General features: G+C 29.6%; 2 protein-coding genes across 3 annotated transcripts; one reads left to right on the top strand and one right to left on the bottom strand.

Annotated features, from left to right (window-relative positions):
- Positions 1 to 5,980: 5,980 nt before the first annotated feature.
- On the top strand, positions 5,981 to 85,803 carry LOC127287480 (metastasis-associated protein MTA3). 2 transcript variants are annotated; one of them, XM_051314431.1, is made up of 12 exons: positions 5,981 to 7,207; positions 23,054 to 23,121; positions 31,296 to 31,389; positions 55,973 to 56,155; positions 62,425 to 62,676; positions 68,092 to 68,363; positions 69,333 to 69,521; positions 71,508 to 71,927; positions 76,652 to 77,273; positions 79,154 to 79,300; positions 80,496 to 80,754; positions 84,855 to 85,803. In XM_051314431.1, exons 1-12 carry the CDS (start codon positions 7,090 to 7,092, stop codon positions 84,991 to 84,993), a joined length of 2,763 nt encoding a protein of 920 aa, XP_051170388.1. In that variant the 5' UTR covers positions 5,981 to 7,089; the 3' UTR covers positions 84,994 to 85,803. The 2 variants fall into 2 exon arrangements, with proteins under 2 accessions (XP_051170388.1, XP_051170389.1); XM_051314432.1 differs by lacking the exon at positions 55,973 to 56,155 and having other exon boundaries at positions 5,982 to 7,207.
- On the bottom strand, positions 32,586 to 40,940 carry LOC127287486 (uncharacterized). Its single transcript, XM_051314445.1, has 2 exons — positions 40,188 to 40,940; positions 32,586 to 34,697 (listed from the first exon to the last, which is right to left on the bottom strand). The coding sequence occupies exon 2, from the start codon at positions 34,690 to 34,692 to the stop codon at positions 32,839 to 32,841; it is 1,854 nt and encodes a 617-aa protein (XP_051170402.1). The 5' UTR covers positions 34,693 to 34,697; positions 40,188 to 40,940; the 3' UTR covers positions 32,586 to 32,838.
- Positions 85,804 to 116,789: the final 30,986 nt, after the last annotated feature.

Raw genomic sequence — 116,789 nt, 5'->3', positions numbered from 1 at the left:
TAAAATGTAAAATGTGATTAGTAAACAAACACCCATAACCTCAAAATTTATATTTTATCACGAATTCAGAGAATCTATCAATGCAATTGAATCAAATATATAACAAAATTAATTATCAACACACATTTTAATTCTATTATATGTCAACAAGCGTTTTCTATGTTTAAAATATGAATAAAATTGACGAATGTGGAAACTAATTTTCTTCCCCATAAAGGAGCGGTCACACCTCGGCTGCAGGAGCAGTTGCCCATGGCAACCGTGTAAGAGTAAGAGAGATAGAAGATTTTCCATCTCTCTTACTCTTACACGGTTGCCATTGGCAACTGCTCCTGCAGGCGAGGTGTGACCGCTCCATAAGAATAACATTGTGTCGTCTGTTTGTTGACCCTCCAGGCCTCTGACGTCATATCTTGAACTCGAAATATCTCGATGAACTGACACTCGTCAAAATCCCCATTCGATATTTGTCATAATTCTCGTCAACTACCGCACCCTGCTCTAGTGAAAATTTAGTAACTTTTTGGCCGTTTCCGAATTGGGATTTTTGGCGCACTTTTGATAAAGTGTATACTCGGGAAGTATGCAGTGTCCTTGTTTTTCCGTGCGAAAAAAATGACACTACATACATAGCCAATCTGTCAATTCTGACTTCGAATTCAGATTCAGCGTGAAAAAATACATGAAAATGCACTATCGTAGTGTTTCGGCAAAAAAAATTATCTGTACCCCTAATTCAGAATTTTTATCAGTTTTTGGCGATTTTAGATCAAAGAAAATTTTTTTTGCCGAAACACTACGATAGTGCATTTTCATGTATTTTTTCACGCTGAATCCGAATTCGAAGTCAGAATTAACAGATTGGCTCAAATTTTGAAGATAATTCCAAAAAACTGATTTTGAGTATTTTGAGTTTTTTGTTACTTGCGTTTTTTTGCAATTATCTCAAAAATTTGAGCGAATCTAACAATTCTGACTTTGGATTCGGATTCAGCGACGAAAAATACATGGAATTACACTATCGCAGTGACATTCAAAATTTTTTTAACTTTTTGATTTTATTTTTCTTTCTGAGCAGTTTTTTGAGTTTATCTCAAAAATAAAAGCCAATCTGAAAATTCTGACTTCGGATTCGGATTCAGCGTGAAAAAAAACATGAAAATAGACTAGTATAGTGTCTCGGCCAAACCACATTTTAATTTTCGTGTGCCTGCGTGTAAATAATCACTTGATATGTGCAAGTGGTAACTGTAGATTTTAACTCGTTGTCAGTTTTCATAATATTTTCAAGAAATTAGTGTAAAATGTGTGAAAAAATAATTTATATTTACAGTTTAAAGTAATTGCAATTTAATTTAAAAAAAAAGTTTTCTTAAAAGTGATAAGAACTCTACTATACCGACAGCAAGAGGATATTTACAGTTAAGTAAAGTTATTGTAGCGTGTAGTTTTGTTGTGACTAAAAGATGTCGCTTTAGTTTCTATAGATTAGATATAAGATAGAACAGAGATATCTCATGATCAAATATTCATGAATATTTATCTCTGTTCTATCTTATATCTAATCTATAGAAACTAAAGCGACATCTTTTAGTCACAACAAAACTACACGTTACAATAACTTTACTTAACTGCGTAAATATCCTCTTGCTGTCGGTATAGTAGAATTCTTATCACTTTTAAGAAAACTTTTTTTTTAAATTAAATTGCAATTATTTTAAACTGTGCTCGATAAATAATAAAATAATTTAAGGCCAGGTCCAAGTGAGGCAGCGCCATCTACATTGAAACTAAAATTTTGGAAAATTTTCAACAGCCTTTTCTTGAAAACAAGAAGGTAAAATGCTTTTTCCTTTATGGATAATTGATTATTGGCTAGATATACACGAGCTAAAACTTTTTTTGAGTTAAAATAATAAAAAAAATTTCATTACAATCAAAAATGCAATTTCCATTTGGAAAATTAATAAACGCTAAAAAATACACGACCTAAGATTTACCAATCACGAAAATAACAAAAAAAAAGTATTTTAACATAACATATTTTACTCATTATGACAGCCGTTTGGCAGGTTATATATATGTCACCAGACGTTTCGCGGTTTTGCCGAAAGGAGGAGATTGGCGCTGTTGCTAACCACCTGAAATACATAATCTACCAAAGGGCTGTCACAATTAGTAAAGCAGTATCAATATGTTAAATATTTAATAAAAATTTTTTTTGTTATTTTCGTGATTGGTAAATCTTAGGTCGTGTATTTTTTACCTTTTATTAATTTTCCAAATGGAAATTGCATTTTTGATTGTAATTTCTGAGAAAGTACTGTTACAGTTTTTGTGAAAAAAGTGCTCATATTTAATTTATTGACATGAAATTTTTTTTATTATTTTAACTCAAAAAAAGTTTTAGCTGGTGTATAAATTGCCAATAATCAATTATCCATAAAGGAAAAAGCATTTTACCATCTTGTTTTCAAGCAAAGGCTGTTGAAAATTTTCCAAAATTTTAGTATCAATGTAGATGGCGCTGCCTCACTTGGACCTGGCCTTAATAAAATTTTCAATTTCTATTAAATATAAATTATTTTTTCACTCATTTTACACTAATTTCTTGAAAATATTATGACAACTGACAACGAGTTAAAATCTACAGTTACCACTTGCACATATCAAGTGATTATTTATTATTTATCACGTTAATAATTAAAATTCTTACAAAAATTAACTCTATAAATGTTCATTTAACCTCACAATACTATTTTTATAAATTTTCATCAATTTAAAGCTTTTTTTTGATAATTACCTAAATTCGACTTAGATTCGCCCCAGCTTGGTCGAATTTAGGTAAATCAAATCCGCCAGGGCTATCTTTTTTTTCTAAAAAATCAAACCATCCCACGAAATTTTTGTATGTTTTTGTAAATATTTTTGTTTTCCTGTCATTTTTAAACGTTTAAAAAGTCTCCTTTTATAACGAAAACAAATTATAACCTCCAAATCTCTGATAAGAATTGGATAAAATGTAATATACTTGAGTTATATAAGGTTTTTGACGTATATTACGTAGAAAACATATTATACTTCGAAAACCTCATGTTACGTGTAACTTCACTACCCTAAACGTGGTACATCGTTTTAAAAATGTTCAATATTACTACAATAATTTTTATTCTTTTGTAAAAGTCATACAAAAAAATATAATATATATTATATATATATATATATATATAAGTATACCGTATACCTCACCGATCCCGAGTATACTTCTGTCGTGTACCATTGGAGTAAAAGTGACAAAAGATATTTTCGTCTCTTTTACTCCAATGGTAGATGAGGTATACAAGCGCATTAATGAAAATATTTAAAAAATAATAAAGTTAATTTTGAAAGTCCTAAGAACACCGCTTCTCTACTAGAGGTGTCATAATCGGTGATATGCAATTTCGAATCAATTAATTTTTCTAAACTGTGGCTATCAAGAATTGGCCTGATATTCGTAGCCATAATTAAGGTCTCCAATTGGGATCAGAAATCACGCGAAACTGACCCACCCCTGAGCCTTCTTGTAACAACCATCTTGGTTTTTTATCTCTTTCTTTTGTATATGTTAGAGAAACACGGAATGAAAACATGGCCACCACAACAAGGCTCTCACCAGATGGCGTATCGCAGTATTTCAGATCCCAATAAGGTTATTCAAGTTGGGTGGGGGAAATCCAAGATGGTTGCTTGCTGGTGCACCTATCAGCCTATCAGCATTCATTCCCACGAGAAATTTCTCGTGGGAATGAATGCTGATAGGCTGATAGGTGCACCAGCCATCATCCATCTTGGCTTTCCCCCACCCAACTTGAATAACCTTATAGGAACCTAAGAGCATTCGTAAACGTGGACGTATGACGTCACCAACGCTAAACTACATGGGAACCAATGCGACGTGTACGCAACGCAAACATTTAGGAACCTATTGGAGAAAGGCCTTCAAGGCCTTTCTCCAATGGAACCTAAACTTTTGTGTTGCGTGACTGACGCGTTGATTTTAGCATTGGTTGCCAATAGCAACCGACGCAATGCATACGCAACGCAAGAGTTTAGGATCCTATTGGAGAAAGGCCTTCAAATGGGGATGCGTCGCGTCAACGCTGCGTTTACCTTGCGTCGAGCCCATTGTGGAACCAGCCTAAATGGGAACCATCGCGACGTATACGCAACGCTTCTTCTTAGGCTTCAGTCCCATGGCAGCGTTTTGCGTTGAGTTTTGTCACTAGATCCTGAGTGTAAACATTGTAAACATATATCTGTATCTCTTTTACACTCATGGTCTAGTGACAAAACGCAACGCAAACATTTAGGAACCTATTGGAGAAAGGCCTTCAAATGGGGATGCGTCGCGTCAACGCTGCGTTTACCTTGCGTCGAGCCCATTGTGGAACCAGCCTAAATGGGAACCATCGCGACGTATACGCAACGCTTCTTCTTAGGCTTCAGTCCCATGGCAGCGTTTTGCGTTGAGTTTTGTCACTAGATCCTGAGTGGAAACATTGTAAACATATATCTGCATCTCTTTTACACTCATGGTCTAGTGACAAAACGCAACGCAAAACGCTGCCATGGGACTGCAGCCTTATGGTGCGCCTCCAATGAGATCCTAGGAACAAGCGTTACGTACACGTCGCGTTGGTTCCCATGTAGTTTAGCAATTAGCACTGCACACGTCATACGTATACGTTTACGAATGTTCTTAGATTCCAATTGGAGACGCTCCATTAAGGCCTTTCTCCAATAGGATCCTAAACTCTTGCGTTGCGTATGCATTGCGTCGGTTGCTATTGGCAACCAATGCTAAAATCAACGCGTCAGTCACGCAACGCAAAAGTTTAGGTTCCTATTGGAGAAAGACCTTAAGCAGCGTCTACAATAAGCGCGTCGGACGTGGACGCGAACGTGTACCTAATGAGGGAGAGGGGTACGGAAATATACATCTTTATCAAAAGTGCGACAAAAATCCCCATTCGGAAACGGCCTAGTGCACTTTTGTCCATATATGCCTACACTTTTCTTTCCTTTTCTAACACACGCTTTGTCATGGAAACACGTGCGTTAGAAAAGGACAAAAAAGTGTAAGCATATCTGGCCACAACTCTTAGGCTGCAGTCCCATGGCAGCGTTTTGCGTTGCGTTTTGTCACTAGACCCTGAGTGTAAACATAGCAAACATATATCTGCATCTCTTTTACACTCATGGTCTAGTGACAAAACGCAACGCAAAACGCTGCCATGGGACTGCAGCCATAGCCGTATGCATGCCCTCTTTTGCCGTTTCCGAATTAGGATTTTTGTAGCACTTTTGATAAAGTGTATACAGTACAATTTCGGTAAGTGTCGGGTGCTCGGGACCACAACATTTGATAAGTGTCGGATTGCCCCTTGAGTTGTGGTGGGACGGCAGACAGTGCCGTATCACGGTGTCTTCTAATGCTTATTAATCTATAATGTATAATTCTTCTCGGATATAAAAGATTAAATAATAATTTAATATATAATTAGATTAACATTCAATTTACCAATTATTTCAATTATTTCATAATTAAAAACATTATTTTTATTTTATTAATGTCCATATTTAAAAACGTTTTTATACAGCGCTGGTTTTTGATGCGCACGTGGAAAAAATCCTACACATATCGAGATCCAACACTTATCAAACCCGACACTTACCGAAATTGTACTGTACTCGGGAAATATGCAGTGTCCTTGTTTTTCCGTGCGAAAAAAGGACACTGCATACTTCCCAAGTATACACTTTATCAAAAGTGCGACAAAAATCCCAATTCGGAAACGACCTTTGCATAGTGGCATTCAGCAAACAGTGTGAGCATGCCTTCATGCATTAGGCTTGGCGCATTGGCGCTGTAACTTTATCCTCATAAATAACTGCGCAACCTTGGATTTGACTAACTTTGGTTGTCGTTGTATAGCGTGTGAAGCAGTTGCTCCTTGCTGTTAATATTCGACAGTTGTCTTTGGAGTATTTAGGGGAAGGGGAGATTTACATTAATTAATTTTTTCACAATTTTATGTCCCATGAAAACCGCTTATATGGATTTATAACAATTTTAATCAAACACTTTAAAATTATAAATTAACTGTTTCTATTGATAGGTGTTGTGTGTATAACAGTGAAAATCAGTTAAAATTTTTTTTTTTTTTGCAATTTCCTATGTTGTGCATAGGAATAAAAATGCGCAACGGTGCGCGGTCGCGGTGTTCAGTGTTAGTAAGTATTTGCAGATTGTAAAGTCAATCATAATCTAAATGTAGCGTTCTAGTATAGAATTTCTGGACTAAATTAATAGAAAAAAAATAATTAACAATTTTCGCCTGCTTGTGCGGTCTATAGAAAAGCAAAAGAAAGAAAGAGTTTTCGCGTCACTAAACAGCCTCAACAACTCCGAAAGGTGTGCGATCTCCATGGTGGGGAGCCGTTTTCGTAGGCCGCCGCCGCAGTTCGTGAGCTTGTACCTCGCGGCCGCTAGTCGCCAGCATCGTTCAGCAACACTTTTTCGACAGTCGGCGCTCGTCAAAATGAAAATGGCGGAATTTACTAGTCACTAAGAGAGAAGAAGAAGAAGAAGCAGAACAATGCGCGCTCATTTATTAATGTCTAGTTAACTAATTGTTGCTTGTTTCAACTTGGTTCACGATGCTTCATTTTCATTCAAAAATTGCCTAGTGTGTTGATTTACAGTGCTTGGTATATATATATATATGTGTGTGTGTGTCTTGAAAATCTTTCTGCTGATCGAAACTTAGTTTTAAGTTTACGTTTTTGTGAATTCAACATTCGAAGAGATTTTTGCTAGAGAAGAATTTTTTCCAAGTACACGGGAATTTATTTCTCTTTTTGTCGGGGGAAAGTTTCGATTCGGCAAATATTTTTGTCTCCTCTCGTCTGAACCTGAGAACTTGACTTCTCGGGGACGAGACGAGACATGAAGTGACACGCCAGGTGGTAACTGTATAGCTACATACAATTCTTGTTCAACTGGGAAAATAAAACACGTTAGGTTAGGCAAGGACAGCCTTCTTCATGCCGATGCCGGCCGAATACCACGAGAGCCACGGTAACCACGAGAACGCCAATTTCGCTCTCGGGTCCACGCAGCAGGACGCCAGCAACATGACGGCCAACATGTACCGGGTGGGAGGTAAACCAATAAAAACATTCAATTTTTTTCAATATAGAGAGACAAATGTTGCACCTGCCTTTTATTGCACTAAATAAACTTATTCTCAAATTTTCATTCCAGTCCGAAAAAATACAATTTTTATACTTTTATAAATATCATCCATTTGATTCTGGGAATTGAAATTTCTACTCAACTAATTTTTTTTTTTTTTTTTTTGACAAGTATAATTTGATAAAGTAGCGTCCCCGACATTAATTTCCGAATTTCCTATAGGAGCTCTCATTTTACCCTTCTCCCGGGCTTTTGCTTTCCTCTTCGCATTTGTATCTCTTTCCCCTGTCTTTAATTCCCCTTTCCTCTATTCACTCTGCCCACCCTCCGCAGAGAAATGGAAAAGACGAAAAACTGGTAAATTCTGCTATTTCTATTCATTACTGTTGTATGCAAAAAAAGATGAAAATCATCGTAATTATAATATAAATATTTAATACTTATTGTTTAAATGTTTAAAAAATACCTCTGATTGTACATTGAAAACATTGATTGCGACACTTTTACCCATCTCTCTGCCACCCTCCGTTTAATTCTGAAAGTCACCCTCTGTGTGCCTCTACCTCCCGACTCGGAGTCGCTCGGCATTTTCAACTTCATGGCTAGTCTACAGTAAACAGGGCTGATAAAAATCATGATATCTTTTTAAAAAATCCCTTTTTTTATTTCAATCTTTTTACTTTTTGAGATACATGAATAATGCCTAAAATTAATTTATTGTAAATATGATAATATTTCATTAGCTAGAATTTTCTTTTAGACAAATTTTTATTTCTTCGAATTATTTTTTGACAGAATTTTCATTAAACCGAATTTCTATATTCCAAACTTGTTATATAACCGAAAATTCTGACCAGGAAGTTAGATCAGTAAAGTTAAAATTTTCAAAATATAAATATTGTGCTCATTTGTGTAAAAACACTTTTTTTTTGAAAAACTGAATTTCCGCACTGAAAAAAAGTTCCAGCTAAACTTACTAGATGAATTTGTTTAAAAAATTTCTAGTTATTTTAACAAGAAAAAATAGTTAATAAGACTAGACAATTCGAGTTAAACAATTCTTGTTAATTTTTGGTAATATCAATTAAAATACACTATGTGAATAAATAACCAAAAAAATTTAACTAGGAAAATTCTGGTTTGTTAAACAACCATTTTAATAAGAGTTAAATTGACCGCAAAAAACCAGAATTTTTCAACCAAATTTTCTAATATAAAAACCAGAAAAAGTAGTAATAACTAGAATTCTAGTTTTATTGTAACTACATTTTTTTTCAGTGCGGGAAAAAAATCCAAAAACCATTTTTAAATATAAAAAGTTAAGGGGTTAGTACCACATCTCAGTAACTTTTCTTAATCATTTTTTTTTATTACAAAATTTATTTTATTTATTTTAAACATTTTATACGTCCAAGCGCCCGTCCTGCCGGAAGGCTTTTTTGGATGGCCCTATATATATGAGGGTGGTAAAAAGGGAACTCAAAATTTTTTTCTTTCACCCTTTCTTATTAAAGTAGACGTAAAAACAAAAAAATTCATGCGTTAGACTTTAAAAAAAATAATATTAAACCATGTTTCGAAGCCTTCAAACTTTGCATGTTTGCTACAAGCCAAAAAAACAGTTTTTCGTAAATTCACTGTAAAATCTACAAAAACCAATATTTTTCGGTCTAACTACTCTCATTTTCTTCTGAAGCCTTCAAAGAATAAAATGTGATAGTTTATTTTAAAAAAAATTCAGTTTAAATATTTTTTTGGATTCGTCAAAAAAACCCTATAAAAACGTTCTTTTTCTTTGAATTCCCTAGCCTAGGGATTTTATTTTACAAAGTTTATGTTTACATGCGCTAAAAGCTTGTGTGTTTTTACCTTTCCAACGATATATTTTACTTTTGGATTATCTGAATCCATGTTAATTTTATAAAGCGATTTCGTAGGGACTCACGTGAGTCTTTTTCATCCTGCCGGAAGGCTGTTGGACGTTCTATCATTAAGGGGTTAGACCACTGTGAAGACCGAAAATCAGAACAATTTTTAAAATTTTTTTCAAGAACAAAAAACCAAATTTTTTCTTAGTTTATAACTCAAAATCTATGCACCCTAAAAAAAGTAATCTTGATTCTAGCGAATTCCTCTTAATTTGATGCATATTTTCCTCTTATATATTGTATCAAAAGTAATAGTCTTCACTTGAGAGGATTTTCCTCTCGCATATAATTTGACAATTAAGGTTATAAACAGATAAAGAAAAGCTATTATCATGCACTAAATTAAATATCTTTAATTAAATATTAAATATAATTAATGATTTATAGTTAATTACTTACATTAATTAATAGATTTGTTTATTTATTTAACTTTAATTCAATGTTTTTGACATCAGAACCTCAAAAAAATTGTTTTGTTTTATTAATAGTCACCAAAGAATAAAAATATTCTACATTCAAGTGGAATACTTTTGTTTTAAGAGGAAAAATTGAGAGGATATTAGAAGAGGATTTTTCCTCTAAATATGAGATTACTTTTTTTAGGGTGTGGAAGTACGTAAAGGATTTTGAAAAATACCTTTAACTTAGGTCAATTTTAAAATAAAATGAATAGTATGCAAGTGAAAAAGTTTATGAATAATTTACATAATAATTTTTATTTCCATCTTTCCAAAAAATCGAAAAAGTAATTTATAAACATTCCTACAAATAAAAATATTTTTATGTACATAAAAATGACTATATTGAAAAATGACTAATATTTGCCGTGTGGAAATTTATCGTGGAAATGTATTGGAAACTGTACAGTGGAGCTAGATTCAATCGAGCAACTTGAGAGGAAAACTGGACAGAATCAAGTAGGGTATGTGACGCTAGGGATAACTAGTTTTTTTCCAGGCCTGTTGTCTAAAGGCCTGAGCAGAATAGAAACGTAACCGTAATCGCAATCGTAAACGGAAAAATGAGTTAGAGAAGGATAGTCATATATTGTTGTTCTTCTCTTACTAATTCTTCCGTTTGCGATTGCGATTCCGGTTACGTTTCTATTGTGCTTAGGCCTTAATCCCTTTCTAGTAAAATAAAAATTTCTAGCCAGTTTCATAATATTAAAATATACAGTTTCTATCCACCCAAGGGTCGACCCAACTTCACATAGATGATAATACCTACACACAAAAAAATTAAATATGAAATTAATTATACAATTAACACATTATTTAAAATTGGAGACCTTATATTTACCCCTATCTATTATTATTTAACGCAATCGCTTATACATAAATTTTGGAAAATATTTAACGCTCGCTAGGATCGAACCCCCTAACCCAACGCTCCGTAGGCTAACACGCTAACCATTACGCCACCTTAACATGAGAAAATAAATACAAAATTGATTTGATAAGTTGAGATTTAGGAAAATGAATATACTTACGGTGCAGAACAATAAAGAAACAATAATTATATATAAATTATAATTTATTTTTAATGTTGAATAATTTATTTAACATATATAAGTCAATATTTTAATTTTTTTTATTTTTACCATTTGGTAAAAAAACTATTTTTGTTTAAAATAAGATTATTTTTTTCAACTTCAAATTAATTTGTTTAAATTAAAATTAATAATTCTTATTAATTTAATCAATTAAATTTAAATTAAAATTATATAACATAAAAATAACAATAATTAAATAAATATATTTTTATTGATTTATTTTTTTAATTTGTTATTATGAATATATGTTATTTTAAATAAAATTTTATTTATGCTTACTTGTTTTACTTGTCAGTATTAACCCAATAAAATAAAAACTTCAAATCAATTAAACTTATTATTTATAATATAATGCTTACATAATATAATAATAGCCAGAAGGATATATGCACGTCAAAGATTGTCAAAGACTTAATTCGTCTGCTAGATAGTTATTGTAGCGAATTCAGTGACACCTGCTTGACGGATTTATATTAATTTTTCATGACGGTATCCTAGGCCGCATCTTGGTAAATTATAGACAGCCTACTGTACGAACTTGTACAAAAATTTTAAGTAAGCATTCTAGACAATAACTAGCTAAATTCTAGAAAGGCTACATATCTAAAGAAATAAAGTGAAAAATTTATAAAAACAACACATGAACTTTGAGGGGCCATTGCAGTTATTTGAGAATAAATTTACACGACAAACACTGTCTACCTATAAACTAACACTAGGAAGGTCACGATAAATTTCTACACGGGATACTTTCAATCGAAAAAGAAAAATTAAAAGAAATCATCTAATCAAAATTTTCTTAAATAAAAAATGTTGAGAGGAATTTTCTTCTTATTCACCGAAAAAAAAATATTCTTGTATTCAGAGGAAAATTCCTCTTACAGAATCCTCTTGAATTTTATTCTTAAAACAAGAGTATTAGGGGCCATTCATAAATTACGTTGCGCTTGAAGGGGAGGGGGGGGGGTCAAGAATTTGCAACACTCAATTGAAAAAATGGCGCTAATGTATGCAAAATGTGCAACATGGGGGAGGGGGGGAGTCGAAAATGGTGAAAAATAGTGCAACCTTATTTATGGATGGCCCCTTACTCTTTAAATGAGAATATTTTCCTCTAATTTCAAGAGGATCGAAACAAAAGGACTATTCTAGAGCATTCCTCTTATATTCAGAATAATCTTTTTAGAATAAAAATAATACTCTTAGAATTTAGAATAATCTTCTATGTTTAAGAATATTCCTCTAAATTCTAAGAGGATTTGCCATAGAAAGTCACTCATGCGCAAAGATGATTGCGTCATATCATTTACGTCGCGTCATAAATCGCATATCATACGTGAAAAAGTTTTAGTTTCTGTGTGAAAAAAGGGGAATAAACCAAAATGGATAATAATCTTTTAAATATCTTGATAGAGTTGCAACTTACACAATACGTGACTCTTTTTGTAGGTAAAAGAAATTTTTAAAAGTAATTTTTAAGAAAATTTAAATAATTTTGAGGTTATGCTATTTAAAAATTTATTTTATTACGATTTCTATTTATTTTAATTTTATTTGAAAATTTATTTAAAATAAATTTTCAAATTTAATTAATTATATGTTTTGCGCATAAAAATATTATTAAAAATAGATTTAGTTGATTTATTCAAAAAAATTAAAATCAATTTCAATTTATTTATACTCAAATAGATGTAAATCATGGAATAACAAATTTTATTCCTTTTAATTTTATAGATTATATCTATGACATACAAATTAGATGATTGCATTTTTATTATTTCAGAGTTCTTTTTAAGATGATATTTTCCTCTTAAAATAAGATTATTCTCTTAAATTAAGAGGAATAATTTTACATAGAGGAGAATCCTCTTAAACCTAGAGGACATCCTTTTGCAGCATATACTAGAGGAAAATATGCATTGAAATAAGAGGAATCCTCTTGAAACAAGAGGATTTTTTTTCGGTGTTTAAGATTTTATTTTTTTCAGTGCAGATTATTTGACGCACACGACTTCGACCGCAGAATACTTTCGCCCATATCCGACTCTCCCCCTCCAAGGTTTCTTTAAAATATAAACGAGTAGAACCTAATTGGGAACGGTTGAACTGCGATGCTCTATCTAGTGGTAAAAATATTAATGAGAAATAATGTGTCGTTGACAATCAAAACACATGTTATAGTTGAAAAAAAATTTTAATATTTGTATCATAATATCCCTTATTTTTTTATAAAATGTAAATTGTAAACGTATAAATATGGATTCTAAAGTAGAATTTACTCCTAAGGAATCAAAAAGTAAAATTTCTTGCTCAGTTTTCGGGTGTTCTAGTAAAATGTGCAGGAACAAAAGTCATAAACTTCTCTTGTAAACATTTGTGCTTACTAAGTGGACTCGGTACATATTTTTTAAATGATTTTGAATGCGGTACTTTCCATAAATATTGTTTATCAGTAGATGATACTGTGTCAAGTTCATTAACATTTATTCTAAAACATAAAAAAGAAAAATATAAAAACTTAATTTGAAGGTAAAGTTATTTAATTAATAAAAATAGTATTTATATTTCTCCACTGTAACACATTTCTGACTTTTTGTAAAACACAATTACTTAATTATTCCTTTTGTACTAAAAAAAAGGTATTGAACGAAGGAAATTTTATTTGGTTCAAGAAAATCGTGGGACTGAATACGGTCAAATCAATTATGCTACTGTTTCAAGAAAACCATTTACTTGGTACAGTATATTTGAAACAAGAACTATGTTCTTGATCCAAGAAAATATGGAATTTGATCAAAAAGTTAATCGACTTCTATGAGTAAAATATTTTCTTGTTCTAAGAATATCTGTAGTAAAATCAATTATTGCATTTGATTAATTTAAATCTTTGTAATGTTGGTTCAAGTAAGTATAGATTTATATCAAAATATTATTTAGATTGTTAGAAGAACGCATGTTCTTGGTCCAAGAAAATATGGAATTCGTCTAAGAAGTTAATTGACTTCTAAGAAATGTAAACTATATTAAGTCAAGATCATATATATATTAAATCAAGAAAATATTTTCTTGACTTGAGAAAATTTTTGGAGTTCAACCAAAAAAATATTTTTCCAATACAAGTAAATATTTACTTGAATTACCCCCCCCCCCTCCTACACCCCTTCCTCATCCCACCATGTCTAATTCCTAAGTCAAACATTTTTATTTATTATTATTAACATTCATATTTTTTATTATTTATTTAAATAATGCTTATTTTACATACATACTTATATTTAATTAATACTTAACAATTAAAACAAGTATACCTTGAATGAAAATTTTTCACCGTGCGAAGAACTGAACCCGGGTTGCGCGCACCAGAAGCAGTAACGTAGACCACTATGCCATCTTGACACAATTGACGATTTTCAAAAACTCCTATTTAAGTTTCATATCCATTTGGAGAAAAATATTTTCTTGGATCAAGAATTCGGGATTTGTCTTGAGTAAAACATTAATTCAAAGCAAATGAATAAAACTATTTGATTCAAGAAATGAAAATTTTTCAGACAATATTTTATTATTTTGCTTAAGAACATAATATTCTTGATTGAATACTTTTTGGTACTTCACAGAAAAAACGCTGGATAAATTTTGTTGCAACTAATATTAACCAATGCTAATTCATGTGGCGTCTTAAAATAGGCATTTTAAAGAATTTTTATTGGGTAGAATTTCATTGCATAGAATTTTCATTTGTCCGAATTTGCAAATGGCCGAACAAACAATGGACAGAAAGATTTCGGCGTGATTTTTAAAATCAACCAATCAAAAATTATCCATAAAATTGTGATTGGTTGATTTTAAAAATCGCGCCGAAATCTTTCTGTCGATTGTTTGTTCGGCCAATTGCAAATTCGAACAAATGAAAATTCTGTCAATTAGAAATTCTATTAAATGATTTTTAGGTTACGTAAAAATTCTGTACTATGAAAAATCGGTTATATGGAAATGATCTTAAATAATAATTCGAACAAATAAAAATTCATCTGAAAGAAAATTCTATGCAATGAAATTCTACTCAATAAAAATTCTTTAAAATGCCTATTATTTTAAATGAAAATTCGAGCAAATAAAAATTCTGACAAATGAAAATTCGAACAAATAAAAATTCTGTTTGTTTAGATGAAGCTTTTTATATGAACACGGATCGGAAAGAATTATTATCACTTCTTCTTAAACTCGCTATGTATTTTTAGTAAATTGACTACTAAAGTGGGGTAAAACTGCAACGATATCAATTTTTCCTAGTCTGACTAATAAAATTTGGCATTGGATCGAAAATTAAATTTCACGAAAAAACATTTCGTTGAGTGTCAATGCAAGTGGTCACCCATCCAAGTACTAACCGCGTCCAACGTTGCTTAACTTCCGTGATCTGATGAGAACTTGTTCCTTCGCCTTGGTGTTTCCGCTGTCTTGTCTTGATTAATAACTGTGTCGTATAAATATTGTATCGCACCTAACCTCACTTTTACTGACACGAAGTAACACAATTACACTTCAACTTTACAAAAAAAAAAAACAAAAATAGTGTTCATTTGAAACTGATTCTCAAAAACTAAAAGAATTACAAGCTTGGATATAAGAGATGTACATGACATGATATATTTTTTGGGGAGGATTCATAGACAAGCTCACATGTGCTCAGGAGAGTACTGTATGTTTTAAGCGCCCCTAACTTCTTAAAAAAAAGTATTTTCGATGTATAATCTAACCGGATAGTGAAATTTTAAAGACAGAAAATAAAAATAACCTAAAGTAAAGCCTCATTAATATTATTTATGATTCAATTAAAAATTAATTAATAATTGTTGCGATTAAGTCGGGGCTTCACCTAACCCTTTTTAGTTACGACACTGTCCACGTCGATTTTTTCTTAACTTGACTACTAAATATTGAAAAAAAGAGGTCATATATTGTTAAAAAGACTTCTATTAAATAAGAAATTTCGTCTTTTTCTCGTTTTTTCCCCACTTTAGTAGTCAATTTACTAAAAATACATATGAGTTTAACAAAAAGTGATACTCAAAGTTTCTCCGTGTAATAAAGAAACAGAAAATTGGTTTAAAAATCCTTACTTGATATTTTATTTTTATTTTTTAATCTTGGGACCACTTTTTTTCAAATCGAAGTTTACAACAATTTGAAAAAATTCTTTAAAAAATGTTTGTTTGCAAATTAAAATTTTTTCTTTATGGCCAAAGGATACCTTATTTATTGTGCTTTCATACGGTATATGCACTATTTTTAAATATCTTAAATCGTTTGGATTCTAGAGCACAAAATCAAAACTATGACTGAAAGCAGTGGTTCTTGAATTTTAATCTTGTTTTCTGGATTTTATGATTTTTTCGTTCGTATGTTAATTCGAAAGTTTGGATTCACTTTATACTCATTGACAATTCATTTTTTTGGTCCCTACAACATCCCCAAAAAAGAAAAAACCAAAAACAAAAGCGGGGAAAGCAATGGTTCTCAATATAAATGTAACCGATTTGACGATTTTTGGTTATTTTTTAATCTTATGTTCATGTATAAGCTTGAATCCACTTTAAACTCATTGATAGTTCTTTTTTTTGTCCCCAGTACATTCTCAAAAACGAAAAAAAAACGCGGGAAAGGCAGTGTTTCTCAATATAAACGTAATCTTTGTTTCGAATTTTTCGTTTTTTTCGTTCTAATGTTAATTTGAAAGCTTGGATCCACTTTAAATAAACTTACAAATCATTTTTTTGGTAGGGTCAGCCGGGGTAAATCCGAACGGGGGGTTAATCCGAACGCTAATTATTTCAGCTTAATTAAAATTTTTAAAAATAAGTTCGATATGAGAATTTTTACCTCAGATCCTCTTCAAGAGATTCTAAGTATTATCCCATTTTTCGTTTGTTAATTAGCAACAGCATAAACAAAGATAACGAGTATTGCAAAAAAGATTGAAAATCAAAGATGACACTCTTTCAGTATTTTGTCTCGTATTTGAAGAAAAAGGAGCTAAAAATTCATTTTATTATTTATAATTGTTTGTTATGAATACTAGAACGGAAACTATTTTTCATTTTTGCCTTCTGTAAAATTTTATTAATAATATCGATTGGTAGACACTTTTCCCAATCCGCGTTTCCCAACGCCTTTTTTCCCAATGTCCATTTTTCCCAACAGACATATTTCCCAAAAGCGGGTCGCTTTTCCCAATGGTCATTTTTTCCAATAAGTATTTTTTTTCTCGAAATTAATGATAAAGTAAAGGACATGCGTATAAAAATGAATCACAAAATAATTTATTATTCCCATTAATAAGATTCAAATAAAAAAGGTGTACACGGAGAGAAATTTATGCTACTGGGTAACATAATGATGTTAAGGGCTACCATATTTAGTGCTAAATATACAGACAGCGATATAGATTGTAGTATTTACTATCAGATGATTATAGAAATTTGATTGTACAATTTACAATCTTTGATGTTAAAAATTTTATACGATCTCTTTACGTTCTCGAGTGGCAAATATACACGAACCTAACCTCGCTTTTTTGTAAACTTAAATAATTTCATTTTATTTTAATAAGACATTTCGATAAGAATTTAAACTTTAAACTTTTTACATAAAAAAGAGTATGTCTATTTTTTCACTCCGTCTATAAAAAGGACTTGCTTAAACATAAATATATTTATCAAACGGTACATTTTTTTCACAGAGTCAATTGAATTTGTATTATTTTACTAATTTTTAAGTTTAAAAAAAGTAAGAAAAAATATGAAAAAGTTTTTTTCCAAAAAAAAATTTCAATAAACACATGTTATGCCAATGGTTATAAATAACAAATGACTTTTTTATTATTAATAACAATGAAGTTAGTCGGGCATATCTTGGAAACGATTGCAATTGTCCATTGGGACAAAAAATTTGAAAAAAAATTTCATTGGGAAAAATGTCCATTGGGAAATAAATTTTGGGAAAAATGACCATTGGGAAATATTTTCATTGGGAAAAATGGACATTGGGAAAAAAGGCGTTGGGAAACACGGATTGGGAAAAGTGTCCCCCTACCCCTACTTATCAGACCGTTCGTATTTACCCAGGAAAATTGGAAAACCGGGGTAAATCCGAACGGTATTTTCAATCATTTTTTTTTACATCAGAGCCACACAAAATTGTTTTTATTTCATTACACTATTATTTTAACATTATAAAAGTACATAGAAAAAAGTTTTTCTTTCTATACGTATCCTCGTTAGTAATTAATAAGCAGAAACTTAATCTCTGTTCTCTCGAAGGAGTGTTTCAATTTTTTTGCCAAATGGTTTGTTGAAAAAAGTTTTTCAGGATCTTAATAAAATTTGGTATTCTACGGTTTTTGGGGTCGCTAATTACCAATTTGAAGTCAGTTTTTCAAAATTCAAAATGGCGGACGAGAATTAAAAAATTCATTGGATTCGCTTGAAAATTGTTACTCGGGGTTTCAGGGTCGCTGATTACGAATTTGGAGTTAGCAAATTTGATCACTTTTAAAAATAAGTTTTAGGAAAGTCCGCCATTTTGAATTTAAAAAATTTGACTTTTATTTTTGTATTTACATTCAATCACTCCAAAATACTTTCTGTAGCAAGTTTTGCAAAAATCCGTTATGATTTGATAAAGTTATTGAAGGTTTTAATTGTGTAATGCATTTTAATTTTTAACCTGTTTGATTTTTGTATTTATATATGATGCATTATTACATAATAGGTTTATTATCGTATTTTTTTGAGTTTTTATATAAGTTTAACAATTGCAATAATTTAAATTTATTTTCCCTAAGATTTTTCTGAAATACAGTGGCGTTCGTATTTACCCCGGTATTTTAGGAAAGTTGCAAAGTATCGAGGTAAATACGAACGCTAAGTTTCCTGCGATTGTAATTTATCAAAAATTTTTGCTACCCCATAAAATTGTTCTATGGAAGTAAAGTAACAACTTCATGCACCAGAATACCGGAAGTATTTTTTTTTTAAAGAAAAAACTTATGTTATTGTTGAAACTTACTAAAAGCGTTCGGATTTACCCCGGTTGACCCTACCTAGTATATCCGCAAAAACGAAAAAACGAAAAAAAAAAAAAAACGCGGGAAATGATTGGTTCTCTGTATAAACGTGATTGATTTGGTTTTTTAGGTAATTTTTTGATCTTGTGTTAATTCAAAAGCTTGGATCCACTTAAAATTTACTTACAAATCATTTTTTTGGTGCCCAGTACATTCCCAAAAAAAACGATTACATTTATATTGAGAACCACTGCTTTCCCCGATTTGTTTTTGGTTTTTCGTTTTTGGGGATGTTGTAGGGACCAAAAAAATGAATGGTCAGTTACTTTAAAGTGGATTTAAGCTTTCGGTTTAACATAAGAGCGAAAAAATCATAAAATCCAAAAAACAAGAACAAAATGGAGAACCACTGCTTTTCCTGGGTTGTTTTTGTGATTTTTGTGTTCACAAATTTTAAGAATTTTATATTGTTTAATGTTTAAGTTTGTTTTTCGGTTTTAAGAAAAAAAAATTTTTCCGTCGAATCAACGTTGGTAACTTCAGTCTCATGTTATTACAGGGTTGCTATGCTTTCTGGAAAACCTGGTAAAATCATCGAAATTTGTTCGAGAGAAATTGTGGCAACTCTGCCTGTATTAGCATTTTAAAATGTCACCAAGAAATGCAATTAAACGAAATTTTTTTTCTCTCCACGTAATATGTACAATTGTCTAAATAGAATGCTAAAACCAAAACTTTTTTTGACAATATAAGTTTAAAAAAATGTTCTTTTTGTTTAATTCTAAACCAGAAAGACCCCTTAAGTGTGAATTTCAAAGTTCATCAAAACTTCTTTCTACCTTGAGCCCTCTTGAGTCTTTTTTCGTTAACATCATTACAGTAGTCGAAATTTAGATTTTATTAAATACTTTTGTTTGTACTTTTGTACCTTTAATAAAATAAATTAATAATTTTTTGCATTGAAATTGTACCTATTAAATAAATTTTAAAAATATATTGAATCCACAATTTCGTATCAAGATGAAACCAACAGGATGCATGAATATGTTCCAAAAATCATTAATTAGAATTTTCATTTTATGCAATTTCATTTATCATAATTACTTTTGAGCCGAATTTTTATTTGTTCGAATTAGTATTTTGCAGAATTTTCATCAAACCGATTTTCTATATTACAGAATTTTTATATAACCGAAAATTGATAATTAAAATAAAAAATAACAAAAGTAATATAATTGACTTCACAGAAATTTTATTTGTTTAAATTTCTATTTGTCAGAATTTTCATTTAATATAATAGGCATTTTGAAGAATTTTTATTGAGTAGAATTTTATTGCATGGAATTTTCTTTCAGATGAATTGTCATTTGTCCGTAATTGCAAATGGCCGAACAAATAATCGACAAGAAGATTTCGGCGCGATTTTTAAAATCAGTTTATTTACTAATTTTTTGAAAATTTTTATTTAAAAAAAACATGGAAAAACTGTTACTATAAACAAATAATTTTTGTGTACTCTTCTATCGGTTTTAAAGTACCCATTTGCCTATTTATAAAATTACTCTAGCATCAAAAATCAAAATCAGCGTACAAAAACTTTTACCGTTTTGTCATTATTTTTGCTTATTTAGTGTTTCCACAATTCCCGTTTGTCAACGTTGAACAGGGTTGCTGCACTTTATTGAAATTTGGAAAAATAAGAAAATTTTATTTCAATATCGTTTGCTTCAAACCGAATATCAGTAAATAGCCACAGAACTTTTAAATTTTATATTTCTGCTCATTATGATATCTTGAAAATTATAAAAATAATATTTAACGCACCAGAATTTGACAAATTTCAGTGCATTTCAAATGTGTTACGTGTTTAGTAATTATTATAATTATGGAGGAAACGATGAGTGTGTGAGAAAAAGTCTAATTTGTCATTTCCTTGTGTGTGACATTCACATTGTAAATTCAGTTTACGCAATATAGCGCTTTTTAAGAATATTTCTGTATTTTGTTGTTTACAGTAGAAATAGAAAAAGTAGTGTAAATAAATGAAAAAATTTCAAGAGAAGAAGGAGCCTCGTGTTAAGAATAAAATGGTAAACGTCCAAACTTGTGGAAACAATTTTTACAAAATTTAACAATTTAGTAATCATTGTATATAACATATGGCTACAATATTGTATATGGTTATGGTTTGTTTGATGATGAATCTCTGTATTCTTCTCATAGTCAGAATCCAGACAGAAATTTACGTAATGAATCAGAGTTGACGTCCGATTCACTACTAATACAATACTGTTTGATAGTACTTGATTTCTTAGTTTGCTCAGTGGTGAAAACAGCTCCGGTTTTATACTGGTTTAGTACTATATTTTTAGTAGGGGAAGAGTGTCGATTATGGGCATCCTTACATAATATCTTGAAAAAAATGAAGACAAAAGTGATTTTCTACCTTTTTTTTCAAGTGTGTTAAATAGGTGTGAATTATTAAAAAAATGTGAGTGCAATTCTTTTTTTTGGACTGTTTACATTTTATTTTGTGATTTAATTTTGAATTTGACCAAACTATCAAAACTACATAAATTGTTGGTCTCTTGAAAAAAAGGTGCATGTTCCGGTTATGGGCACCCCTACGTAATTTTGAACACCAAGTAGATGTTGCTGATCTGAGTACGGTCAAACGTGCATGTTGACAGTACACTTTTTTGTGTTGATTCCGAAGCGATACACGTATTTACTTAGAAGCAGTGAGCCTAGTGCATTCGTGAAAAAGCTTCCATTTTAACAGTTTTGAGGTTTAGGGGTTATATATACCTTTTCGCGCGTCAAAAAAGAGGAATTTTCAAAAAATTTGTTAGCTGTTGTTTAAAATTTTTTTAAAACGAAGTTTTTTTATCGAATAGTACATATTTAGATGTACTTGTATATAAATTTTTAATAAAAAATATTAATAATTGTGGAAACTGTAAACCTTGCACTAAAACACCTTTTTTGATAGCTGCTTGCGGTGACTACGATAAGTCAGACAGAGTTTAACTAAAATTAAAAAACAATGGAAGTTTCGTTAGTATATTATATTACCTCGTGCGTAAACGAAGGATTTAAAAAAAATTTATCTAGAAATGGCGATGATTTTTCCTCAAGAATCATAATTTTAAGGTTTTATAATTTGGTTTTTTGCCAAAAAAAAATAATTTTGGTTCAAATTTAAGTTCCTTCGTTCACGCACTAGCTGTTGTATGAGGCTGGCTACACCGAGAGCCAATCAGGAGTGTTAAATTTAATCCTCTGGCATACTAAAAGAGTGGACTAAATTTTGCGTCTGCGCAGAATGTTTGTGTACATCTGCGACCATGGTTGCAATAGTACAGGTTAGAAAAGGCGACCACGTAGTTGCCAAAGCCAGCGAACTTTTCAAACCTGTACTATTGCAACCATGGTCGCAGATGTACACAAACATTTTGCGCAGACGCAAAATTTACTCCACTTGTTCAGTGCGCCAGAGGATTAAAACAGCCGTAACTTTAGGTTTAAGGCTCCGATTTTGATAAAATTTTGGGAAAACATTCTCGATAGTATGTACTTTTAATATATGTAATGAAAAATATCGATTTTTTGACATATGAAAAGGTATATAACCCCTTAAGCGACTAAAAATTTGCAGTTTTTACATTTTCTTTATAAATAACTTTATTTCCATTATTAGTAAATTTATTATTAACTTACTAATAGTCTATTTCGAAACTAAATGACAAATATTTCGAATGGTTTGAATTTTTTATGGATACTATATTACTTATATTACAAATTTTTAATTAATTTTTTTTTATTTTAAGTTAATATCAAATGTCTTAAAACAATATTTTAATCGTATAAAGTTTATTTAGAATTATGTGAAAAACGAAACCGATATAAGATCTGAAAAATAAAATTAAATAAAGTTTTGGTTAATAATTGAAGGTTATGTTTCTCCATCCTTGCTCTACTACTAGTCTACTACTGGTCTGAACAGAAAATTCGTACTAATCCATTACTGATTTTCAGTACTAAGCCCAAGCCAGTGGCGTTACCTGACGATGTTGGACACGTAGTGAGCTAGTATTAAAGTCAGTACTGGTTTTCATTTTTCCCTACTGAACCAGTAATATACGCCTATCGTCAATTTCTACCTGGGAATAAATATTTTCTTGGAAAAATGTTTTAAATATAAAATGTTGATATTCTTTACACAGTCTGTTCTTATATATGTATTTTTTTTTCTTTTTCAGATTATGTTTATTTTGAGACATCTTCGACATCACCTTATCAAATAAGGAGGATAGAAGAACTAAATAAGGTAATTCTTAATATCCTTATTAATGTTTGTTATAAATATACTGGTTAAATTCACAGTTAGAATAATCAATGTGACGGGAAAATATTTCTGGACGTTATTTCGAGAAATAAAATGATCAAATATCTTAGAATAAGGGTTAGGATCAAAAAGTTAACAATTCGACCCTCTGACCTTACATCGATCATAGTGCCAGTAGTTCGATATATTGTCGCATTGCCAAAATTCACCGGGCACGCTCTTTACTCTTTTTCCGATTCTGCGTGTGGTGAGTTGCGTTCTCATGTGTGACTTTTGAAATTGTTTGACAATTTTATCTGTTGATCAGAAATTGAAATTTGAGGAATAACTGTATAATATCGACGTTTTAAATCAGGGATAATATTTTACGTTATTTTATTTTGAATGATAAAACGTCAAAGAGTCGATATTTAATTGTTCTCCACAAGTGATTGATGTTATTCATTTTGTCTTAATAAAATTTTGTTATTCCTGGAAGTCGCTTAATTGTTTATTTTATATTTTTATTGAGATCACCAAATTACCTCCCTCTGTGAATAATGAGTTACTTGAAACTACTCATTCATTTATTTCACTCAAATATTTCGTTTATTTGATACAAATAAAAAGTATTTGACACAATAAATTTATGTAATTAATTCAAATAAACTGAATTATTTAATACAAATAATTCGTTATTTAATGCTAATACACTATTTTATCAAGACAAATAAAAAATTATTTCAATCAATTAAATATTTATTTGAAACGATAATAATGATTTACTTGAAATAATTTATTTATTTCACTCAAATATTTCGTTTTATTGAAACAAATAAAAAGTATTTGATACAATAACTTTATTTAATGGATTTAAGTCAACTAAATTATTTAACACTAATACACTATTTTATCAAGACAAATAAAAAAATATTTTAATCAATTAAATGTTTATTTGAAACGAAAAAAATTAGTTATTTGCAACTATTAATTTATTTATTTCAGTCAAATATTTCATTTTTTTATACAAATAAAAAGTATTTGATAGAATAAATTTATTTTATTGATTCTAATTAACTAAATTATTTAATAAAAATAATGCATTATTTAATGTTAATACATACACTATTTTGTTAAAGGAAAATAAAATGTTTTGATCAATTAAATATTTAAGTGTAATGAGAATAATGAGTTATTTGATACTATTAATTTATTTATATATATTAAATTTAATATTCTAAGTCCAAAAGTCAAATATTTTTTCATCAACAAAAAATTAATGTTTACAATGATTCAGAACAACGAAAAACGCGTTTTTAATAAAAATATATTTACAGTTTTTTTGAAAATTCACCTGGGATGATTCATGATAATAATCATGAAGCATATAATTAATTATATTTTATAAATTGCATTTAATTAGAAAATATAATTGAATTTCTTAATTTTAACTAAATGATGTTAAGCACTTTTCTGAGTTAGGTATTTTGCAAGTTTAAATGACATCAAGAAGTTAACATTCGTTTTCACGTAGAGTGCGTAGCGGAGTTGGTAAAGCGTTAGACTGGAGGTCGTAGGTTCGATTCCCCCCATGCGTTAGATTTATTTATTTCTCAGGTTTGCGTTTAATCATTAATTCTATATATGAATTAGTTGAAAAATGAAAATATGTGATCATAGTATGCAGAAATGACATATTTTTCAATTTATTTATTTGAGTAAGAATTTAATTTAGAAATGGAAGAATTACTAAGTAAATATGTTATTTATTCAATTCAAATTTTGATTTATTTGAATCAAAATATTCTTACATTTTATGCAAATAAATTATGTATTTGGATCAAATAAAATAATAATAGACGCAATTAAAGAGGTTTTAGTTTCAATTAAAACAATTACTTATGATAAATAATCGAATATTTGATTCAAGAAAATTTTTAGTTTCAAGAAAAATATTTTATTAATGCAAATAAATATTTATTTGAATCAAAAAATATGCAGTATTGAATGAAATAATTTTCATAATTAATTCAAATAATTATTTATTAGCTTTGAATATTCCATTTATTTGATTTGAATACTTTGTATTTGATTCAAATAACTATTTATTCGATACGATAAAATAAAATACTTGAGTATTAAAATGCCAGAGGAGTTTCTTGATGATATACTTGACATTTTTAATTCTTATCACCCCAGAATTCAATTCACTTTAGAAAAAGAAAATAATAATTCAATTTTAGACGTTGACGTAGACGTAGACAATAGGATTTTCAGACGTTTTACTCATTAGAGAGAATAATAAAATTGTTACGAACTGGTATAGAAAGCCAACCTTTTCTGGACGTTACGTAAATTGAGCCAACAATCAGCCTAAACTGTGTCGCTTTCGTCCATTTTCTCCTATGTTAGGTTGATTCTAGTAAGTGTAGGGTTAAATTTGCAGTATCAAAAATGTCGAAAGGAGGGTCGTCAGTAAAAATATTGTAGGGTTGTTTAGGAAGTTTTTAGTCTCAGTAGGGTCATTATGAGATGACCTTCGGAACAATTTTTTCCCTTGCTTGATTTACGACCCTATTGTAAATTAATGCTGGTGACATTTGTTAGTAAAAATATAATAATAAATATTAATGTTACATAATATTTAATATTATATTTGAGATCCTTAAATTTTTCTGTTTCTTATGGTATGTTGTTCGACTTAAAAGTATGGAAAATAAAATAATTATATATATACATATGTATATGTATTAAGAATTTATTTTCCATACTTTCAAGTAAAACATACAGTTGGAATCAGAGAAATTCAACGGTCTCAAATATAATATTAACTATTTTATAGCATTAATATTTATTAATATTATATTTTTACTAACAATTGTAATTAGCTTCTATTTACAATATGGCCATAAATAAGGTAAAAGATCCAAGTTTCCGTGGTCGCCATATAGTCCATTTATTTTATTTATCTATTATTATTATTATTATTTATTTATTAATACAAACATTATAACGATGCTGAAGTACGCAACGTTTATAATCAACGATTCGAAATTAATTTTTATTTAACACGAAAAATTATAAAATAGGGTAAGTGTACCAATTACGGCGCGTTCATAAAAAAATAACTATTATTACTATTATATTTAATATAAATGTTGCAATATAATTAAAAAAAATTATTTTAATATTTTTTTGATACAATTAATTATAAAGATACACATTTAAACAATTATTAATTTAATTATTGAAGATCAAATTTTTTTCCGCGCCGTAATTGAAACATTATTAAGATTTCCATTGGCTCTAATTTCGGCGGGCAAAGAATCTTCAAAATACACGTAATTTTGGTCACCGAAATTGATCCACCGAAACTGATACAAACGCACCGCAATAGAAAATTACGGTATTAGTTTTAATTTCTCATATTTGTTTAAATAATCGATTTTTATAAAGTTGAATTTTTTTTTAATATGTAAATAACATAAGCTTTTAGTTTAATCAGTCTTAAATTGATTTTATACAATAGAAATGTCGAATTTTCTATTTCAAAGGTGTTTTGACTCGAATCGCGCCGCAATTAGTGCATTTACCCTAGTTTATTTAAAAATATATATATACAAATTATATACAATACAAAATACAAATATACAAATTTAAATAAAATATATACTAAGACAAAATTATTTTTTTACATTACTTTGAGTAAATATCACTTTAATCACACGGAGATATACGCTTTAGATAATTGAAACTAAGTTTGTCGAAGTCGACAAAAGACTGGTGGGAAAACGGTTTTTGGCTTGGTGATACTTGTGTTTTTACTATAGTAAATTTTGTGTAAAAAATTTGGAAATTCCTAAACTATATTTTGTGTATATACACAAGTAGGTATATATATATGAGGTATTCCATGCCAAATCGGAGACCATTTGGCTTTTGCACCTCAGATCTTTTTGAAAATTTTTTTCCTTTTAGTACTCATGAAGACTAGCTTTCACGATTTTTTTTTCACCGTGTTTTTACATGACATATTTTGAAAATCATTCATTTTAAATTGCTTAATAACTTCTACAAATAAAACAAAATTTTAGATAAATAAATAAAATATTACTTTATTATTTATTTTTTAAACTATTTTATTTTATAAAACTAACAATAATCGTTGGGTTTGAATGAGAGAAAATGATTATTGTTTGATTTCCATACAGATAATTAAAAACGTCAAATTCGTCAAATTTAGAGCAGTTTTTGTAAAAAAAATTTGAAAAAAATCGATCGATACACACAGGTTAAAAAATGAATTTTTAGTCTTAAATCTCAAAAATCTAATAGAAATTTTTTTCGAAAATAACGTTCAATATTTTTTTTGGAAAGTACGTTTAAAAACAAAAATTTTGATATAAGATTGATCCAATTTGGTCTATTTTTAGCGAAATTACAAGCATTTGAAAAAAAAGTGACGTAATTTTTCAAAAATTGATATCTCCTAAAGGGCTTGATGAAAAAATTTGAAAAAAATCGTGAAAGCTAGTCTTCATGAGTACTAAAAGGAAAAAATTTTTCAAAAAGTCTCCGATTTGGCATGGAATACCTCATATATATATATACCCGTTTCTTCAACCCATAAGCATCTGAGATATTTTGTACTTTTCGGTCCCATTTTTATGATTGCTTTGGTTTTCATGTATTTTTTCCGGACACCAAAAAGTGACCCTTTTTGAACAATGGAATTAAAATGAGAAATTTATAATTTTTTGTATTTATGAAAATACTATTTCTAATTTTGTACCTAAATGTCACCAGTGCCCTCCTGTGGAGAATGGTTGGTTGATTTTTACATTTTATAGCACCTAAACATGTTTTAAAGTTTGGCGAGCTATATTGCACTATATTGCAGTGTAAATTTCAATTCAAGATTCTTTTAGGTCTAAACATATATAAGTAAGGCCGAATGTAGTGCCAAGTAGGATGAAAAAAGGGTCAGAAAAGTTTGTTTACCTGTCAGTAAAAATTCAAGTAGTCTCATAAGGTCTAATAAGGTTCATTTTAGGTTTAAAATGTTACAATCGAAGGATGGTTAAGGATTAAAGTAGGGCTAAAAGGACGAAAAAAGTACCAAAAGGTTTAAGTTAGGATTGAAGTAGGTTTAAAAGGTAGAAAACAGGTCGAAAATTTCATCTCGGGAATGCTGTTAACAAAAAAAATTGATACCAATTCTCTCAACGACATCTATAGAAATTAAATTTTAAACACAAACTAAATTTAATATTTTTGATTTTTTATTCCTTATTTAAAATTCAAATTCAAACTGATGTAGATTTGGCGCTTTCTAAGATTTTTTGTAGTGTTATTATAGATTTCTGTGTTATCGACATTGAATTCCCTCACAATTTTATAACCATATTAAACATGTGACGCCAAAATATTTTTTGAGGATATTTTCTAATCCTCTGACAAAAGTTTTTTGACATTGTATATGACGTTTTTCGTTTCCATGTTTATTTTGTGTTGGATTTTATGTGTCTGTTTTTATAATTTTATGTTTAATGTTTTTTTTTATTTAACGTTTTAAAAATTAACATGTGTGTTGTTTTGAGGTTAGTTTTTACAATATTCATTTAATTCTGCAAAATGGTAATTGTTAAATTGTTTATATAATTTATTTTGTTTTTATTTTTATTCTCATTGGCATTATATTTTTTATTTTGCAGTATATTGCTCTGAGGAGGCTCTGCGTGACAGAGTGAAAGCTTAGCTTTTTTATCGATAGATCGATAAAAGAAATTGTATGGATCAGACAAATAAAAGAAATATAACAGCAATTTCTAAATATGAGTTCCTGATCAATCAATTAAAATATATCGAATTCACACTGTTATGGAAGGTCAGGGGATTTTTTTTCTTGAGTCCTGCTGGACACCCTGCTAGGATTTCAAGAAATTAGACCTTGAAAATTGAATAAATGCTGTTTTTTCAATTTTATAAACAAAATTTATCGGAATCCTAGGGTGATCCCAGAAATAAAAATGCTGTTGTACTGTGTAATTATTGCAACACAAATTGAAATATTATGTGTGAACGTAGGAGACGTTCTTCTATCTTATTCGACCACCCTCCCTCTAATAATTTACGAGAAATCGGTGTTGTTACAACCATACCCGGACTTCTTCTACATAATTTATTTATAATAATTCTGTTATTATATTGACAATTTATTCTAATTTTTTCAACTTTCGATTATTTGGTCTGTCTTGTGCTTAATATCAGGTTTGAAGTTTCCAAAGAAAATAATAATTTAACAGCTTATTAACTCTTTGCTTATGCTAGTGACAGTTACTGTCAAATAACGTCCATTTTGGACGCTTCGTGGAGAATATGAGAATTACGCTCAGTGGCGCTAGAGTGGGGATAAGTTAGCATAAGCAGATAGTTAAAATCAGAATCAAATTTTATTAGGGTAAGTCCGGGGGAGTTGGCCATAGTTTTTTTAAAGTTCTGTAAAAATAAAAAGAAAGTGATTTATGTATTAACTTTTATTGCGAATTAAACATTGAACATTTAACTTACAAAAAATAATAGAAATGAGAGAGATGGCCAATACTTTAAAATCAATTTTTAGCTTTTCGCTTTATCAAAATTTTTAATTTAAAGGGATTAAAGTCTTTTTTTCTTGTTCTGACTACATTTCGAACATTTATCATTAAATTCAGTGCCATTTTCATAAACGCTGTCTGTCTGTTTGTCTCACCAACACAACAAGGCTACAAGGAATTTTTTTGAGATATCAGAGTGGTTTCCAATTTATTTTTGTGTCCTAAACACGATTCCAGGTTCCAAAATTGCGTATCACGTCTGGATTTTGAGTAAAGTGGGGGTAAAGTCTCCAAAAACCGTGTTTTTGAGTGTTTTCAGTATTTTTTTTTCCTTAACCTGACGTGATAGAGACTTTTGTATAGGCTTAAATTAAAGCACATATCTTACACTTTAAGACACATAGGTATGCGCAAGATAAAAAAATTAGGTTCAAGTCACTTAAAAAGATTTTTGGGGTCATTACCCCCATTTTATCAAAATTTCAAAAAATTTTTTTTATTATGCGCATATGGGTCTTAAAATGTACGTTTTAAACTTCAATTTAAGCCTAGATAGAAGTCTCTAGCACGTCAGGTTAAGGAGAAAAAATACTGAAACACTCAAAAACACGGTTTTTGAAGACTTTACCCCCACTTTACTCAAAATCCTGACTTCATACGCCATTTTAGAACCCGGGATCGTGTTCAGCACACAAAAATACATTGAAAATCACTCTGATATATATGTATATATATATAAAAAAGTTTTATTTTGTAGACCTGTGTTATGATTGTTTATAAACGTTTTTAAGATTAAATTACACAATAGTGATTATTTTATTTGATCATATTTAAATTTGAAAATCTTTGTTGGAGTGTCTTGTTGTAATAAATGTCATAAAAAATGTCATTTGCTACAGAATTAATGTTTTTTTTAGCGAACACACGAATCTCAAGGGTGCCAATAACTTAAACAGTATGGCCATCTCACCTCGAAAAAACATGGCCATCTCTCCTAATGTCAGGAGACAAATTGACATAACTAAAATTTAAATTAATAAATAAAATTTTTGAATAAATATAAATTTATGACAAAGCTTGGGTCATGTACATTACAGAAAAAAATTAAATTAAAAATTATTCTATAAAAGAACATAACGCCAGTGAGAAACGTTAAGTCATCACTTTTTTTCAGAACTAGTCAAAAGAACAAATCAGTTTTTTACTTACTTTTTCAATATTTTTCGTCAAGTTTTTTCTTTTAATTGTGTTTTACCACAAAACAAAGCGAACTAATCTTTAATAAGCGATACCTATAAAATATTTGAATTGGCCATCTCTCCCGCATGGCCAACTCCCCCGGACTTACCCTAGACCTCGAAACTTTTGAGATTTTTAGCATTTATTGTAAACCGATACCATAGTAACCGTTCCTATTGTAACTGTTGCTATAGTAACGGTTGCTATGGTAAACGAACTTTTGGCCCTGGGCGAAAACTCTAATAAATAAGAGGTTAAAGTAGATAAATTTTGGACTTACTCAAATTAATAGAGAACATATTCACATTCTTTATTAACAAAAGGTTTTATAATTTTTTTTAGACTTCCAGTGGGAATGTTGAAGCAAAAGTTATGTGCTTCTTCAGGCGGAGGGACTTACCATCTACTTTGATTATGCTTGCTGATAAGCATCAATGTAAGTAAATTATTTAAATATTTTTTAAATCTTGTAAAATTGTTTATCATTGTGTTAATATTTCGTGTCATTGATATAATTTTTAATAGAACAAAATCCGCAATGTTGAATATTGATTTTTATCCATTTTTAAAGTAGAGAACATAATTTTCAGAAATTCATAAATGAAATTATGAGGCTGAAGTCCGCAACGTTTTAAAAACGAAAAATTAAAATAGAATTATTTTTTCATGTCAATTTATCTCTAATTTTGATTTGCACAAACTTTCAAGAAATTAATACTTTTATAAAAACCAGTTACCCCCGAATAACTTTAATTTTAACCAAAATTAATGGATATTGTCTAATTATTTTTTCGTTTTCATTTATAAAAACGTTGCGTACTTCAGCATCATATAAAATTATATGTTAATGTTAAATAAGGTGAAATATATTTTTGTTCTACAACTTATTTTTAAGCAAACGAAAATATTGATTTAAAAAGTTTCGATAAATCTTTATTTAGTGAATAAATAAAGGATTCATAGTTTATTTGAATTATTCTTTTAATAACATTTATATTATTACAATGTAGACTGAAAAAGAATTTATTTGATGCAAATATAATCGATTACTTTGACTATTATGAAATATTTATTGGTACTTTAATCAAATAATTTTTATTTGCTTTCTAAATCTGAATTAGATAAAAATAACTAATTGTTAGAGAAATCTTGACTGACCAATTAGTACAAAATAATTAATTATTAGTAAAAAGAAACTATAATTTTCAGTGGAAAAGTAATTGAAAAAATTTTCAGATTTGACTAATTGATTTAGTTACAAGACATTTTAGTTATTTCGACATAATCTAAATGTGAATTTAACTGATAAATAGTTATTTTTAACAAAAAGTTTAGTAGGAATATTACTTTTTGAATTCGTAACTTAATTTTTGCGATCAAATTGGTTAGTTTCACTAATTCAAATTAGCGGGTTTTTTTAATTTAAAAGAATATCGTTGTGTGAAATTTATTTGAAAAAAAATTGTACATAGGTGAAAAAGTTTGTTTTGAATATTAAATGAAATTTTAACATGAGTTAGTTCGTTTCCGTTTAAGGTATCATAAATCCAGTTTATGTAAATAAAATGTATTTATGTTTTCAGTTTGGCATATGTGACGGGTTGAATAAAACACGTAATTTTTATTATTATAAAAAGATGTATCCGTAGATACAAATCATTTATTTAAAAGAGTTGTTCAACTTTACAATTAGTCCGTAGATTTAAAAGGAAAAGTTCCTACTTGGGTGTAGGCTCGGAAACAACTGTTTTGTACCAGTGGACCATTCCTTGGGGTGACCGATGGTCCAAGGAATGTTGTCCTTGAAAATTGGGGGAGGAAAAAGGGAAAGTTAGAAAGCTAGGAAAATGCGTCACACCCCCCCATTTAGAATGAACTTAGTCCTCTAAGTTCGCAATTTAATCCTTTTCTGTACAACTACTACATCTTTATTGCTAGCTACATTATTTAGTGAAGTATCAAAATGTTCGATTGGCGCTGTTGCCACAGGAGTGTACTGTACTGTAGGTGTTGAAGTAACTGTGGTAGAAACGCAGAAAAGTTTAATACAGAAATTTCGAGGTAATGATTTCCTAATACAATCAAATAATCCAATTTTATATAAACTATAGACACTAATTATACATAATGATAAGTAACCTAAATACGTAAGTATATCTGTACTTGTTTCTATCCATGTACGTGTTCTTCGATTAGATTTAATGGCTTTTAATGAATTTTCCATATTATTTAAACTTTGACGTAATTCCTTAAAATTCTCGTGACGTAGCGACTCTTGAATTAAAGGTAATTGGCTACTTAACAGATTTATATCTTCGATGCTTAATTTATAAGTTACATTTTTTTTGAAATAAATATCGCTTCTTCGTACCTTTGATTTTCGTAATTTTAAAATTGATTTTGGGGTTTGTATAATACAGTCTTCATCACTGAACAGCAAGCTAGCGGAATTGAGCTTAAGAGTTTGCGTATTTGTTCCGCACCACACATTTAATTCAAAGGGTACCTCGGGAACTAATACATATTGATTGGGATCCTTTAGTGGTATGAAAACTAACTCTAATATTCTAAATGCGGAGAATTGGCATACATCGTTGTTAACATGTTTATTTTGACGTCTGATAATACTTGTTTCGCATGAATGAGTTTCACTAATAAAATAGCTTGGCTGTGTTCGTTTACAAATACGAAGTTCGTCGATTTCTTTGCAGAGTTTTAAACTATCAACATCTGAAGGTACATAAATATTTTTCTCTAAATTAGTTAAGATAACCTCATGAGAAGGGATAGGAGCAATGAAGCTTTTTCCATGGGGAATAGGAATAGGAATAAGATGATATGTTTGCAAATCTTCGTGTTCTAAAACTGGAATTTTTAATATATAAACTAATCTTTTATTAACTATTCCAATAGTTGTTTCGGAAATATCAATTATGTGTTGATAATTATCCACGATTAACTTAATTGGATATTTCTGATTATCAGATTCTTCGATTTGTCGCAGTTCCTGTATTAGTGTTTCTGGAGTAAGTATCTGAGGGTGAACTATTCCATGTCTTCCGTCATTTATTGCATCGATTACTAAGTTTAAATCTTCGCTGTATTCAGCTACAGCAATTTCCACCGCAGAAATGAGATTAGCAATTAGTAACCTTTTTTGGTTTTCATTTGTTGAATTTATTATTTTGTTTAGTTCTTGGGTACGACTTTGAGATTGTTCATTTAACAGTTGTAAATCATGCGAAGCACTATTTAAGAGTGTTTTTATTATTCTAGTTTGGTTTCCTATTGACTCTGCCATAATGTTATTGTCTTTATAAATAGCATCAAACTCATTATTAATAATTTGTAAATCATGATCATCTAGTGTCCCAAATAAAGTTTTTGAAAAAGATCCCATAAAATTAAACAAACCTCTTCGCTGTCGTGATTGTCCTAGTATTTGATTTAAGAGAAACTTTGAATTTTCTAACCTATTAATTCGATTCCTAAGGAGATTTAATTCGTATTTTTCTGAGCAATTGTTACACAAAGCTGAAGCTCGAGAATAGATTTCTGTAATTTCTGCAAGTCGTGTTTTAAAGTTATTGGTGTCGATTCCTAGAATGAGCTTCCATGTTTCGTGGAATAATTTCGTTATACCAAGGTTTTCAGCAAAAATTGTAGTGTCCTCGAGGTTTTTTAGATGAACATCGGCTTTGATACTGAGTATTAATGCACACCATAATAAAATCCTCATTTTTCCTGCAATTAAGTATAATAAGGTTTTAATCTATTAGCATGAATCAATTGTCTTTCGTTGTTAAATACAATTTCATAGTTATTATTATTCTTAACACTAAGAATTGTGGCAGGTCCTTTCCAATCCGCGTTCAATTTATTATTTTTTACGTTCTCCATTAAAACTAGATCACCGATATCAAATATTTTCTGTGGTAAAACAATTTTTGAGTCTTGGATTCTTTTGTATTTTTCTTTTGATTTCTGAATTTTCTCTTGGGCCCTGAGTATATATTTTTCATGTCTATCTTTCCACAAATTAACTAGTTCAGAATACTTGAGACAGGGAGTAGTGGCAAGAATGGAAGGTAAGTTTGCACTCCTACCAAAGGTTAATTGGAATGGTGAAAATCCAGTCCCTTCATGACTCATAGTGTTGTAAGCCATGCAAATAAATTTAAGTGTAAGGTCCCATTCAGTGTGATTATCACTCATCGCAGTTCGAATTAAATCTTTAACAGTCGCGTGTGCCCGTTCCAAGCTACCGTTGCTCTGTGGATGGAAAGTTGTTGTTTTTACGTGTTTAATACGGAATAAGTTCTCGAAGTTTTGTATTAGTTCCGATACCAGATTTTGTCCTTGGTCAGTTAAGATATGTTTTGGAGATCCAAAAACATATATGTAATGGTCGAAGAGACCCTCTATAATTGATTCAGATGTTACATTTTTTAGAGGTATTAGGATTAGATATTTTGTTAACATATCTTGAATGGACAAAATGTACTCGTTCTGTTGTGCAGTTACAGGCAATGGTCCGAAAATATCCATAGCAATTTTATCATTAGGATTGGTAGGTGTATCCGGAATGATGGCCTCTGTTTTACGTTTAATACGTTGTAATTTCTGTGTTTGGCATGTGTGGCATTTTTTTATGTAGTCGATAATTTCCGTTTCCATGTTAGGCCAAAGTCCAAGTTCTCGTGCTCGCATAATTGATTTATTTTCGCCAAAATGCTGGGACATTACTGAACCGTGACATTCCCTAATGATGAGTTTGCGCTCTTCTGGAGTCAGTTCAGTAGTTGCATTAAAACACGTGTGCACCTTGAGGTTTTGATATTTATAGCATAAAAATGAAATTAGAGTTTTTAATTTAATTTTTTCTGTCGCAGTTATTGTTGGATCGTCGAAGTGGAAACGAAGAATAGTCAATTTTCTTTCTATTGTCCATCTCACTTTCTGGTTCAGAATACGTAACCAATCCCTTTCATTATACTCAGGTAATTTTGTAATATTTGAATTTAAATTAACACGGTCTTTCGATATTCGTATCCAAAGCTTTCCTTGTGCATTCGGTTTTTCTATTTCGCGTGTCTCAGTGCGTTTATGAAACCATTTATAATATTCCTTGAAAGTTTCTTCCATTTCCGGGTCACCGTGTTCTTGATTCTCAATCACAGGGGTTTGATTTTCTTCGATTTCCGTATTCATTAACAAGGGTTCGAATGGACTACTGTTTTCTAATCTTGATTGTATTGTTTTCTCGGGTATTGGTGTGTGTAAATCGCGATCATCATCATAATTTAATACTTCAATTTCTGGTAGTTCCTTTTCTAAGTCGAATTCAGGGCTGTGCGGTGTTGGCTGAGATATCATGCCATCAATTGCAAAAATTCGCGATAAAGCGTCAGCTGCCGTATTTTCAGATCCTTTTTTATATTCTATTTCGTATTCGTATTCTTCCATCCGTAATCGCCAGTGCATCAACCTAGAGGACGGATCCTTAACGTTGAACAGCCATTTAAGGGCCTGATGATCAGTCAAAATTGTAAATTTTCTACCAAGCAAGTATTGTCGTAGTCGCTTGACTGCCCATACTATAGCTAATAATTCCTTTTCTGTCGTGGTATAATTAAGCTCGTGTTTGTTAAGGGTTCTTGATATATAACAGCAAGGATGACCATCTTGTGATAGTATTGCACCAATACCAACATTTGATGCATCAGTTGTCAGCACGAATCCTTTGTCGAAATCAGGATAACGTAAAACCGGGGCTTGGCATAGGGATGTTTTTAATTTGTCAAATGACTCTTGGCATTTGTTTGTCCAAACAAAGTCATTAGAAACCTTCGTTAATTCGGTCAAAGGTTTTGCTATTGTAGAATAATTTTTAATAAATTTTCTATAATAGCCAGAAAGACCAAGAAAGGATTTTACTTCTTTTGTGTTTGTTGGTTGTTTAAAGTTGCTAACTGCAGATAATTTTAAAGGGTTCGGTTTTACTCCGTCTTTTGTAATGCAATGACCTAGATATTCTAATTCGGGTTGAAGGTATTCGCATTTGTCAGGTTGGAGTTTTAATCCAGTTTCACGAAGGCGTTCGAATAGTGTTACAAGGTTATGGTTGTGTTCTTGTAATGTTGAACCGAAGACAACAATGTCGTCAAGGTAGACGAAACAGATTTTGCCAATCAATCCTTTAAGTGCACGGTCCATCATGCGTTGGAATGTTGCCGGAGCATTTCGGAGTCCGAATGGCATTCGTTCAAACTCAAAATGTCCTTCTGAAGTTGAAAAAGCCGTGAATTTTTTCGAGGACTCTTCCATTGGTATTTGATGAAATCCCGCCTTTAAATCGAATATTGAAAAGAATTTTGCCTTTCCAAGATGATCTAGTATATCATCAATCACCGGAAGTGGGTAGGAATCTTGATCAGTAAAATCGTTAATTTTACGAAAATCAGTGACAACTCGCCATTTTTGTATACCTGATGCGTCGATTTTCTTTGGCACTAACCATAGGGGTGAATTATAAGGAGAATTTGAATGTCTGATTATTTTTTTAATTAACATCTCTGCTACTTGGTCGTTCATTTCTTTTCTATGACTTTCGGGTGGACGGTATGATTTAGTGTTAATTATTTTATCTTCCTTCAAAACAATCCGATGAGATGTTAACCTACAACTGGGCAATGGATCTCCAGGAAGTGAGAAAATATCGTGATAAGACTGGATAATTTTATTTATAATTTCGCGATTGTCAACTTCGATATGACTTAATCGAGTATTCTCTGTCAATAGCTTAAGACGTGCCAGAAGTTCCTCTTCTGTTACCCGATGGACTACATATTCACTAGGTTCACTTTTCAAGATTTTGTAGTCTAATTCTGTCATTGAAATTAATTTAGGTTTTTGAGAGTCATTAACAAGTGGTACACTTATTTTAGAGTCACAAATACGAAAAATTGAATCCGGAACATGTGGGTTGTCTATAAATCCTATACACCCATTTTGTTTCGAAACTGGTATGTCAACTACTTTTATTTTATTTGGAGGTATCAGTATTCCGTCGTCAATAAGATCGTGCGATTTTTTGTCTAATTGTAACTCGTTATTTGATAAATTATACAAATAATTTTGAAGGAAACAAAGTCCCATGATTCCATCCTCAGGCAGGGGAAATTTATCAGGTACCACATTAAATGTATGAATTTTACCAAGGTATTCTAATTCAAATTTAAATTTGGACCTGTGTGTTTCGTTACCCATTTTAAAGTCCTTTTCTTGTTCAATTTGTTTAAAATATTGGGGAACGCAAGATTTTTTTAAAAGATTTATTGAGGCTCCTGTATCGATAAGTAATCGGATGTCTCGTTGGAATTGTCGTGGTCGTAGTAACACTGACTGAAGTCGTCCTGATATATAGGATATTCTGTCAGGCAGTTGTCCTGATTCTCCTGTGAATTTTCCTGGTTTTCGCAATGGCTCGATTCTGGGACTTCCTCCACTGTCAGATTTACTCTCGCGGGGGGTTTCTTTATTCTCTGTCCTATTTGAAAATTTTGTGGTTTACCGTTTTTTTCAAAGCACTGCGATTCACCATGCCCTATCTTTTTACAAAAGGCACATTGTAAACGTATTCTCTGCGCGAGGGCCATACTATGGTTATGAGGGTCACTTGGTTTGTTCACTACGGGGGGTCGCGGTGTCACTAGACGCAGTGACATATTACTTTGTTGTGGGTTACGTAGCATGTTAGGTGTTTTAAATCTCATTTTTTCTCGAATCCATACTTCTGCTTCGAGAGCTTCTTCTTGAGCTTCGTTTATCGACTTTGGTTTCAACGGTCTAACTTGAATACCGAGCTCGTCTCTAAGGTTCATAATATAACGCTTGATTGCTGTTTTTTCCTCTAATTGCAAGGCTACTTTTCGCTCATATGCCGAACCGTGTTCCGATTGAATTGCGTAAAATAATTCATTAAGACATTTCCCGAAACGTTGATTAAAAGTTTGGACATTGTCATTTCCTTGTCTACATGAATCTAATTTAGCGCGACATAATTCAATGGATGTACCGGATCCCAAATTTGTTCTAAGTGCCTGAAAAAGTTCATTATAATTGTTTATTGAAACATGTCTAATTGATCTTTTAGCATTCTCAATTATTTTTTCTGTTAATATAAAATCTAGTAATAATTCGGGTTGTGAACATCGTTGTCGTGCACGTTCAACAGTTTTTATAAAATCTTCTGTACCAACGTCGTCACGCCCGTTAAGAATTTCTACCGTTCGAATAATTTCTTTGGCAGGTAAAAGGTTGTCTCGCTGTATATGTGAGCCCGGGACTTCGGTCATAAAACAGTCGGGAATAGAGGGTCGCACTCGCTGTTCCGTCTTGTTTTTTTGAAAGGAATTTGTAGTGTTAATATAAGGCACCTTTTTTTTGTCATCTCCCGCAGAGTCAAAATGCGTTTGTTCTGTTTCCTCGGAATTTTCTCCTATACTATCGTCATCTTCTGTTACAAGTAATTGTTCATCGCGTGCAAGATTTTTAATCTCTTCCACCCTTTTTAAATTTTCTTTGTTTAATTGCGCGATACTCATTTGAATGGAAATTTGTGAATTTTGGAGTATATGTAATTTTTCGAGAATTTGGTCTAGGACTAGGATAGTGGATTCTTTCTCTGAGTTCTCTACCGTCGACATGATTGTTATTATTAGAATTATTTGTATATGTAAAACACAGTTAATTTGTAACAAACGCAAAAATTTCAGAAATTTTAATATTGAAAGTTGATATATCAATTGGTCGAAATTAACTTATTTGAATTTGTAACAAATGCAAAAATTTCAGAAATTTTAATATTGAAAGTTGATATATCAATTTGTCGAAATTAACTTATTTTAATTTGTGACAAACGCAAAAATTTCAGAAATTTTAATATTGAAAGTTGATATATCAATTTGTCGAAATTAACTTATTTTAATTTGTAACAAACGAAAAAAAATTTCAGAAATTATAATATTGAAAGTTGATATATCAATTTGTCGAAATTAACTTATTCGAGATTAATATACCAAATATTATTCAAATAGTTAATCAATTAAATAATTAATTAAATACCAAATATCATTCAATATAATATAATTATTTACGTTATATAATGTATCTATATTATATAAAAATACAATTATTTAACAAGAGATACGTATAAATTAGACATGAGCTTACTTTCTTCTGTTGTACAAATCCGTAGATGTGTCCTTACAAATTTGAAATGCAGCTTATCAGTGGTCCTTAGATTGGCGGAATTCGTAAGTTGATTTATAGGCTTATAATCCCACGATGCCAACTTGGTTGGGTGACGTCTCACCTTCTCTGGGACTAATACCCACGGAATCACTATCGAACTTACTTAATTCGGCCCGAGTCCGTGTTTTCCGGTGATTTCCAGTGAAAATATCACCGTATAAACCGTCACTTTTCACAAAAAAAAATTTTATCACAATATCACAATGGTTCTCACAAGGATAGCCGATTTTTGATCGTAATCGTATCGAACTATCCTGGCAGGATCGCCAAAAATGTGACGGGTTGAATAAAACACGTAATTTTTATTATTATAAAAAGATGTATCCGTAGATACAAATCATTTATTTAAAAGAGTTGTTCAACTTTACAATTAGTCCGTAGATTTAAAAGGAAAAGTTCCTACTTGGGTGTAGGCTCGGAAACAACTGTTTTGTACCAGTGGACCATTCCTTGGGGTGACCGATGGTCCAAGGAATGTTGTCCTTGAAAATTGGGGGAGGAAAAAGGGAAAGTTAGAAAGCTAGGAAAATGCGTCACACATATTCATTATAGGTATATAAAATTACGATCAAAATAAATGTAAGAAAAAAGCGTTAATTGTGGATCGTTCATTTTAAATACAAAATCAGATTTACAAACATAAATTTCAATACACTGTTAGAAATTGGACTATTATTTTATACTAGAAAGATTGGAATTATATTAATATATATATATATATAAATAATAAAATAATATAAAAAGAAGTAATAAAAAATTAATTAATATCATCTAATTAGAAATAAGTATAGACTGCTCTTTTTTTATTATCAAGTTCATTCAATTTTATGCCTAACAAAACCTAGACAAATATCAGTTTGACAATTGAAAGCATGGATAAAATATTGAACAATAGGTGCTTGCGCCGCGCAGCAAAACTTGAACGGACGCTGCGCTGCCTGTATTCCAACCGGGCTTTATACATATTTTCCAGTCGGTCTCTACTTTAACATCCATGCATTCCAAAAATTTTGTATTATCCTTGTTGAATGCAGATTTCCATTAACTTTAGAAATTTTATATTACAAATTACCCTAAACTTAATTGTGCGTAAAACATAACAACTTATACTTCAATTTTAATTATTTATTTATTAAGTATGTCGAATACAATGTAAATCATTTTTTTTCATTGAAAGAACTAGACTTTATTTTAAAAGGGAAAAAGTCACAAATATTTTTGATCTTAAAAAAGGAAACTGTAACGATATCAATTTTTCTTAGTATCACTACTAAAATTTAGTATTGGATGGAAAATTAAATTTCCCTAAAAAACATTTCGTCGAATATTAATGCAAGTGTCACCTATCCAAGTACTAACCGCGTCCAACGTTGCTTAACTTCCATGATCCGATCAGAACTTGTTCCTTCGCCTTGGTGTTTTCGCTGCACGGAGAAAAATAGTGCTGAGATTCTAGTAAAAATTCCCATGGAATAGTAATAATTATACTTTTCTAGTAAAAATTACTATTAATTGTAAAATGTACTTCGCATGAAGTACATATTACTATTTCTGGTAGTAAAAATTACTAATAGTAATTATTACAGTAGTCACTTTTCAAAATTGCTACAGATATAATAGAAATTGCTTTAGGATTTTTAAATTTTATTAAATTTTGTATTACTTTTTACATTCGACACTTTTTAAATATTACTCGTATAAATTCTAATAAGTAATACTGCGAAATATAAGAATTGTTTCTACAAGAAACAACTTTTACTATTGCAGATGAAACTTTTTACTCGAAAAATAGGGCAGACCACTTTTCGCCGCCAACTCATCCCCGTGTACCTACTCAGCGGGGAACATACGGGGACGAAAATTTGCCGCTGAGCAGGTACACGGGGATGAGTTGGCGGCGAAAAGTGGTCTGCCCTGGCAGCCATAGTTGGGCCAACTGAGTCGACCATAGGTTGGTTGACGTTATCAATTCGCTAGTTGGCCCGATTTTTGGCTGCCATAGGTGGGCCGACAATCTTTACCATAATGGTCCCAACTATGGTTGCCAAATGTCGTCCCCAACAGTCGGCAAAACTAGGGCAGCCACAGTTGGCCCAACTGTGGCTTTTGACCGTTCTCTCCAACGGTTGGCCCAACTAGGGCAGCCACAGTTGGCCCGACTTGGGTACCCATAGTTGGGCCAACCAAGTCGACCCTAGGTCAGTTGACGTTATCAATTCGCTAGTTGGTCCGTCCTCTGGCTGCCCAAGGTGGGCCGACTGAGCACATGGTTGGCCCAACTTGGGGCCGACCGCCAACTCGCACCTGGGGGTACACGATTTCAAAAAAAACCGATATTAATAGGGTTCCGAACCGAGTACGGAACCCTAAAAAGTAAATAAACGGGTCTAAAGTTAAAAAAATAATTGTTATATAAAAAAAATCGTTATTTTCTATAAAAAAATTAATATATTTTTTATATTTGATAGCTAGTTACTGTAGTGAATTCAGTGACACCTGCTTGACGGACTTGTATTAATTTTTCATGACGGTATCCTAGGCCGCACCTTGGTAAATTCTAAACAGCCTACTGTACGAACTTGTACAAAATTTTCAAGTAAGCATTCTAGACAATAACTAGCTATATTCTAGAAAGGCTACATATCTCAGGAAATAAAGGGAAAACTGTATAAAAACTGCACATGAACTTTGAGGGGCCATTGCAGTTATTTCAGAATGAATTTTCACGATAAACACTGTCTAGCTAAAGGCTAACACTAGGACGGCCGCACGATAAACTACACGGGATTTTTGTATATTTGCAGAGATAGATTTTTAACATCAATAACTTCGTAATGCTTCACAATAAAAGGTTCAATAATAAGTCAATTGATTCATTTTTAAATAATCTCCAAGTTGATCATAATGCTTTTAAAGATACATAAATATTTTTTAATAAATAAGGCAAAAAAGGCAGGTTTTTCAAAATTTTTCAATTTCATAATGTCAATAACTCTGGTTAAAATAGCTGTAGGATTTTCGCTAATAGGTCAAAAGATGCGTCTTGAAAAACTCTACAAAACTAGAGATAAATATTTATTGGTCTCAATAAATTTTTTTAAATTTATGGGCAAAAAATGATTTTTCAAAAATTTTAGAATGCAAAAAAATAATAGTTAATCTTTATTAATATTGCTCAAAGTACTGTCATTATTTGTCCACCAGTGAGACCTACAATTTAAAAAAAATGTATCCCTTTAGCTCCCGAGGTGCGAGTTGGCGGTCGGCCCCAAGTTGGGCCAACCATGTGCTCAGTCGGCCCACCTTGGGCAGTCAGAGGACGAGCCAACCATTTTGTTTAAAGTATATCCCAACTCTGATTGCTAAATCACAAGTCATGTCAACCGACGATCCCACAGTCGGCCCAACTAGGGCGACCAAGGTTGGCCCAACTAAGGCTGCCGACCGTCGTGCCCGATGGTTGGCCCAACTATGGGAGCCACAGTTGGCCTGACTATGGGGGACTATGCCAACTGTATTTTTAGAAATTTTAAATAAGAATTAAAATTTTAATTATCATAAATTAATATAATAATAGTTAATATAATAGTATTAACAAAATAATTCTTAAAAAAAATTACCTATTTCAAATTATTTAATAAATATTCTATTTTATAATAAAATAATAATGAACAATTTCTTTTATATCGAATCACTTTGGCGTTGGAAAAAAATTATTATAAAAATAAAACTTATTTAGATAAGAAAATTAGTCAATTTGAAATAAATTTTGCGTTTAAATTATCATGTATCTATATTTTAATTATTTAAACAACCATTATATGCCACAGTCGGCCCAACTGTGTCTGCCAAAGTCATGTTGACCATAGTTCACCATAGTCGACCGAACTGTGGGTGCCCAAGTTATGGCGGCCATTGTTCTCCATAGTCGGCCCAACTAGGGCGGCCAAGGTTGGTCCACTCTCTAAATCTGAACCAGTCACATTTCACTGATTAGCAGTAGAAATCTGCTAATTGCCATAGCGAGAATTGAGCAATTGATAATTAGTAGAAATTTACTGATTCAATTAGTAAAATATCAATTACTGATTGAATCAGTAATATAAACATATGGCAGCGGCCGCAAAATCTACTGATTTAACAGTTAATTTTAAAGGTTATGTTATATACAAATTACTGATTTACATAAGTTATTTTCTATTGCTTATATATTCACTAATTATATTAGTAAATTTCAAAAAATAACTGAAACTTCAGTTAAAATGAAAATTACTGATTGAATTAGTAAAATTTCTACTGATTCAGATTTAGAGAGCAACTGTGGCTGCCAAGGTTGTCCCAACTGTGGCTGCCCAAGTCATGCCGACCATTATCCCCCACAGTCGGCCCAACTAGGGCTGCCGACGTTGGCAGCCATAGTCGGGCCACCTTTGGGTGACAATATTTACTATGGGTCTTATAGTACTCGAGATATTTAAGAAAATGTAGTGTATATATACATACACATACACACACACAACGACATTTTTTAAAAATGTGATTTTTGGATTCCTGAGTTCGAAAAACATAAACATCAAAAAATCAAGTTAGAAAAATTTCTGTATTATAATGCTTCCTCCATTAGGAAGCAATATTCCATCATAGATTAAAATTAATAAAATTATAAATTTCATGAAGTTTTTATCTTTAAAAAAATCTATTGTGTTTATTTTTGTTAATATAATTTAGAAATGAGTGAGAATTTTGAGATTAAAAAATAAAATGAAAAGAGTAGGATTTGTTGTAGTGTATGGTAGGAATGTATAATAACTAAAGTCGGGAACTTGGAATTGTATCGATCTGCTGTTGGGTGAGAAAGAAGGGTGTTACTCATCCTCTTTCTACCACCTTCAACTAAATGAATGACTGACGCCGGGGTTGCTCCTTGTATCAGCTTGTTCATACGTGTTGATTCTAAATTCTTTTGAAAAATGTCCACTTTAACAAGTTCTCAAAAAATTTTATATCATTATATAAATAGCTATGTTAAAATTACACTTGCTTTAAAAAAAATCAATGATATGTAAATTTTAACAGCTTTGGTCAGGGAGGAATTGAATTTTTTAGATGATGTAGACTCTAAAAAAGATGTATTTTAATGTATATAAAGGCATTAGTTTTGAAATAAATAAATAAAGGCGGGTAATATTAATTATGTATTAATAAATTATAAAAATGTCAATAATAGGAACAATATTTTATAAATGTTTATTTTTAAATTTAATTTTATCAATTTGATGTAAAAGATATTTTATTATTTTTGTATTTCTACTGATTTGAATGAAAGAAATTAAGGTTTATCTAAAAAGAACTAAGGGTGGGGCAATGGTGGTTCATTTTTAACAAAAACATGCAGAAAGTTGTCATTAAAATCTTTGTTATTCTAATTTGTGATGAAGCTATTCCGCCCTATGTTATCTGCAAGCTGGTCGTTGTGGATAAGAGGAAACACTCACTGTCATGCGGGCGGTAGTTGCTTGCTTCAGAAATTGAATTCTCAAGTTTCTTTTAAAAGTCTCGTCATCTTATCAATAAATTGACAAATAGAGATGTTCCTTTTTCTAAATCAATGTAGGGGAAGGTGGGGGAATTGGAGCCCCTTAACCCTTTCAGGGGCAGTGGGACGTATACGTCCCACCTTTTTTGTTGTTGTATTTTTGGTATTTCCGGCATATTTATCTAATAATAATCATATATTTCTTATTTTTAGATTCTAAGGATATAATATAACGAATCTATAATATTGTTTATGAATAATTTATTATTGTTAACTTAATATTATTCCATCAATCTGAAAAATATGCATTTTTTTAATAATTAATTCAGCTATTTGTAAACGCGAAGTGCTACAACTTTGAAAATCTTTACTCGGGGGTTTTTGGGGTCCCTGATTACGAATCTGAGGTCAGTTTTTCAAAATTCAAAATGGCGGATCCATTATGGCGGACGACTTTTTAAAAATATAATGCAATTTGTATGAAACTCGTTACCCCGAGTAACAAGTTTCAAGCGAATATATTGAATTTTAAAAAAAATGTCCGCCATATTGGATTCGCCATTTTGAATTTTTAAAATTTGCAAAATCTGACCTCGGATTTGTATTCAGCGACCCAAAAAACGTATAAATACGTAATGAAACAAAAATTTGTATGCTTAGAATAATGTGCCCCTGAAAGGGTTAAGGACAATGATTAAAAAAACCAACTTATTGTTATAATAAAATATTGTTTTGGTCATTTTTTACTCCTTTTGTTATTTATCTTTAATTATAATTAATTAGAAATTAACAACAAAAAAGTAAGTTTACAAAAAAAATAGTTTACAACTTTTTCCAAGATTTCACGAACGTTCATCACTCTCTTCATGACAACCAATGTCTGCGCACGCGCACAAAAAAAAGTTTGTGGAATCTTGAAAAAAGTTAATGAAAGATTTTCAAACTTTGGGCCCGTCCAAAAGTGAACAACTAGTTTACGAAAGTTTCACGAACTATTTTTTTCCGTGTGGGAGCTCTCACTTGAAATTCCAATAAAATGATACAATTTTTATTTTCTTTAGATATTTTTCTTATTTTGTCAATAGTTCTCGACAAATGAACATTTTACAAATTATTTAAGACATAAAAAAGACCTACACTTCTTTAGTATTAGAATATCCAATAATAACATATTTTAGACAATAAAACACAAATATTGATTCTTAGCAATTAAATATGCAACAATATCAAATTTTATAAATGAATCTTGTTTAATTTTCAAAAAAATAAGAAAAGCCATATCGAGGTAACGAAACTCTGATGGCTGGCACAATTTTCCCATTACCCCAAAGAATTTTTACAGGTCACAAATTGAAAGAAAGAAGAAAAACATATGAGGCAAAATTCCTGAAATGTCCGAACAAAAAATTAAAAGTTCTCGAATTTAATCCATACTTTTCTAAAATGTTTTCACTGTTGGTGAAGGTTAAAAAATCAATTATTATTAAATTTGATAAAAGAGTTTTTGAATTACAACGTTTTTAAATTTTGACTTTTGAAAAAAAAATTTTTCAATGTACATATTTATAAGTAGAATGCATAAAAGTTAACATATGGTATATAATAATTTGTAAAGATTTTTTGACGGGCTACAGATGGTGATAAAATTTTTTATTTTTAAATAAAATTTCACCTTGAAATTCAAGGTCAAATTGTTAATTTACGTATATCTCAGAATCGGATTTAAATATTTTTTTTTAACTTTCTCAATGGAAAGCTTGACAAATTTCCTACAAAATTGTTTCATTTGTTATAAACATTAATTAATTAATTAACTAATATCTCAAAAACTTTAAAAGATCCCACTCTGAAAATTACATATTTTGTAGGAAATTTGTCAAGCTTTCCATTGAGAAAGTTAAAAAAAAATATTTAAATCTGATTCTGAGATATACGTAAATTAACATTTTGACCTTGAATTTCAAAGTGAAATTTTATTTAAAAATAAAAAATTTTATCACCATCATGTAGCCCGTCAAAAAATCTTTACAAATTATTATATATATGTTAACTTTTATGCATTCTACTTATAAATATGTACATTGAAATTTTTTTTTTTCAAAAGTCAAAAATTAAAAACGTTGTAATTCAAAAACTCTTTTATCAAATTTAATAATAATTGATTTTTTGACCTTCACCAACAGTGAAAACTTTTTAGAAAAGTATGGATTAAATTCGAGAACTTTTAATTTTTTGTTCGGACATTTCAGGAATTTTGCCTCATATACAAATTTAATTATTACCTCTATTTTTATTCATGTATCTAAATCTACACATATTTATCTCTAATAAAATTACAAAACATAATTAAATAATAAATTTTTAACCATTTTCTTTAATCTCCGGAAATATTTTCCATTTAAGATGAAAAACTCTAAAACTTGATTTTTCTTGTAGTTTTTACAAATCTGTCAGAAATGTGACCGTTTGTCTTCGTATAACATACAGGAAGATTGTTCAAGTTTTCCGAGTTATTTCCACGAAATTCAAAGTCTCTGTGTACTTGAAATTAAAAAACTCCCATTACCCCACCTTCCCCTACTTTTTTTCTTATAATTTAAAGTATATGATTTTAGATTTTTAAAATACTATAAATAATAACACAGACACAAAAAAAATTCTGGTTTGAGGTGCAGTCCAGGTTTATTGTAGGTCAGGATTTTGACATAACCTCAAAATCATTCTCAATAAGAGCATGCCAGCCATGATAGTTATACTTTGATACCAATTCAGGTATCAAAAAATGATCCCATATTCGGGATCATTTCTTGAAAATGATCCAAATATTTGGATCAATTTGATACCTTATATCGAATCAAAACGTTGCATGAGTTGATCTTAATTCTTGTATCAATTTGATACACAAGAAAACTGTGTTGATACCGGGCTACGAACGCTGCGCATGACCGTAGTGACTTCGTCACACACACACAGGTGCATAGTAGTAGTGGTACGGATTACTATTTTTCGAGTAAAAAGTTTGATCTGCAATAGTAAAAGTTGTTTCTTGTAGAAACAATTCTTATATTTCGCAGTATTACTTATTAGAATTTATACGAGTAAAATTTAAAAAGTGTCGAATGTAAAAAGTAATACAAAATTTAATAAAATTTAAAAATCCTAAAGCAATTTCTATTATAACTGTAACAATTTTTAAAAGTGACTACTGTAATAATTACTATTAGTAATTTTTACTTCATGCGAAGTTCATTTTACAATTAATAGTAATTTTTACTAGAAAAGTATAATTATTACTATTCCATAGGAATTTTTACTAGAAAAGTATAATTATTACTATTCCATAAGAATTTTTACAAGAATCTCAGCACCATTTTTCTCCGTGTAGGATTCAGACGTTCAGATGTTTTTGAGGTCGCTGAAACTGAATCCGCTGTCCACTTTACTCCATCACGTCAGAATTTTACATTACCTCAAGAAATCTTCACAGAAAGACAAAAAATGAAATATAATTAAATCCTACGCTTTTGTGTTTGCTGAAATCGAATTCGTTGTCCATTTTACCCCATCACGTCATGATGGGGTAAAAAACTTCAAAAAAACATTTACAGGAACATAAAAATGAAAAATAATTCAACTCTTAGGTTCAGGCCATGTTTATTATGTTTTAAGATGAAGATTATTTGAATTTTAAATTATAGATTCCCAGGTGCGAATTTTCCGTCGGCCCATGGTTGGGCCAACTTTGCAAAAGTTGGGACAACTTCACCTGCCAAAGGGTGGGCCAACTAGCGAAATGATAACGGTTTGGCACCCATTGGCATCGATGGTCGGCCCAACAACTCGTCCCAAGGTTGGTCCAACTCTAAAAGTGTATGTTGTACCAACTATAATTCTCATTGGTTGGCCCGACAATTTGTCCCACAGTCGGACCAACTTAAATTTTTATGGCGTGCCAACTATAATTTTCAATGGTTGGCTTACTTTGTAATTAGCGGGTGGGCCGACTCAATTTGCCAGAGGTTGGACCAACTAGCGAAATGATAACGGTTTACCACCCATTGGCACCGATGGTAGGCCCGACAACTGATCCCAAAGTTGGTCCGACAACTTGTCCCAGAGTCGAACCAACTTTAAATGAGTATGTACCAAAAATATAAATAATTAAAAACATGAATTAATTACACAATTAGCACACTGGTAAGTTCTGAAGAATTTTACATATGTCCTTACTTATTAATATTAAACGCAATCTCCTAATACATTTTTGAAAATATCTAACGCTCGCTGGGATCGAACCCCTAACCGAACGCATCGCAGTCTTATACGCTAACCATTACGCTACGCTTACATGGGATTATTTTTCAGAAATGTATTTTGAAAGCTGACTGAAGAAAATAATAGCTTAGGCAGCATTAGAAGAATAAAGAAACAATAATGATGCGGCACGACATACATATTTTAATAAAAAATATATTTAACAAAATTGATAAACGTTATTAAAAAATGAAATATTTTAAAACTAATGTAATGAGGATTATTCTGAATTTATTAATTAAAAGCTTATCAAATTCTGCATTTAACATGCCTATTATATGAAGTACTTTGAATTAACGAATTGTTAACAAATAATTAATAAAAACAATTTGGCCAACCATAGCGTTTAAGTCTTTTAAACTACGTTTGCCGAAGTTTTGACGACGGTCGGGCCAACCTTCACCCAGAGTTTGGCCAACCGAAGCATTTAAGTCTTTTAAACCATGTTTCCCGAAGTTTTGCCGACGGTTGGCCCAACTCTGGTTTAAGTTGGGCCAACGGTTGGCTTTACTCAGCATGCCATAGTTGGCATGCAAAGTTGGCCCGACCTTGGTTACTTGTAAATACCCAGGTTGGACCAACTTTGGTTACCAAACTTCGCTTGCCAAAGTTAGGCCAACCTAGGCCCAACCATCCAACTCTGGCAGCCAGCCTAAATTCGCACCTGGGTTAAAGAGGTTGTGGAGTCAAAAGAGTCAAGGTTTTAGTGACCCCTAAAACTTACAGTTAACATAGTCTGAATCCCAGGATAGAATTATTTTTTATTTTCTGTGTTCTCATCAAGACTTTTTAAAGTTATGTCGAAATTTTAACGTGATGAGGTAAAATGGACAACGGATTCGGTTTCAGCGACCTCAAAAACATATAGTAATGAAATAAAGATTCTTTATTTAAAATGACACGGAGAAAAATAGATGGTACGGGGTACTATCTAGATAGTACCAGGTACCATATTTGATCTTACATATACGGACAGCAATCTAGATTCTATTAGTTACTATCCAGATTGTACGGAGTAACATCTTGATTGTAGTGGGTAACATAACCATACTTTTTGTAACATCTTTGATAGTACCGAGTAGCATAATGATAGTACCGGATAACATCTACTTTTTACCATCTTATAAGATCACAAGTTCTTACCATCTATTTCTCTCCGTGTATCAATAAATTTTATACTACTGGCAAATATAGACATTTTTTCAATTTACCGTAATTAGGAAATTAAATAAATAAAACTGTGATTTAATGTATAATTACCTAATGGAAACGAACTCAATTATTTTAAAATGATCTCATTTATTCAATAATGAGATTTAGGTCATTTAGTAATAAACTCATTTATAGTCTGAAAATTTGCAGCAATATTATTTCAATTATTTACCTGGGGTAAAATTCCTGTAGCGAACTAAGTGAAAAAAAATCTGATCGGATCGGGCTGTAACTTGCACATAGTTTAGCCCTAGGGGTGAATAATTTAACAACGAAGTATTGTTTTGTTTTTTCAAAAATTGTCGGAGAGAGAGGGGGTTGAATTTTTTTGAAAAATTTAAACAGTGAAGTTTTGAAGACTTGTAACTTTTAAACAGCAAGAAGAAGAAAAATTTGTTCCATATGTTTTCGAAAGGTATTTTCCTGCTCTTTCGAATGGTGTAAAACTTTTTTTAAAAAATTCAAATTTTGGCCCTTTTTTGAAAATTAAACATTTTTTCGAATTTTTTTTTTTTATTTATTTTTTTTGAAAGCTAAAAATGTGTATTTTCACCACAAAAAATATTGAGATGTCTTTTTAGTTATTTTCGAGATATTAATTTATTAATTAATTAATGTTAATGAAAAATGAAATATTTCAAAAATAAATAAAGTTATTGCAATCCTGAGGGTACCAATTGAAAGCTGACATTATTCCCCATCCAAAGAGCCCTATATGGACTATTTTGGATTAGAGAATTTTTTATAAACAATTGCCATGTTAGCCAATTGTTTATTAACAATCCACTAACCCAAAGTACTTTATATAGGACTCGTTGGATGCCGAATTTTGTCAACTTTCATTTAGTAACGTCAGAATTACGATATCTTTATTCGTTTATAAGATATATAAATTTTTATTAACATTAATTAAATAATTAACTAATATCTCGAAAATAACGAAAAAGGACATCTCAATATTTTTTGAGCTAAAAATGCACATTTTTAGCTTGAAAAAAAAATAAAAATAAATTTAAAAAAAAAGACAGAACTTAAATAAAAGACAAAAAAATTTTTGATTTTCAGAAAAAAGGGTGAAATTTTGAATTTTTTGATTTTTTTTTCACCAATCGAAAGAGCACAAAAAAACCTTTAGAAAACTTAGATGTCAAAATTTTTTTTATTTACTTATATAATACCTATTTACAATTTTTAGTTAATTAATTAACTATTAAGGTTAATAAAGAATGATATATTTTATAAACAAATAAAGTTATCATAATTCTGACGTTACTAAGTGAAAGTTGACAAAATTCCGCATCCAACGAGCCCTATATAACATGGCAATTGTTTATAAAAAATCCTTTAATCCAAAATAGTCTTTATAGGGCTCGTTGGATGCGGAATTACGTCAGCTTTCAATTGTCATCTTCAGGATTGCAATAACTTTATTTATTTGTGAAATATTTCATTTTTTATTAACATTAATTAATTCATTAATATCTCGAAAATAACAAAAAAGGACATCTTAATATTTTTTGTGGTGAAAAAACACATTTTTAGCTTTCAAAAAAAAAATAAATAAAAAAATAAAAAGGACCGAACTTAAATCCTTTCGAAAACATATGGGACAAATTTTTCTTCTTCTTTCTGTTTAAAAGTTACAAGTCTTCAAAAATTCACTGTTTAAATTTTTCAAAAAAATTCAACCCCCTCCCTCTCCGACAATTTTTGAAAAAACCGAACAATACTTCGTGGTTAAATTATTCACCCCTAAAATTTTATATTATTTCTATTGATTTATCAGATTAACATCTAGGGACCATCACTGAATCGAAAAAAGAGTATAGCAAACCATTTTGTTTGTTTTATTTCAACTAAAGTAAAGCGAAAGTCTTCGGTAAATTACGTTCTGTGTCGAACACAGAACGAAAATCTAAATTGAGTTCAGTTTTATATTGAACACAAAACGAAAAAAAACTGAGTTTAGTTTTACATTTTAAGTCCGAAAATTATGTTATTAAGGTAGTTTTCCAGCGGTGATGTCTATCAAAAAAGTAATCATGTTAATCAGATTGATTTTAAAGAATTGTTTATATTTTAATTTAGTTTAGGAAATTATCAAGTAAACAGAATTGGTAACTATTATTGTAAATATCTATGATAAGAAAAGCTTGAAAGACTTACAGGTCACAAACTCTTCTGATGACAAAACTTTACAGATTATTATTAGTCACTATTGTGTGATTTAGTTATATCTGTATAATAATTAAAATGTGTTAGTGTTCCTTAAAATCAATCCAATTTACAGGATTAATTCTTCGAAAAGACAAAATTTGACAACTCAGTGACGCAAAACAATTGTCGTCTTACTTTCGATATGAAATTAAATTCACCTTGGATTTTCGTTTCTTACCCGAACCGAAACAAAACAAAATTTCCGTGACGGTCCCTCTTAAATATACCACCAAAAGCGTTTTACTTTAAATATAGAAATCTAATTTCTGGATAAAAAATCGAATTAAATACATTAATTATGAGGAACTAAATGTTTAATCAAAATTACAATTTATTTTTACTGTATCGAACAAATGTAGGTTAATTCAACTTTTGATTGAATACATTTTTTCTAAATCTAAATAAATTAAAATTTTCTCGATATATTGCAAAAAGAAGACATAAGACACATTGGTAGTCACTTCACTGAAAAAAGGATATTCTAGATTTAAGTAGGCATTCTTAAATCTAGAATATCATTTTTTCAGTGTTCTAAGATGTTTCCAAAAAGTTATTAAAACCATCTTAAAATGCATTAATTTTTAAGATGAAAATTGTTTAAAAAATATGTTTTAAATGTTTCAAAAGTAACTTCGATGTATTTTAAGGTACTTCTTTTTGTATAGATTTTCTAAACCTGAATTAATAAAATCTCGCTGATCTAGAAATTATATTATACATTTGGATATAACTCAAATAAAAGACGAAACTGACAGGTAACACTACCCAGATGTTTCAGAATAATTTCGCTGAAACTATTCATACTACTAGTACATTGAATATTTTATATCTACTTTTTAAATTAATCCGTTTTCTATTTTAAGGGTAATTAAATTCATTTGAAATTTATTATTCAGGGGTTTTGGGGTCACTAATTACGAATATGATGTCAGACTTTAAAAATTCAAAATGGTGGATCCAAAATTTTTTTTAATTTCATCGGATTCGCTTGAAACTTACTGGGAGGTGTTTGGGATCACCGACTTCAAATTTAATATCAGATTAAAAATTTTTAAACTGGAGGATCCAATATGGAGATAAAAAATTTTAAATTTGATCAAATTCGCTCGGAACTTGTTTAAATTTAGAATCTGATATCAAATTTGGAATCAGCGATCCCAAAAACCCACGATTAACAAGTTTCGAGCTATCCGATGAAATTAAAAATTTTTTTTAGTTGACAGATTAGATACGTAATTTTAAATTCCGTACTTAGGAACTCCAAAAACACCCGAGTAACAGATTTCAATTAATTCTAAAATTTTCCTCTTCCAATGTTGATTTGACAGTTGAAAACTGACTTCATATTCGTAGTAAGTAATCTCAGAGAATCGCCATAAGTGACGCCCTACGGTGAAAGGGGCTTCATCAGCAAAAAAAATTTTAGGTTATGTTTGTGCACGGAAAAAAAAATTATTTGATTAAAATACTCAATTACTTGACTATTATCAAATGAATATTTATTTGTATCGAATAATTATTATTTGAGTCAATGGTATTTTGCTCAAATACAGAAATTATTGGTTCAAATACAATTTATTTAATTCAAATAAAAATTATTTGGTTCAAGTAAATATTTATTTGATAATAGTCAAGTAATCGAGTATTTGAATCAAATAAATTTTTTTTCAGTGTGTTTTTAGAGTGATACTACAAAAAGATGATTAACTCCTAATACAAACCACTGATGTTTAAGTTTTCATCAGATTCAAAATATACAATAAAAACTGATTTTGATTTTACATAATTAAAAATAAATGTACTGCTCCATGAGCGTTACATATGCCAAGTGTCATAAAATTCAAGGAAGTTTTTTTCTGAAATGTATGAATTCATTCCTTGAAACGCAAAAATATATCAAATACAAAAGAAATGTCTTTAAAATATTTTTTAATGTACTATTAGAATCAACACTTTCGGCGAAATCGGCGTATGTCATTTTTGGGTATTATTACATGTGAGAGAAAACTAAATATGAAATTTCTCAAAATGAGATTTTTTTCGCTCGTTTGCAAAATTTTTAACAATGTATAAAATCTCACTGTACAATCAAATGAAAACTTGTGAATATTATGTCAACAGTATTTTATAAGTTGGTAATATCATTTCAAATTTTCAAAATAACGATAATCAATTATTATACAAATTTTGTAGATACTTACTAATGAGAATCTAATAATTTTTTATTTAACATTCATCTTTCTCAGAAAATTAATTATTTTGGAAAATACAGTTTTTACTGTGTTATCAAAAGAGATGTAAAATGAAGCGAAGGAAAAAAAAATAAAGAAATTTCTGTTTCTTAGACTTTTTGTAAAAAATTGAAAATGACTTTACCAACTTATGTAGTCAATGATAGAGCAGAGCTTTATGAAAAAAATTACAGTGGCAAGCGTAGAGCAGCAGAGGTCTGAATCCCCTGCCATCACACAGAATCTCAAACTCGAGATTCCAGAGTCTACTAAGGAAATGCATAATAAAGATGAGAGCGCACCTAAAATGATGAGCAAAGGTGGTGGGAAGGGAGTCTGGTTAAAAGCCCCTTTATCGGAGGCCCAAGAGCCTCACGGTGAGTTTAATAATAATCAATCAAAAGGTTATCATTGCTGACGAATTCAAATTTATGGATTTTACAAAAAAAAATTTCATTTTCAATTCTTTGTTATTTAAAAAGAAATTCGTGTTATTCTACTTTTTAATCATTTATGGATTCGTCAGTTAGTGGATATATGTCTTTCCTTTTGGCTGTGATATTTTATTACGTAGTTGAAACTAAGATTATAAAACAAAATTTCAAATTACAAGCGGTATTTTACATGTTTAATTCGGTAGCGTTTTCACCTAACCTTTCCGTTTAGGGATGCAGTTTTTTTACTTACACTTATACTTTCACTATAATAAGTGAATTTCTTTTATTCTTTTTAACAATCCAGTATGGCATTTTCACTAGCAGTGAATGTGTAAGTAAAACGTGTTATTATTTGAACTCACTCCTCATTGTCAATGCGCAGAGCTACGCTTTATGACATAGCATTTTCATTAAAATCTTAACCCTTATAGTCAGAAAACATTTGATCTTCGAATGATTAAACGAATAGGAAATAGTGTTTATTATTTCTGGTCTTCAGTTCTTTATTTTTGAATTCATTCAATCTGATATATATGTACATTACATACATACAATTACTTAACAGTCATTTCTGCCTTGATTATAACCAATTTCGTTATTAAATCGTTAAATATTACAACTGTACTGGAATCCCTGTCCATTGCAAAATTCGAGTCTTATATGCAATGGATGGAAGTTGTCCTTTACGCCATTTTGACGTTGAGAAGTGTCAACACTTAAGGACCGTATATATTATTCATATGTGGTGGTAAAAAGAAATTAAATTAAATAAAAATTAATTTGCCAAAATTTTCATTTCACATAATTTCATTATGGTGCTTTAAGGGCTGCAGGATTTTGTGTAAATAAATAAAAAATAAATAAATTACTTAGAAATTACCTTCAGCCGAATTATTATTGAATAGAAATTCTATTTAACTGAATTTCTATATTACAGAATAGTCATTTAAAAGAATTTTAATTTTACAGAAAGCATATTTGAAAGAATTCTTTTCTAGTCGAATTTACATTTGACAGAATTATTAAAATGCCGAATTTTTATTTTACAGAACTTTCATTTGTTAGAAAAATTCTGGCGCAAAATTTAAAATTCACTAATTAGAAGTTATCAACGAAATTATTATTAGTTAATTTTTAAATTTGCGCCAGAATTTTTCGAACAAATGAAAGTTTTGTAAAATAAAAATTCGGCATTTTAATAATTCTGTCAAATATAAATTCGAATAAATTAGAATTCGGCTAGAAAATAATTCTTTCTAATGTTCTTCCTGCACTCTCTAAATCTGAATAAGTGAAATTTCACTTAAAATGTGTCAAAAGTCTTCCACGTAGAAGAATAAGTGTATATGCACTTAAAAATAAGTGAAACTTCACTTATTTTTGAGTGAAAACCACTTATTTAAAAGTGCATATACACTTATTTTTCTACGTGGAAGACTTTTGACACATTTTAAGTGAAATTTCACTTATTCAGATTTAGAGAGCACGTAGAGAAAAATCAAAGGTTTGTAGTATGGGGGCGCTCTATGTTAATTTTGTATGGACGTTTCTGCTTAAGAGACGTGGCCTTATACTACAGTTGCATAAAACTATACCGAAAAAGCATAACTTCGTGCAATCGTAGTATGCTGATGTCCCATGCGTTTAAAGGTAGAACTTTCATGCTACAAACGCTTATTTTTTCTCTCCGTGTGTATAATAAAAATTCTTTTAAATAACTATTATATTCTATCCAATAAAAATTTTAACAAATAATAATTCTGTAAAATGAACATTCATTTCAGTAACAATTCTTTAACATAGAAACTCGATTAAATACAATAAATTTCTATTAAATAATAATTCGTAAAAATAAAAATTCGGCAAAAAGTAAATTGTAAGTAATGAAATTCTGTTGAATGAATATTGGAAAAAATTAATTTTAGAGCTTATTCATGTGCCCCCTTATTATTATTATTATTATTATTATTATTATTATTTTGGAGCATACTCAGATGCGATATTTAATTTTAAGTATAACATAACGTTATTCAAAAATATTGCCCTTTTGTTTATTTCAAAATTTTTGTGTTTATTAAAAGTTTAGGTGTCATCGAAGCAGAAGATACCAAAAATCAATTTTCCTTTGAGATAATCTCATAAAAAACGGGCTGCAGTGTCAAAAAATTGCATTTTCAGCATTATTTAAATTACTGTAAAAAGGAAGATAAGTCTAACCTAGCTAGACTAGTAATTAGATATTTTAAAAACCTCAAGTAACAAATTTCAAAATTTCGATCTTTCATATTATATCCACCATTTTGTATTTAAAAAATAATGTAATATTTCCTAATGAAAAAAATTATTTTTTGGTATTTTCTTGTTCACTGACACCTCAACTTTCAACAAACACAAAAATTTTGAAATAAACACAACATCAATATTTTTTTATAACCCAGAGACAGCAAGTGAAAAAACATGATTTTTGGCACCCTTTTCAAATAATAATATTTACAAGTTCTGCTATGATTTTGAAGTACCAAACTTAATTTTGGCTTTATTTCTGTCTAAAAATTGAACATTTGGGCTAACAAATTTGTCTTCGCGACAATGTAGAATTAGTTCGGTCGAAAAATAAATTTAATATGAATTTAAAATACAGTGAGTCTCCGCTTTCTAATGCAATGTCAAAAATTTCCCACCACCTTAAACTCGCTTACTGAGCAGTGCGTGAGATACACCTTTATGACTAGGCAGCCAACATCTAAGAAATACAAAGACAGAATTCATTTCAAATCAGGCAGACTAAATATCGTTGGAGCTGAAAATTAATTTTTTTTCCAAAATGTTGTTTTTTAAAGCTGTTTAGACAACACGTATTTTTTTGATTTACATACTGAAAAAATTTGTTTACGAAGTTACAACGAATTTAATTTTCCAAGTCGGAATCGTCGTTTATATGTGGCGAATGTAAAAAAACCATGTTTTCTTAAATAAGTGAAATGGTGAGCACTGCACAATTTTGAACGTAGAACAAAAATTTTTTATAAAGTAGACATTTTAAATAATTAGTTCTACCTATAAAATGTTCAAAAAATTAAAAATGAGGTACTTTCTTGTTACTCAGCACACAGATCACCTGTGAGTTCAAGACCCAGTAGAAACGAAAAAAAAAAATTATTGAAAGAAATGATTAAAAACTCTTTCGGGGCCAAAAATAAGAAATGAAATATTTCAATTAGTCAAAAATTTATAACACCTAAAAATTTTTTTTCTTAAGGGCGTTTATACCCGCAAATGCTGATATACATAAAAAAATATTTATTTGACAATTTAAAAATTAAAATATTATTAATAATATCCGTTAGAAGAAGATACTAAGTTTAAAAAAAAATTTACAACCTACAAAAGTTATTTATTTATATATTTTGTATATGATCAAAATATTCTTCTTTTCGCTTTTTAACAATTTTTTAAAAATTTTCCAATTTAAATGGATCATAACTTATTTTTTTCAGAAAAAACATCTTTAACACTGAGATATTTAAACTAATGTATCACTTTTTAAATATTGTTATTTTTTTAAAAAAGTTAAAATCATTTTTTAAATAAGTAACAATATTTAAAAAGCGGTACGTTAGTTTAAATATCCCAGTGATGAAGATATTAAAAATTATTTTCTGACGAAAGAAAATTATGATCCATTTAAATTAGATCATTTTTAAAAAAAATTTAAAAAGCGATATGAAGAATATTTTGATCATATTCAAAATATATAAATAAATAATTTTTGTAAGTTTTAAATTTTTTCGGAAACTTAGTATCTATTCTTCCAGCTGATATTATTAATAATAATTTTTTAATTATCAAATAAATATTTTTTCTAGATATCTGCATTTGTGGGTATAAACGTCCTTAATTTTAAGATCCCCACAATCCCCACTTGAAAAATTAAATTCTTTGTAATTTCGCAAAAAAAAAATTTTCAGGCAAAAAAATGCGTGTTGTCTAAAAAGCTTTGAAAAACAACACTTAGGAGCAGATATTAATTTTCAGCCTGCCTGATTTGAAATGAATTCGGTCCAAACTTTTATCTAGGCTTAAATTGGGTTAATGGAAAAGGTTGTTCTTATTATTATTATTATTGTTATTATTAGTAATATAAATTTTAAATTAACTCATAATATCATTTTAATAAATATATATATATATATAAATATATAAACTTGCAATCTTTTTTACTAATATATAGTATATTTTTATTTTGTCAACTGTTTTTTTATAAATAGTATTTAGCACTGATAATAATATTTTTTGTGCGCTTTGAATTAAAATTGCGATACGTTAGAATAAATTTTAAAATCGATGTCGATAATAAGCGAAATCTTTTAAGTATGCGGAAACTCACTGTAGCTTGAAATTTGTAAACGAACATTACTGGCAGTGGTTGTCCGAAATTTATCCGACTTTGAAGACCAAATTTTGAAAAACAAACAGATTTTTTATTCCTCAGTGTGGATTTCGAATATCAATTATTGAAGTGTGTAGAATCAAACGACTTTCTACTTTTATTTACTATTTATTTATCTACTATTTATAAAAACAGTTTTATTTATAAAATGCTTTACATTTTTAAAATCATACAGACTTTAAATATCAATTTCTGCATTTAAATATAAGTTGGATATTTTTTGTATTTAAAGAATGTATTTTTTGATTTAATGAATCAAAAAAAAAAAAAAAAAAAAAAAAGATAGAAAACGTAACTCCTGCTAAAGATTCCCGAATTTAATAAAGGTATTTATTACAAATTTTGTAATATCAAAAAAGTATTTCCACGTGTGCCAGAATGTTCTTTAGATAAGTATTAAACAAGTTATATTGTATTAAGTTATTATTTACAAACTTTTTACATGGAAAACATGATGTAATTATTGTTTAATTTAACTTAATTTAATATATCTGTAGCCCAATTTTATGTTTTGGAAATACATGCGATTTTTTAAAATTCTTTACAGAATCGATAATAATTATGTGCCTCGGACAGTTATAAGGAATATATCATTAAAAAAAATCAATTTTTACTTTTTTTGTTGATTCTGATAAAAAAAATAAATAAATACGATGATTACGAATCCGATGTCAATTTTACAAAATTAAAAATGGCAGATCCAATATGGAGGACGATTTTTTAAAAGTTGATGGGATTCGCTTGGAACTTGTCCAAGGCACATATCAACGCAGGGAAAAAAATTTTTAAAATATAAATAAAAAAAAGTAGAGTTGAGCATGATTTGTCCAATTTAAAATTTTACTTTTTATAGGTGCGCAAAAAAGATAAAAATCTGTTTTCTTTTATTCTCATTATATAGAATGGTATATAATTTTCTGAAAAACTTTTCTCAAACTTTTTCTAAATCAATGAAATATATTAAAATTTCAGGTATATTAAAACAAAAATTGTACTGTCAATTAAAAAAAATATTATATTTATTTTTTTAAATGATGAATATAGTTGTGATAAATTATGAAAATATCAATTTTTAATCTTTGTGCACCTGTGAAATCTAAAAATTTGTATACGTATAACCAACGCTATTTTTTTGATTCATTATTGTTTTCCTTTGTAAAAGTTTATCTTAGAAAAATTAGAATTATTAAACATTTATTTTGAAAAATATTACCGCACTAGTTAAAAATAAAAGCGATTAGCAAAATGAATCAGGAAAATATTTTTGAGTACTTACATATTATTGTATAATTTTTGTGCAAGTTGAAACAAATATTCAGAATTTACTGGTGCTCAGAAATAAATAAAATTACATCTATTTTTAAGAAAAAAACTTAATTATATAATTTTTGAAACATAATATACTATTAACTTGTGAATTAAATTAACTAAGTTTGAAAAATTATGTATTTTTCATTTGGATTTAGTATTGAGACTATAGTCATTTTTGACATTAGAAAAATGTCGCTTACATGTATTTTATGTAATATATTTATTGAAAAAATATATTCATTCATTTCCATTATAATATAAATATTATGAAAATTAAATTTATAAGACATGAATGTTTCAAGTCAATTCTAATATTTTACTTTTTTTGTCTATTTGTTCTTTTTGTTACATATGTACTGTTTCGGCATGATCTTGAATTATATATTTTTATAAATATGAAAAACTTTTGTACAACTATGTTTGTTTTAATTTGTTTTTTTTAATATAGGGATGGAAGAAGGTGTGGTTGGTGCAGGAGGTGTTGCAGAACTGAGTTCGAAACAGAGACATCAAATGAAGCACAGAGAACTTTTCTTATCTCGTCAAGTAGAGACGATGCCCGCCACGCACATTAGAGGCAAATGCTGCGTAACACTATTAAATGAAACTGAGTCTTTATTGAGTTATCTTAATAAGGACGATTCATTTTTTTATTGTTTAGTTTTTGATCCTGCTCAACGTACATTGCTCGCTGATAAAGGTAATTATTTTATTCGTGACTTTTTTTAATCTTCATTCCTGACCCTGACAAAAGTTTTAGATTGAGGTTCAATCAGTTTTGGTAAATATTATTTCGAGGGAAATCTAAAATTTCTATGTAACTCAACAAAAAATTCTTTTCGAATCATTCCAAAACTTAATTTTAATTATTTTGAATTCTGAAATTTCATTCATAATCAGGGGAAGCTAAATATTATTCCTTTTAAATTATGAAATTCCAAATAAATCCAAATCAATTGATTTTCAAGCCAACAGGATTGATTCGGAATAAAATTTCATTTCGAAATGAAACGAATTGACTTGAAAACAAATTTCGGAATAATATTTATTGAAACTGATTTAAAGTTAATCCGTAACTTTCGTCATGTGAATTAGTAAATCAGAATTCTCTAAATATAGAAACACAGAAAAAACCTAGTCTCATTTTTGTTGCAACTCAAAATGAGTCAATGCTAAACGACAATAGAAAGTGGCAAATTTTCAATAATGTGCATTTTTAATTGTAAAAAATTGTTTTGTTATTTTTAAATATTCTTATACTGAGTTTTATTTATTAATTATTAATTGAATGACATTCTTTGAACAATTCTGAAGATAAACAAAGTAGTTCGGTAGAAAAATATTAATTATTTACGATTTTATAATAAATTCTCGAAAAATGGTTTTTTCCCATAAAGAATAATATTTAAAACGTGTTTCTATTGTTCGATTTGCTTCAAAAAGTTAGAAAATTTTTTTTTTAGATACCTTGATTAATTTTCCGGGTGAACTCACAAGATTAGGAAACATCGACCGAATAAAAATATTAATATTAGCAACATTAACATGAAACCGATTTTATTTTAAAATAAAGAGAGAGCGATTCCACATAAGAAACAAACATTTGTTAGTGACGATCCTGTATATATGTACTATCCCTCACTGAGAAAAATGTTTAGTCAGAGCAACCAAAATTTGGTTAGGCCAACAAAAAAATTTTGTTGGTATTTAAGCAACCAAACTATTTGGTTGAATGTTTTTTGTTGGCATAACAAAAATGTTTGGTTAGCTCAACCAAATTTTTTTTGTTAGGTCAACAAAAATGTTTGGTTGATCAAACAAACAGTTTTTTTGTAAAATTACAAATTATATTCTACCTTAGGGTCAGTTGGGGTAAATGGGGAGAAGAGTTTTGGAGCTTAATTTACACTTTTAAAATTAAGTTCAACGTTAATATTTTAACCTCAGATCACCTGCAAGAGGTTTTGAATATTGCCAAGCTTTTATCTTGGCAATTGGCAGCAAGATAAAAAAAGTTATCGCTCAATGCATAAAAACTTGAAAATCAAAGTCAAACAATTTCAGGATTTTGTTTCGCATTTCAAAGAAAACAGACTTAAAAATCATACCAAATTTTTTTCTTACTCCTTATGACTCCCATAAATTCAGTTTTCAAATTTTTGGGGTAAATGGGGACAGCTTGTCATTATTAACCAAATTAACAAAAATCAAAAATTCAAGTGAATTTCTGTTATGGGAGTCATAAGGAAGAAGAAAAAAATTTGGTATGATTTTTAAGTCTGTTTTTTCTTCAAATGTGAGACAAAATATTGAAATAAAAAAAAAATAAAAAAAATTCAATTGGTTCAACTATTATATATCTACTACACATTTTTTCATGTTTTTTCATCCATTAATACAGTAATATACTTCAGGAAACTTTATTCTTAAAACTTTCTTAGAAACTATGCTGTCCCCATATACCCCAAAATTTTATGAAATATTCTAAATTTTGGGGTAAATGGGAACAGTCAGTTTCATGCGTTTAAAGCTTATCTAAAGTTTTTTCTGCTGCATAAAATTAATCCTGGGAAAGTAAATAACAACTTAAAAAAAATATATACCTGCAAATATTATCTTTTAAAGGAAGAAACTTACGTAATTTGTGAAAATAGCGATTTTATCCTCATTTACCCTAACTGACCCTATTTCTTTTCTTTTTATCTTTTTCATTTATTTCATTACTTATTTATTATCAATTTAACATTGAATTTATATTCATTCAATTGAAATATTTGTGGACTTTAAAAAATCTCATCTCCGCCTGAGATCGAACCTCTGTTCAAAATCAAATTATTTGGTTGTCGCAACCAAATTTTGGATAGGACAACAAACGATCATTTGGTTTTTTAGACCAAACTATTTTGTTGTGTTAACCAAATTATTTTGTTTTCGTAACCAAATTTTGGTTCGAATTTAAAAATGTTCAACCAAATAATTTTGTTGGTCTAACCAAATGTTTGGTTGAGATAACTCTACGACTTTGTTTCAGGCAACCAAAATTTGGTTACAAGAACCAAAATTGCCTAACCAAACAATTTTGTTACAAACACTAAATTTTTTTTCTCAGTGCTGTATTTAAAAGAGTGTTATTACAACAAACCAGAAAAAAGCAAGTTCTTTTCTCAGAAAGAATAAGACTTGCAATCGTCTATTTTGTGAAAAATTACATTTTTAAAAATTAAAATTGAAAAATTCATTTTGTATTTAAAATATTATGTAATTTTGGGTCAAAAAATAGTGAAAAAGTATCAATCGATATGAAATTTTCTAAACAATCCAATTTTTATCAATTTCTGCATATGCAGTAGATTTTAAAAATTGCTTTTTTATTAAAAATTCATTACTTCAAAACGCAAAAAAAATTTGATGTCCAGGATGTTGTTATCAAAAAATTAAATTTTCAAAAAAACATATCTTGTGCTGATTATGCTAGTTTTGTGTTATTTTGTGACGCAAAAAAATGTTCCAAAATTAATATTTTTCACAAAATAGAAAAAACGTTTATAAGGCCCAAAACTGAAATTAAAAATTTCTTAAATATCGTCAGTTAAGTTAAGTTTCTTCAAAATACATCTATATTATGCCATAAACAAATTGTTTAAAAATTAAATCTTAATTAAAAAATCTTATATTTACTTTTGGAGCGTCTTTTTTACACTCAAAATTTTTAAAAATAAAATTTGCCCTGAGTTTTACTCGGTAATCACAAGTTTTTCAAATTTCTTAAATCAACAATTTCAAAAATGTAATCATATATAGAAAAAAGTCGTTTCGAAGTTTTGTTGAACTCCGTTGAACACGCACAACTCAACACAAGTTTCAGTTTTTCGAAATTTTAATTTATAAAACAAACGGGATGTAAAAAACCAATCATACGTAAAAATTTTAGATTAGAATTCAAAGAATTAATTGTTGGAAAAGTCTTTTATTTATTATTATTGAAGAAACGGATTATAAACAATTAATCAAGTTTATACATTTTTGTTTTTTAATACAGTAATTAATTTAAAAAAAAGTGATTTGAGAAATTTGTTGTACTGGCAGTGCACAACTTAGCCCAAGTTTCACATTTTGGAAAAATAATAATTTTTGAAAAAAATTTTTTGCGGCATAAAATAACACTAAATTATCACAATTTAACACAAGTTTTGTTTTTTTGAAAATTCAATTTGTCAGTGTCAACTTACTTGACTGAAAATTTGCATATTTTTGTGACAAAATCATAAGACTTTTAATAGAATTGACCAATTTGATTAAATGAAAAAGGAAACGAAAACTTAATAGAGAAAAATATAGAGAACGTGAAAAAATGTTTCCAGCAATTCTCACAACGTCTGGAAACTGCTTACGTCATATCTTAGTTTTGAGCGCGGTATTTTAAAATCATGATTCTGATCACAATTGTAAAATTATATTAGATTACAAAAGGAAATTGTTAACCTTCACGCTACCGACAATTTTTTGTATACGCGGACTACCGGGAGCCACCCGGGGTGACCCAAACGTTTTTTTATTTTTATGTTGCACAAAAGACATACACTCATCAAGATTTTTCGACATAATAGTGTGTATTTTACAAGTAATGTATTTTAGTAATAGTAATATTAATAGTAATTTTAGAAATTGATGCAAAACTCGAGTTGATTTTAAACATTTTCTATCGCTGGGTCACCCCGGGTGGCTCCCGGTAGCGCGAAGGTTAATAAATAACTTCTTAAAAAAAATAAAATAAAAATGTTTTCAGCGAGGTTTTCAGTGAAATTAAATATAAATATGTTTTTTTTATATGAATAACCGTTTAATGAAAGAATTTTTTACCCAAAGGAAAACATTTTTTTTCTTTATCAGAAACTGCATGGTCAAAAATAACAGAACTTAGCATTTAAAATCAAAAAAATTAGACGCAATAAACAAAAAATTCAAAATGGTACACTAGTTTACCACTGTGCTTCAAAGTGATAAATTAAGAATTTAAGATTAATTTCAAAAGAAAGCAATTTCATTTAAATTGTGTGAGTTAAATTGTTATTAACTGCTAACATTATAAAATAATGTGAGAAAGTTTTAACATAATTCTTGCTGCTTGCACCATTTTTTATAAACTGTTTCACTGACTCTTTTTTTCCTGTAAAAAGGAACTTTTAGTTTATTTCTCCACATAATTTTTTGTTTTTGGCATTTTAGAATACTATTATTCTTTGCTTCACAACAGGAGTGCACAACTAATCTTAAGTGCTGTGTTGCCATCAGACGTTCCACGATACCAAGTTAGTCAAAGCAGAAAGTAATGGTCTCTGTTTTGACTAGTTCCTCATTTTAGATTACATCAAAATCTTTGCAAAAGTTAAATAATATTTCATAAATTTTCTACAATTACATGCGTAATTACATTTTTTTGTAATCGTGGAAAAATTTTTAATTGTCATTACCTCATGGTAAGGATAAAATTAAATAACAATTTACCCTTCAAAAAATTTTTATTGTTTATTCTAATAGAAACAGTTTAGATTTTTTGGGTATAATTGTGAACAACCAATCAAATTTTTTGATTGGAAAATTTTATTTCTTTCGATAGAGTTGAAAATGCTCCCTAAGATTTGTTGCGCGTTCTGCACTACGACATCTGGTGGATTTTTTAAACAATAATTCTTTTAGAAAACCGTATTTCTCTGGTGGAGGGTGTGAGACGATTAAGTTTTCTTTTTTACACCGTGATTAGTAAATTTCTAATATTTTTTACCCAAAATCCACGTTTTCTTAAATCAAAAGCGTATTTTTCAATCTGAATTTCAAAAAATTGCAATTTTTACTAAACTGGCGACTGTGAGACTTTTGTTGGAGATAGACTTGAAATTTTTGTTGGTTATGTATTTTTGAAGGTAGAAACCACCTGTAATTGGGCAAATCCGAGGAGCGTCACTGACAAACATAAGCTTTGATTTAAACAATTCACTAATGAAAACTAATGATTCGGTTCTGAATCAATTGACCATTAAGTGAGAAGTTAATTTTTGTGAAGAAAAAAGAAATAAATATTTGTCTGATTTTAATTTGTAAAAAATGCCTTTTAAAGGTGAAATTCGAGTGGGTAGTAGATATCAAGCAGACGGAATTGCTCCGGTATCACTGACACCTGCAGAAAAAGAAATTGATCCTCGTAGACTACAGGATTTAGAAACATTAATTTGGACTCCACGTCATTCATTAACGGATCGTCAAATTGATCAATTTCTTGTTGTCAGCCGATCAGTAGGTACATTCGCTAGAGCTCTAGATTGCTCTTCTTCAGTTAAACAACCCTCTTTGCATATGTCAGCCGCCGCAGCATCCAGGGATATCACATTAGTAAGTTCAAATTTAATCTTATGTAATTTACCTCTAATTCTATTCAAATTTTCAATTGAAATGAATTGGACGCTACTACTAAAAAGAGTATATGGGGCATTCCACGTGAGATTTTCATTCAACCATTTTTTTTTGACTTGAAGATTTTTTTTCAAAATTCTTATGAAAAATAGGAAAATACGTATTTCTTTATATCATTATTTGTTAAAAATTATGAAAGTTATGATTTTTTTTAAATTTAACACCTTCAGAAGCCGAGGAATTTTGAAATGCGTTTTTCTCTGTCTGATTAACAAATAAAAAATACTATATATGAAATTTGTTTGAATTTGCTTCAATATTTCAAATATTTAGTAAAATATAACGTAAGTACAACGGAAGTATTTAAAAAAAATTGGAATTAAGTCTAAAAAGTGTCTTTTCTCAAAACCGAAGTGACTGATTTGTTTTTTTTTAGTCTTTGATAAATATGGAACTAAAGCGTATTTATTTTTTAAAAAAAGTTGTATTATATATTTTTTTTCAATATACAGTTTTTCATGCATTCAAATATTAAAATTTTTAAGTGAAAATTGTGTAAAATTTTATTGCTGTAAAAAAATTAACTGCTAATTTTAGATGCCTCCGTTGTAGTTACGTTATATTTTACTACATATTTTAAATATTGAAGAAAAATCGAACAAATTTCATAAATAATATTATTTTTTATCTGTTAGTAGGACAAAAAAACGGAATTTCCAAAGTTCTCTGCTTCTGAGAACGTTAAATTAAAAAAAAAATCATAACTTTCATAATTTTTATCAAGTAAAGAAACAAAAAAATACGTATTTTCTTATTTTTCATAAATATTTCGCAAAAAAATAGTCCTGTCAAAAAAGATTTTTTGAATGAACATATCATATGAAACGACCCATATTATTTTATAACATTATAGCTATTTATTAAATTTATATTATTTTGTGTGTGTAGTTTCACGCAATGGACACACTTCATCGACATAATTATGATGTTGCGAAATCAATGTCATCACTAGTGCCAAGTTCGGGGCCGGTTTTATGTAGAGACGAAATGGAGGAATGGAGTGCTTCTGAGGCAAATCTTTTTGAAGAGGCTCTCGATAAATATGGAAAGGACTTCTCCGATATTCGTCAAGACTTTGTGAGTATTTTTAATTTACCCTAAAATTCTATTAACGTAAAAAAATGTTTAAAATGTGGTAAAGTACTTGAAAATTATAAGGAAATATATTATTGGCTACAATTTAAATTGTAGTTTTACCACAAGGTCTTCAAGAGTTAAGGACAACTTTATTTATAAAATTTATAAATATTATAAATAATATTATAAAATATATTCGAGTCGTATAATTAAGCTCTTAATTTAATTTTTTAGAATTTTGATTTGACAGAATTTCATTACCTAGTATTTAGTTTTAGCCGAATTTACATTTTACAAAATTCTTAAAATGTTGAATTTTTATTTTACAGAACTTTCATTTATCCAAACAAATATTTCGGAGCAAAAATTGAGCGCAAATTTTAAATTTAAATTATTTCTTTGATAACCTATGATAGAAGATTAATTTTAAATTTAGCGCTCAAATTTTTCTGCTAGATATTTTATTCGAATAAATGAAAATTCATCTATAAAAGAATTCTAGCTAATATTCTTCGTGTAAAATAAAAATTCTCTTTAATGAGATTCTCCGGCTCCAGTGGTGCTCAGTTCCTTGCGACTAGTTTATACTAATCAACAGCTCACTTCACTGTCATGCTTTCTCTCTCTTTTTCAAGCGAGTAATATACTTGACTCTCTTGAAAAATTCATGAAGGATGGATACCCCTACTAAAACTTTTTTTATATTTTTCTATTAATTCCATTCTACAATATACTCGTTCTTAAAAAAAATCTATCGAAAACTTTATAAATAATTCAATGAAATGTATGAGTTTTGCATGTTCAGATTAGGAATTCTATGTTAACTGGTGCAACTTTGAACCCAAATTTCTCAGTTTTTAGCATGGCAAGGAGTACTGGGTTTTTTACCACTTATAAAGTACATAAAAAGGAACATTTTCCTAGAGTTTAAAGAAATTTTATAGAAAAGTGATTTGCCGGAGAACCACCTTAAATGACTATTTTGTCATTTGAGCAAATAACAATTCGTCAAATAAAAGTTAAAATAAATATTTGGCGAATTAGAAATTCTTGTATTTAAAAAATAAACTCACTCAAAATTAGGTTGAATAAGCTGTTAAATTAAAATTGGATCAAATTAGAATGCTTTTAAATAAACAGTTGGGTAAAAAAAATTATGTTAAATAAAAATTTAATAACATACAAATTCTGTTAAATAAATATTGATTTAATATAAAATTCTTTTAAATAATATTTAGAAAAATTAAAATTTAGCTAAAAGAATGTTCTATCTAATAGGTACAATTCTTTAAAATTAAAATTCTAACTAATTTAATTTATGCGCCCTATCAGAACTTTTAAAATTTTGCATTATCAAATACGAAAACTATTGCCAAACTGTTCAAAATTTTGATAATTTCCTTCGATATAGAAAAATTGGTATTATAAAACATATGATTCACTTTATCCTTTTTACAAATTTGTTAAATAGAAAGAAAACATTTTAATGTGAATAATGTATAAGGGTAGGGGGACTCTTTTCTTAACGACTTTTTTCCCAATGAAATTTTTTAAAAAAATTTTTTGTTGCAATGGATAATTGGAATCGATTCCAAGATATAATCAAATCTAAAATTTCACTTTCAATGAAATTCAATTTACTTGTTTAGTTTCTTTTCAATTTAATGTATTTCAATTTAAATTATTTAAGCTAATTCCAAAATTTTAAATAATGCAAAATAAATGTGTGAAAAAATTCACTTTATAAGTATATTTATATAGAAATACTGGCAGAGATGTCTTATGATCATTGGGAAAAATGTCCATTGGGAACAAAGTCATTGGGAAACGCGGATTGGAAAAAGTGTCTACCAATCCTGTATAAGTGTAACGAAGACGGATTAAATTGTCTGAAATTAATTTTTTTTTGTTGAATTAATTATTGTACTTAGTTTAGTAAGCTAATTCAGAAAGTATTAAAATTTTTTTGAAAATTTCTTTATTCAGCTACCATGGAAAACACTAAAGAACGTGATCGAATACTACTACATGTGGAAAACGACTGATCGCTACGTGCAACAGAAACGAGTGAAAGCTGTTGAGGCGGAGAGTAAATTAAAGCAAGTTTATATTCCAAATTATAATAAAAATTCAGTTTCAACGACTGCACCTTCATCTGCCACTGTAATCTCTCTTGGAAATAGTAATAATAATAGTAATGGAAAAGCGACAAATATTCTTAATGGCAGTAGTAATGGAAATTTGACAAGCGACACTGGTATGTTAATGGTGGGTGTAGGTGGGAAATCGTGCGAAAGTTGTCAATCAATGCAGAGCACGCAATGGTATGCTTGGGGTCCTTCTCAAATGCAGTGTCGTCTTTGCCAACCCTGTTGGACTTATTGGAAGAAATATGGCGGATTGAAGGTAAAGAAATTGAACTCTTTTTAACATTGTTCGTCTAATTGTATTAACTCAACAGAATTTTATATTAACATTTCTTAAATCACAACAAACTTGCTATAGATTTATTTGAAAATAATTGGAAGAAGAAATTTGAGAATTGTTAACATACCATTAACCGGGGAAATTATGGAACAAAAAAACGATTTTTTCAATTTTTTCTTCATCAAAAATCTAAATTAAAAAACAAAATTTTTTAATTATTCAAATAATTAAACATCCTTCTGAAGATTTCTTCCAAGTTTCATTAAGAAAAAAATTTTTTTGTCAGAGCTATTTCGAATTAAATATTGTTCCATAATTGCCTAACATTTCTGGAAATTATAAAACAAATTGTTATTTTTATTGTAAAGGCAACTATAACATATTTTCTTTGTCTGTATATTAAGAAAGCCATCTATTTTTTAGTAACTTTTATTGAATTCAGAGAAATTCATGGATTTTCGCACTTTTTTCAAATAACTTTTTCATAACCTTTCAACCTTTTCACCAATTAATTAGAAGAAGAAATTTGAGAATTTTAAAATTAATATTTTTAGATTTACAAATTTTTTAACTTTCATTCAGTGGTTTAACAAAAAAAAAATAACAAGATTTAGTCAAATTTAATGAATTTGAAATTTCTTCCTCTTATATTGGATATACAATTTCGAATTTTAAATATTTAACTTAAGATTTTGAACCCATAGCTAAACAAATTCATGCTTTGATGATATTTTAATTATTTGTAAAATATTTCCATAACTCTCAATAATTTGCCATGGATCTGACGGCATATTTGATCTGTTATTTGGAAATTTAAGTTCGCCTTATATTTCTTTAAAGGACACAATTTTTATGAACTTTTTGGTTAAGGGTAAAAAAAATGTGGAAAAAAGAAATTTTTTGATGTTACTATCATTAAAACCGACTTAACCTCATTAAACAACAAAACTGTATTGTAATTTTTTTATTTATGAAACTTTTTAAGATTATTTTCATAAAGATCTCAATTTTTCTTTAGATATATAATTATAAATGTAAGCAACTATTTCTGAATATTTTAATAAAAGGAACATTAAATTATCTGAGTTACATATATGGTTTTTTATCTTAAAGATAACAAAATTCTTCATAACACCTCTTTTTAATTCCTAAAAAAATAGTTTTTAAATGTTTACTTATTGGTAAACTTGAAAAAGAAATTAATTTATAAGTATTATAATTTTTAATAAAAGACAATCATTACATTTACAATAACTACAATTTTTTGAAGTAGTGAAAATGTTGAATTGTTATATATTTAAAAACTCGATTTTTAAAAATATTAAATTGTAACATCTCTCAGACAAATTCAGTGAACTGAGTTTGGACGTACTTTTATTAAAGCAAATTTTTATTCGATCTAATTTTTATTTAGCAGAATTGCCATTTAACAGAAATTTTACTCAGTTGATATTGATAACATTAAATTCATTTAAACTACATTTGCCCCAACTTTTACTTATCCAAATTGTCCGACTTCTCCCGATTTTACACCGGGCCGAAACATTTCAGTAAGAGTTTTAAAATCAACCAATCACAATTTTCTTGATAATTTTTTATTGGTGGATTTTACAATTCCGGGTGTATGATCACATATGTGAAAGTTCTATCAAATGGAAATTCAACTTTTTAACAGTTTTAACAAATGACAATTTGGAAATATGAAAGTTAGGTCAAGTTGAGTTTGAATGAATTTAATTTTATCAAAATCAGCTAATATAATCCAAAAATACCAGATCAAAATTCAAAAAGATAAAAAAATCGATTTTCTTTTAATTTTCAAAATTTTTGTTTCTTAAAGCGATTTTTCGCCTCAAATTCTCCTTTCTTTGGGATTTTTAAAATTGATTTATTTTTTGTAAATTTATCGGCTATTTTAATCCGTTAATTTATATTACATTTATTAGGTAATTCATAATAGGGTAAAAACTTACACGGAGAAAAATGGAAACAAAAATAAAGTATTTTTTAGTATTTTCAAAGTAAATACTGAACTGTAAGAATTTCGGAGAATTTAGGTTTTACTTTGTAAGTAGAAAGTTATTTTATATTGTTGTTCGTGTAGAATAAGTCAGGAAAAAGTTAGACATGCAAGAAGTTAGCAACGCCATTTTATTTTTTCGAACAAATAATTTTTGTGCTAATTTGTACTGCTAACTTTTTTTAAAAAAGTAGTCGAATTTAAAATTTAAATTTAAAAAGAAACATTTTTAAGGTCAAAAATCCACTTACGTATAATTAAAAATAAACAATTGTGTCAGACCAGAATAAAAAGAAATTCTTACAACAATTTTCAAAATCTTTAATAATAAATTATTCATATTAAGTCAAATTTAAATTCAAAAAAGGCTTTTTTATTCAGAAATATTAAAAAATTATTATTTTTCGAAACCAAATTTTATGCTAAATTGTGTCAGTGTAGCACAAAAAGAAATAATTATAACATTTACTAAAAATTACAATTTTTTAAAAATAATTCAATTTTAAAATCGAAAAAAAAAATTTTTTCCGAGAAATATATTCAAAAAGTATTATTTTTCAAAAACAGTAAAATCTTTTTGTGCTGAACAACAATTTAGCACAAAACTAGTTTTTGAAAAATAATACTTTTTGAATATATTTCTTGGTAAAATTTTTTTTTCCAATTTTAAAATTGAATTATTTTTAAAAAATTGTAATTTTTCGTAAATGTTATAATTGTATCTTTTTGTTCTCGACCAGCATAATTTAGCATAATATTTTTTTTTGAAGAATAATAATTTTTCATTATTTGTGGGTTAAAAAAATCGTTTTTTGAATTTAAATTAGATGTACCGTGGTTGTCCCAGTCTCCATCCGGCTAAGATCCAGTTTTCTTCCAGTTTAATTTTGAAGAAGAAGAACAAAATATTGTTGAAATGTAATTTAAATTATTATACAAGATCAGGGTGTCTAACGGTCAGGGAAGTCAGAAAAAAGTCAGGGAATTTTTTTAATTTTCTGGATTTTTTTCAGAATAAATTAAAGTAACTATTAGTTTCAATTTTTCTTTACTTTTTTCCCAAAGCAAATGCAAATTAAAAAGTTGGCCTTTACACTCAATTATTAAGCATGTGATATATCTTACATTCATTAGGTAAATAATTATTTACTACTATTTATTGAATGTAACAAATGATTTTTTTTAACTTGGAACAATTAATTAATTTTTTTCAGTTAAATATTTGGTTTTTTAATATAAATAAAAATTATCGAAGAATTTACATTTAACTAAATTCGATTTAAAAGAATATAATTTCAATTTGACGAAATTATGTCTAGAAAAATTGACAAAAAAAGAACTATGTAGAATTTTTCTTATATGATAATTCTGTTAAATAAGAATTAGTTGGAATTAAAATTTTCTTTAATAAAAACTTTGTTAGTTAAGAATTTTGTTAAATAGAAATTCTGTTAACTGTGGATTTATTCAATGACAATTCTGTTAAGTAAATATTTTGATAAATCGAAATTTACTAAAATAATAATTCTGTTCAAATACATATGAAATTAGTGGATAATAGACAGGTAAATGATTTAATTGTATCAAAATAAATTTTATTTCATCAAAATAAAAATTTTTTAGTGTAATTTAGGTCTTTAGGAAGATATTTGTAAAATGGACAGCTACTGGGACATGGATGGAAACTGGGAAAACGACAGTATTTTGAATAGTTTATTATTAACGATTTTGAAAATTGTTGTAAGAATGTCTCAGTTCTGGTTAAAAATTAAAACTAAAATACATTCTAGAAATTCTGAAAGTTGTTTGATGTCCTGTAAATAAAAATTCGATAATTTCACAGGTTTACAAGGTTTTTTTTTTTTTTTTTTTTTTTTAATTAGATATCAGAGTGGTTTCCAATTTTATTTTGTGTATTGAACACGATCCCTGGTTTCAAAATTGCATATCACGTTAGGATTTTTATTAAAGTGTCGATAAAGTCTCAAAAAACCGTGTTTTTGAGGGTTTTTCAGTATTTTTTTTTCTCCTTAACCTGACGTGCTAGAGATTTCTATATACACTGAGAAAAAAAGCCGCCGCGACGGCTGTAAAGTCATGCTATTGTAGCAGGAGTTGCACCGCCATTGGAACACTGCTGTTTTAACATGAAACACTGCCGTTTTAGCATTGTGATACTGCGAACGCTCTGTATCACAATGCTAAAGCGGCAGTGTTTCATGTTAGAACATAAATTTTCTGTTGGCAGTTGTAACTCATGCCAAAATAGCATGGCTTTACCACTAAAACGACAGTTTTTTTTCTCAGTGTAGGCTTAAATTAAAGCTTAAAACATACACTTGAAGACCTATATGCGTAAGATAAAAATTTTTTTTAAAGTTTGAAAAAATGGGGCAATTATAACCCCAATAAACTTTTTGGGTGTCTTGAACCTAATTTTTTCCAAACTTTAAAAAAAAATTTTTATCTTGCGCATATGGTTCTTACAGTGTACCATTGAAGGTTTAACTTAGGCCTATTCTATATATATATATAAAGAATTCTGATTGTGTAGACCTGTGTTTTTAATTGGACACGACAAAAATTCCGTCAGGTCTAATGTGGAGAATATTCGCGCGTTCCACTGACCTTGTATTATAATTGTAAGAAAAAAGAAAATTGATTGTATTTTCTTTTGTTTTAGATTCCTTCGCGAATTGACGATGCCGATCTAGAGCGTAAAAGAGGAGGAGCTGGCTCCGATGAAGAGTGTAAAGGAATAAGCGGTGCTCACAGACCACATCGATGTACTATTCCATCATGCGGTAAAGAATTTAAATTGAAAGCTCATCTTAGTCGTCACTACGCGAGCGCTCATGGTGTCGATTTACGTGGTGCTGGCGCTGGAAGTGGAGGTGGCGGTGGTGGCAGCGGTGGCGGCGGCGGTTCACCACGTCCAGTAATGAAAACTCGATCTGCATTTTACTTACGTACATCGGCATTGGCACGTGCGGCTCGTAGACTTTGTGCAGCACAATTACGTACGCGTCATGCGGCGCGAGCTCCTCATCAGCCAGTTAATGCAGCTCCATTGAGACATTTGTGCGCTTCACCACAATTGACGTCGAAAAGTTCAACTGAACTTCGAATTTTGGCAAGAGCCGTTCGCCCTCGATCCCGTCCTCGTGTTACTGACATTGCAACTCGTCTCGGTGATCATCCATCACCTCGACAACCCGGTGAATGGGACTGGCTCGCTCTTACGTCACCAGCACAACGTAAACAACCGGATCGTGTTTCGTTTCCAAGACCTCCAAAAGCACCTGGTTAGTTATTTTCTTTTTGCATTCTTCTTTATTAGGAGTAGAGACAGAAACTTTATGCTTGGACATTGAAGCATTTTCCAAAAAGGTTCTGTAATTTTAAGATTTTTAGGAAAAAAAGTCAGGAAATTTTTTTTGGTATGGAAAAGTCAGGGATTAAATTCATCAAAATTTAGTAACAACTTTGAAAAAATGAATAAGGATTGCTACAGGACCTGGAAAAGTTATGGAAATTGGAAGACACCCCGAAAAAAGTTCTTGTATTGGCTTGATACTTTGGTAAATTATTGTCCTTATTTTCAAAATATAAACTTACGTTTTCAAAAATTATAAACAGTATAGAGGGAATTGAAGTTTTGATTTTTCAGGTAACACGGTTCTTTTCTAATCCGTATAACTTCTACAAAACTTTATGGTTATTAATTTTTATCATGAGGGTTTTTTGTTCAGTTTTTCATGTACTTTTTAATGCCTAAAAAGTATTTTTTCATACAAAATTTTTTAATCTTATTTTTTTCAAAATTAAGCCTCATTTTTCATTTTTAACCTCTTTTCCCTCAATCCCCTCTACTTTTAAAAATTTTTTTTTAAATAAGTTTATATTTTGAGATTTTGTTACTTTTATAATTTATATAAGTAATAATTTAATTAATTTACTATAATTTATCAAAATATCAAGCCAATTTAAGAACATTTTTTTGGGGTGTCTTTTTTTTAGAGAATGCTTCATATATATATACTACTCTATACTAAATTAACGATTTTTTTTATAAAAAGTAGCAAAGTTCTAATTAATAATGTAAAAAACAGACTTCTGCAACAACCCTGTAAATTCAGTTTTTGAAATATTATATCTCAACTCTTAAGTATTTCTAGAAAAACGAAAACAAATAACATTCTAGAAGTTAAAAAATTGTTGTGCTTATATTTATAAAAGTTTTGTAGATATGATTTTCTAAAGTCAAATTTATAGTGTGAAGAGGAAAAAATACAAAAATATTTCAAGAATTGACAGAAAGGAAAAAGTGATTAATATAAGAGATAAATATAAAAGTATGAATGATGAACAAAATTTAAATAATGCATTTTAACTTTGAAAAGCCGCAAGAAGTTCGGATAATCGAGGTTCTACTGTACAATAAAACTTTTTTTGAAAAATAAATAAATTCTTTGTGAATTAAAATTATTTTTTAAAGAACAATATTTTCAATATATAAATTATTAATATCAGTAAATTGTAGAAGAAATTAATTACAACTTTTGAAAATGATAAAATTTGCAGAGTTTTAGTTAAAAATGTTTTGTAAATAATATATATTCCTTTGAATTAAATCTCACTTTCCTACGGCAACGTGATAATCTATTATTATTTTATTAAGCTTTTAATTGTCAAAAATCTTAAAAAAAGGGTAAAGTTTATAAAAGAACATCAGTTATAATATATATTTTACCGCTTACCAAAGACGTGTGTAAAAAGTGAGGTTTGTAAAAAAATGTGAAAAAATAGGAGTATTCGATTTAATTAAAAAAATTTTAATACATTTTTGATAATTAAAAATTTTTATACCCTAAAATAAATGAGATTCTTTGTAAAAAATAAAAATTCGTTTTGCGTATGGCTTTAATATTAATTAATTTGTATTTTCAAGATATTACATTTTATTTTACTTAAAAAGAAAATGTTTTGGATTCAAGAATTTTAAATTCGAATATTTTTTTTGAACTCCCCTATTGTTGATTAATTGCTAATATTATTACGCGGAAAAAAAATTTTGAGTGAAAAATTATTGTCACTTCCTACAGTCATAGTTTCATTGATGATAGTTTATTTTATAAAAATAAAGGTATCACTTTTCAATAAATATTTTTAATATTATCTTTAGATGGCAGTTTGCTGTACGAAAGAATTCCCAATAAACCAGAACTGGATAGACTGCCATTAACACCTCCTCAATCACAGCCAACTATGCAAATACAACAAACCATTTTAAAACGCACAAGGCCTTTCGATGAAATTAATGGTTCCGATGGTAAGTTTCCAAAATTACTATTCTTTTAAATTTGTGCATGAAGCTTTCTATTTAATATCTCTATTTTTTTGTTTTCCACTGACGCACAATGAGGCAAATGTAGATTACAAATTTTAATTATTTTCAGTTTTCTTTTTTTTTAATGAAAAGTTATTAAAATTATCACACAACTCAGCAGTAAACTAGCATTTAAAGTTTGATTATTACTTAAAGTAAAGCGGGAGTTCCTTTAAAGAATGTCTAAATGTGTTAACTAAAGAAAATTTTTTTAATTAGTTATAAATAGTTAAATCACTATTATTGAAACTTGTTTTAATCATATAGGAAGTCAAAAAATTAATTTTTTGAAATTTAGAAATTCTAAACCAATATGTCACAAATTTGTTGATAAAATATAAATATTTCGTTATTTTGAAGCAACTTAGTTATAAAATAATTAATAATAGTTTTATAAGAATATTAGATAACAAATATATAACTATCTTTATTGTTAGGGTCGAGTTCATTTTTATTTCTTTTGGGAAAAAATAAATGAAAATTTATTAATTTATAAATAAAAAATTAAATAATAAAAATCCATTCTAGTGGTTACTTTATAAACAATATTAATTAACAAATCCATATTTTTATCAATTTTTAGGATCCACAATTAATTTCAGATTTTGTTATGAGATGGTGAACTTCAGTTTTTATGTAGATATATTTTTTGCATAATACATATATAAAATGACCAATAAATCAACATTATACTTTTATTGTGCACAAAATAGGTATAAACTAACTAAACTGCATTGAATTCCGGATCTTTAAAATTGATAAAGCTATTCATTTGCTAACTAATATTGTTTATGAAAGAATCACCAGAATTGGCATTTATTAATTGTGAATTATTTAATAAATGTAAGAAATAATTTTTTATTATACAATTTTAAACATATTAATTTAAATCCAAATCTTTTATTACAATTTATTTAATAACTAAATTTATAATAAATACGAATAAAATGTCATTTAAAGTTGAAAGTATACTCAAGGTGTCGGTCACTGTACCGTTAATAAAAATGAACTGTGAATCCTAAAAGAAGTTAGACAAACAAAAATTAACTCTTGATCCTAAAAATGAAGAAAGTTATTTACTTCTTTTTATGAAATTAAGAAATTGAAAATAATAGGGTTTTATTTTTTATTTGAAAAGGTATTGCTCTTAACGCTGGAATTCCTGGTGGACCACCACCAAAAAGAATTCACCATTCACAGACGTTACATGCAAAACACATGGTTGAACATGCGACTCCAACGACACTGTCTGTTGTACCACCTTTAAATGGACGAGCTGCCCACGCCCACGCTATACCTCATGACCCACCTCTTTCTAGAAGCAATGCTCGGAAGCAAGTAATTTCGTGGATGGATGCTCCAGATGATGTTTATTTCAGAGCCACCGATCAGACAAAGTAAGTTAATTGCTATTCTCAAATAATATATATATACCGTAGTTAAAGAAGTTACGAGAAATTCCAATAATTTGCAAGAGGCACAAATCTATATAGGCGATTCCTCGAGAAATTTATCTGTGATCTTTTAAATTCGGATATATATTTTTTCTTTCTTTACAGAAAAAGTGGTATATCCTCAACCAGGGAAATTATGGAACAAAAAACACGATTTTTTCATTTTTTTCTTCGACAAAAATCTAAATTGTTAAAAAAAAGTTTTTTTAGCTATTCAAATATATTGTGAACACCCTTTTGAAGATTACCTCTCTAAGTTTCAATAACAAAAAAAAATTGACGGAGCTATTTAAACTTAAAAATTGTTCCATAATTGCCTCGCATTTGCGGAAATTATAAAACGAATTGTTATTTTAATTGTAAAAATATTAAATATTAAATTGCTTAAAATTATTCCTAATAAGCCCTTCAATTATCCTTCAACTAACATTAAAAATGTTTTTAAATTAAAATTGAAATTGTATAAATATTAATAACTGTCACTTTTTAAGGCTAACTTGCACCTTGATCAAATTCAAAATAGACTTTTTTACGTTTTTTAACACAAAAACAAATCACTACAATGTTTTTCACTCGTTACAAAGTAAATTTTTGGGTAATATGCATTTTTTATTTTATTCCATAATTATCCAAAGAATCTAAGTCTTTTTGGTTTTATGCGTTTACCTTAAAAAATTCTCTTTAAAAATGAAATAAATTTGAATATTCTCACAATAAACTATAGTTACCCTTAGTAACTTTTAATAACTTTTATTGAATTTGGAGAAATTTATGAATTTTCGCACTTTTTTGAAATAACCTTTTATTTTTAAGTTTGCCAATATTTAACCCCTTCACTGTCACTGACCGCTATAGCGGCACAGAAAAGTCGTACCCTTTATGTCTATGACCGCTATAGCGGCATAAAAAAAAAAACATTTAAAAGTTAACAACTATGTCTGACAATGGTTACTCGGGGATTTTCGGGGTTGCTGAATCCAAATCTTTTGTCGAAAATAAAAAATTCAAAATGGCGGCTTCAAAATGGCGACTAAAAAAAATTTTTAAAGATAACGAATCTGGCTGAAAATGGTTACTCGAGGGTTTTTGGGATCGCTGAATCCGAATTTTTGGTCGAAAATAAAAAATTCAAAATGGCGATCAGAAAATTGAAAATTTTCATCCAGATTCGTTAACTTTTAAATTTTACTTCGCCATTTTTTATTTTTGACCAAAAATTTAAATTCAGCGACCCCAAAAACATACAATATGATAATGTTTTGTTCTCTTTTAAAAAAAATTTTTTAAATTAAAAAAAGGGTTAAGATTTAAAAATTTTGTCAAGAGTTTTTTTCGACTTACAAAATATATTTTCTATATATTTTCTATATATTTCTATATATTTTGTTTAAACCTTTTTTGTCGGGTAAAAAAAGTAAAAAAATAAAGTTTGGTTGAAAATTTTTTTTAAATATTCGATACTTTAGAAAATTATATTCAAAAAAATGAAAATTTTTTGATTTTTGAGATTTAGCTAAGCCTAGAACTAATACTACTGAACTGTTTAGTCTGATACTCAGTGATAGTGTTTGTTGGGTTAAAATCTTGATATGTTTAAAAAAATTTCGATTGATTAAATATTTTTTGAACGCAAATAATTAACGTGGACAGTTGGGCATTTATAAATAAATAAAAAACTACGTATATAATTTTTTTCTGTAAAGAACGAAAAAAATATTTTTAGATTAAAAATAATAAAAAAATATTATAAAAAAGTTTTCTAATTTTTCTCTGGTATAATTTAAACAATAAAATTTATACATACACTACCGTCGGAAATTGTCGGTACGGCTGACGTGAGAGGAGTAGAAATTTGGTGCTGACTTTAAAGCAAGATATTTTAAGTTTGAAAAAAGATAGAGAATTCTTACTTAGATGGATGGAAAGCTGATAAAATTCTGCTTCTCAATGTATATCAGGAAATTTTTTTTCTTTTTTTGGTATTTATTACACCGAAAAGATTTCAAGAAAAAATAATGCAATTTTCGTACTGTCGTACTAATGTTTTTGATTTCCGGCATAATCTAGAATAATGTATGGAAAAATTTGACAATTTTACAAAATAATCTTTATGATCTCAACTTTAATTTACATTTTTTAAACTTAAAAATGTTCTGTGGTTCCTGAAATATGTTCAAAAAGGTCCGAGCATGTTTTTCTACAAGCCAGAAGCGAGGCGGCAAAAAGTGATGATCGACGGCTGATTTGTAGAAAAACATGCTCGGACCTTTTTTAACATATTTCAGGAACCACAAAACATTTTTATAGTTTCAAAAATGCAAATTAAAGATGAGATCTTAAAGATTATTTTGTAAAATTGTCAAATTTTTCCATACATTATTCTAGATTATGCCGGAAGTCAAAAACATTAGTACGACAGTACGAAAATTGCATAATTTTTGCTTAAAATCTTTTGGGTGTAATAAATACCAAAAAAAATCGGACAAGTGCGAGTTACACTCGCACTGAAATCGAGGGTTCCGTACTCGAAGCGAACTTATTTGGTATAAAAATAAATGTTTAAAAAATATGTGTTGTATGTTAAATAATATATGTGATACAAAAAGGAACAATTTTTTTAAAAAAATTTAAGAAAATTGTTCCTCCTTTGGTATAAAAACAAAAAAAAATTTTAAATATGTGTTGTATTTCAAATAATATAAGTGATACGAAGAGGAACAATTTTCTTAAATTTTACAAAATTGTTTCTTTTTGTATCACTTATATTATTTGAAATACAACACATATTTAAAATTTTTTTTTGTTTTTATACGAAAGGAGGAACAATTTTCTTAAATTTTTTTTTAAAAAATTGTTTCTTTTTGTATCACATATTATTTAACATACAACACATATTTTTTAAACATTTATTTTTATACCAAATAAGTTCGCTTCGAGTACGGAACCCTCGATTTTTTTCGTTTTTTGCGGAAAAATACAATTTTTATTAAATTTATCATTTTTCGTCAAAAATTTGATAAAAATTCATCATCAACTCCAATCGCGCTTACATTTTTTCCCTGTATTTTTCACGCAAAAATACAGTTTTGCAGCAAATATGAACAGTTTGGGTTGAATATTGTGGGCGCTTGGGAGAAAAAATCAATTTTTTCGAAATTTTTTATTTTTCCATGACAACGCTATGTAAATTGATCTGAATCAAGTTCGATATATTTTTCCTGTAATCTACACGCGAAAATACATATGTGTACTAAATTTCAGCTTTCCAGATAAATTCGTGTGGCCGCTAGGGGTGGGGGGGTACACGATTTCAAAAAAACCGATATTAATAGGGTTCCGAACCGAGTACGGAACCCTAAAAAGGAAAAAAAATTTCCTCATATACATTGAGAAGCAGAATTTTATCAGCTTTCCATCCATCTAAGTAAGAAGTCTCTATCTTTTTTCTAACTTAAAATATCTTGCTTTAAAGTCAGCACCAAATTTCTACTCCTCTCACTTCAGCCGTACCGACAATTTCCGACGGTAGTGTACATGCCTATGATGATAAAAGGCTACAGAATCAATAACGGGATTTTTAAATTCTTTGTAATCTTGGTGATCGTTATTAGTAATAATTGAATACACTGTAAGGCCAAAGAGACAAAAAGCGGACTTTGATAATTGATTTCTTTTTGTTTAGCTTCTAGAAGAAATCTGATCCTTTCGTTGTTAAAAAAATAAAATTAACTACAAGAAAGAGTCCATACATCCTTTATAATTTCTTTTACAACGATTAAACTGAATTTAAAATTATTCGAATGGATTATGTCAGAAGACTTTTATCATAATTTTAAGTTTTTTATTTAATCAATTTAAATATTATTTTCAATGAAGTTTTATCTTTGTACACCGAATTTGTTTTAATCCCGTTATATTATATGACGATTCTTTAGTAATCTGAGGCTATTTAAAAGTATATATTTTATTCAGTTTTTTTTGTTAAATTATGTAGAATTTTTTTTATTTGTTAATTTGCGAATTGCTCATTTTTCATATTGCAGAAGACTTCGAAGAACACTGTCGTCTATCGAGATACGAAGAGCAGCACGAAAACCATGGCGTAGATTGTCGGCTCCTGTTCATGTAACTCATTCTCAAAGATCAGCTCGAGGCGAAGATATGGTGGTTATTCTCGACTGAATAATTAATTATAATTGGATAGAAAAACAGTAAGGAGAATGTGTGTGGATGTATGTGTGTGTGTCTGTGTGTGTGTGTGAGAGAGAGAGAGAAAGAAAGAAGGAATACGAAAAGTAATAGTTAATAAAGGAAAAAAAAATTGGAAAAGAATAAGGATAATCTTTTTGCTGGAGAATGATAAAACTATTTGTTATCTAATAGTGAGAATTTTTGAATGTATTCGGCGATGAATATCAGAAAATTTTTGAGAAAAAAGGTAAACTTTTTCTGAATATTTCTTTAACTGTTAACGAATGGATGAGATAAAGACTCCTTTGAAAATTAATGTTAATCAAACTTAATGAAATTGAAAGCATTCATCTTGAATTATGATTTTCTATTTGTATTAATTATTCTTGTTAATAATAATTATTAGTAAATGAATGTACATATACATAATTGCATACAATACTTCTCCAAACAATTTAATTCATAAACGCAAAGCCCGAGTAACAACACAATGCGTTCCCTTTCGAATTGAAGTCAATTCTTAAAATTGATTGAAAAATTTTTAAGTGTTAATGACTTATTGCGAAAGTCGCCGTTCGTTTTACAGAACGAAAGAAAATGAATGCATGGAGTATGAGAAAATTCTTGAGCGAACGAAACTAATATGTGTGAAAGAGAAATTTAGCGTGAATTGATAAGAGCGTTTGCAAGCGATTGTAAGGAAGAGAAAGAGTGCTCACTGTGAATATTTTTATTAAATTTTCAAGTATGATGACTTCCGTCGAAATAATTAATAAATAAATATAAACGTGAATAAGAAAATTGTTTATTGTTTTATCTTAATCATCTATCCAATTTAAATATATTAAATTTTTTATTTACGATTAATTTCTCGAATCTAATCTCCCCAAATGTCGCTATCTCAAATATTGAAAATACCTCATTCATTTTGTCGAAAATCAATTTTTTCGAATTAACTCTATTTTACCGTTTAAGTTTTAAAACAAATTGTTTATTTCATGACCATTTAGCTTCCTCATCATGTTAAAAATAGCGATCAAAATATAACCGTACAAATTAAATTGCACTCAGGAAAACCCTACACGATTAACTCTGCACAAGAAGATTCTGCACCTTATATACTTACTCATAAGTATGTTTATTCATGAAAAAAACAGGGTTGCCATGTCGACTGTGTAGAATATAAAAAATTCTAATTAACCGTGGAGAGTTGTGCAGAGTTAATCGTGTAGGGTTTTCCTGAGTGCAATTTAATTTGTACGGTTATATTTTGTAGTATTTAATCGTTTAGAATTTTTATTATTTGTTTTTAAATTTTATTCCGCATATTATTGTGTAGAATTTTTTTTTCAGAGTTAACGGTGTAGGGTTTTCCTGTGTGCAATTAAATGTGTAGAATAAAATTATGTTATTAATTTTATTTTGCTTATTGTCCAAGTGTAGGATTTTTTTTTTGTAAAATTATCGGTGCGCAATTTTCTCGTGTAGGGTTTATTTGTGTAGAATCTATACCGCCCCAAAAAAAGTTTTGGTATTTTTGACATTTAAAGCTATTTAATTATTGAATTTATGTTAAATACAAAAATGTCACAGAAAACAGTACAATTTAATTTCACCTAAGCTATTGAAGTGTGCAGTTAGAAAACATTTTTTAAACAGTAATTACCATTTAAAAGCCTGTTTAATTACACAGCCACACAAAATAAAAAAAGTTTTCTGATTTGGGAACAGAATACCCTTTCCTTACGTATTTTGAGGCACTGTACACGAATCTGAAGTCAGAATTGTTTCATAACAATTTCAATTTAATCAAAAAATGTCACATAGAAAAGTTGTTTGCTTTCTCCTCAACTATAAAACTGTGAAGTGAAAAAAAATGGTTTTATTAAAAAATTTAAATTTTTGATTTTTGAAAATGCTCTAGTTTTTGTATTTTTCGTCGAAAATGGCTGGCTAACGAACTTAGCCTTCATTTTGACACTAATTTTATCTATGTTAAAGGGCAATTTGATTGGATGAGTTTTTCAAAAGTTATTGTGTCAACAACATTTTGTGTCTACGAACAGACAGACACATTCGCCGGACCATGATTTTTCGTTTCAGGGCACCTCAACACTTGAAGATTTCATGAAAATAGAAAAATTCAATTTTCGATCAATTTTAATACCTTCTCATGTGATGAGAATGTAAAAAAATATCAAGAGTATGCAAATGACATTCATTAAAAAATATAAAACTATAATTATAGGGGAGAGTTGTGCTCCAGGTTTTGTTTTTCGATCAAAACTATTACATAAATTTTATTTTTGACTGTTATATACACAAAGGTGAGGAAATAGATTTCCATTTAAAATTTAAAAAAATTAATTTTTTCATATTTTTTTAAAAAATTGTTTATAAACAATTAATTTTTTATGTTCTGCGCATTTTAAAAATTCGAAAAAATGCTCTAATATGTTTAAAATAATTGTTTGCTTATTTATCAGCATCTACATTTTATTTTCCGAATTTCGTTTTGTTATTGTTCATGGGTCAATTCAATATATTTCGACTGAAGTCGTTGCTGACTAATTTTTAAAAATTAAAATACTTTACAGGAATGATTTTTAAGTTATCAAGATCACAAAATGAAAAGCATTTAATTAAAAATTTAATTTTTTATTGAAAAATACGAATTTAAAGTATATGAAGTGCTGAAAACTGTTAATTTTTTAGCCATTAGAAAATATAAAAAAAACAGAATTTAACATAAAGATAAAGAAATTATTGGAGTTTACCAAGAATGAATGAATTTATCATTATTTATCAATTGATATGATTATTTAAAGATGTAAAATAATATATAAATATGATTTTAAAGTGCACATGTCAAATAACCTAATTAGGACACTAAATATTGGCTATTTTATTTTAAAAATTTTTTATATTTATGAAGAAAAGAGAAGAAAAGTGCAAAGAAATTCTAAAAGTTTGATAAGAACTTCATATTTGGTAAGTTTTTATTTAATTTAATGTTTCCTATTTTGTATAATTACTGAATAAAAATCGCCAAATTAGGATATTTGACAGGTGCATTTTAAAATCATATTTATATATTATTTTACATCTTTAATTAATTATATCAATTGATAAATGATGATAAATTCATTCATTCTTGGTAAACTCCAATAATTTATTTTTATTTTAATGGTAAATTCTGTTGTTTTGCATATTTTCTAATGGCTAAAAAATTGACAGTTTTCAGCACTTCATATACTTTAAATTCGTACTTTTCAATAAAAAATTAAATTTTTTAATTAAATTCTTTTCATTTTGTGATCTTTATAACTTAAAAATCATTTCTCCTTCTTCTTCTTCTTCTTAAATGACTTGTGGCATAGCCGAGTGTCAGAACTATAAACTACGGAAGCTTCTACGCGCCACCACAAAACCAAGTTTATGCTCGATTCATTTTAGCCTCGAAAACTAAAGAACCGTTTGTGATTTCGCTGTTTCCATGTTTTTGACGTGAAAAACCGCGAAGTAGTTCGGGTGTTCGGTCGTTCGCACGTTCGCAGATTCGACAATTTGTCCAAAATCGTGTAACATTGTCTTTTTAGTTATATTTATTGATAAAAGTAAATACAATTTTTTACGTAATTTTTTGTATCCTTTAACATTTGCATACTTAAAATTAATTTCTTCTTAAAATTTGTAAGAAATAATTATCTGTTTCTATTTCTATTATCTTCTAATTTAGAGGTAAATAGAAACAGATGATTATTGCGATTTAATGATACCCAAATTTTTTACTACTCCATAAAACTATTCCACGGAAGTGAAATAATAACCCAATACACAAAAAACCCGAAAGTATTGCGATTTAAAAGAAAAAACTTATGTTATTGGTGAAATATAGCAAATGTGTTTCCATTTACCCCAGCTGATCCTAACTAATTTCTTTATTTTATAATTTCCATTAAAGAAAGATGAAAGATAAATTTTTTCAAAATATTAACTTCTAAAAAAACTTTTCAAAGAAAATTCTAGAAGATTTTTATAAATTTAAATCAAATAATTTAAATTTTTTCAATTGAAAACTTTCATTATTATATTATCAAAAAATAAAATTTATAATCTTTCAAATTTTAATTGTTTTAAAAAATTGTCTTCAAATCATTCATTTTTAATAATTTTAATAAAGATTTAAAATTGAATAATTTTAAAACATTTTCTTGAGAATTCTCTAAAACTCAATTATTCTAAAAAAGAGAATTGTAAAAAACTCTCGTCGCAGCAATTAACACTTAAGGTGCTTATATACCTCAAATTTCGATCAGATGAACATTATTTCTGGACCGTGAAAATGCGTGAAAAGTCATTTCACGGCGGGTATTTTTGAATTGTTTTAAACAAAAAATGTTTTTTTAAGAAATATAATATTAAATAATTGTTTTAATATGTAAGAACACTTTAAAATAGTGATAGAGAGATGATTTGATTAAAAAATTTAGCAAATTTTGTTTTAAAACGTTTTCTGCTACAAGAAAGTGTAAAATGACGATGTTTGTGAAATGGTTTGTACAGTGTACATGTGTACATGTTTCTTTCAGTTATTCGAAACAATTAGTTGAATTTAAATTTATTTGATAAACATTTCAACTTACCGATTTATTTTCAGCACTCATTATTTATTACAAGTTAAAAAGAACCGACATAACATAAACAAAACTCTGAGAGACACTCACAAGGAAGAAGCTCTGTACAAACCATTTCACAAACATCGTCATTTTACACTTTCTTGTAGCAGAAAACGTTTTAAAGCAAAATTTGCTAAATTTTTTAATCAAATCATCTCTCTATCACTATTTTAAAGTGTTCTTACATATTAAAACAATTATTTAATATTATATTTCTTAAGAAAACATTTTTTGTATAAAACAATTCAAAAATACCCGCCGTGAAAATGACTTTTCACGCATTTTCACGGTCCAGAAATAATGTTCATCTGATCGAAATTTGAGGTATATAAGCACCTTAACAATTACTTCAATTTCAAAACTATTGAAATTTGAGTTTTTAATATTAACTATGAGTACATTTTGGAAAATTAAATTATCTTCATAATACTTTTATCTATAAAATTTACCATCAAATGCGTTTCCAATTATTATAAAGAAGTTTTTCGACAATGCAATTATTTTTTTCACTATTATAAGAAACGAAATATATCATGTACTATATATAATAAAAAAATTTTATAAATAGGCTGAAATTCATAAGAAACACTTTCGCAATTCAGTCAGACACAGGATTATTAACATCCTATTAAATAATTACTTCTCTCTAAGCATGATATATTATTGTAAATAATATAAGATAAACCTGTGAAAAGGAAGGTCAATTATATTATGTAAAATCTCACGTGCATACATACTACATAACCTCATATTAAAATAAACCGATTATTTATTTATATTTATTATTACATAGATAACAAAGAAAAACAACAATCCACCTCAAAATAACGATATTTTCTACTCAAAATAAAAGCAAAAACTTTATTTAATTGCGGACATCATACAATCTTACATAAAATTTAAGAATCGAAATATCAACGTATTTACTTTTATCTATAAATATAACTAAAAAGACAATGTTACACGATTTTGGACAAATTGTCGAATCTGCGAACGACCGAACACCCGAACCACCTCGCGGTTTTTCACGTCAAAAACATGGAAACAGCGAAATCACAAACGGTTCTTTAGTTTTCGAGGCTAAAATGAATCGAGCATAAACTTGGTTTTGTGGTGGCGCGTAGAAGCTTCCGTAATAAACAGAGAGAAGAGAAGTAAGTATACTCATATGTGAGTATTTAAAACTTGTCCAGAAATCTGCACCAAAACAGGAGGCGTCCACGGGGGGTCGCTAATATCCCCGGTCACATCTGACGTAGAGCGTATGATGTTAAGGTTTCTGCCAATAGGAGAGGTTATTCAGGGTTAGGGATACCTCAACTTTATGGCATATCGCATAGCGAGTGTTAGGCGATTGCCTCACATATAAGACCAATCATTGCAATTGTGCTAGTAAAGCCCAGTACAATTAACAATAAGATTGCTGCCCAGGATGAACAATCACCAACCCACACATTGCTCCATCATACTTACATTTGCCCTAAACAAATTGACCATTTGAACAAAAGTAGCCGCCCAGCTTTCTGACTACCTCTTTATTAGGTGCAAAGATTAAGTCTACTAAGGGGACCATATTGGGAAACTTTCTCTCAAGAAATGAGTAGAACTGATTCTCTTAGGCTCCAAGAGGGGACACGAGTGTAATAGATGCTCCAAGCTCTTTCGGTCCGCACTACATCTACAACCACTCTCCAAACTCCATCTCATCCTTTCGAAGTGCTCCGCCGTACATGTATGGCCTGATCTTAATCTAGTTATAACATTTATCCAAGCTCTTGGTAAGGATATATCCCTAAACCAGGGTCTACGTGAATTAAAACTGATGTTTGTAAAATACCAATGGTTTAGAAGATCTCTATCAGAAAATGGCCACAACTGAGTAAACCATGCCTCACGGTCGGGAAGGAGAGTTGTCTTGATGATATCATTTAAAGGACGGAAGAAAGGAATTCTATTTACCGAGCCATTGACCTCCTTACACACTCTATCAATCTTATGATTACCCTTAAATCCAGAATGGGAAGGAATCCAAAGAAAGCTTATGTTTACAGACTGCGAGGACTTCATCGACGGAGCCATGTGTACAAGTTTAAGAATAGAAAATACTATTTCAAGGGAATCCCAATACCTCAAACAGTTTGCAATACGCTGCACAGCAGAAAGTGAGTCTGTGACTATAAGGACTTCCCTAAAATTCTGCTCACGTGCATATTTCACCGCTCTGAAGATAGCATAGAGTTCCGCAGTAAGAATAGTTAAAATGGGCTGTAAAGGTGAAGCCGATATAAAATTAGTACTCTCCACCAAGAAAGCCTAGGAAACCCTACCCGTTTCGGGATTAAGAGAAGCATCAGTGTAAATCACTTCCGCTTGTGGGAAATTCTCCCCAAGAAAACTTCTAAGTGCTTCCTCAGGGTTTGCCTGAGCAGCTAATGCTGCTCCAGATTTTGTGTCACACCACGGAAAACAGGTAAGAGCATTCCAGGACCAGTCAAAAAAGTCTTTTGGTTCTAAAAGTATCCAAAAGTATTGGTGACATGCGTTTCAAAGCATTAAGTAGTGTAAGTCTCTTCTTGTTCAAACCAAAAGAGAGCCTACGAGACTGCCTCCACAACTCAAAGATGATGTTAACCGATTATCCATCCACCTAAAGTTTCTAGCAATGAACATATTCATCAAGTAGGAGCGTCGGAAATGGAGAGGGGGTTCATTTGCCTCAGCCAATAGAAATAAGGTTGGGGTATATCTCATGCAATTTAAGGATATTCTTAGCGCCGCGAATTGAATCCGATCTAGGATTTTCAAATTAGATGTGGCAGCATCAGAAAAGAAGGAAGAGCCCCAGTCCAAAATTTCGGTAGACCATGAGCGCCAGAACTGGGGAGGCCCCCCACGTAACTCGGGAAACAATCTTTTGGATAGCCAGCGCCCCGACCGCCTTATCTGCTAGTGGTGCCGTAATTTTCCCCAAATCTCAAATGTCATAATATTCATTTGACATAAAGACAGTTGACATAACCAATATTTGTCATAATTTTTTTGGTCATAATTTTACTTTAGCATAAATTTTAATTGACATACTAATTATTCAGCATAATTCGCATTTGACAGAATGTTTATTTAGTATAAGTTATATTCGGTATAACTTTCAATTGTCATAATTTTTATTTGGCATAATATACATTTGTCATAATCTTTATTTGACATAATTTTCATTGATCATAATTTTAATTTGGCATAATTATCATTCACCATAAAATGTATTTGATATAATGTTTATTCGTCATAACTGTCATTTGTAATAATCACTGTTTGATATAATGTTTATTATTAATAATCAGCAATTGACATAACGCTTATTTAGTATAATGTGTATTTGACATAATGTTCATTTGTCATAATTTGCATTTCACAAAATGCTCATTTGTCATAATTCTTATTAGTCATAATTTTCATTTGTCATAATTTTTATTTGGCATAATTATCATTTAGTATAAAATATATTTGATATAATGTTTATTCGTCACATCGATTGTTTAATATAATTTTCATTTATAATAATTCTTAATTGGCATAAATTCAATTTAACATAATTGTTATTTGATATAATGTTAATTTGTCATAATTTACAATTCTCATAATGCTCATTTGTCATAATTCTTATTAGTCATAACTGTTATTTGTCATAATTACTGATTGACATAATGTTAACTTTTTATAATAAGCACTTGACATAATGTTTATTTCGCATAATTTAAGTTTGACATAATGTTCATTAGACATAATTTTAATTTGACATAATGTTCATTGTTCATAATTTTTATTTGTCATAATTATCATGCAGTATAAAATGTACTTGATATAATGTTCATTTGTCATAACTATTTTATGACATAATGTTTATTTGTAATAATTTTTAATTGGTATAACACTAAATTAGTATAATGTGTATTTGACATACTGTTCATTTGTCATAATTTTCATTTGACATAATTCCCATTTGTCATAACTTTATGTGTCAACGATTTTTTGCTGTATCTTCCCATCCTTGGTTTTTTAATTAGTAGTTTGTATATGTTGGTAAAGTAGATTAGGTGGCGCTGTCTAATATTTCTGAAATTAATTCTATCTTGCTTTTAAATATGAAAAATTACTTTTTTTCCAAGTTACAATTTTAATATTGTACAATTCAATTACATTTTTTTAAAAATAATATGACAATTCATATTAATAATGATGACATTAAAAAATTGTACAATATTAAAATTGTAATTTTCACATTTAAAAGCAAGATAGAATTAATTTCAGAAATATTAGACAGCGCCACCTAATCTACTTTACCAACATATACAAACTACTAATTAAAAAACCAAGGATGGGAAGATACAGCAAAAAATCGTTGACACATAAAGTTATGACAAATGGGAATTATGTCAAATGAAAATTATGACAAATGAACAGTATGTCAAATACACATTATACTAATTTAGTGTTATACCAATTAAAAATTATTACAAATAAACATTATGTCATAAAATAGTTATGACAAATGAATATTATATCAAGTACATTTTATACTGCATGATAATTATGACAAATAAAAATTATGAACAATGAACATTATGTCAAATTAAAATTATGTCTAATGAACATTATGTCAAACTTAAATTATGCGAAATAAACATTATGTCAAGTGCTTATTATAAAAAGTTAACATTATGTCAATCAGTAATTATGACAAATAACAGTTATGACTAATAAGAATTATGACAAATGAGGGGCTGATAGTAAAAATGGTTTAAAATAACATTGGGAGCAAAAGTGGGATAAGTGACTTGGGAGCAAAAACGGGTTAAAATGATTCTTTTAATTTATTGATAAATTCATTATATTATCGATTAAAAAATATTAACAATAGGAAAAAATGCATATTTTATTATAATTAATATTTTTTAACATTAACATTATTAACATTTAACATTATGTCAATCAGTAATTATGACAAATAACAGTTATGACTAATAAGAATTATGACAAATGAGCATTATGAGAATTGTAAATTATGACAAATTAACATTATATCAAATAACAATTATGTTAAATTGAATTTATGCCAATTAAGAATTATTATAAATGAAAATTATATTAAACAATCGATGTGACGAATAAACATTATATCAAATATATTTTATACTAAATGATAATTATGCCAAATAAAAATTATGACAAATGAAAGTTATGACTAATAAGAATTATGACAAATGAGCATTTTGTGAAATGCAAATTATGACAAATGAACATTATGTCAAATACACATTATACTAAATAAGCGTTATGTCAATTGCTGATTATTAATAATAAACATTATATCAAACAGTGATTATTACAAATGACAGTTATGATTATTAAGAATTATGAAAAATGAGCATTATGTCCAATAGTCATTATGTTAAATTAGTGTTATACCAGTTAAGAATTATTACCAATAAATATTATGTCAAAAAGTAGTTATGACGAATGAACATTATATCAAATACATTTTATGATGAATGATAATTATGCCAAATTAAAATTATGATCAATGAAAATTATGTCAAATAAAGATTATGACAAATGTATATTATGCCAAATAAAAATTTTGACAATTGAAAGTTATACCGAATATAACTTATACTAAATAAACATTCTGTCAAATGCGAATTATGCTGAATAATTAGTATGTCAATTAAAATTTATGCTAAAGTAAAATTATGACCAAAAAAATTATGACAAATATTGGTTATGTGAACTGGTTTTATGTCAAATGAATATTATGACATTTGAGATTTGGGGAAAATTACGGCACCACAAAATTGTTTCAGGGTTTTTTGGGATTTTTGGGGTTGCTGATTACGAATATGAAGTCAGATTTTGAACATTCAAAATGGTCGATCCAATATGGCGGACGCAAAATTTAATATCCATCGAACTCGCCAGAAAATCGTTACTCGGGGGTTTTCAGGGTCGCTGATTACGAATCTGATGTTAGTTTTTTAAAATTCATAATGGCTGATTCAATATGGCGGAAGCAAAATTTAAAATCAATCAAATTCCCTTGAAAATTGTTACTCGGTTGGATATTACATTGCTTGCTCTCTGCGTTACCCAGAACTAACAACGAGGATGTGGCAAGCATTTAGTTCCATCTTTTTTTTATTTTTTAAAAAATTTTTTTAAAAATTTTTTATACTTTTTTTAATTTTTCAATTTTCCAAATATGACAACATGTTCATAATAATCAAAGACCCTGAAAACCTCCCCAAATAAAGTAACAATTTTTTAGCGAATGCGATGGATTTTAAATTTTGCGCCCTTCATATTGGAACCGCCATTTTGAATTTCCAAAATCTGACATCATATTCGTAATCAGCAACTCCAAAAACCCCCGAGTAACAATTTGCTATCGAATTCGATGAATTTTAAACTTTGAGTCCCTCATATTGTATCCGCCATTTTGAAATTTTAAAATTTGACTTCATATTCGTAATCAGCAACCCCATAAACCCCCGAGTAACGATTTTCTAGCGAATTCGATGTATTCGAAATTTTGAGTCAGCCATATTGGATCCGCCATTTTGAAATTTTAAAATCTGACTTCATATTCGTAATCAGCAACCCCAAAAACCCCCGAGTAACGATTTTCTAGCGAATTCGATGTATTCTAAATTTTGAGTCCGCCATATTGGATCCGCCATTTTTAATTTTCAAAATCTGTCTTCATATTTGTAATCAGCGACCCAAAAAACCCCCCGAGTAATGATTTTCTAGCAAATTCAAAGGATTTTAAATTTTTTCGTCCTCAATATTGGTTCCGCCATTCTGAATTTCCAAAATCTGACATCATATTCGTAATCAGCAACTCCAAAAACCCCCGAGTAACAATTTTCTATCGAATTCGATGAATTTTAAACTTTGAGTCCGCCATATTGGGTCCGCCCTTATGAATTTTTAAAATCTGACTTCATATTCGTAATCAGCAACCCCAAAAACCCCCGAGTAACGATTTTCTAGCGAATTCGATGTATTCTAAATTTTGAGTCAGCCATATTGGATCCGCCATTTTGAAATTTTAAAATCTGACATCATATTCGTAAGCAGTGACCCCGACAACGATATGTAATATATGTTTTAAGCAATAAAGTTTTGTTTAAAAAAACGCGACACAAAGGGTTAATTGTACCTTTAATTTGTAAAATCACCTTCAAAATTATGAACTCACCTTTAGTTTATTATTTTAAATTTAGCAAAGCGTTACAGTATTGGGGATATGTAAAGGTGTTTTTATACCTCAAATTTCGATCACGGGTCCTATTCTAGAAATCATTCGAATATTGTTCGTATGCGAGCAAATTCGATGGGTAAGTTTCGTGCACGAAGCAACAACCGTATTCTCGAGCACCATTCGAAACTTCGTTCGACGATCGTTCGTAGACGAATAGGTTGTACAGTGTTGCCGTCGTTTATTTCTAGTGACTTTCCAGTGTAATTTTTTTGAACCAATGAAATTACTTATGATATAAGAAATATTCATTGACTGCATCATCATCATTATTATTATTATTATTATTATTATTATTATTATTATTAATATGAATGAAACTCTATAATTGTTACAATTCGAAACTTTGAATCCCTTTTAATATGTGTACATAATATTAGTAGTATTATATTTATTCGTTGGCACTATACTGGCGTTGCGCTCTTGTATATCCGGCCATGACCAGGTAAAGTTATAGATTGGCGAGCGTTTAAGCTCGATTCACATTTGCTCTCGGAGAATATTCCCGAAAGCCAAAGCATAGATTCAAGTATATAAAGAATGCGCGAAAAGAGAGTAACATATTACGTATAAATAAATAAATAAGTTAATTTTAATATTAGCTAATTTTAAAATGCGAAAAACATGAGAAATGATTCTACACGGAGAGAAAAATCTGCCTTTTATAGTATAGAAAGGTTTACATTTAATGCACAGAAATTTTCTATGCTATATAGACATGAAATTTGAGTAATTATAGTACAATCGTATGTCTTTTTAGCATGAAACTTGTCTATGCTAATAAAGTTTGTCATATAGCCTCTTATTACATACTTATTATACTTTTAATCCAACGGCGCCATGCGAAGATCACACATAACATCATCCTACTATGTTTGCATAAGTTCTATGCTTTTTCGGGGATAGACTCTTGCAACTGGCGATTAGGGCAGTTCCAATTCAGTAAAGGTGGGCGTGGCCTAATCGCCAGTTGCAAGAGTCTATCCCCGAAAAAGCATAGAACTTATGCAAACATAGTAGGATGATGTTATGTGCGATCTTCGCATGGCGTTGTTGCTATTAAACTACATGTTTTGTACTATAGAAGCATATATACTATGCTTTTTTAGTACGGACAAATACTATCCTAAAAATTCTCAAATCTTTGCTCTATTAGTATGAAAAGTTTAAAGAAAAATAGCAGCAATCTATTTCATACTATAAAAGGCAGATTTTTCTCTCCGTGTAGGAGAGGGATTTGTAAGAAATTGGACGCTGCAGAATGGTGCAGGACATTTTACAGCTCTTCTAAGAGCTTTTAGTAAATTAGGACGAAATGCATTAAATCTGGGACATGACCATAGGATATGGTCAAGGTCCTCTTCAACACCGGTGCAGTTAGGACAGTTACCGGAAGTTATATAATTTTTTCTGGCCAAACTGGCATTGAGATTATAATGATTGCTTCTTGCTCTGCAAATGGATACAATCCACTCTCTACGAGCGACGAAATTTGCAAACCATGGCTTTCTACTAGGTTTATAGTAAATTTGTGTATAGTGGGAACCTTTATTTTTGCCGACCTCACGGAAAAATGAAGCACAACTTTCATCTAATTGTTTGCGAGCGAGAGGGAAAAAATCTGAAAAAGGAAGTTCAATGTCAAGAAGTTCAGAATTAGAAGAGCCATCTTTAGCAGCTTCATCAGCTTGTTCGTTGCCATCAATGCCCTTGTGACCAGGGATCCAGGCCAAAATTGTTGGACAGTTCAAATCGGAGAGAATTCTTAATCGGTTTCTAATTGCGAGGATTATATATGATTTAATCTTGTAGATGTTTTTGGATTTTAGGTTTTTTAGGACACTGAGTGAATCTGTAAAAATAACTGTATTGGGTAGTTTATTATTAATTATATAATCTAAGGAAAATAATATGGCAAATGCTTCAAGCGAAAAAATAGAAGAAAAGTTTGAAATTTTATATTTTAATGTTACATTTAAAGAGGGGCAAACGACTGCGCATCCAGCCAGATGTTCTGAATCTGATTTGGAGCCATCAGTGAAGGGGCCATTCATTAATTACGTAAGGACGATTTTGGCTTATTTTGACCCCCCCCTCCCCCACGTAAGGATACATAAGATTTTGCGGACCCCCCCTTCTTACGTAAGATTTTACCTGGAGCTACCTTAAAACGCGCCAAGCAGTGTAATGACTTTAGGAAAGGTGTAAGTTGTGTAAAAAACGTTACTATTAGTATATATCAAAGATTTTTATTTTTTGAAAAACAATTTTTAACTCTGTGGAAATTACTAATTACTTATATTAATTAAAATTTACTTATAGTAATTAAATAATTCTCGCGAAAAATTATAAACTAGGAATACTTAAAGTATCATAAATTGAAAAATCACATTTAAAACAGTCTTAAGATAATTAATCAAATCAGTCGAATGACTACAAGCTAGAAATACTTTGCGTTACATAAAATGAACGACTAGATTTGAAACAATCTTAAAAGATATAAATCAAAGAGTAAATGTCCATCTAGTTTAGATAATATTAATCGTCTGGAGTAAATGGATTTGCAAACCATGCTTTCCAGTCGGAAACAATTGGAAGATCATCAGATGCAGCAGTAGATGGTATTTCATCTGGTCCATCCTCAGGAACCTCGTCTTCGTCCAACCACTCAACGTCTTGCCCACCGGTTGGAGGATGGATCGTACGACACAGCACCTCCTTATCGCGCTGTGCAATTTTGGCTGCGATGCGCTTGGAGCGTCTTGGGCACCCGTCAGCAAAGTCTCGATTCACACAAGGCTGCAACTCGGAAGAATGGACAGCACGGTGATGATTAACTGTTGCTGATATTGAAGCAAAATACATCCCACATGTCTGCGATAAATTAAATGCAAGAAATATATATTGAAAATGGAACAAATATTGGTATTTAAATCGTAAAAATTTTACGTTAATGGAACACACCTTGCAAATTCTACGACCAGGTTCGACATCTCCTTGCACTGTCGGACAAGAGAAATCGTACGGTAGGGTTTCACAAATAGCAGGCCTTGGCACCTGAATAGACATAGACTGGAAAAGTTGTAAGAAATGAGCGCCCGGTATGTTTTCCAAAGGTTTTAATCCACGTAACCGCCCTGTATCTGGATCCTGGACAAACTGTACAGGCGGTGGAAGAAATCCATCTTTAAGTATCATTTTTAGATCACTGCGCATTTCTTCACAACAACTGGAATTGTCGCATTTCACAACCTATGAATGATTACAAATAAATTAATATTTATGAAAGAAATTTGGTCAAAGTCATTAGTAAATTTGTAATTTTTTCTTTAACCTGCAAAAAATATTGTGACTCCCTAACGTGTCTGGAGTACCATGCTGCATCCACTATCTCAGGCATCGGTGCTACAGCGTCAGGACCCTCATAACGCGCATTTACAGGAAAAGAAGCGATCACTAGCTCGCTCCAGAGTTCGGCCAAAGCTTCACCAGCAGCCTGAAAGTTCTGAATCTCACGCTCGAGGTCAACGGTTTTTCCTTGTGCGCCCAGGTGCGTTCCGTAGGTATCATGCGGCAAAACAACTCCCGTTAGTTGCTTGCTTAATGGTGCCATTTTGCGCTCAACACGATTGAAAGCGCTGCGCCCAGGAGCATTCGTCACCACAAATATAGCATCCAAATTAAGAGTTTGGAAGTGATGGATGGCAAAGGCAATGGTTTTAGGAAACCTGCAAAAAAAGGATAAAGTAAGGTTCATTTATCGATGCCTTTGTCAAATGATTATAAAAATTCTCAATCGAAATTTACCGTGGGTTTTCATCTGGACCTCCGTCTACAGATAAAATCAGAATCGGCTTAACATAGCCCTTTTCAGTCTTTAAAATTTCAGAAAAGCTAGGCTCATTCAATAGAGTCTGAAAATCAAACGCATGAGTCGCTGCATTGGATTGAGCGTGTTTTCCACTTCGAATTGCGATGAATGTCGGACCACTGTAAGTAACATCATTTGGGTCGCCTTTGCCGTTTGGCTTAATACACATTAAAGCATAAACTGAGGGTATAAGCTTATGCCTCTCTCCAATAACAAAGTCATGGTCTAGAAGCTGGACTCTGTAATCAACATGCATGACAAGAGACTGCTGCTTCTTGGCAGCTGTGAGCCCTATTGGCACGCGTGCCTTGTCATCTTGAGACAAAAATGCACATTGCTTTGGTCCGAGTAATGAAGCGAGTGATTCTAAGTTTCTTATAGTGGCAGTGCAAAACTTTCCATCCGGGTGTTGTTTGTGCAAATCGTTGCTAGGTTTTGAGAGGCGAACCGGAACTGTTATTACATGGCGCGAACCCTGTCCAGTTCGAGAATTTTTAGGAAGTAGCCTAGTGTAAAGAGCACTCGGTGAAATTATGTAACCTGATTTCTCAACTGCAGAGTGCAGCTCTTTTAATGTTCTGCAACATTTAATTTCTTCCGTTTGACGGCGTTCGTGAGCTGCGCTTCCATAGATGGCTGCTGCTTTGATAGCTTCTAACAAACCATTCTGGTTTTCTTCCAAGCGAGGACGTCCAGCATCTGACCGCGAGCCAATATCAATAGTAGAATTACCAACTTTCTTCAGTCGTTCTTTCAACTTTTGTCGATATGTAGCCTGATGTTTTGCATTATTCTTTTTGTTGATGAGAATTTGTTCCTGCTTTAATAGCTCTTTGCGAGTTTTCTTCAATTCATTTTCATTATTCAGATCTAACTGCGCATCTCTTGCTAATAAAGCAGATGACAGTCGCCCGTGTAATGCGTTAATCTTTAGTTGTGTACTGTCCTGCGCAGGTGTTGCGTACTTCCGTTTTAGAGCAGATTCCTGCTGAGAATCATCCGAATTCTCTTCAAGATTTTCAAGATTATCTTCCAAATCCTCAGTAGATATCTGACTGTTTCTGCCTGACTCAAAAGATGCCGAGGTAGATGGTGTAGAAGTTCGTGATTCATCAATTCTAATACGCTTTGCAGAAGTAGCAGACGCCTTTAAAAAACAAGGGAATTATCTGCATTACCACCCGTTAAATTAAAACAAATTTCAATTCTTAATTTTACGAATTTTTAATATTTTTCTGCAGTTTTAAATTCTAAAGTTTGGTGAGATCATAAAATGTGCAAATTTTGATTAAAATAGCGTTAACGAGCGCTAAATAATAATTAGTTGAAAAATTTAATTTAAAATATTTTAAAATAAAATTTTAATTTTATTTTTTATTGATCATATTATTACTTAAAATTATTTATAAAAACTACTTAAAATTTTATAATTTTTAAAACTGTTGCAGAAATAAAAATTAAAAAAAAATAATTTTAATTCAAACATTTATTTTTAAAATCGTCTTATTTTTTAAGATTAAAAAGCTTTTGCAGTCTTTAATTAGGGCCAAGGAAAAAATTAAATTTTTTGTTTGGAAATAGGGGAAGAATCAGGAAAAACAGAATAACATGTTGAATTTTTAATTTAGGGTAATTGAATTCGAAAATCGAATTAAAATTTCTCTATTTCATCAAATTCTGAAAAAATTCAAAATTTTTTATTTAATGATCAACAGTTTTGAGGTTAAGTCAAGTATGAACTGTCATGAGATTTACACTACATTTTATCTTTAACACATAAATTCGAGTCAATGAAAGAACATTATATTTTTTACTTACCTGAGCAAAATAGTTAATCAAATTTGTCTTTTTTTCGCGGTTTCAGTCTTTAACTCGAAAATTTTTTTGTCGACAGCAGCGTTTAGCTGTAAGCCACTTAACTCCTTTTTAAGGTTATTCCAATACGTATTGCACGTATCTTGAATGCACTGTTTCGACAATTCACTTTCGTAGCGTTTAGAAAACGCTTCGTACAACTTCTTGTAGATACCCATCGTGGTACACAGACATTTGTCGCATTGAGAAAACCAAATATTATCACACGCTCTGTCAATAAGCAGATAGCGCTCAACCTGTGACTATGTGTTTTATAGAGGGTAAAGCGAATTCTACAATAGGATTGATGTGGAAGATTCGAAATACGACAGGTAGTGTTTAAAGCAAACTCCAGTCGAATTTTCATTTATTGACTTATTGTAAAATCTTACGTAAGATTATTTACACCCCCCCCTCCCCCGACGGAAGGTCATGTAGAGATTTTTGAAACCCCCCCCCTAGGGACCCTTACGTAATTAATGAATGGCCCCGAAGAAGTATGTGTGATTAGGAAAGTCCTGGTTTGCAAGATCGTTGAACAAGAGTGATGGATTTGGTGAAGCTTGTATTAAAAGTCCCCAGTCTGGGATAACTTGTGGAGTGAATATATGATCATCATAAAGGAATTCGAAAAAGGGATCAAATTCCCTTTTTCTGATTAGTTCGCTGCAATTTTTCGATTTTTCATATGCAATTAGCAATGGATAATTGTATTTCACATTAGAGTTGATAGTAAGACAAGATAGAGTTGAGAGTTTGTCCGGCAAAATGTGAGAGGAGTTCGAATAAATTTTTATAAGGTATTTTTTTGCTAAAAAATTGAATCTAGTTCTTAGAGGAGGTTCGCAACACTCAGCCAAGATTACGTTGATAGGTGTGCTATTTCTATAGCCTACGGCTAATCTTAACATTTGATTGCGGATTTTTTCCAATTTAGAAAAATTTTTGTGGGACTTAAAATTTGAACCTTGTGAACAATAATCTATTTTACTTCTAAAGAGAGAATCATAGATTCGAACGAGTACGTAAGGATCGGCTCCCCACCATGTGCCTCTAAGGACTTTAAAAATATTTAAAATCTTTCTGCCCTTGTCGCATAGATAATTAAAGTGAACATCGGAAGATGCTGATTGGTGAAATTGAATACCGAGGTATGTAGCTGAAGGAGATGGTTTAATAGTGGTACCGTTTAGTGAAAGTGTAAGAGTTGGATCGTCTAGATTTAGTTTTTTATTACTGAAGATGACTAATTTAGTTTTTTCTGGACAGATATCCAAACCTCTATTAGACAAAAAGACAGAAATATTTTCGAGGCAGGATTGAAGAGAGGTAATTATTTGATTAAGGTTAGGAGAACGACAAGTGACGGTTAAGTCATCTGCGAATTCGAGTATAATACAATCTGCAGGGATATAAAGATTAAGTTCTCTAGTATAGATTGCATAATTTACTGGACTGAGAATACTGCCTTGTGGAAGACCAACAGTGCTTGTTCGAGGTCCAATTATTTCGCCGTTAATTTTGAAAAATATATTTTTACATTTAATTGAATTGTAAATAAATTTTGCTATTGTTTCGGGGATTCCTATTGTACGAAGATCTTCAATGAGAATGTTAGGAATTACACTAGGGAATGCACCTTTTAAATCAAGAAATAAAGCACCTGTAAATTGATGCTCAGCAAGGCCAGTCCAAATTTCTGTAGAGTAACGCTATGTTATCAGCACATGATTTGCTTTTTCTAAAGCCAAATTGGTAGGGACTAAGAATTTTATCTCGTTCAATAAGCCAAACCAATCTATTGTAAATAAGCTTTTCCACGATTTTAAAGAGGCATGAGGCTAATGAAATCGGTCTAAATTTACCGGGTGAGGATTTTGGAAGAAAGAAGATAAGGTAGTTGTTCCAAGACGACGGAAAAACACCGCTGGAGATAATTCTATTGATGATTGAAAGGAGAATAGGCAGAATTTGTTTGGGTAGATGTTGAATAATATTAAAATCTATTTTGTCGAGGCCGGGTGAGGATTTTGTTTTGGAAGAGTTGATTGCTATTGTGAGTTCTGTTAAAGTGAAGGGGGATTCTAGAAAAGTATCGTGATTGAAATTATTCGGAAAGTTATCATGGAGAGCAGTAGGAGGGCAAGTTTCCTCCACTAAGGAATGGAACTTTTCTATGACTGCATTGTCTGCTGAGCAGGAAGATGTTGTTGGTTGCGTGAATCGGTTTTTAAAACATTTTATTACCGACCAAATTTTGGTGAGAGGGGTATTTCTGTCTAGTGTATCGCAAAAATTTCTGAAAGATTGACGTCTAGCTTCATTAAGAGTTCTTTTGACTATAGCTTCAGATTTTTTAAGTTCGATAAAATTTTCGTAGTTAGGTATTCTTCTATAGGTAGATAAAGCTGATTTTCTAGTTTTTATGACATTATCACACTCACTGTTCCACCAAGGGGCTGGAACAAAAGGTTTTCTAGAAGTTTTGGAAGCTCGGTGTGGATTTTGAGTAGATTTGCGTTGAGGACAAGCAAAATTGACTGACTGGTCAATAAGATCTACTAGATGGTTGTAATCAGAAACCGGATCTGATGTGTTTAAAAGATCAAGATTGGATTCTACTGATGAACAAAGATTTGTAGAAAATATTTCCCAATTCATTGTTCTGAGATTATATTTGTGTGAAGAAAAAGTAGAAATTGGTATTGTTATGCCTAGTGAAGTAAAAATTGGAAAATGATCGCTACCCATTAAATCGTCGTGAACATTCCAAGACAAGACGAGGTAGAGATTTGAAGAAACGAGAGTAAGATCCAGAGCTGAATTGGGGTCTGGTGGTCGACCCATGTGGGTTGGAGTACCATCATTTAAGACAATGAAGTTAGAGTTGTCTAGTTCATTGCAAAAGTTGTGTCCATTAGTGCAATTGTGGGAGCTACCCCAAAGAGTGTTGTGACTATTGAAGTCACCTCCTATAAAGACTGAATTAATGCCTGAATTTTTTATTGAATCGAAGAAAAGTTTCCATTGATTTGTGGGAGTTTGTTTTCCAGGTACTCTGTAAACAGAAATTATTAAAATTTCGCCTCTAGATGAATTGATAGAAACAGCAAGTGTTTCTAACTCATCTTCTTGGGAAAAAATGGTTTGGATTCTAGAGAAAGTTATATTTTTACGGATGGCAATAGCTAAACCGCCACCCTTATTTATTGCTCTATCGAATCTAATAATGTTAAATTGTTTGAGGGAATTAAGGTTATCTCTTTTGTTAGATTTGGGAAATGTTTCGCATAAGAGAAGTATATCAAATTGATTAGATAATTTTAGTAATTCGGGTGTCTTATTGGTGACACCACGACAGTTCCATTGCATTATGTTCAAATTATCGAGGTTGGCCATGATCAGAATTTGCCGGTTTAAAAAGAGAGTGTACACTTTCTGTGATTTTAGCAATGTTGTTCTGCATATCTTTTGTAAATTCTGGAGTTTTGTCTGAGTAAATTTGAGAAACCTGAGCACTAAGCCAGGTGATGAATGTTGAAAGTGGATCGGTGTTTAAGGGTGGTTGGTTATCGGTAGTTGGAGAAGGATGATGAGTGGAACGAGATGTTAAAGCAGAGCCGTTTGGAAAGGCGTCATACTCTCTTCCATTGTTCCATTAAGATGCATAAAAAGAATTATTTGCAGATCTTTTTCGGGTTTGCGTCGGTTTAGGTTTTGCAGAAGGCGAAGTTGAATTTCTTTGGTACTGTTTTGAGCCGTTGGACACTTCAGAGTAAAGAGGTTCAGGAGTGATATCGGGTGCATTGAAAGAAGGAGCAGGAACATCTCCTAATCCAGGAAAACCGGAAAAATTAAAATTCTGTGGATTTGAATTCGATTTTTTGGGTGGGCGAAGAATTTTCTTCGACTCATTGGAAGAGAGCTTGTTAATAGTAGCGTGAGTGCGGAGATTTTTTTGGAATATAAATTCCGGGCATTCCTTCGATCGAGTTGAATGATTTTGGACAGTTTAAGCACTTTTTTGTTTCTCCAGGACCTGGACAAGGATTTGTAGCAGTGTGGACGACCTCTGTTGCACAAATTTGTCAACGTGAATTGGACCGACAAAACTTGGCAATATGTCCGAATCGACAACATTTTGCGCACATGCGAGGATCTGGGATGTAAGGACGAATTTCGCTTGATGCTTTGTAGATCGCTACCCTTTGAGGAAGGATAGTACCTGTAAATGTGAGAAGGACGGAAGTACTTGGTGTGTACTTGTCAGTTTGAGTGTTTTCGTCGAAAGATTTCTTGTTCATACGACGAGCTTGCAGGATTTTAGTGCTTCTGACTTGAGGACCCAAGATTTCAGTGTTTGCGAGAATTTCCTCGATTGAAATATCTGTAGGCACGTTATTTATAACGCCCTGACAGGATACAAAACTCGACGGGATCAATGCGATTAAGCCTTTAGCTCGAATTGACGGATCGTTTAGAAGTTGATTGGCAGCTCTGCCCGAGTTCAAGATGACTCGCACTTTAGCGAAGCCGCTGCGGTGAATATCAACGATTTTACCTGGAAAAGTGGAATGAAGGAGACGTCCTACCGACATATTGTTGAGGTCTTTTTTTGCATCGGGTGATTTCTGGTCACGCTGTAAGAAAACTGTGCAATTGGATCTGAAGGAATCGTCGTATTGGTTGAGAGGATTTGTTTGTTTTGTTGGATCATTAGATTTATGTTGTGTGTTGGTTTGTTGTTGTTGAGAAGATGGGTTGTGGTGTGCTGAAATTTTGTCATTTTTGTGTTTTTCAGAACAGTGTTTTTTTGCATTCGAGTTCAAGTCTTCTTGGCTCGATGCAAGATTAGGGCTAAATTGTAGTAAGCTTTGTGCAGCATCTACAACATCCATATGAGTTTCCGATGAAGGAGGAAGTGGTGGGTCTTTAAAACCCTCTCCTGTGTTCATACTCATGCTCGATGAGTAGGAGGTTAAACCTCCATTTAAGATATGTTTATGCCAAGACAATGTAAATAATAATTAAACTGTATAAAAACGATACCTGAATCAAGCAAAATGGCCGGCACGGCCGACGGGAGACGCGTAGCGCCGAGTCGGTTGGCGATTGTGCCAGAAGCACAAGAATACCGAGGTACTTTTCAAGGAAATACGAGTCTGTTCATATACCGTTGTCGAACTATACACGATTCAACTCACGATTCAACGATTTAACCACGAGAACTTTGCTATACTTTGGACACGATGTGTACTCTGTACATAATATTATTAAATAATACTACTGCGCATGAGCAGTACCAAAATTCCAACACGAAACTGTTGCTTCGAGTGGTTAAGACCACTCGTTGTATTTTACTCGAATCGTTTCGTCTATGAACGCCTAGTGAACAGTTCGAGAATACAGTTTTCGACAAAGTTATTCGAAAGTCTTCGATTCGTGCACGGAACTCATTTCGAGAATAGCACCCCAGGTTTTTGTAAATAATTTAAGAAAAATAAGGAAATATGATTAGTTGTTCTATTTAAGGTTGCAAAAAAGATGCAAAATAAAATTTAAACAGTTTAATAATTAATATTCACTTGCAGTTACTAATTTTACCTCGATACTGTGTTTTTACACAACATAAATAATTATATCATGTTTATATCCATGGAGACTCTCCATGTTTATATCGCTCATGTCACTTTTAGCAGACGAAATTTCGGAGGTATCAAATTTTCCCGTTAGGATTCGACACCTCCGTTAATTGTAAGAGACAGTGGGGTCTCCTTATACTACTTCGTGCTTTTAATATAGAAAAACATAAACAAATTTAAATTTAATTGTGAAATTTATTTGCACTTCGTGCAGACTAAAAGTTTAAAAACAAAATACTGCTGTTGTATTGTTGTATGTTTCACAAGGTATTTTGTGGATATCACATAGTAGTAGAAGGTGGCTCCACTTTTCTTTCTTTCTTTTGATTAACTGGCCTCTTGTATTAACAAATAGCCAGTACTATTAGTCAATTTAGGTTAGTATTAGGTATGTTTCACATATATTTGTAGATTTTGTCCGGAACAAGTTTCACTTAACTCCTTTGTTGTCCGATAGAGTTTGAGTTTTTGGGTGTTACACTGTGGTAATAGTTCAAGTTTTTGGTATCAAAGGTGGGATAATATGTCCACCACGCACTTTTGAAATTTTATTGCGTGCTATATTGCTAAGATAAGGTTGGGTAGAAGGAGGGAAATTTAAATTTTTACATTTGTAATTTCTGTAATAGTTAATGAACATATTAATTTACAGTTGTAATTTGATTGTTTATTTCTTCATTTAATAGTCTGCCGTGTATAATTAAACCAAGTTAAATATCAATTAAAATTGTTTAAATATAGATTTTGTTGAAATAAGGTTAATATTATGGTATAGGTATAGTTGTTTTTTTTCCTTTTTATAAGATCAAATTAGCCTTTGAAAAGAATTTGCCAATCTCTCCCACCACAGTCTGAGTTGGATTGAATACCAGTTCATCAAGGCTGAAGTTGTTCGGGTTAAAGTTAGAGATTGCCGAATTTAGATAAGTAAAAAAGGGGGGTTTCCCGGGAGACAAGAGAGGACAAAAACTCAGCAAGTGTCGCAAGTTCTTGAAATGATACCCACAGCCGCATTCCAGGGGAAGAGTCCAATTCATCCTTGAGAAATGTTCTCCAGTACAAATATGTCCTGATCTCAATCTCGTGACAAGATTAATATAGCATCTTGGGGCACTAATGCCACTAAACCACGGTCTCGCCAATTTTCCCTTCACCTTAAAAAAGAATGTATTGTTGGAAGGAGGATCGTTCAGGAAAAGCCACAACTTACCCAGATAACAAACGTGTCTGGCACGTTACAGGCACAACGAGCGGCGGACCGTGTCCCTGCTGTAACGCACCTTTTGTGCCACCTACTTTCTGACAAGACCGACTGTGCCAGCATCGTGCTCGCAATATTCCTAACATATTATCCGGATCTTTTGTCCAGGATATATCTGCCAATAGGCTTGTTTAAATTTCTGTTTTTGAATCTTCATTATAAATAAAAAAAGTATTACTTTCACTAATAAAATTAAATAATTTATAAATAAATTAATTTTTATTGATATTTTATATTTTGTAGTGATAAGCAAAACAAGTTTGCAATAATTTTTTTTATGGTTCAAAATATATAAAAATATAAATAAAAGAATAAATCTAGGGATAAGAGAAAATAACAAGATTTATTAAAAAATAATTCACAAATTTTTAAAAATGTAGAATACTTTTTAAAATATCTAAAAAATCATGAATAAAAAATTTAAAAAGTAAAGTAAATTATCAAAAAGATGAGAAAAATATAAGCCAACAAATTTTTAATAAATTAAGCAGTTTAATAAGTATAAAAATCCTAATAACTTAAGTTTTGTAAAACACACTATAGAAATGTTAAGAAAAGAAAATTCTTAAAATATAAGAAAGTTAAGGAGATTATTCATAAAATGAAGGAGTTTAAAAAATATAAGAACAAAGCTTTAAAGAACGAAAAAAGCTTAAAATATTTAAAAATGCCCAAAACAAAAACTAAACAGCTTTAAATTTTAAAAAAATTATGAAATGTTAAAAATTGTATAAAATAAAATGTTGTAAGAAAATAAAAGAATTTATAAACGAATATAAAAAGAATCTGAAAATTAAAAAAAATTGAAATGATTTACAGAAATATTTTTAAAAAATTAAAGAAAATGTTATAACAGAACGAAAAACTATTGAAATATAGGAACGATTGGGAAATTTGTAAAAATACAGGAAAAAATGCAAAAAACTGACTAGAATCTATTAAAAAAGAATAATATAAGGAAAAAGTTATTCAGTTTAGAGAAGGGACAACATTTCTAAGAAATGAGAAAATTATGAAAAACTATAAAATTTATTAAATTAGCAAATAATGATAAAAAATTATAAAGGAACTTAACAACAAAATGAGAAAATAACGTATAAACACACACAGCACATGATATTTTCTAAATATTTCTGAAATATTTCATTGAAATTTTGAAATATTCCAATGTAAAGTCCTTGAAATATTGCTGAAATTAGGGAAATGTCCGCCTATAAGTAATGTTGCCGTGTAATTTTGCTGAAATATTTCATTAAAATATATTATAGAAAAATTCCAACTTAAATGATGCTAAGGATCCTAAGGTGTTGAACATGTTAGAAAATAACGATTGATTTCATATTTTAGAAAAGTTTCTAACTTTGAAATATTTTTTGAATATTGCAGAGTCTTCATTTGTAATATTGCAGGAGTCTTAATGTGTAATATTTCAGCAAAATTTCACGGCAATATTTCTTATAGGCGGACATTTTCCTGTTTTCATCAACATTTCATGAACCTTGCATTGAAATATTTCAAATCTTTCAATGAAATATTTATGAAATGTTTATGAAATATAATGTGATGTGTGGGAAAAAAAGAAAATCCTTAAAAAAATTAAACGATTAACTGAAAAGTTTTTTAAAAATTGTACTAAATATTAAACAAATAAAAATTCATGAAACGAATTGAATTAATTGAATAATAAATTGAAAATTGGATGGAATAAATTTAAAAAAAACTATTAAAACTTTTAATAAAGCTAATAAGTTTGACTTCGAAATATTTATTTTGTCTTACTTTAACAAAGAAATAAATTAATGAATTAATAAAATAAAGGTAGATTTAATTATTAATGTTACATTGAGAATTTATATCGATGGCTCCTAAATGAAAACACGTTATTCGCGAGAGCAAACAAAAAACACCCTTATTTACAAAAAAAAATAGAAAACTCATCTGAAAATTTTGTAACCTAATTTTCTTAACTTTTCTATGTTTTTATTTTAAGCCAATATCAAATGTCTAAATAAAATAATTTAAGGATACAACGTTAGTTTGACACAATATAAACGTTTAAATTAATTTAAATTTTAATGTATCATTCATACTTTAAAAATAACCATTAATTAAAATTGTAACATAGCCTTCAAACAACTGTCATTTTGAATAAGATGTTTTCTATTTGTTTTATTTAATAGTGTGTTTTCTATCTGCACTCGCGAAAAACGTGTTTTCATTTAGGGGCCATCGATATAATTTACAAGAATAATTTTAGAATTTCTTTTGTAACTTGTTTGCTACTTAAGTTTGATGAATTCGTAAATATAATTAATAATTAGTGAAAAATTTATTATTTTAATGAATATAATATATATTGCATTTAACAATCATGCGATTATACGAATATTCTTAATAACACAAAAAATAATCATAGAATATCTTGAAAATTATTACAATCTATATAATAATATTCAAAATGTTTGATCTATTTATAATAAAAATAATTAATTCTAAGAAGAATATTTGAATAAATGAAATTTTGAAAAACAATAATTTTAAATAAAAGTATTTTATAGTTCATTTTTAGGACAGAATTCTTGTAAATAAAAGCAAGTGCGTTGATAGATCAGTTGGTTAGGCATTAGGTTTAGTTTGCGTTAGGTCGCGGTTTCGATTCCCCTTGCGTGCGTGAGATAATTTAACTTTAAGTTAAGTATTGTAAATAATCATACTGAATTAAATATATGCATTTCCGTGATTAAATTCCGAAAACAACTCATTTTTTACTAACGAAATATTTTTGAACACTATTTTTTTAGCTATTTAATTAATGAGATGGTTGATTATCTGATAAAAAAAGTTACCAGAGCACATTTTCAAAATGTTAATCAGCACGTGTAATTTTTTTACTGAAATTGTTTAAATAATCATTAAACGTATCTACATAGACGCAGTTTCAATTTTTATTTTAGTAAAAAACATTTTCTGTACTTTAATGGATCGGACCGCGGGCGGGCGATATCGACAGCAATGGCGCGTACATTGCGCTGCTTATGTGCCGGCACGTTGGTCCGATCAATCGGACTGAGGTCCGGCACACGGCCTGCAATTATGCAGGCATTTTGTTATCTGGGTAGTACGCCAGGACTGTAAATCTGTTCTCAAAACAGGTAACAAGTCACTCATTGCCCAGTAAAAAAAAATAATTGAGAGTAAGGAAAAATAATTTAGAGTTAGCTTACTTTATATTCGGTTTGGCGTCTAAACCGTGTAGGGACGTTACGGCCAATTATTTTTTCTTACCCTGAATTCTTTTCATTTGGATTGTTTGAATTGATGTTTGTTGATCAAAATTTGCAATACAAATGAATAGAATGCATGTTCCAAAGTGTCAAAATGACGATTTGGAATAAGAAATGTGAAATTTTATGAAAACGACAAAATGTGAAATATGACAGATTTATCGACAATTTTACCATGTGAGTAGTGTTCATATGATAAATTTACCATACGAGCACTACTCACATGATAAAATTGTCGATAAATCAGTCATATTTCACATTTTGTCTTTTTCATAAAATTTTACATTTCTTATTCCAAATCGGCATTTTGATACTTCGGAAGATGCATTCTATTCATTTGTAATGCAAACGTTGATCAACAAACATCAATTCAAACAATCCAGGTGAAAAGAATTCGGGGTAAGAAAAAATAATTGGCCGTAACGTCCCTACACGGTTTAGAAGCCAAACCGAATACAAAGTAAGCTAACTCCCAATTATTTTTCCTTACTCTCAATTATTTTTTTTTTACTGGGTGGTGCACCTCTAAAGTTACCCAAAAGGTAATTATGGGCTTCTTTGGCCAATTTATCTGCACATTCATTACCCTTAATTCCCACGTGTGATGGAACCCATAAAAATTCAATACAATGTTCTGCACCAATCAATTCAATGGTAGCCCTGACTATTTTCAAAACAATTGGGTGTAGTTTCATATTATTCAATCTACTTTCTAAGTTTACCAAAGAGTGTCTAGAATCAGAAATGATTACCACACTAAGTGGTTCAACTGTCTTTAAGAACCTCAGGGCAGACAAAATTGCATGTAATTCGCATGATTCAGAAGACATAATACCACTTAACTTAACGGCAAAATTAGTTTCTTTTGAAGGGATGTGATAACTAGAACTATACCCTGGCGGATCGGGGAAACCGAAATTGCACCGAATTCGGTTGGATTCGGTGCGATTTCGGTGAAAAGTAAAAAATCGCATGAAAAACATGAAATTTCACTAAAACAACTATTGGAATAAATATATATCTTATTGCTGATTTTATTTAAGCGCTTGTTTGATGAAAATTGGTTGTTTATAATTAATTATAGTTGTTTAAAGTGTCAAAGTGCTTAGCTGTCAGTTCAGTTTATATGTTGTACAGAAAATTACTACTTTATCCACAAAAAAGATTGTCTTTCGCAAAACACGACAGATGTCGCGACGTATTTTTTCTTAGAGTGTTTTATCATAATATCTTTACATAAAATTGCATTTAACAATTTTATGTTATTTATTATTGGCGATTCAAACAGCTACACTAGCGCCACAGTTGAACTAATTTAGGCGTGACTCGCTCTGTAGCACTCCATGTGTTTTAAATTATTTTTTTTATTTAACGCTTAAAAATTATTTTACAAACGCAATAAAAATATCAGAATAATTAAATAATTTGAAATAAACTGTCACAACAGAGACTGCTTTAGAGCGAGTCACGCCTAAGTTAGTTCAACTGTGGCGCTAGTGTAGCTGTTTGAATCGCCAATTATGAATATTATTTATATATTTTTGGTACTTATAACTACATATTTATTATTGTGAATAAATGAAATTGAGATTTCATGAAAAATGAGTAATAGCAAATTAAGAAAATTAAAATTCATTGTAATAAATGAAAAAATAATTAAAAATAAATGACTGGAGCATTTAAAAAAATAAAACTAAATAAATTAAATAAATCAATAATTAATAAATAATATTAATATTAATAAAAAAAATTAATTAAAAAAATTTAATAACTGTTCAAAACATTGCGAAATACTTTTCTCAAATACGAAATAGAACAATTTAAAAAAAAATAATTTTTTTTTAATTGTAATAAATTAAATTACTTTCACTATTTTTATTAATTATTTTATTTAAAATTAGGGGCGGTATAGATTCTACACAAATAAACCCTACACGAGAAAATTGCGCACCGATAATTTTACAAAAAAAATCCTACACTTGGACAATAAGCAAAATAAAATTAATTAACAATTTTTTACTTTACACAATAAAATCAAACATAATTTTATTCTACACATTCAATTGCACACAGGAAAACCCTACACCGTTAACTCTGAAAAAAAATTCTACACAATAATATGCGGAGTAAAATTTAAAAACAAATAATAAAAATTCTAAACGATTAAATACTACAAAATATAACCAAATTAAAGTAAAATTGTATTTTCTTAAAATTTAAGGTTCAATTAATTTTAGTTAAAAAGAGGAAATAAAAATTTAAATAATTTGTAAATAATTTTGCAAAATATTTTTTAAATAAGTTTTTTTTAAATGTTTTTATAAACACAGGAATCGTTCACAAAAGGTGAATAGGCAAATTTTTTCCTTAAAATATAGGTAACAGAAGGGTAACAAAAAAATAGCAAATAGAAATATATATTAAATACTAATTAGATATATACTAATTAGACATACTTAAATGTCGCATAGTTTTTTCTTTGACAAAATGTAAAAAAAATTATTAATAAAATTTTTGACATTTTATTGTCTTCGGATTATCACAAAACATTAAATTTATAAAAACTAAAAATTTTGTTTATTTATTTACTATAAGAAGATAAAATTTTAAGAAAAATAAGACCTTATAGAAATGATTTGGCCAACATCTTAGTTAGATATTCTGAAAGAAGCCTAATTTTTTAATGTTTCACAAAAATTTGAATAACTTTTGAAAAAATAAATGTTTCTGAATGTTCTTGGGCTTATTTAAAAGGTAGTTTTATAAAAAAATAAAATTACTTGTCATTATGAAAGTAGAAAAATTTTTTGATTTTTAAAAAAAAATTTCGAATTTTTGTACCTAACTTGTAGAACATTTAACAGTGTAGAAAAATAGTGGAGTAATAATATTAGTGGGTAATATGTTTATATAAAAAAGATTTTATTTGACTTATGTTTTTAAATAAAACTGCTTAAAATTCAGGGCAGAATTAACAAATTTTTAATATTATTTTAATTCTAAAAAACACAACTTTTGCACAACAAGCGCAAAGAAACTTAATTTATGAAAAAAATATTTTTAAAAATTGATGTCTGAATTTAAAGTACATTTTTTATATTATTTTTATGGAGAATCCAATTTGCAAAAACATGAAAATTTTATATTTTAGATCCCAAGAAGTCCTTTAACAGTTTTAGAAATACAAGCGTTTACACACTTTTCTTTGGCAGTGCATATACATATCTTACAAATATAATAAATGTAAGATTTACAATTTAATGAACATATGCATTTGTTAATTAAAAATTTAGTTTTATGTACAAAAATGACAGTCGAAGCGAAGCATTTAAATCTTATATGAACTTATATAAAAAAATCTATTTATTTCATTATATATCTAAAATTATTTACAAAACTGTATTTACACACGTAACTATTGCATTTTCCGTAAATAGGTTTTTCCTCTTCGTTTCTTTCGAGTCAAGTAAAAATTGTATTAGAAAAATTTTTCTTAAAATTGTGATGAAGCAGATGTACAAGAGTCCAAGTCCAAGTCTTAGAGTGCGCTCTCAATTCCCTTTAATAAAGAACTGTAAAACAGAAGAGAATAACATTATTTGTAATTTTACGACTCTTTATTTTCTGAACAAATTGGTAAATTTCTAAAACAAAGACGCCTTTACGAAGAAAGTTTTTACTTTTCTATGTAATACAATTTTATTTAAGTGGAGGGACCAGTGAAATTTCAGCCTACTGAAGTTATTATAGTTAAAGAGTGTCAATTTTTTTTCTGGCATAATTTAGGATCCAAAATTATTATAAATTATTAAAATTTCAAAAAAAATTTTTAGCCATTTTAGAAAATTTATTTTTTGGAAAAATTAAATTTCTTTAAA

Source organism: Leptopilina boulardi, unplaced genomic scaffold, assembly GCF_019393585.1.
Source record: "Leptopilina boulardi isolate dan_hultmark-lab unplaced genomic scaffold, ZJU_Lbou_2.1 LbouV2_371, whole genome shotgun sequence".
Taxonomy (NCBI): Eukaryota; Metazoa; Arthropoda; class Insecta; order Hymenoptera; family Figitidae; genus Leptopilina; species Leptopilina boulardi.
This window is presented reverse-complemented; position numbering and strand designations above follow the sequence as displayed.

Bases quoted from the DNA above. Each gene is read 5' to 3' on its own strand.
- LOC127287480 (XM_051314431.1), top strand. From the start codon at position 7,090: ATGCCGATGCCGGCCGAATACCACGAGAGCCACGGTAACCACGAGAAC. The intron at 7,208-23,053 runs GTAAACCAATAA...TTTCTTTTTCAG, and splicing joins CAACATGTACCGGGTGGGAG to ATTATGTTTATTTTGAGACA. The intron at 62,677-68,091 runs GTAATTATTTTA...TGCCTTTTAAAG, and splicing joins TACATTGCTCGCTGATAAAG to GTGAAATTCGAGTGGGTAGT.
- LOC127287486 (XM_051314445.1), bottom strand. From the start codon at position 34,692: ATGAGGATTTTATTATGGTGTGCATTAATACTCAGTATCAAAGCCGAT.